This window comes from Cibotium barometz, chromosome 1, assembly GCF_041138505.1.
Source record: "Cibotium barometz isolate CiBa-2024 chromosome 1, ASM4113850v1, whole genome shotgun sequence".
NCBI classification, from domain to species: Eukaryota; Viridiplantae; Streptophyta; class Polypodiopsida; order Cyatheales; family Cibotiaceae; genus Cibotium; species Cibotium barometz.
In genome coordinates, this window is record NC_141046.1 from 27,704,425 (window position 1) to 27,826,924 (window position 122,500).

Below are 122,500 nucleotides of genomic sequence, written 5' to 3' on the forward strand. Positions count from 1 at the left end.
GTATGTGATTTTGAATAGTTAATATAAATTTATTATTGGTTCCAAAAAGAAACTTGAGGCCTTCATAGTGTGAAGGCCAAAATTTTGAAGCCACGTAACCCAAAATTTTTACTTGGACTTAGGAAGGCCTAGAGGGCGAATGATGCCTGTTGGAGCCTTCAAATTTCGACACTGCTCCCCCTCGTGTTCTTGTTTTTCGAGCGGGTCAGAGACGAGCACGCTCGTCTCTGAGCCTCGAGTAGAGAAACGCTTTTGTCATTAGCTTCGTCGTCTCGGTCGTGAGAAGAGTTTCGCTACTTCTTTAAGGCATGACCTCGGAAGACCCATTAACTTGACATGACAGCGATCAAGAACTCTCCCTCGTGCTGTAGGCGTCTGTGTACATAAATAAAAAATGTGGTGTCCACAAACGACACTCGTACTAATTTCAGTAGTGCCCCCTCTCGTGGTAGTGTACAAAGCCTAAAGCCGTCTATGTACATAAATAAAAATTGTGGCTCCCACACAAAAGACGCTAATTATCCTTTTATGAGACATAAATTCTTGGCATAAGCCAACGTTGAAGCCGACGGTCGTCTAGTGACTCCAGCAATCGAGGGGAACACGTTCTGCGCCTGCGTTGTCAGCTCTGTGCGGCCCAAAACCTCGGGTTTTAGCGCTACGCCGAGGTGGCCTTTGTGTGCGCTCTGCGTGACTGCGTGCGAAACAGCCGATCTGTGGGTGACACTTAAATGCAAGCTGGTGAGCGTAATCTTTGTGAGCCCTCTGTTAGGTTTTTTGCACCTGAGACATTTCTAATTTTATTCATGCCCTCTCAGCCGCTTCTAGGTTTCCTATCTGAGAGTTTGCGATGGTTTGATGCTTGGCTAGGATTGTACTGTCAGTTTTTTGGGGTTTACGTCCGAGTCATTTCTATGGTTTTCTGCTACACCGATTCTTCGCTATAGGGCTAGGCCTTGTCTGTCACTTGAGCTAAGCGATTGCGTGTTCTAGGCTTGGCATTCACAGGGTTTTTACCTTTACGTTGCCTGAATGTACTGTGCCATCTCATATTTTTAAAGTGATGATTGCAACCATGCGATTGCTTGCCATGCCAGGAAGACTTAACTTCATTGGCAAGCAAAAGGAGTAACTTTGGCCTTATCCAGCAGCTTTGTCAGAGAGATGATTGGCTTTATACGATGCTGGAAATTGGTGGAGGCACAGAAGAAGAAACACAGATCTACGGTGATCTGCAGATTGTGAGGGGGCTTCAATCTCAATGAAGAAATGGCAAACTGTGCCCCAAAGATACCGCCTGCTGCCACCCATACTGAAATGAGCAGGTGAACCATGCGTTCATTGTTTTTTTAAGCCATTGCACCATGGTTTTTTTCTGTCTGTCGGGGTCAATCTGCTCGTGCTTAAAGACTCTGGAAACAACACAGGGACATATATGGATTCACTGTGCGGCCTTATCATCTGAAGCTTTACAAAGAATATGCTGTTATTTACAAGGTAGCTCTCCTGCATTATTTTCAACAACCTAGTCATGATGCTTTGCGTACATACTCATGGGGTCAGTATCTGTTTTTCTTGTAGGAAGAAGAGGCAGAAAGGTCGGCAAGGTGGGAACAGTTCTTGAATACCTATGGTGATCCCACTGACCTTTTAAGTTCTGTAGAAAGCAAAACTGACCATGGGGGGCCTGGAAGTCCAAGAAAAGCAGATGGTCACAAGAGAGAGATGGGGGGCTCTAGAAAGTTTGAGACATGGGGCCAGATACGCCCCAGTCTTCGGCCTGTGGAAAGAGCTTTGCAACATCGCTTTAAGAAGAAGAGCCCTGCACAGATGAATGATGGGTCTGGAGCAACAGTTGCTGGTTCTGTTACTCCAGTAGAGGCTTATAGAGCTTCCAGCCCCGTCTCAGAAGGGTCCGAGGATGACTCAGATGATGAATTTTATGATGTTGAGCGATTGGATGTGGTTCAGGATGGTATACATAGTCCACTGGAGGTTTCTAATGAAGCAAGCGATCATGAAGAAGAGCCTTGCCCATGGAAAGAAGAGCTGGACGCACTGGTCAGAGGTGGTGTTCCCATGGCCTTGAGGGGCGAGGTAGGGTGACTTGCAATCTCTTGGAATTAAAACTAATCCTGTAGACTGTCATCTGATGGTTTCAAGTTGGATTTTTGAACAGTTATGGCAAGTGTTTGTGGGATCAAGCTCACGTAGGGTGCATGGCCATTACCGAGCTCTTTTGACACTGCTGGCAGATGGTGGGGGGGATGGTAATGGCTCAGGAGGTCTTTGCAACAATACCTCCCCAGACTACAAGCTTTCTGATACTGGGATTCTTGAGAAGTGGACAAACCAAATTGAGAAGGTATTTGAGTGATAGTCTTCTCCACATGGCCATTTCATGTGTAAGTTTTTGGGGAAAGCTATATTTGGTCTTGCATTGTATAGGATCTGCCCAGAACTTTTCCAGGCCATCCAGCACTGGGTGAGGATGGTAGAAATGCACTTCGCCATCTCCTCACTGCATATGCCCGTCATAATCCAAACGTGGGATACTGCCAGGTATAAGGAGTGGGCGTGCTTTGATACTTAATTCATATTGCACCAAGCAAGTTCAAACACTGAGACATACAGTGGCTGTTTGAGGTGCTGTGTATGCAGGCAATGAACTTTTTTGCAGGGCTTCTTCTGTTGATGGTGCCAGAAGAAAATGCATTCTGGTAAGAATAGTTTGTCAGCCCACATTGAAATGATCATGAGCTTCTCAGCTTGTTGTCTCTCCAGCATGTAGACCTAACCATGGTGGTTCAATTCACAGGACATTGACGGGTATATTGGATGATTTTTTTGAAGGATACTACTCAGAGAAGATGTTGGAGTCTCAGGTTTGCAAGTGCATGAAGCTTTCTGTTGGTCTTGCAAATTTCCCCATGCTTGACTTTAGAATTTTAATTGTACCCTGGATTCAAGGGGTCCAATTTTGTGATTGTGCAATGCTTTTTAGACGAAATTCTTGCCATCCTTGAGTTGGAAAGTGCTGGTTGTAGGTTGACCAATTGGTTTTAGAGGACCTGGTGCGCAAGCATTTTCCAAGGCTAGGTGAGTTTTATAGGTTTTTATTAAGCTTGGGAAATAACCAGAACTTCTGATTGGTATATATACGCCCCGATTTGGAAAGCCATGCAATCCATCAGCGAAGCTGACGACTTTTGTATTATGGTTTCTTGCTAGTTACTCATCTAGACACTCTTGGAGTTCAGGTGGCATGGGTCACTGGACCCTGGTTCTTATCTATATTTGTCAATATTCTACCCTGGGAAAGTGGTGAGTTACTTCTATTCTTCAAATAATCTGCCTATTTCGATATTACATGCTCCCTCATTGTAAAAATAGAGCGGATCTTTTAAGAAGCTTCATGATAGCCTAGTCTGGAGAGGTGGTGCAAAAACAAATGATGCTTTGAGCATGCTCATTCATAGAACCTTTGTTAGATGTGTTGGTAGCTAGAGTGAAATCTAGTATGAAGGTTTTGAGAAGTCTCATCTATTAGAAACCAAGGTTCAGATGTGTTGGCAGTCAGCATGGAATCTAACATGAAGACCTAGAATGCTAGAATTAGTAAATGCTATGGCTGGAATCGCTAGGTCGGCAGGCACCAGCATCTGCATCTGCATCTTGGTGGAGAAGAATATATTCATTGCACGATTTTGGCCTGGAGAGAGCCTATGGATGGAACTGTTGTTCGGTCAATTTCATATTGGTAAAGTGAATTTTTTTGAGGAGAGGCACATGGGGCCCTAGTGCCCCTACCACATTATAAATCAATGTAGTGCATTGTTTTCCAAACGCTTCTGCCTAGTGCTAGAGCACATGCTATCGACCCCATTCCTTTAAGAATAAGGATTTGCCAAAGCATGTGATCTTCATTGTTGAAACACGGGCGTGGGGTTGATAGGGCTGCTCAAGCATAGCTTTTCTTGATGAAGGGGGACCTTACAAACATTGAGTTGGAACCTGGGCTCAATATGCCGAGGGTGGAGCATTGCTTTCTGAAGAGAATGCGGGGGAGAGGGAGAGCTTGAGTTCCTTGCAAGCAAACATAAACACACAAGTGAGTGCAAGACACGAGAGAGATAGATGGCTGAATTTTCTTCTATCTTCTTCTCTTCTCTACTACTATATAACTAAAAGATAAGAGTACATATATAAAGAGAATTACTCTCCTACAATAACATACAATGGTCGGTCCATAGTGTGAACTCGACTATATGACCTTGCGCTATAACTATGCCATAACTCTAGTACTCTAAAGTGGTTCACATAGCTTGTCATCCATTGATGATTGGCAGCATATCAACCACAATCTCACCAACCATGCGAGCGGCATAAGTGCGGAAGCTATCACCCAGGTGGGTCATCAATGTCCGCTATAGCACTAGTTGAGCTTAGTATCTCAACACTCCTTCTTGAGCTCAATTCCACACACTGCACTCCAAGTAAGCTCTTAAACCTGTGGAGCTTCTCTGAGCCCAATGCCTTCGTGAAGATGTTAGCCACCTAATCCTTTGTGTTGACATATACCAGATTTATATCACTTGCGAGAACCTTCTCTTTCACAATGTGATAATGCATCTCAATGTGCTTTGTTCTAGCATGGTATACTCGGTTACTGGCCAACTATATGCTACTTATGTTTTCACAATAAATGACAACTGTCCTATACACGGGTTCACTCATATCACCAAGTAGCTTCTATAACCGAGCTACCACACAAGCTGCCATAGCAGTATCCCTGTACTTTGCCTTTGTACTTGACAAGGCAACTGTTGGCTGCTTCTTACTGCTCCAACTCACAGCAACACTCCCAAATGAGAACATAAGACCATTGGTAGATCTCCTGTTTGCATCACTATTAGCCCAATCAGCATCTTTGTACCCATGTAGCTGTATCTCTGTTCCAGCCTCATAGAAAAGTCCATAATCAATTGTGGACTTTATGTACTTGAGAATCCGTCAAGCCTTATCCAAGTGTGGCTTTCTAGGAGCGTGCATAAACTGATTCACAAGTCCAACAGCATAGCTCAAGTCTGGTCTAGTAATGTCATGTAGATGAAGCTACCCACTATGCGCCTGTACATAGTGGGGTCTTCCAAAAGCTCACCTGCATTTGCGGAAAGCTTTGTGTTCTCCTCCAATGGCATTGAAATAGGCTTGCAGCCTGTCATACCAAACTTGGACAACATGTCCAAGCTATATTGCCTTTGCAATAACAAAATGCCACGAGGTGATCTCACCACCTTTCTGGCCAAGAAATACCGCAGCTCACCTAAATCCAATGTCAAGCTCCTCATCAAGACTCTGCACAGAGCCGTTAGAGTCATCATCTATATATGAGTGACGTGCTGACAGATCATGCACAAAAGGTTGATTTATTTTTTCCTTCCCTTTGCGTGATACACGTGTACCTACATCTGTTCTTAATGTATGTGACCATGGACTAACATTGGATCCACTCTAGAGGACTCTCCAAGTCCACTAAGCACCCGTGCTTGTTACTCTACATGTGGTGCAACATCAACACTTCTTACATTTGCATCTTCTGTTGCCTTCACTATTAGTGTATACCAGCTACTTATCTTATCAAAGACAACATCTTTGCTTACTTGCATCTCACGAGTGGTAGGATTATAACATCTATAACCTTTCTGTTCCATAACATAACCAATAAAGATGCATTGCTAAACTTCTATTCAGGTGTCATACCATGAACAGCTGTGGTGGGTGTTCTGTTCATAATGTACACAACAATTGCTACTGCTTCTGTCCAAAAAATAATGTGGCATATTCTTTTCAGCCATAAAGGCATGTGTCAGTTTTGTAATATTTTTTCTTTCTACAACACCATTCTATTGCGGAGTGTACCTGCATGTAAACTGTCTCTTGATTCCCTGCTTTCTCAAGAAATTGCTGAACTCATTGGAGAAATACTCTCCCCCACCATCTAATCTCAAGCATTTTATTTGCATGTTTTTTTCCTTCTTGACCAAGACTTTAAATCTCTGAAAGTGAGCAAACATCTCACTTTTCTCCTTCATGAAGTAAACCCATACTTTTCTAGTGTGGTCATCAATGAATGCAGTCTTGGTCGGTCCCCGTACATTTGAATGTATAATGTCTAATGGCTTTGCATTGACATGCTTTTCATGTGGGAAAGCATGTTTGACCTCTTACCAAGCTGGCATGCTTCACATACTTTATACATATCATTAATCTTAAACTTTGTCAAACCTGCAACAATATTTTGAGCCTGCATGTATGTAACACGCGGAAGCTCTGGGGGTCTTCTTTCAACCCTAAACACCACTGAGAACATGTTGATGCATAACGCAGACAGAAGGGAGAGTAGAGAGAGAGAGAGAGAGAGCTGGAAATTCAGTATATTTCAGAGTACAAAAACGTACTTAGTCTACAGTCCTAGGTTGCCTTGCTAAAAAGGTGTAACACACCAAAATCTGTCCTAGTACTTGATCCACTCCAGAAGGGAGAGAATGAATAACACAATGAGTATCCTTGCCTATTTATAGGCTCTTGAATAAATAGAAGAGCTGGCCGACTGCTGGTCGGCCAGCCGACTGGCAGTATTTTCCCATAAAGGTGATGCGCCTGCAGCCGCCTCAAATCTGGTCCAACCGACAGCCTTTTCGTGCAGTCGACAGTACCCTCTTGTAGCCGCCTGGTCATCCTAGTCCACTCTAGCCAAAACAGCACTTGATGCTCCAACTTCTGGTTCTTATCATTCTTTTTTTGGCTGCCCCTTCTGGACTGGCTGAGGAACATGTCCATGGGCATACTTGCACATGACATCCCCCTATGCTAAACTTGATGACGGGATTCCAACTTTTTCCTTGGATGACTGTCATCATCTCATTCTGTTCCGGGAGTCCCTCTGTCATCCATCCATCTCTGGCAATCCTTTTCACTGAAAACCCGGCCCGGTCTCCAAAACCACTCTGACTTTGAATGAAATCTATGCATCTGTTCCATCCAGTCCCCAATCCGTTCCTGCCGTGACACTGAACACTGTCTTGGTCTTCATTCCTGAGAAATGAGTCTGGCACTCTCACATCACCCCTTGGAGGATAATCCTTCCTTGGGACCGTTGCCCGAGAACCTATTTGGCTCACAGGACTGCCATCCCCTCTGGCTTTGTAGAACACCACCAACAAACCTCCTGGGAGCTCTTCCCGTTCTCGTGTTCCTTGCCTTGGGCTTCGTATCCATGCACTTTCTTGTACCTTGGACCTGTACACCATCATATGGGATTGAAACAGGGTTTAGCCTTGCTGAGTCTGATGTTCTGATACCAATGTAATACGCGGAAGCTGTGGGGGTCTTCTTTCAGCCCTAAACACCATTGAGAACATGCTGCCACACACACACACACAGAGTGCAAGACATAAGAGAGAGAGATGGATGGATGAATTTTCTTCTATCTTCTTCTCTGCTCTAATACCTTATAACTAAAAGATAAGAGTTCATACATAAAGGGAAAGTACTCTCCTACAATAACATACAATGGCCAGTCCATAGTGTGAATCCAACTATATGGGCTGGCACTATAACTATGTCATAACACTAGTACTCTAAAGTGGCTGTCATACAGTGTGTCATCCACTGGCGGCATATGAACCATAATCTCACCAACCATGCCAGTGGCATAAGTGCAGAAGATATCACCCAGGCAGGTCATCAATGTCCGCCGTAGCACTAGTTGAGCTCGATATCTCAACATTTTCTAGGAGAGGCAGTGCCTTTTACACTCCGATTGTGGAGTATCTGCAATACCGTTAGGAGCAAAGGTGGAAATTTGAGGGTGATTTACAACCTTTAGGTGGAAATTTGAGGGTGATTTACAACCTTTAAACTCACTTCATATCTTGTTGAGTGTTAGATTGCTTCATAATTTTAATGCATATTTCAAATATGTATGGTTTGTGCATCCTTGCCTTTTCACTTGTGTATGGATGATAATGCAGTATTACGAGTGTGGGATGTCCTGCTGTACGAGGGAAATCGTAGCATGCTTTTCAGGACAACACTTGCTCTAATGGAACTCTATGGTACCGTCTCTTGTTTTTTTCTAGAACCTCTTCAATTACTTCCCTAACAGGTCTTTAGAATTCCTGTTTGTGCTGAAAGTTTTTATTTTTGTACAGGATCAGCAATCATGGCCACAAAAGACGCAGGAGATGCCGTGACAATGCTGCAATCATTAGCTGGTGCAACCTTTGACAGCAGTCAATTAGTCTTGAACGCTTGTGTAGGATACCAGTTTGTGAACGAGTCACAGTTGCAGAAGCAACGTCTGAAATACCGCCCTCAAGTGTTGGCCACATTTTCTGAGCGCGTGATTGGCAGGTCTATATGGCACAAAGCTTATGGGCCGATCTCATTCTCATCCAAACTGTATAACTATGACAGGACAAAGAATGCCATCAAGGATCAACAGTTTGCAAGCAAACCAGTGGAGGGTTTGTCCACTCCACCAGTGGGCAACTCTGATCATGTCAGTGCCATTTTTCAGAATGGTGAAGCCTATGTTAGCTCCACAGGAACAGACGGAGATTTTCTATCGAGTGATAATGCTCAAGATGGAGTGCTGGATAGGGGGACTGTGCTTGCAGACCTAGTAAATCAGGTACTATTCTTTTCAGTCCCTGCATTTTCCTATAGTCTCGGGTATAGTGGCATCTGAGGGTCCTTTTTTACAAGAAATGAGAGAGAGAGAGAGAGAGAGAGAGCGTCTATAAAGACCCAATGGGCCCATGAGACCAAAGTAATACAATAATGCCCATCGCATATCTCATCAATGCACATAAAATGAACTAGAACAAATCAAGCATCAGCCCCCAATAGATGGTATACCACTCTTCAATATTTCAAGCATGGGGCTTATGAGTATGGTCAAAAGGTCTGGAGGCCGGAGCTGATGAGTGCACCGTGGTTGTTGTCTAGGGGGGCATTGGGTGTTGGGCACGCTGGAGCGCTCATGCCCAGTCTGAGGTAACTCCGATGTGGGTCCATGGGATCCACTGTGTGGGTGTCCTCCACCCTATGTCCGGAAGAAGCTGGTGATGGTTGGTTGGAAAGGGAGTGGCTGGGGTGGTTGGGGTTTAAGCTCTCTCAAGAAGGTGTCCCTGTGTCTGCAGAGCCGAAGCAGGAGCTGCCCTCGTCTCGGAAGTGAATGATCCTGGAAAGTAGGCCAACCCCCTCATGGAACATACATTGAAACCTTTCGCGAATCTCATGGTATACTAGGCAGCGACATATGTAATGCTCCTTTCTCTCTCTCTCTCCCTCTCTCTCTCTATATATATATATATATATATATATATATATATATAGAGAGAGAGAGAGAGAGAGAGAGAGAGAGAGAGAGAGAGAGAGCTGTATTAACGTCTACTAGAGGCCGAACTCGACCCATGAGACAAATCAATGTACAACTGTCAATGTCTTCTGGAGAGAGAGAGAGAGAGAGAGAGAGAGAGAGAGAGAGAGAGTACTTGATGCCTTGAGGTGCAAGAGTTGTAAGAGGGGTAAGTGTAGTTAAGCCTTTTTCATGATGTTTGGATATGCATGATAAAATAGCAAGCAGACCACATTAAACTGTTTGAAACTGGTTTGAGAAATTATGAAAACATATTGATGGTCTGGGTTTGTTGGTGGCCTTGTGCAGGTCAAGTATTTGAAATTGGAGCTCTCTAGAGCTCTTGAGGACAAAAGGGCAGCAAATCTCAGGTTCCAATCCTTTCAAGGCTTGATATGTTGGTGGATCTGGCAGATTTTCTGCCATAGTATGATCCAGTAAGACTCCTATTTCTGTGGTGTGAGGACTTGTTTTATTGTAACCAGGGCAGAGGAGCTGGAAACTGCTTTTATGGAGCTGGTTAAAGAAGACAACAGGCGACTGCTCTCTGCAAAGGTTGGATCTATGTTCAAATCAGGATGCAAAGGCTTGCAGTACCTTGGTCTTGTCTTCTGTCATAATATGATTCAAACTGGTTTATGCAACCAAACATCTTAATTGGGAAGTGTTTTTGGCCAAGTCATGCGGTTTGCATCCATGTGTGAGATTACCTGCCATCTTTCTTTCCTTTCTCTGGAAGTCCCGATCATTCCTTACTTTGAAGGGGGATCATATCAGTGCTAATTAATTTCAGCCCATCTAGCTCTAGCCCCTTAGTCATATCTTCATGCATTTAGAGGACTGATTCCCTCGTGTATCTGTACCTTCAAATAAGAGCGGTGGAGGCCAAAGCCCTTTGTGTGTCATGTGGATCTGGATCAATGATTAGCAGTGGCATTGCAACAATTGGAGGATCTTAGGGTGAGACCTTTTTACTTGTGCTGAAGCTAGATGTGGGATTGAAGCGATTATCTCTCCATGAAGCTCTCACCTTAGATCGGTACTCTGAACCTGCTGTCAAGAGAATTGGCAATAGGGATCAGCAGGCCAACAAGCGCACCCATCAGCAAAATCACAGGGACCTTTGTCTTCAGAGGAGATAAAACCCCACATGAAAACAGATGTTTCGGCTGCCATCAGGTGGGGCATTGTAACATGGATTGTCCCAAGCTCAATACCAGCCATTTCACACAGAAGGAAACACCAGTGATATGTCTTTGTAGTGGGTGAAAACTCAGCAAGAGGGGATTATTCTAACAGAAGAACTTTTTGCATGAGAAAGCTAATACTCGTTTTGACCAAGTGTTGGTACTCTGTCACATGCACCCATATAGTTGGGTGGCATGTGGACATATCTATACCTCTTATGTGCAATTTTGGGGATAATCATTTGGGCTAGAGAAAGCAATTTTGTGAGCCCCTAGTCCAAGGACATGTCAAATCCCCACGGATCTCCTCGTGATCGTTCCTGGTACGAGACTCGAATCCTGCAAACAAACGCACAAACAAACAAGGGGGTGCAGGCCTGTCTCACCTCCCAACCATGACAGCCGTGGGCAAGCCCACAGACTTGGCTGTCCCCACCGAGCCACGAGCTGAGCTAACTAGGATGACGTATCGACCAATCTCCTCCTCGCGACGTCCCATACCGCCACGAAGCTGCCCTCGTGGGCCTCGAGATCGCTGTCGGCGTCGGCTGCATAAAGCAGGTGCACGTCTGCACTAGATCCAGGCTCCAAGACCATAGAGCTCTCACAAACTCGCGAGACTCTCTATATCTCAATAACTAACCTTGGCCACCCTTTTATAGGCTCTTGGCCGGTCATCGGGCGTCCACACTTGGGCGCCCGCCCGTCCATACTTGGGTGCCCGCCCGTTAGTATATCCCTAACTCAGCTCGTCAATCAGCTTGCCTAGCTCCAAGCTTCCCCAAGCCTCGAAACTAGTCTTGCGTGCGTGTAGCACATGGTAGATACACACTGTGCACATGACATACTTCCCTTCCTCTAAGAGCTCACTCCTGAGCTCACTAAAAAGCCAGGGTTATCTCTCTGAAGAGTAGTCAATGTCTCCCATGTAGTGTCCTCCTCAACACAATCCTTCCACTTGATCTTGTATTCCGTGATAAGCGTATTACGCAATCTTCTTTCACGAAATCCAAGAATCCTTTCAGGTTCGTGCGGAACAAATGTCATGTCCTCGACATCTATAATTTCTTGAGGAGTACCTAACTGATCTGCTCCACCCAGTACTTAAGTCTACTGACATGAAATACAGGATGAACTTTCACATGAGAAGGCAAATCCAATTCATATGCAATTGAACCAATCGGTCGTGTAACACGAAATGGTCCACAGTATCTAAGGGATAATTTCGGAGATCGACCTGTCCGTAAAGTCTCGGAATCTTTGGGAACTCGCAAATACACCATCGTTCTTTCAGAGAACTCTCTGGGTGAACGATATCTATTAGAATAAAGCCTGTCTCGGTCTTGAGTACTTCTAATAGATTCCTTCGCAACTTGTAACATTTCTTGCATATCTTGCAAAAAATTACGTGCTGCATCATGCTGAAGTCCTGAGAATCCAACTGTAACAGGTGATCTAGGTTGAAAACCATACATAAGCATGAAAGGACTAAAACCTGTACTCGTATGCTTAATACTGTTATATGCAAATTCTAACATAGGAAGATAATCCTTCCATGAACTCTGTCTTTTGGATACATATGCTCGAAGCGTATCCTCCAAAATCTGATTCACTCTTTTAGTCTGGCCATCAGATTGAGGATGATCTGAGGAACTCAAATTCAAAGTTGTTTCCAACTTCTCAAAAACAAGTTTCCAAAAATCACTCGTAAACTTAGAGTCCCTATCACTGACTATGTCCTGCGGTAACCCGTACAGTCTAAACAATTGCTCGATAAACTGCCATGCTAATTGCGTAGCTGTAATAGTCTTCCGGGTCGGTAAAAATCTAGCCATTTTTGTCAAGTGATCTACCACAACCCAAATAGAATCGTGGCCTTGATGTGTTCTTGGCAATCCGGGAATAAAATCCATGGAAATACTTTCCCATTTATTACTTGGGATTTGCAAAGGATGCAACAACCCAGCCTGTCTAAAGCGTTCAGCTTTATTTGCCTGACAAATCTGATACTCGAGAACATAATCTTCTACATACCCTTTCATCTTTGGCCAATAAAAAGTGTGTTTTACTAATGATAACGTCCTGTGTACCCCAGGGTGTCCAGCAGAAGGGGCGTCATGACACTCCTTAAGAATCTTGGACCTAATGTCCGGGATCTGTGGGACACAAATTTTGTTATTACGGAATAGTAAACCATTTCGAATCATCCACTGGTCTCCTGCAGCCTGAATGGTAGACTGCTCAGTCATCGAGTCTTGGTCAATCAATGAGCTCCCGTCCTGGATCTTCTGCCAAAATGGACCAAAATAACTATTAGTCCCGCAAAGCCCTCTCAATGACTGAAATAAGTCGGTAGAAATCTCGGTGAACGACAAAGTATTCACCTCTCTAATTCGACTAAGCGCATCTGCAACACTATTCATGGACCCTTTCCGATAACGGATCTCAAAATCAAAATCTTGCATTAACTCTGTCCAACGAGCTTTCCTTCCTCTCAAATCATCCGCATTACACACATACTTAATTGACTGATGATCAGTCAATACCACAAACTTGGAGCCATATAAATAATGTCTCCAAACCTTGAGAGCATGAATCAGAGCATAAAGCTCCTTCTCAAGGGTTGGCCAACGAGATTGAGTGTCGTCTAGCTTTTTACTTTCAAAAGCAACCGGTCTACCATCTTGAAATAGAGCAGCCCCGATAGCATAGTCAGTGGCATCAGTTTCAAGAACATAAGGCCGACTAGGATCAAGTAATGCTAAGATAGGTGCTTCCTTGACTTTATCTTTCAAAAGTCTGAAGGCCATATCCAAATCGTTATTCCAAGTGATAGACTGATTTGACTTACGTCCACGCCCTTTCAATAAGTCGGTCATCGGTAGTGTGAGCTGAGAGTACTCCCGTACAAATTTTCAAAGAAAAACAACAAAACCGAGAAAAGAACGAAGTTGTTTCACTGTTCGTGGTATAGGCCAGTCCAGAACCTTCTGAACTCGGTTATAGTCAATGCTCAATCCATCTCTAGTGATCTTGTGTCCCAAGTAAATGATTTTGATCATAAAGAACTCACATTTACTTAACTTAGCATATAGTCGATTCTGTCTTAAAATAGATAAGACAATCGTGAGGTGTTTGACATGATCCTCAAGAGTACGACTATATATCAAAATATCATCCAGGAACACCACCACAAAGTTTTCTCAGATGTTCACGAAAAAGATCGTTCATCATTTACTGGAAAGTGGTTGGAGCATTGGTTAACCCAAAAGGTAATACGAGAAACTCGTAATGGCCATACCTAGTCCAAAAGGCGGTTCTTTCGATAGGCCTTTCATGAATACGTATCCGGTGATAGCCAGTACGTAAATCTATCTTCGTGAAATATTTCGCTCCTGTTAACCGGTCGATCAGGTCATCTGATCTAGGGAGAGGATAACGGTTCTTAATGGTCTGCTTGTTCAATCTTTTGTAATCTATACACATTCTCCAAGTATTGTCCTTCTTTCTCCTAAGCAACACAGGTGCACCCCAAGGTGATTTACTTGGACGGATCTGGCCCATCCTCAAATAATCTTCGAGTTGTTTAGCCAACTCTTCCTCGGCTTGGCTCGCTGGATTCAGACGATGCCAAGTGCACAGTGGAGTGATCGACAACACCGCTGGAGTCAGATATTCCAGCAGTTCGGTGGCATGATTGAGTACCTTCCAGGAAAGGCCAATCCAGTGGCTGATGCTTTGAGCAGGAAGGGACAAGTATCTGCGATTCAGACCACTAGACTTGACCTTGTTGGTACAGGACTAGAAGACATGAAGCACACGTACGCGGATTCCGAGGAATTCGGTACACAGTGGGAACAGGCAGTGGATGCCACAGGACCATGCCATTTTCTGATACGCGATGGTTGGCTTTTCTACAAAGGCCGACTGTGTGTCATGAAATCATTCCGGGCAGCTCTTCTCCATGATGCCCATGACGCCATTACAGGTGGTCATAGGGGCATGAATTCGACTCTGGAGAAATTAGAACGGCAATACTATTGGCCAAAGATGAGGCGTGATGTGTTTACATATGTACAACGCTGTGACATTTGTCAAAAGGTGAAAGCTCCTCGTGGAAAGAAGATAGGGTTGTTACAGCCTTTGCCAATTCCTGAGGGTCCTTTCCAAGACATTTCAATGGACTTTGTCACAAATCTGCCTCCCAGTCCGAGTAAGCGTAATACACAGTGTTTAACGATTGTTGATAGGTTCAGCAAATTTGTTATGCTTATTCCTTGCAGGGCCAATGTGACCGCCGAGGATGTTGCCCAGCTATTCATTCGGCATTGGTACCCGATTGGTGGGATTCCTAGGACCATAGTGTCAGATCGAGATGCCAAGTTTACCAGTCATTTTTGGAGGGCATTGTTTGATAATTTTGGTACTAAGTTGAATTTTTCCAGTGCATTCCACCCACAGACAGATGGCCAGACAGAGATATACAACCAGTTGGCCTTTGATGTGCTGAAGTGTTATGTCCACGATCAGCAAGGTAAGTGGGAATCGTTTTTGCCTTTAGTTCAAGCTGTTTTGAATGACTCTTTTTCTTCAGCTATTGGCAGGACTCCATATGAGGCAGCGTTTGGAAGGCCTTTCCAGTCGTTGTTAACTAGGACTTCGTCTTCAGTACCGGAGGCGAACAGAGTGACGGAGTCTTACCAGGAGATCCTAGAGTCCGTTAAAGACAGATTGGCTAAAGCGCAAGAGGCCTACACTCGACAGGCCAATAAAGACCGAAGGGACATGAAGTTTTCGGAAGGAGATTGGGTGTATATTCGGATTATGAAGCAAAGATTGAAGCAGGTGGGCAAGCGATGCCCAAAGTTGTCTTTCAGGAGCTTCGGACCATTCCCCATCCGGAAAAAGATTAATGAGGTGTCTATGCAGTTAAAGCTACCTCCGAGTTGGACTATGCACGATGTATTTCATGTCAGCTGGTTAAAGCCATATGCAGGTCCACCCCCTTTAGAGGTCAAAGACGAAGCGGAACCAGACATCATTGATGAAGCAGAAGTAATGGTTCCAGAACAGATCCTTGTGCACCGTTTCAAGCATGGCTCAGGCCGAAGATTACGACAGTTTCTCACGAAGTTTCAGGACCGAGGAACTCATGAAGCGGTATGGCTCGACAAAGAATTTTTCGAAGACTATCCGGCATTATTGACGGTTATTTGGAGGCTATGCAGCTTCCGTCAAGTTAAGCAGAAGGGGATGTCACGTGCATCCCGCACTTGGATGCCACGTAGACATTTCTGTACAGAAGGTGCAGGACCTGGGATGGTGAACTGGTCCCATGTGAGCCCAGTCCGGGACGAGTCAGCCAGGGATCCATCTCAGTCGTCCGAGGTCAGGTGTGCATTGTCCTGCACATGAGTCCAAGGTCAGGTGTGCACTGTCCTGCACATGAAGCAGTGCCAGTCCGCGCTGTGAGTCTCCCTTTGGAATGATGTCAGATGTTCTGTGTATCTGGTTTGCAACTGGATGCCAGGCCTCTGTAGGCATGTAGGTTTGCATGTAGAGATGGGGCCAGCCCATAGGGCTACCCCAAGTGAGAAGATCTTGCACTGGTAGTGTGGGCATGGGGGAGGTGTAGAACCACCCCCAAGTGGCCAGGAGGGCCCACATTGTGCCCACCAGCCAGGGCATAGGCTGGAGGGGCTGTCGGCCAGCTGTACTGCTGCTGGACAGGCAGCCGACTGGGTCTAATACCCTACCCAGCTAGTCGGCCAGGTGTAGGGAGCAGTCCCACACCCATGCGTTGATTGCCTAGCAGCCAGGGTGCTGCCCCAGGAGCATGCGCAGGCTGGACAGCAGGGTGGCATAGTGTGAAAGCATTTATTATTAGTGTGCAAGCATTTTATTGGAAAATATCTAGTCGTGGGGCTTCATGAAACAGGCCGACTGGATGCTATGTGGGGTATAAAAGCCCAGCCAAGATCTCAATGATATCATCTCATAATTCACCAAGTGCTCCAAGCAAACAAGGGCCAGGACAGCCAAGAACTTGCTAAAGCAAAGGGGTGAAGGACTGAAGGTCAAGGGCAGGTTTTCCAGCCAAGAAAAGGTCAAGTATTTTGTATTTGTTTTCAGATTTACATCATTCTAATAAAGCAAATACACCATCCGTGGTGGGGGCCCTACAGAGGGTAATTGGGACCCAATACTGTGTCCTCTCCATTCCCCCCTTCTCTCTCTATTTTTTGCACATGGTCTTTTAGTTTGTGCGTTAATTCCGTCGCGAAAAGAGTGCTGATTTCTGAGTTTTGAAGTACCGATCCTTCTCCGAAGCTTCCGCATATTACAGAAGACTTTCCTTCAGTCGTGTTAGCCATAGGTGCGGAGAACTTTCTTTTATGCTTGTTCCCCTGCTCGGTAACGGGTTTCGACTTGGAAGAGACCATTGTATTATCATAGATACGAGCTGAATGAATGGCCTCGTCCAATGTTTTACATTTGTTATTTTTAACCTGTAATCGGTATGAGTCTAGTAAACCAGCTACGAAAAACCCCAAAAGAGTAGTGGGATCCATCTTTGTAGCTTTCATCTGCAAGTCACGAAACTTCTGGAGGTAGACCTCATAAGTGAGGTGCTGCGAGGTCATGGTCAAAGCTGAAACCAGGCAACAACATCATAATCATCCTCTTTCTTGAGGAATTCTTTCTTGAAGACGTCTTCGAATTGTGCCCAAGTCGTTGGCTTAGGGTTGAGTTCCTTCCACCAAAGCAAAGCTTTGCCGGACAAGAAACCTGCTGCTAACTGGATCTTCTTTCCATCATCGTATGGATGAAACTGACAGTGAACTTGCCACTTATGTAGCCAAGTGTCCACTATCTCCTTGGTGCGTTGCTTTTGCTCGTCCCCGAACGGTTCCGGAGTAATGATGAGGCCTAAAGCAGAAGCCAAGGTATCCATACCCGAGAAAGTAGAGAGGGTAGTGGTCAATAGAGTGATGGAGTTCTGCAAAGCTTGCATCTAGGCTGCGATTTGTGCCCGACGTTCCGACGAAGAAGCTTCGAGAGCTACTTTGAACTCTTGGAAATCTGATTTTGACACAAAATCGTCAATCGGCATCGGTACCTTCTGTAGCCGGCAAGCCTTCGCGTTCCACAAGGGGCTCCAACTCTGATTCTTGGGTCGACATTGTGAAGAGGGTAAGTGGAGAGAAAATTCGATCTTTGCATAATGAAAGTGCAAGAGAACTTGAGAGCTTGAAAACTTGAGAGATGTGTGGCAAGAAGCCCACTTAAGGGGTTTATAAAGATAGCCCCAAAAGCTAAAAATCTCCAAAAGCTAGGCTTAGCTTTTGCTTTGCTTTTGCGTTTATATATATATATATATATATATATATAGGCGCCAACGTGGGCCTGGCCTGCGTGGCTACGCAAGCCCATGCACCAAACGCTACACCCGCCAAACGCTACCTCTCACACGCTTGCTCTCCTTCTCTCACTATCGTTCGTGTTCAACCAAAAGCAAACGTGCTTTTTCTGTTTCTGTTTTCTCTCTCTACGTTCATGCGACTGCACAAACGAATCTCCTACTTCTTGCAAAGCAATCAACCCTTCCTAAACTACCACCTACCATCAACATGGGTTTCTTTGATGAAAAAAAAACACATACTATTCTGAAAACAGCAGTATGCACAGAAAAAACAGCAAGCTTTTTTAACACATACCTTTCTTTGACCTCATCTTCTCTACCTACCGACTTGCTCGTTCACGAGGTATGCTCTGATACCATTGTCAAATCCCCACGGGTCTCCTCGTGATCGTTCCTGGTACGAGACTCAAATCCTGCAAACAAACAAACAAACAAACAAGGGGGTGCAGGCCTGACTCACCTCCCAACCATGACAGCCGTGGGCAAGCCCACAGACTTGGCTGTCCCCACCGAGCCACGAGCTGAGCTAACTAGGATGACGTACCGACCAATCTTCTCCTCGCGACGTCCCATACTGCCACGAAGCTGCCCTCGCGGGCCTCGAGATCGCTGTCGGCCTCGGATGCATAAAGCAGGTGCACGTCTGCACTAGATCCAGGCTCCAAGACCATAGAGCTCTCACAAACTCGCGAGACTCTCTATATCTCAATAACTAACCTTGGCCACCCTTTTATAGGCTCTTGGCCGGTCATCGGGCGTCCACACTTGGGCGCTCGCCCGTCCATACTTAGGTGCCCGCCCGTTAGTATATCCCTAACTCAGCTCGTCAATCAGCCTGCCTAGCTCCAAGCTTCCCCAAGCCTCGAAACTAGTCTTGCGTGCGTGTAGCACACGGTAGATACACACTGTGCACATGACAGGACAGTTGCCATTAGGGTAGGCCAGGGTGGGTGATTGTAGTACTACTAGAGCTTTGATTTATGTTAACAAAGAGGGGTGCAGTGGAGACAACCAAACACAACCCACTCAAGTAGATCTAATGCGAACTGTATAAGGTACAATGAAAGCAATTCAACTTGTTACGACCCTGAAGGTCATAAGGTGGCTAGCATGTATTTTGAGGCTAGGCTTATACCGAGGGCGACCCAGGATGGGGGGCATAGGGAGGAATAAGTGATTTATTAGCGCTTATTGGCAAGGGTTAATCATAAGTGGATGCTTCACAACTGTGTTTTTAAGTACCAAAGGTAACCAAAAGGTGATCTCTCTAGATCTCAGCCCAAATTCTGCTGGGTCCCCGTCCCTCATCCCAAATGCTAAGTGCAGAATGTTTTCCAGCCCTCCAACTTGCTGCTTGTCCTGTGCTTCAGATGGAAGAGCATCTGGAATAGGAGATAATGAGTATGATCCTAAACGTCCTCTTTATAGGGGTTAGGAGGGGCTGATTGGCCAGCAGTTGGACTGCTGCATGACCCTCCCAAAAGGGTTATGAGGCTGCCCGACTGCTCTAGCCGCCACCCACATGTCCGTGTCCCTGTTTAGGTCCTGTACACATTTATGCGGCATGTTTTCCTGGGGGTTTTCACATGTGGGCTTTCACACTAGGCTTTGCCTGTTGCTTGGTCGGGGCTCCCTTCTCAGCCTCCCCTGTACCTGCGGGTGTGCCACATTTTCCCCCACAAAAATTACAGTTATCCTTGGCTGTACAGTACCCATGTGAAGTAAAGGACCCAAGCAAGTCTCATGTTACATGCGTGAAGCTCTGTGTCTTCTTTCAGCCTTAAACACTGAGATAGGAACATCCTGATGCAAAATGCAAATAGAGAGAGACATGGCTGTGTATTCAGTATATTCATATGGTACAAAAAGGTGTATATGTTTGTACAAATTCCATGGCCTTTTGCCTGCCCAAAAGGGTGCTTAATGACCTTCTAAGATTTGACTCTTGACCTGCCCCATAGTGGGGATCAGATGACTAACTAACTCCATGGCCTAGCCTTACATAGGCCCCAAAACTGCCCATAAACTGGCCGACCTGCTGTCGGCCAGAAGAGAGGACACTGCAATAAATGCTGACCGACATCATCCGTGTCCAATCTGAGCCTTTTCTGAGCGTGTGAGCTTGGCTAGTGCCCTAAACCTGATTTTTATTGGCTGTAAATCAGGGATTAGCTTTGGATCAGCCTTGTCCATGTGTGTGCACATGACATCTCATCCAACATGCCGGCTGTTTTATGTCCTATTAAACTGCTTTGCATCCACCTTGTAGACTAACATTTCGTCCAAGCCTCGTCATCTGGTAGTTCTTGTGTTAGTGAGTCAAAGGAAACTTTACAGGTAACCTATGCTTTGATGTCTCGTAGTTTTCGGGACAAAGAAACTCTTGTAGCTGAGGTAGTTCTTTCGACGGGGACTTATTGGAAAGCCAAGTAGGTGACAATTGATTACTTGCAGAAGGAGGTGGATGTTGCACATTCACCAGGCTTTGTGGTTCCGGATTCAGAGGGGGTGGTTTACAGGTTTACGAAGGCCTTGAGTGGTCTTCACCAGGTTTCCAGAACTTGGCATCCCAACGTAGCAGTTGTTGATCCTTGTGAGTAGTATGATGCCTCCTTGACTCGGAAGCAGAATGGTTCATTGATCTGGTTGTTGCATACCGGATTGGACGGGAGCTTCCTAATGAGGCTGTTGAGCTCATGTTTGGAGAGGACTCTTTGGGAGGCAGGATTGCGTATCTTGTGGTTTCTGTATCGTGCGAAGGATCTTGGACTCTTTTACACAGGAGGGGGATTGATGGATGGAGTTAGACTCCACGGATGGAGTGACTCAGATTGGGGAGGAGAGCCAGACACGAGGACCTTGACATCAGGCTATAGTTTTTCCCTTGGCTCAGGAGCAGTTTTATGGAGCAGTAAGAGGCAGCTATCTATTGCCTTGTCATCGACAAAGGCAAAGTACCGGGCTGCTTGCGAGGTGGTGAGGTTGCAGAGGTTACTTGGCAGGATTGGGCTTCCACTGGTGGAACCCATGGTCATCCAGAGGCATTTTGTTCGTGAAAAGATTGTTGCTGATGACATCTTGCTAGAGTTCTGCTCGACGAAGGACAGTGCGGTGGACCTCTTCACGAAGTCTCTATCTCAGGCTTTGCTTCGGTGGCACTCCAGCTCACTGGGGTTGGTTCCACATCCAGGAGCTGAGAGGGGGTGTTAGCGGTCGTCTCGTGTCTGTACATTTACACCAGGGCCTCTGTTGTGGGTGTGCTCGCCCGGTTTAGGTGTTCTCATTTTTCCCCACTCTCCATATTTTTCCCTATATTTTATGTAGTGGGAGGGTGTCCTGTGCATGTCGGCTACCTCTGTATACTGGCCGATTGCTGGACTATGTATTCAGACATTGGCCGACTGCTCCTTGCTTCTCTCTGCTGCTGGCCGACTTCACACGTGTGAAGGCCGACAGTTTGATGCTGGCCGACTTGAGATGCAGCAGTCGGGTGTCTATATGGGTGCTGTCAGCTGTCATACTGCTTGCCAACTGCACATGTGGGGCCATATAAAATGGCCCCATGGCCCCCCACTTGTTGTATTAGGTTTTCGGGATTTTCTTGTGTATACAGAGTAGAGTTACACGCCTTTCTCTCTCCTTCTCCATTGTTGTATTTTTTTTGCAGTGCACTTTCTCAGATTTTGTCATCAACTCCGCTGCATATTCTGACAATAGCAGCCCCCTCTGCTCATCATCTTGACATCGTTGGGACAGCAGCCCTTTCTGCTCATCATCTTCACGTCATTGGGATAGCAGCCCTCTCTGCTCATTCGACATCGACTCGGGACGGCAGCCCTCCCTGCTCATTCGACATTGACTTGGGACAGCAGCCCTCTCTGCTCCTCACCACCCCTTAGCACCCTTGTCACCAAAGCCTGTGCCACTTCACCTTCTGCTGCCCACTACAGATATCTACCACCTCGGTGTGCCTTTGCATCCACCAACGCGAGCCTTCGACACCGACCATCGCTCGGAGTGCCTTTGCCTCACATCGACGTGAGCCTTCGTCATTGACCGTGCTTTAGCTCCGACCTGGTTTGTGCTTCTGCGTCGGCCTACTACTCAGGAGTCACAGTCACCTCAGATCAGAGGGCCTCTTGTACAGGATTTCATTCACCATCATACATACACTAATTCACCCATTTCATATTGTGTGGATTTGCTCTCATCTCTAGTACATCTGGTCCTTTTGCCCTAACATGGTATCAGAGCTATCTTGAGTGAAGGGATTGAAGGCCTCGAGAGCGCACAGCATGGATCGTCTACCCACATTCTCGGAGGACCAATTTTTCTCACCAGAAGTTGATTCTCCTTATTCTGATCTGGGCCAAACAGGGAATGGGACTTCTTACTCAATGGAGAGCCCCGTTCAAAGTCTTACATTGGGAGACGATCTGCCCACCTACATTGACTCACCGTCTCACCTTTGCCATCACGATCTTCCTCTCTGAACTTATCACACTTTGCTTCCAGAGGGGGATACATTACTTCTGCCAGTGTGGGACCCGGGTATCCATTGTCATCTCATCTTCTCTCATGGTCCTCTTTTGGCCTAAGAGGGGGTGTGTGAAAATGGTATTTTAGACAGCCCAAAAAGGGGGTTTTATTTGATTTTATTTTGGTTTTTTGGTCTTGTGCTGCTGGCCGACAGCCCCTGCACAGGCCGACCAGCAGCCCAACTCATATATATATATATGCATTGTTTCCATTTCAGCACTCAACACATCATAAAACCATACCACCAACTGTTGCTGCTGTCGGCGCCTCCTCTACATCAGATTATCATCACCGTTTATCAGCTCCTGCATTTTTATCATGCAGCAGATCACATCATATTCAATATCACATCACTAGATCTGCTGCTGCTGCTGCTGCTGCCGGCTTACCTCTGCAGCAGCCTGGGTCTTCAGCATTTTTCTACTGCAGCATATCTTGGGACAGCAGCCCACTCTCTGCACTTCATCCTCCATCGACATCAGGATAGGGTTAACAGTCCAGAGATAAGAGTTTTCCAATATATAGGGGAAACAAGGGTTTTTTGTGTGTTATGTATCTGGTTACTAATCTTCGGATTAGTGGGCCTAATCGAGGAGGGTTAGGGGGCCCTGGGCAGGCATATGTTGGGGGCTAAGGCTCAGATCTAATAATACTTGGTTATAGGCTATTTATGGAAGTTGGCTATTTATAGCATCGGTCACAACTATATAAGTGAGACCTTGGGTTACTATTCAGTAGTCAGTTGTGTGGTGCACTCTGATAGGTTTGTGCTTGGAGCAGAGTTTCTACTCCTGCCACAGATAGAGCAAATATAGTTTTGTCGAGGGCCCTTGTGGGTAGGCACTGGTGGTATGGGACCATAGTTGCCAGGCGTTTCAGAAACGTTTCTTTCAAATCCTAGATGTTTCAAAAACGTTTCATACAAAGGGAGGGGGGTACAGGCCCCAAAATTTTTATATAAGTTTATAATATGTAAAAAAATATGTTGTCTTCCCTGCAAAACAATATTAAACGTGCATCATTTACATATTAAAACTTGTTTACAAGTTAAAACTAAAGAATCTGGGTAAAAAACGCTTAAATTGTACAGTTCCCAAGTGGACATGAATGAAACGCGTCATAGTTGCATTCCGTACCCGCACTCATCCGATGTTTACCTTCAATACTTTCCGTACCACTCCATACGTCGTTGTATGGATAAGGTCTGCGTACCAAATATGAGGTTCAATGTACAACACTTATTTGGCCCGTTTTTTAATTATTTTAGTCAGTGGTCATTGCTTAGTAGTTAATAGATTAGTTTTCATTTTAGCATTACCATTTTCTTTCATGCTATTTTTGTATGGATGCTAGATATTCCTTATTTTAATATATATATATATATATATATATATATATATATATATATATATATATATATATATATATATATATAGTAAAAAACGTGAGCGTACGTAAAGTACTTATCTTGATGCATACTTTACGTACTTGTACCGTACACGTACCATACCTAAAGTACTCAACCACTACGAAACTTGTTTCATTTGTATGAAATGTTTATCGTAGACATACACCATGCCTATACATTGGACAAAAATTGCCTCCCACAGCTAGCTCTGGGGTCCTCTAGATAGTTGGCACGAGAGGGCCATTGTAGTTATTGGTATGCACGCACCACCAGTTGGTTTGAGTCACATGGCCTTGGGATGGATTGCCTCCCTCCCTTCCAAGTATAGCTTGGATTCCGCGCATCATCCACCTAGATTTGACCGGGCTTCACAAGGACCACACACAACCCGCACATGGATCCCCGACCTAGCTTTTCTTGTAAGTTGTTTCATAGAAAGCATTTTTTGAGGGTCACTAAGGATGGTTTCATTGGGAGACCCAACTATCCCCAGAGGCACATCTCCCATGCCATGAGGATTGCCATTGGCCAGCTGATGGCGTCATCACATTGCCTTTGGATAGTCTAGGAAAACCAACTCCACTCCACTTTGAAAATGCTAGCAATATCTGACCAGCAAACAGTGTGTGTTTCATGCCTAGACCAAGCATATTGAGACTCAAAACCACTTAATCTGAGAGAAGATGCAAAAATGGCATGGTGGAGTACAAAAGAACAAGCAGCACACATCTTTGCGAAGTTGCTCACACCGAAGGATTTTGAAATGCACTTGGAGTCAGAGAAAACAGAGTAGCCATGTAGGGTGTGTTGAGTACCACATTGACTCCTTTGTTTCACGTCTATATAATTAATTTATTCTTATGCTGATAACATAATCTTCAAATATTTTCCACATACATGTGACCCTTTACATTCCATACATCAAGTGACACCAATTTCATCATTTCAAGGTGTCTCTTTATCTCCTGAAAACCTGCCTTTAAATTCCAATAACTTCACAAACAAAAGACGACATATGGCATATCTATAACATGCTCACGTGATTCTAAGTGTCATGCACCACTACGATGCTGTGGTCGTGAGCTTTCCGGCAGTATGTACTGTCATGTGGGTCCCACTTGAATTGTCATCTCATCACCTTATGTCCATCTCATTTGTCAAGTATGTGCCGTGTAAGCAAATATTTGCTAGGGCATCAGAATCTGCCATGATCAAATATCGGCCACTTCTTATAAGGAGGCTTGCACCTCTACATTGGAAATTTAGCATGCAATTAAAGTTTCTGTGGTTGATCAAATTTTATGCACATAGAAAGCATTCTGGAGTATTTTAGCTTTTATTTGCTTCAAGCAAGCTCAGTTCTGGTCAAAAAAAGGTTATCATGTTTGTACTCGTATGCAAATGAGGCTCCTGCTATTACATCTGAGATATAATTTTCTCTTTTGTTATAGGTGGAAACACTAGAAGCTGAAGTAGCTTATTTGAAACAAGCACTTGCAGATAAGGTAGAGCAGGAGCAGGCTATGGTTCAGGTATGTGTGGTGTTGTAGTGCACGTCATATGCAAGAATTTTATGCTGGCATTGAGTAAGTTACATCTCTTAGATTCTAAAATTGTTAGTGCCTTTTCTATTCTATACTATCTTATGCGGGCTGGTTTTGGCTCTGTTTTTTAGTGTTAGCCTTGGTGAATTATATTTTTATTTTGGTTCATATACCTTACTAGACTTACCAATCTACAAATCAACAATTATTATCATGGCTTTAATAACAATTTAAGGTGCCATGACGTTGATGTCAAGAAACAATTGAATCAGCTTTAGCCCATTGTAAGAATGTACCTTAGGTCACCACTAGATCTGCATTCTTCCTTAGCATGGTACTGATATCCAAGTAATAATTGTGGTCAGGTATCCTTAGGCTTGCATACAAGTCTTGATTCATGCTTGCTCATGTAACATTTACTTGTATAGGGCTATGTAGTAGCTTCAAGAGGTGTTGTTACACTTCCCATTTGACAACACTTCATCAACCTTTAGGCTACCCATAAACCTTTCGTTGTCCAAGGGTCAGCTTGTAACGGCAAAGCCATGGTTATTGCCTTTTTTGAATTCCACTTCATTGTGAAATTTCACTTGATAAGGTGTCCTATGAGGGCTTTATCACATTGTCATCCTCCAATCGGGAAAAAATAGCTTGACAGATGCACATTTGAAGTTGACTTGTAGGTGTAACCATTTTCTACACCTACGCATCTGACTTTTAGGTATAACCCATTTTAACATATCAGATTGGAGGATGACAATTTAATAAAGTTTTCATAGGACACATTATCAAGTGAAAATTTACAATAAAGCGGAATAAAAAGCAGGAAATAAGCATGTCTTTGCCAGTACAAGCTGAACCTTGAACAAGGAAAATTTTACAGGCAGATAGTAGCACAAAGGCCGATGAAATATTATCAAATGGGATGTCCTGTGCATCGGTTAATTCCCATGCTCATGGACATGTTATCCTCGCTAGCAGGTGTATGGGCGGATTTGGACCTGGTTTTGCAGCCCTACACAGGCGCCTAGAGAAGTGCCCAGAACATGCGCCAATGGATGGACACCTTTTGGGACATGATTTGGACACAAAGTATGACCATTTGGACATTGTTTTGTGGGCTGAAAAGGGGAAACTGACCTGAAGACGACTTTCCCACTTTGATCCTTTTATAGGAAGCATTAGGCTTCAGTAATCATCAAGAAGCAAAGAATCAAGGCGAAGATCCATATGCCGAGACTGCAAGGCAGCAAGAAAAACGTTGGTGGATCAACAAGAACTTCTCTTGTGCGTTGCGAAGTAGAGGACCGCAGGATCTTTGGTATGCATAGGATGACATGCGTGATCAGGATCTAGGTTAAGATCTAGAATATTCAATGTATATACTCATGTTTTGCAATATAGAGTGGATTAGATGTCTCTCTTGTCTTTTGTGTGTTTGCATGATGAGTATGATTAGTGTTAATCTCTTGTGTGCTTAATGTTAAACATGTGTTTAAGCATTCACTTGTGTCATTGGTATTAGAGCTTAGGTCAGCCTCGGGTAGTCCTTAGCTAGGGTTTGGTGTATGCTGAATTGGGGTTTTTGAAATTAGGGTATGAGCTTTAGGGTTTTGCAGGCCAAAATTAGGGTTTCCTTGTTTTGCATTAGTTCAATCCTTGCATCAAAGTTTTTAGCCCTAGATTGAGTGTGCATATGTGCAAACCAAATTAGGGTTTTAACTTGTTTTTGTTTATAGCATAGGTTTGCATTAGATCATGCTGGGTTAGGTTTAACCCTAGTGTGCAGGAACTGGGAGCATGGCTGAGAGGCATAAAAGCATGGTTTAGAGGCTCATGTAGAGCATGGCTCAGTGGTTTGAAGGATTCAAAGGTCAAGCCCTGCCCCACGAGACAAAGACATGCTACATCAGCATACCAAAACAACCCCCTTGCTCAAAGGACGGTAAAGAGGGAAAGAAAGTGCATTACAGAAAGAAACACAAAATATTTAGATTTTGGGGGACTTCTTGGGACAAAAAAACCCATCACTACAAAATATTCAGATTTTGGAGGACATTCCGAGTCATACTTGGAAATAGAAGAACTTTTGGAAGTTTAGCCTACGTTGGTGTAATGTGGATGATTATCTTCTTTTCGACGCTGTGGCTAGGTTGATGTCCCTTGGGCCAAGTTATCGATAGTCTTTTTAGGCTTGGGAGTTGGACAAAGGACCTCGAATGGCACAAACTGAGAGCGAAAAAGGTAAAACCCTAGATCCTTGTTGATGTAGTAGCCCCAAATCGATGGAGGAAGCTCCAGATTGAAAAAGCACCAAATTGTGGATGATGCGGAGCTTCAATTTGATAATTGTCTCCCATTTTTAAAAAAACCCCAAATTTTTATGACTGTAGGAGCATTGTTTAAATGATATGTCACTTTATTTCTAAGAAAGCCACAATTTGATGTTTGCTTTGTTGATGGTAGCAAATGACACTTAAAGAAAAAACAAACAGATGAAGATGCTTGGGCAGCTGCAGTTCATAAAAAATGCAGCATGAATATTAACGCAACAGATTGCAGTTGTGATGGTGAGATCTCAAGTGGGTAGCAGCATAGTTCAGAACGGAGCAATGATGATTCAGTTTAGAAAATGCAGGCAGACAGGAGCATCAATTCTCGCAAACAATGCAGCTCAGAGAATCCAGGTAGAAGGTGGTCAATCAGCAGTCAGATGGGTGCATAGATGGGTAGAAGGTGGTCAATCAGCACTCAGATGGGTGCATAGATGGGTAGAAAATGGCTGATCAACAACAAACCCTAAAATGCAGATAGAAACCCTTTGTAACCACCTTTTGGTGAATATCATCTCCTTCAATTCCCATCCTGTATTTGTAAACTTCAGTTGTCTTTCACTGTTTGGCACTTTGTAGAGTGGGTTTAGGACTGAGGATTGTTGGACAGCACCTATACTTTTTACTTCTTGGAGGAGGTGGGCTGTGGACTTAGCTACAGGCTGCGTTTTTCTCTAGACAGCTGCGTTTTCTGCAGATTGCTGCGTTTTCTGCGTGGACAGCCTACATGCTGCGTTTTTCTCAAGAAAGTTGCAGATTGCTGTGTTTTCGATCTCGGAGGACCAAGAGTCGGGCTGAACTGTTCACGGCTGTAGAAACACCAATGATAACCGATCTCGAGCCCATGCACTCTTCCCAATGGAATGAGGGAAGGCTGCAAATCTGAGGCTGAGGTATGGGCTGATTGGGACTGTTTCTAGGCTGTGAAAGAATGCTGAAAATGAATGAATGAATGCGGGTTACCTTTATTGAAGTGCTGTAGCAAAACGATGATGAAATGTATGTTGAAAACTGTACGTGTGCGGAAAACGCAAGGTACTGAATTGCTTCTATGCTGCGTTTTGATGATGGATGACTGAATGCTTCATGCGTTGATGCTCCTTGTGCTGTGGATTGAAAACGCTGAAGGCTGAGATGATCTAGGGTTGAATGATCAATCGCTTAGGCTCCTTGTGTTGAAGGCTCCACGTTTGATGGCTGATTTATGTGATGATTAGAATGAGTGCTATGGAATGCTATTTATATGCACAACTGTTGGGCGGTTGGCATTTAATGCTGGCCGATTGTAGCATAAAGTGCTACACGACTTGTTCATGTTAAATAATGATATTTAAATGCTGTAAAATATGAAAAAATGCCAGATAAATACTAATAAATATCCTAAGGATACCAGATGCTATTTCAAGGCTTCTGCAATGGTCTATATGCAATGGATGAATGATATGCAATATGCAGACTGCTTTCTAATGCAAACCCTAAGGTTTCTATTGACTCTATATGTATGAATGAATCTCTTCAAGTGGGTTAAGGGACTTGACTGACTGACTGACTCACTATGGCTGGGGAATGACCTACGTAGCTCATGCCCGAGGTATCCTGGACTGAGTATTACAATGGGTTCACAGCGTACGACAAACATCATCCCAAAGAGTGCTAATACTGTACAATGTTGCACTCATGATGATGAGCCATCTTGTCACCATGCAGTACAGTGCAGAGTGCATGTGACATTCTCTCTTGCTAAGCTTGGCGGCAGGTTCATGGCTTCCAAGTAGTCCGCCAACAACTCGGGTTACTCTTGAAAGAACTCGTCTAGCCAAACAGCTTCGTGGGTACCTCGATCTCGGAACTTCGTGTAGAATTCACGTATTCTTCAACCGGAACCATGCTTCCATCGATGAAGAAGGATGTGCTCAGGCTTAATGACTTCTGCTTTGTCTACCACGTTTGGCTGCTGTTCATCTGAAACATCAAACACTTCTGGTTGAACATATGTTTTTAGCCAAGAAACATGGAAAACATCATGCATTGTCCAACTGTTTGGCAACTTCAACTTTGTGGAGACATCACATATCTTTTTAACTAATGGGAAAGGTCCAAAACTACGGAAAGAAAGCCTTGGATAACGTTTGCCCACTTGTTTCAATCTCTGTTTCATGATGCGCAGATAGACTCAATCCCCTTCCTTGAAGTGGACATCTCGTCTAGACTTATTTGCCTGTCAGCTATAAGCTTTCTGGGCTTTTGTCAAGCGGTCTATAACTGACTCAATGATTTCGGAAAATGCTTCTGTTGTTTTGTTAGCCTCAAGGGATGGAGACACCAATCTCGTCAAAAGAGAAGAGAAACAGCCAAAGGCTACTTCATATGGAGTCCGTCTGACACTGGATGAATGAGTATCGTTCAAGATGGCTTGGATCAATGGAAGATAATGTTTCCATTTGGACTGCTGGTCATGACAATATGACTTGAAAACATCAAAGACCAACTGGTTATAGATTTCTGTTTGGCCGTCTATATGTGGATGGAATGCACTAGACAACTGTAACTTGGTTGCAAAGTTTTCGAATAATGCCCTCGAAAAATGCGAGGTAAACTTGGAATCTCTGTCTGAGGTGATGGTGCTAGGCAAATCACAACTGGGGTACCAATGTTTGAGAAAAAGACGGACTACGTTCTCAGCTGTGGTCGTATGCTTGCATGGGATGAGCATGCAGAACTTAATGAAGCAATCCACAATGGTAAAACACGGAGTGTTACGGGATCCGGTGGATACTGGTAGAGGCCCTTAAAAGTCCATAGAAATGTCGATGAAAGGTCCGTCGGGGATAGGCAAAGGTTGAAGTAACCTAGCCTTCTTTGTATGTGGATCCTTAACTTTTTGACAAATCTTATAGGCTTGAATATGTGAATATACATCACGCCTCATTTTTGGCCAATAAAAGGACCGTTCTAATTTCTGGAGGGTGCCGTTGATACCTCTATGTCCTCCAACTAAGGAGTCATGGGCATCATGGAGAAGAGCTGCTCGCTTTTCCCAAATGACACAGCGGCGGTTCTTGAATAACAACCAACTGTTCTGAATTGAATAACGGCCAGGCTCAGAAGTGAGGGCCAAATTGTATTGAGTGCCAAACTCAGGGGAGTTGACATCCTGGTCTTTCATGCTATCTAAGTCTTTCCCCGTGATTTTGAGAATGGCAGACTCTTGCACTGCCTGGATGTTGGCCTTTCGACTAAGAGTATCTACGACTGGGTTATGCTTACCAAGAATGAAAAGGCTCTCAAACAATACTAGGTCTCTCCAAAAACAATCCTTGATTCCTCCAAGCGGAGCCCGTGAACCAATGCCCAGAAGGGAGTGATGAAGAGAGAAGAAATGGCCTAGCTGCTGTACCACTGTACAACCTTAGCAAAAAAGAAAGGGGGGGAGAGAAGAATCTACCCGATCACTGTACCATTGTACGGTCTACACTTCAGGAACGAGAGAGAGAGAGAGAAAGAAAGAAGGAAAGCTGTATTAACGTCTACTAGAGGCCGAACTCGACCTATGAGACAAATCAATGTACGACTGTCAATGTTCTTTGGATGTTCAGAAAACAAAAGGACAAAATAAACATGAAATAAACTATGAAAGTATTGAGCTAGTGGGGGGGTGTGATGGATGGAGCACTACTGCTAAAGGCTCAGTATGCAACCTATATGCGTAGGGTATACAAGAATGCAATGCAGATCTGTCTAGCTCCAACCAGTACCATAATAGGGGTGTAATATGTGATAAATAGGCGATGGCGAGGCAAAAATCGATTACGAGCATGATCTCCGGGTGTGAGTGTAAGTGAGCTAGCCGCTCCTGGATATGGTGCTGATGTCGAGCCCGTATCTTTGTAATCTCCCTCTGATGTAGTCTGGGAGTCTGGTAGCCTGGTGCTCTCGGTCTCCGCCTTGCTCAGAGGTCTGCAGCGCGCTGAAGTGTAACCCCCTCCTGTGTCAGGGTAGGCACTGGGAATCGGGATAGATCTCTGGAAGAAATTAGTGAGCTGGAGTTGTCGCCCACCTCTCCCTGTGGTATGACTCCGTAGCAGTGCCTCTTTGTGGCGTTGTCTCTCTAGCAAGAACTGGCCAAATCTGCACTGGTCTGCGGATTCCATGATCTGGCGGAGTGAGGGATGTCCACTGAAGATGGTGGTGTATCTCTCTCTAATGTCACTATATACTGTGCATCTGCATACATAATGCTCCTCACTCTCAACCTCCTCCCGGCATAGTTTGCATATCCTCTCTGCTCTGGGGATCCATACTGCCCTACTTGCCTCAATCTCAAGCTGGTGTGATGACACTGTGAGCTGGCCAATCGTCACTCGGGCACTGTGAGGCATGTACACATGCATATATCCGGGTCGTTGATTGAATCCATCCGTTGAGATACGCATAAATTGATCTCTGTAGTATAGCATCTTCGGCGGTAGAGGCTGACTGGGTGTAATCCAAGTCTCTTGAGTGTATCGCTGCCATAAATCCTGCCAAGGACTCTATTCCTCTCATTGTGAGAGAGCTGGATGTGTGGTGCATGTGTATCATACTGGAAAGGTGGCAGGTGATCTATGTTGAGACCATGCTGAGTGAGCCACTGTATCATCTGTGAATACCATGATCTCCTATCTCCACTCTCTGCGAGCTGCCTGGACGCCTCAAAAGCTCTATGTGAGAGTCGATCTGATGGCATATCTCTGATCCTCTGTATGAAGCAGATCGTTTGGAAGAGGGCCTCCAATGGCGGCCTCTCTATCTGAGACCATGTGGAGGTGGCGAGCCTAGGTGCCCATATCGCTGCAACATACATCAAAGCAGGGGTGACTAGTGTATCAAACAACCACCCCTTCGTGCGGGGCTCCAAAAAGCGTGCCTGGTGACATTTTCTCTCTCTAGCATGGCCAGAGCTGCATACCCTCGTGTGAGTATCCCTGTCTGCCTGTGCCATAGTAAATCTTCCTGGCGGAGTCGCAAATGTAATCCCCAAGTACACATATGAGTCTACCACCTCTACTTGTCCTCCTGCTAGTGTGAAGATGGCCTGTCTCGTCGAACTGGCCCTGAGGTGTGTAACGTGTTAAATCATGACCTTCGTTTTCCCAAGGTTCATTGTAAGTCCCCTCTGTGTGCAGAAGTCATCGAGTGCATGGAGATGATGTTGTAGTCCCATCTGCGACTCAAAGACCAAAATAATATCATCTGCATATAGCATAATGTGGACTGTGGTACCTGAGATGTCTACCCCATCCCCGCCACCGTGAACAATGAAGTTAGCCACCTCATCGATGTATAGCCCAAATAGTGTAGGAGAGAGTGGGCATCCTTGCTTCACACCTATGGTGCTATCAGCAATATCAGATAGCCCTTCGGGGCATTGTATGCGCCCGAGGACCTGCTCATATAAAGCATAGATGCCCCAAACCATCTCTGATGGGATCCCCAATGACTGGAGGCGCTGGAAGAGTCTCTCCCGTGGCACCGTGTTAAATGCTTTGCGGAAATCCACAAAGCAGCAGTATAATCTCCTCTCCCGTGCCCTAGCGTGATAAATCAGACATCTCAGAGTGAATATATGGTCAATAGTGGAGAAAGCTTGTCGGAATCCAGCCTGCCCTGGTGCTCGCAATCCCTTCTCCTCTGCATATGAGCTCAACTTTGCCTCGAGCACTGTGCCATAAAGTTTGGCCAATGTATGATAAAGTTTGGCCAATGTATGACCAATCATGATAGTCCTGTAGTTGCTGGGGTCTAGCATGTCTCCCGCTTTGTGGAGAGGCACGATGGTGTGCATAGTCCACTCAGCTGGTAGGCCCTCCACTAGTGCCCTATTAAAGAGGTGAGCAACAAAGGGTGCCAGTGTGTTAGCTGCATAAATAAGATGCTCACTCTGTATACTAGTGTGGTCAGCCGATCTCCCATGCTGTAACCGGCGGATAGCTCTCTCTACCATCGAGGCGGTAAAGAAAGTAGAGGTGGTAGGGCAGGGCTCCTGTGGCTGCCAGTCTCCCAGAAGAGGGAGAAGGTGGCTGTCCATGCTGTACCGTGCTGCTGTACTTGCCATAAAGCACTGCTGCACCTGCGGTATGGCCTGTACCAGCGCAAGGGAGAAGGTTAGTTGGCTGGCCTGCTGTCCACAGTACGACCAGCGCATGAGTGAACTGGCTGGCCTGCTGTCCACAGTACGACAGGTGCAAGAGGAGGAAGGAGCTGACTGAAACTGTACTTGCTGCATAGCCAGATCACAGAGAAGAGGATCTGCTGCTGTACGGCCAGTCCATCAGGAGGGAGAAACAGAGTAGGTCGGCCTGTAGAGAGAGAAAGCGCCTGGAGCTGAAGGTCTTGTACATCCAGCCAATTCAGAGAATAGCACTGCTCTGCTTTGTGTCTGGATGTGCATCTCTTCCCCTCCTTTTTCATAGAGTCGACCTCCTCTATTTCAAGCGTATGCTTGCTTTTTCCATCGCTAAAAGTGGTAGCCCCTCCATAAATACCATAAAACTCCGCTTTTTGGGAGTTAAAAACAGCCGCCATATATAAATATATAAAAGCTTGCAAGATCCATGCAAAGCTAGGTGCCCACTTGAAGTGCTCACACACACATGTTAAAAATTCAGGTTCATCTCATGCATATGCTCCTTGTCCAAATCCCCATATGTCCACCCACTTATAAATAAGTGTGAACAAGTATCCTTATAAACCAGAAGTGAGTAAAAATCCTGTAAACTCATGTCCGATGATCCACCTTCAGATAGAGACATGCGAGATAAGTCTTCACACAAGTTCTACAACAAGCCTTGGCTTTGCACAAGCGTCTTCCAGCCAGTGACTTCCCCGCTTCTGTGGAAAATCCCCGTTCACACCTTGGCTCCAACCGGTGTATGAAACACTGGTCAAGACTGAAATGGACCAAATGGTGACATCGCCGCCGTCTTATAAAACAGTTATCCACAGCTGTATAAAGCTGATACCACTGAAATATCCTTCAAGTATAGCAGATGCATTGCACATCAGTAGTATTACAAAAGTCTAGTGTTAAAGCCATAATTCCAGACGATCCGAAGTTAGGTACGGGCACAAGATCCAACCGTATCTTTTTTGACTGTTCAAGGATGCTGAATCCTTCCCAAAGCATAAGTACAAAGTGAGCACTAGGGTTGCTAGTTGTGTATTGTTAGGTCAGGCTACACAAGCCACACGTGTTTTGTCATGTCAAGCCTCAGAAGCCACACATGTTCTGTCATGTCAAGCCTCACAAGCCACACATGTTCTCTCGTGTCAAGCGTCAGAAGCTACACTTGTTCTCTTGCCATGTCAAGCCTCAGAAGCCATACATGTTCTATCATTTCAAACCTCAGAAGCCACACATGTTCTGTCATGTTAAGCTTTACAATCCATACATGTTCTGTCATTTCAAACCTCAGAAGCCACACATGTTTTGTCATGTTAAGCTTTACAATCCATACATGTTCTGTCATGTCAAGCCTCAGAAGCCACACATGTTCCCTTGCCATGTTAGTGGGCTCACACCAGAGTCCTTCTTGGGGATCCATCCACATACATGCAAAAGATATAAACTCCTATTGACATGTCAGTGCGCTCACACCGGAGTCCTTTCGAGAATCCATCCACATACATGAAAAAGGAATGTGTCATGGCATGATCGATGTGAGAAATCCTTCTCCGCAAAGCCACCAAAACAAGTACATGTTCAAACATGCTAGGGAAGCTCAACCGGCACTCTGTTGTCCAGGATAGCTTTGCATATCTTCGACCAACCATACGAGTGTAGAGTACCTGCCTTGTTGGCTTCAAAATAGCTCGTAGACTAGAGTCAGTGAATCCATGACATATTCTAGTGTCCCATGCCACCAGAATTCTTCCCATATGAGATCCTTGTGTAGGCAACAGTTCTAGCATCCCATATTGCTAGGAGCTTCCAATACACAAGACAAAAACCATAAACTACTTATCAAAACCATAGGAAAAGCTTTTTCTAGAATCAGCAATTAGTTATAGGCGCTGCGGCCATAGTACAAGAAAAGTAGAGATCCATTCCAGAAAATTGAAGACGTTGTTGTCTACAACACGAAAAATCTTTGCTTTCCTGAAACATAGTCAGAAGAACACACTTGCTCCTTGCACTTTCATGTGAGGGTGAGTTTGCTAAAAAATGGAAAAATTCTAAGTATATACATATATTGCTTGAACCAAAAAGTACAACTTACAAATAAGGTAGTACTTAACCAAAAAGGAAGCATGATCATCGGAGGATCCTAAAAAGTATAGTTTAGGCTATGCCAAAAACTATCCTCACGTACAAAAAGTTACACACGAAGAAAAATCCTCGATAATAGAAGATCTGAGAGCTGCTGCGACTCGGCTTCATACTCCTGCTCTGAATCACTCAAAATTATCAATTTTGCGCAGTGATGTGACTCATGGTCACGGAGGCCACAATATCCACAAGTAGGGGAAAACGGTAATGGCTTTTCGGTTTCCTGTAAACTTTGGGGACCAAGAATTTGATCAAGCTAAAACCCAACACCGTTTTTAACTCTGCACTTTGGTTTTGTTTTCTTTCGAAGGACTTCCTCAAAGCCCGGAGGAAGATCAAGAGTCCTCTCCAAATCCTTGTGCCTATCCGGAGGAGTCATCGAAGAAGATCTAGCTCTCTTCTTTTCGTAGCAAGATTTTGGTCCAAACCCTCTGGTTGTTGATTCTCGTACTGTAGAGGAGGATCTGGAATGATATGTTGGTTAGCAAAATTAACCTGGATATCCCCATTCTCCCAAAGATATCTGTAAGCTAGATCTCTGGGGTTTTTGCATATACTTAAGCAAGATCCCCAAAGATGTCCATAACACCTCGATCTCGAGCCACTGTGCCCTGGAGAAGCCTATTAACATAAGGGTCCCTTCTATAGAGTGTCAATAAGGCTTCTTTGTTTGCCAATCGCTTCGACAGTTTATCCAATTCCTCACAAAAGGACTGTTGTTGTTTGTCAAGAGTCTTATGAAATATAGTAGTCATCTGCTCAAGAAGCTTGTCTGGATTATTAACCAGCAAAGCTGACCTATCCATGATAGGGAAGGTATCGAACCCGGATTCCAGCAAGATCTTTTCCTTTCCAAGAGTTGCTGTCAAGCCGGGTCTGCGAGAAAGGTCGGGCTGTGATACCAATGAAACCGGACGGGAACCCGGAACCATATACAGACACTTCAGATGCCAAACTAAGATATGGAAACACAGCGGAAACAACCATAAACAATGCTTAAAGGGAACACAACACTGAGCCGGAACGGCAGGCCCCCCCTAGGCACTGCTTTATTCCAACAAACAGGTTACATTCAAACCAAGGTGCGGGTGCAATACTCCACCGGATTTTCCACAAGCTTCCTCATCAAACACTTGCCTAGGAATCAAAGCACAAACCACTCCAAGAACCAATACGAATCAACAGTCCGGTGCGGTGTCAAACCCAACACCGAATTCTATGCCAAAATAGCCCTCAAAAGGCTCTCAAATTGTACCAGGTTTCTCCAAAAACAGTCCCTGATTCCTTCTAACACAGCCCCTGAACCAATGCCCAGAAGGGAGTGGTGAAGAGCGAAGAAATGGCCTAGCTGCTGTACCACTGGACAACGTGAGCCAAAAAAAAAGGGGGAGAGAAGAATCTGCCCGACCACTGTACCATTCTACGGTCTGAACTTGAGAGAGAGAGAGAGAGAGAGAGAGAGAGAGAGAGAGAGAAATGAAATGAAATGTTATATTAACGTCTTCAAAAGGCCATAATGACCTATGAGACCAAAAAGTTACATCATGGTGGATCTGATACAATGTCTGGATAAAAAACCAGAAAATGAAAAATAAAGATGATACTACTGGCACCTAGAAAATGAAACTGGAACTGGAAGGTAAACAGAAACCCTTATAGGGTGTGAATATAGTGAGGAGGGGGGTACGCTATGGAGGTGAGTGGAGTACAGTGAGGGGATACAATATCATGTGGGACGGGGGGGTACACTATGGAGGTGCCTCCATCTCATAATATGTGCCGCATCGGATGCTGGCGGATCTCCTCAATATCCTCTGTGGTCAGCACCCTGACTGGGTGTCCTGCATGTCTCGCAAGAATAATCCGAATCCGCCGCTGCAACCTCCGTCTATGCTGGGATGCCCTCCTCCGTAGTCGTGGGCGTCTGGACCACCCAAGCTCAATTGCACGATCTCGACCACCCAAGCTCAATTGCACGATCTCGACCACCCAAGCTCGAGAGAGAGAGAGATAGATTAACGTCTACTAGAGGCCGACGACCTATGAGACAAATCAATGTACAATTGTCAATGTCCTCTGGATGTCCAGAAAAAAAGGACAAAATGAACATGAAATAAACTATGAAAGTACTAAGCTAGTGGGGGGTTGTGATGGATGGAGCACTACTGCTAGAGGCTCAGTATGCAACCTATATGCGTAGGGTATACAATAATGCAATGCAGATCTGTCTAGCTCCAACCAGTACCATAATAGGGGTGTAATATGTGATGCATAGGCGATGGCGAGGCAAAAATCCCTCGGAGCATGATCTCCGGGTGTGAGTGTAAGTAAGCCAGGCGCTCCTGGATATGGTTGTGATGTCAAGCCCGTATCTCTATGATCTCCCTCTGTTGTAGTCGGTAGCCTGGTGCTCTCGGTCTCCGTCTGGCTCGGAGGTCCGTAGCGCGCTGAAGTGTAACCCCCTCCTGTGTCAGGGTAGGCACCGGGATAGATCTCTGGAAGAAATCTGTAAGTTGGAGCTGTCGCCCACCTCTCCCTGTGGTATGAGTCGGTAGCACTGTCTCTCTGTGGCGCGCTGTCTATAGCAAGAATTGGCCAAATCTGCGCTTGTCTGCGCACTCCATGATCTGGCGGAGTGAGGGATGGCCACTGAAGATGGTGGTGTATCTCTCTCTAATGACACTATATGCTCTGCATCTGCATAGATAATACTCCTCACTCTCAACCTCCTCTTGGCATAGTCTGCATATCCTCTCTGCTCTGGGGATCCGTGCTGCCCTACCTGCCTCAATCTCAAGCTGGTGTGATGACACTCTGAGCTGGCCAATCGCCACTCGGGCACTGTGAGGCATGTACACATCCATATACCCGGGTCGCTGAATGAATCCATCCGCTGAGATACACATAAACTGATCTCTGTAGTATAGCATCTTTGGCGGTAGAGGCTGACTTGACGGGGTGTAATCCAAGTCTCCTGAGTGTATCGCTGCCATAAATCCTGTGGAAGGACTCTGTTCCTCTCCCTGTGAGAGAGCTGGATGTGTGGTGCATGTATATCATACTGGAAAGGTGGCAGGTGATCTATGCTGAGACCATGCTAAGTGAGCCACTATATCATCTGTGAATACCATGATCTCCTATCTCCACTCTGTGAGCTGCCTGGATGCCTCAAAATCTCTATGTGAGAGTCGATCTGATGGCATATCTCTGATCCTCTGTATGAAGCAGATCGTCTGGAAGAGGGCCTCTACTAGCATAGGAGGTGCAGCAAACTCCGCTCGGACGATGTCATGTGGGACACAGGGTTTGCTGCGGATCATCCGTGAGAGCATGAGAATCTGAGGCCTCTCTATCGGAGACCATGTGGAGGTGGCGAGCCCAGGTGTCCATACTGCTGCAGCATACAGCAAAGCAGGGGTGACTAGTGTGTCAAACAACCACCCCTTCGTGCGGGGCTTCTGGAAGTGTGCCTGGTGACATTCTCTCTCTAGCATGGCTAGAGCTGCATACCCTCGTGTGAGTCTATCCCTGGCTACCTGTGCCATAGTAAATCTTCCTGGTTGAAAATCATGACCTTGGTTTTCCCAAGGTTCACTATAAGTCCCCTCTGTGTGCAGAAGTCATCGAGTGCATGGAGATGATGCTGTAGTCCCATCTGCGACACAGAGACCAAAATAATATCATCTGCATATAGCATAATGTGGGCTGTGGTACCTGAGATGTCTACCCCATCCCCACCACCGTGAACGTTGAAGTTAGCCACCTCATCATTGTATAGCCCAAATAGTGTAGGAGACAGTGGGCATCCTTGCTTCACACCTATGGTGCTAGCAATAACATCAGATAGCCCCCTAGGGCATCGTATGCGCCCGAGGACCTGCTCATATAAAGCATAGATGCCCCAGACCATCTCTGATGGGATCCCCAATGATTGGAGGCGCTGGAAGAGTCTCTCCCGTGGCACTGTGTCAAATGCTTTGCGGAAATCCACAAAGCAGTAGTATAATCTCCTCTCCCACGCTCTAGCTTGATCAATTAGACATCTCAGAGTGAATATATGGTCAATAGTGGAGAAAGCTCGTCGGAATCCAGCTTGCCCTGGTGCTCGCAGTCCCTCCTCCCCTGCATATGAGCTCAACTCTGCCTCGAGCACTGCGCCATAAAGTTTGGCCAATGTATGACCAATCATGATAGTCCTGTAGTTGTTGGGGTCTAGCATGTCTCCCGTTTTGTGGAGAGGCACGATAGTGTGCATAGTCCACTCAGCTGGTAGGCCCTCCACTAGTGCCCTATTAAAGAGGTGAGCAACAAAGGGTGCGAGTGTGTCAGCTGCATAAATAAGATGCTCACTCTGTATACCTGGGTGGTCAGCCGATCTCCCGTGTTGTAACCGGCGGATAGCTCTCTCTACTATCGAGGCGGTAAAGAAAGTAGAGGTGGTGGTAGGGCGGGGTTCCTGTGGCTGTGGTATGGGCGGTTGTTGAGGGATATGGTAGAGGCTCTTTGCATATGTGTGCCATGTGTGTGGATCCTCAATCGGGGTACGAGGGTGAGGCTCTCTCATCCTGCGCCATGCAGTGGCTGTATCTCTGCTCATGAGAAGGTGGTACATATCCCATTACTGTGCCTCCTCATATGCACACCTCCTACGGCGTTTGAGGGTCTGTATCTGTCGGCTCGCTTGTCTGTGTAATGATCCCCAGTGCTCTTTGGGCACGGAGGTGTCTGTATAGCTCTCTGCACTCATCATCATATCACCGATTCTGGGGCATGCTCCCAGATCTATCTGTGTGTGCAATGTGTGTATCATGGGGGAGGCTGCGGGTGGCAGCCGTATGTAGTAGAGATGACATCTGAGCGGTGAGTGTCTAGGGGTGACAGGGATCCATCTAGAGTAGCCCGTCATATACACGATGCTCATATATGTTTGCCAGGTCATGGGTGAAGTAGAAAGTGGTATGCGCTTGTGTGGGCTGTGTGGGTGCTGGTGTGGATCTCGCCAGTGACAACAAGAGGTACGTGTGATCCGCATCGATAGGACAGAGGGGGATGGTGAAAGATGTCACTGCCTGTGTGGTCTCCATGGACCCCATGATGTAGTCCACTGTGCTACCTCCCCCTGACTGTGGAAAGCATGTCAATGCTCCTGAATCCTGCCACTGCATCATCCCGTTATAAATAACGAGATGATGTCAGGCTCCCAACTCAAGTAGGTGATGACCATATCTGGTGTTATCCGCCCCCATGTACTCTGACACCGTGCAAGCTCCCGTGTCCTCCACCTCTAGTGTGTGCATCACCTTGGGGTGCTCGAAATCATAAATGTCGCACTGTCGGCTATGTGTCCATGCATTGAAGTCCCCCATAAGGAGGACTTCCCCCAGGTTGGAGTAGTGTATGATCTCATCTGAAAGGGCTGCATATGGTGCCTCTCCCAATGGCCCTGTGTCCTCCTCCTCCTCTCTACTCTCCTCCTCTGCTGTCATGGCATATCTCGATCCTCTAGGAGAGAAGTAGCATAGAGCAATGTATAATACCCTCTCTGCCGAGAGCTGCAGTCTGATCCACATGTATCTAGCCCCCCGGTCACGTGCTACCACCCGTAGGCACTCATGTAGCTCTCGCCTGAAGATTACCGCTATACCTCCAGATCCTCTCGATGTGCTCTGCCGTGTGGTCCCCCTGTGTGTAGACTCCCACTGATAACCCTCTACTGCTGCCCGCCAGTCGCCCAGAAGAGGGAGAAGGTGCATAGTCACATGGGACGTGGAATGGAGACGGGGAACGGGGACGGAGAAGATTGAGAATGGCCATTCCCTGTGACTATAGAGTGACATGGGACGGGAATGGGAATGGGAAGAAACTGCCATACCCAACATCCCCGAGTCTAAAAATGCCCATTCCCTGTGACTATGAGAAGGTGGCTGTCCATGCTGTTGTATCTGCTGTACAGCCTGTACCAGCTCAAGAGAGAGAAGGTGAGTTGGCTGGCCTGCTGTCCACAGTGTGATCAGCACAAGAGGAGGAAGGAGCTGACTGCAACTGTACCTGTTGTACTGCCAGATCAAGAGGATCTGCTGCTGTACGACCAGTCCCTCAGGAGGGAGAAACAGAGTAGGTTGCCCTGTAGAGAGAGAAAGCGGCTGCTGCTGAAGGTCCTGTACGTCCAGCCAATTCAGAGAATAGCACTGCTCTCGTTTCTGTCTGGATGCGCATCTCTTCCCCTCCTTTTTCATAGTGTCAGCCTCCTTTATTTCAGGCGTATTCTTGCTTTTTCCATCGCTAAAAGTGGTAGCCCCTCCATAAATACCATAAAACTCCTCTTTTGGGAGTTAAAAACAGTCGCTATATATATAAAAGCCTGCAAGATCCATGCAAAGCTAGGCACCCACTTGAATTAATTCAGGTCCATCTCATGTATATGCTCCTTGTCCAAATCCCCATATGTCCATCCACTTATAAATAAGTGTGAACAAGTATCCTTATAAACCATAAGTGAGTAGAAATCCTGTAAACTCATGTCCTAGGATGGAAGACGCTTGTGTAAAGCCAAGGCTTGTTGTAGAACTTGTGTGAAGGCTTATCTAGGATGTCTCTGACTTCCCTGCTTTTGTGGAAAATTCCGGTTCACACCTTGGCTCTGACCGGTGTATGAAACATTGGTCAAGACTGAAAGGGACCAAATGGTGACAACCACAGGACTTTCTCCCGACGGCCTAGCTTTACTACATTGGGTGCCATGTTGAATGTCCTATGCTGGACATTTAGGGTGATATGTGAGCTGGACACTTTTTGTTTTGGGATTAGATTTGACATTTCAGCTCTTGTTACTTTCTTTGATTTTTATTTTTAGTGCCCATGATGATGCAGTTCATGGATACGATGTAACCTTTTGGTCTCATAGGTCATTTTGGCCTTTTGTAGACGTCAGTACAAGTTTCTTGCTTGCTTCTTTCTCTATGTAGATTCGAGCTTCGAGGGTAGACCCGCCTACGTGGATCCCAGGCTGATGTAGGAGCCAGACTGAGAGGAGTGACACTGGACAGAGCCACTGAGCTATGTAGAGGTCGATGACCTCGACGTCCATACCTGCGTCACCATGGGAGGATCATGGCCATCATTTTACACCATCACAAGACTCCCTCACGCCGGCTCAACCTTACCACTCTGAGTGCCATGTGGGATATCTTAGGATGATATGCAAGCTTATGCTTTTTGTACATGGATCAGCTGTAGCATTTTAGCTTTGTTATTTTCTTTCATTTCATTTTAGTATCCATGATTCCATGGACATGATGTAATTCTTTTGGTCTCGTAGGTCATTTTGGCCTTTTGTACATGTTAATATAAATTTCTCTCTCTCTCTCTCTCTCTCTCTCTCTCTCTCTCAATTGATGGTTTATTGTCTTGTGGATGACTACCATGAGGTTATAAATTGCACTTTCTTATAAGGTGAATTTGGGCATGTTCCTGGATTCATGTAGGTATATCTTTATGCTGTATTAGCGGACATGCAAATTGCACATTGTGAAGTTTTCGTCCAAGTTGCAGTGAGTTGATATTGTGTCAATTCTTTCTATCTTTAGTGGTGCATATGCCCTATCAACTACCTTTTTGTTGTATATATTGATACCAAGTTCTACACCCACTATTGGGCACTGATGACGTTAGTGGGGATGTCATAGTATCCAGTCCATACTATGCATGATGGAGTTGATGGTTTATTGTCTTGTGGATGACCACCATGAGGTTATAAATTGCCCTTTCTTATAAGGTGAATTTTGACATGTTCCTAGATTCATCTAGGTATATACATATATATTTGTGTGTGTGTGTGTGTGTGTGTGTGTGTGTGTGTGTGTGTGTGTGTACACATGCATATCTCTACACACACACACACACACACACACACACACACACACGTATATCTATATATCTATATATATATGTATATGTGTGCATGCGCGTGCTCTCTCTCTCTCACACACACACACATGTATATCTATATATCTATATGTATATGTGTGCATGTGTGTGCTATATATGTATATATTATGTGTGTGTGTGTGTGTGTGTGTGTGTGTATACTATATAGACACACATAAATAAATAAATAAATAAATAAATAAAAATATATATGTGTGTATATAGACTATATAGACAAGTGTGTGTGTGTGTGTTATATACGCATGTATACATATATTATGTGTATGTATTTATTTATAAATTACACATTTACACTCCTCCCCCTCTCCACAACACACACACACGCACACACATGCATGTGTGTGTGTATACTGTTAAATACACATATAAACATATATTTGTGTATATATAAAGTACACATATACAAATGTACATACATATACACGGATATGCACATACATATTTACATACAATATATATACACGTGTGTATGGACACACAAAACATATACATGTATGTATATGTGTGTATGTTTTTTTTTTTTTTTGAGAAAGAGACTTCTAAGTATGAAAAAAACATACAACAATCACGGCTATAAGCCGGAATAGAATAGAATCACCTCAATATGTAAGGTGATTTTAACCACTGAGGAGCATCATGATGCCATGAGAGACCTGTGGGACTCGAGGAAAAGAAAATGCCATGTCCCACTCCTGCATAGATACAAGGCGCTTTGCTTGCGCGGAACGAGAGGACCCCTGAACACGAGCCCAAGTAGCCATGAGACTATGGGTGATATCACTCCATATAGTAGTAATGCACTGAGACCCAAAAATCTATTTATGAACGAGAGGACCCTAAATGCACTGATTACTATGTATGTATATGTGTGTAAATGCATTTATGAACGAGAGGACCCTAAATGTACTGAGTACTATGTATGTATATGTGTGTAAATGTATGCATGTGTGTGTGTGTGTGTGTGACAGTGGCTGACCCAAGAAAGCATAATTATGTTGCATCCATATAATCCATAGTGCCCAATATCGAACCAAAGAGAGGAACAAGGAAAACTCTGACAGGGAATGTAAAAATCTGCCAAATAGCCAAAAGAATTTCCCAAATCTCTGTCCTGGAAAGCGAAGATGCAAATAACCTCCTGAGTCCTTTAGATCCTCACTGAGGCAGTCTTTGTATGATGCCTGTCACGAGGGTGATCTTCATGTCTCTTGCATAGAACTTTTTTACTACTGTTTTTAAGTTCTAGGGTTTAGACATCCTCTTTATGTCAAACCCCTTTGTACATTTATGATATAATGCAATTTCAACTGGTTTTACCAAAAAAAAAAGAGAGAGAGAGAGAGAGAGAGAGTGTGTGTGTGTGTGTGTGTATACATATTTGAAACCATTTGTATGTATGTATGTACGCACACACATACACACATGTATGTAATGCAAGTGTAGTAACATACCCACATGAAATCATGATCTGAGGAGCATGATTTTGGCCTTAATTTTCTTTAGGTGATGGTGCGAATGGAGAACGAGCAAAGACTTACAGAGGATGCCCGATACTTCGCAGAAGAGGATGCTAAAACACGACGAAGTGCAGTGAAAGCATTACAGGTATTGTAAATTTCTCCTTTTTTATACAGATAAAAAAACATTTTATCGTTCTCTTGCCTCTCTTCCTTGCAAACTTCAAGATTTTGAGAAGTGAACTATGACGCGCGCGCGCGCGCGTGTGTGTGTGTACATTCGAGAGAGAGTTGGTGTGTGGTGTGTGTGTACGATTGTGTCGGCACCTCTACTTTCCGTCTTCAATGAGATGTCTGCCATTGCTTGTATTTTGTGTTCAATGAGCTGTTTGCCATCGCTTGCACCTACTGGAGTTAGAGCCGTCGCCTTCACTTGCTTCTCAGAGGGCCGACTCCTCCTGCTGGCCGTTGCCTTCCTGTACCTGTTGGCTCTCGTCTCCTCTTCTTGCTGGCCATCGACGTCTTCTTTTGCAGCTGATCCCTTCCCTCTATTGACCATTTTCAATTCTAGCCTCAAGCCTTTCTTGCCTTGTGAATAGCCTCCCCAATCCTCCTTTATATTCTTGTCTATTGTTTAGTTTTTTCTTCTCTCTTGTTCTCACCATGGACAACCATGAACAAGTCTTTCATGAGAAAGTTTACATGATTATGACAGAGGAGAGAGAAGAAGAGAGAGAGAGTTGGTGTCACCATTTGGTCCCTTCACCAGTCTTGATCAGTGCTTTGAAGCAAGCCCATACACAGAGCAGAACCAAGGTGAGAACGAGGATTTTCCATAGAAGAAAGCTAAAGCATTCACTGGCACAGATTGGCCTGAAAGATGGCTACAGAGCATGAGCAACATGGGAATTTAATCATAAAAGCGACTTATCCTAAAACAACTGTCTACAGCTGGTCGTCTACAAGGGTGTTGTGAGACAGTTTTCGAGGCTGTCTTGTGGATGCTTTGTGGAAAATCCAGTTCAAGTCTGCACCCGCACCTTGGGTTCTTGTAAAAGCTTCTATTGTTAATAAAGAAGTTCCTATGGGGGGCCGGCCGTTTTGGCTCAGTTCAGTGTCGTTATATTGTTTATGGTTCTTCCACTATGTTTCATACTCTGTTGGTATATTTGAAGTGGTTGTCTATTGTTTGGGGTCCTCGATCGGTTACACTTGGTGTCAAGTTTTCTTGTATTAAATGGTACATAAAGGTGAAGAGTCTGTACATCTTTGTCAAATCCCCATAGGGTCTCCTTGTAGAACGCTCTTGGTACAAGACTCAAAACCTGCAAACAAACCAAACAAACATGACGGGGGTGCAGGCCTGACTCACCTCCCAACCTTGACAGCCGTGGGCAAGCCCACAAGTCTTGGCTGTCCCCACCGAGCCACGAGCTGGGCTAACTGGATGGACGTACCGACCAATCTCTACCTCGTGACGTCCCATACCAACACGAAGCTACCCTTGCGGGCCTCGAGATTGCTGCCGGCCTCGGCTGCATGAAGCAGGTGCACGTCTGCACTAGATCCAGGTTCCTAACCATAAAGCTCTCACAAAGACACGCGAGACTCTATATCACTAATGACTAACCTTGGCCACCCTTTTATAGGCTCTTGGCCGGTCATCAGGCGTCCACACTTGGGTGCCTGTCCGTCCATACTTGGGTGCCTGCCCGTTAGTCTATCCCTAACTCAGCTCGCCAATCAGCCTGCTTAGCTCCAAGCTTCCCCTACCTTGAAGCTAGTCTTGTGTGCGTGTAGCACACGGTAGATACACACTGTGCGCATGACATACTCTCCTTTCTCTAAGAGCTCACTAAAAAGCCACGGTAATCTCTCTGAAGAGTAGTCAATGTCTCCCATGTAGCGTCCTCCTCAACACGATCCTTCCACTTGATCTTGTATTCCGTGAGAAGTGTATTACGCAATCATCTTTCACGAAATCCAAGGATCTTTTCCGGTTCGTGTGGAATAAATGTCATGTTTTCGACATCCATGATTTCTTGAGGAGTAACTAACCGGTCTGTTCCACCCAGTACTTCCTTAAGTCTACTGACATAAAATACAGGATGAACTTTCACATGAGAAGGCAAATCCAATTCATATGCGACTGAACCAATCCGTCGTGTAATATGAAATGGTCCACAGTATCTAGGGGATAATTTCGGAGATCGTCTTGTCCGTAAAGTCTCAGAATCTTTCGGAACTCGCAAATACACCACCGTGCCTTCAGAGAACTCTCTGGGTGAACGATGTCTATTAGAATAAAATCTGTCTCGGTCTTGAGCACTTCTAATAGATTCCTTCGCAACTTGTAACCTTTCTTGCATATTTTGCAAAAAATTACGTGCTGTATCGTGCTGAAGTCCTGAGAATCCAACTGTAACAGGTGATCTAGGTCGAAAACCATACATAAGCATGAAAGGACTAAAACCTGTACTCGTATGCTTAGTAATGTTATATGCAAATTCTAACATAGCAAGATAGTCCTCCCATGAACTCTGCCTTTTGGATACATATGCTCGAAGCATATCCTCCAAAATTTGATTCACTCTTTCAGTCTGGCCATCAGATTGAGGATGATCTGAGGAACTCAAATTCAAAAAAGTTTCCAACTTCTCAAAAACAAGTTTCCAAAAATCACTCGTAAACTTAGAGTCCCTATCACTGACTATGTCCCGCGGTAATCCGTACAGTCTAAACAATTGCTCGATAAACTGCCTTGCTAATTGCGTAGCTGTAATGGTCTTCCGGGTTGGTAAAAATCTAGCCAGTTTTGTCAAGCGATCTACCACAACCCAAATAGAATCGTGGCCTTGATGTGTTCTTGGCAATCTGGTAATAAAATCCATGGAAATACTTTCCCATTTATTACCTGGGATTTGCAAAGGATGCAACAACCCAGTCTGTCTAAAGCGTTCAGCTTTATTTGCTTGAGAAACTTGACACTTGAGAACATAATCTTCTACATACCCTTTCATCTTTGGCCAATAAAAAGTGTGTTTCACTAACGATAATGTCCTGTGTATCCTAGGGTGTCCAGCAGAAGGGGTGTCGTGACACTCCTTAAGAATCTTGGACCTAATGTCCGGAATCTGTGGTACATAAATTTTGTCATTACGGAATAGTAAACCATTCCAAATCATCCACTGTTCTCCTGCAGCCTGAATGGTAGGCTGCTCAGTCATCGAGTCTTGGTCAATCAATGAGCTCCCGTCCTGGATCTTCTGCCAAAATGGACCAAAATAACTATCAATCTTGCAAAGCCCTCTCAATGACTGAAATAAATCAGTAGAAATCTCGGTGAACGACAAAGTATTCACCTCTCTAATTCGACTAAGCACCTTTGCAACACTATTCATGGACCCTTCTCTATAACGAATCTCAAAATCAAAATCTTGCATTAATTCAGCCCATCGAGCTTTCCTTCCTCTCAAATCATCTGCATCACATACATACTTGATTGACTGATGATCAGTTCAATACCACAAACTTGGAGCCAGATAAATAATGTCTCCAAACCTTGAGAGCGTGAATCACAGCATAAAGCTCCTTCTCAAGGGTTGGCCAACGAGATTGAGTGTCGTCTAGCTTTTTACTTTCAAAAGCAACAGGTCAACCATCTTGAAATAAAGCAGCCCCGATGGCATAGTCACTGGCATCAGTTTCAAGAACATAAGGTCGACTAGGATCGGGTAATGCTAAGATAGGTGCTTCTTTGACTTTATCTTTCAAAAGTCTGAAGGCCATATCCTGATCGTTATTCCAAGTGATAGGCTGATTGGACTTACATCCATGAGCTTTCAACAAGTTGGTTATCGGTAGTGTGAGCTGAGAGTACTCCCGCACAGATTTCCGAAGAAAAACAACAAAACCGAGAAAAGAACGAAGTTGTTTCACTGTTCGCGGTATAGGCCAGTCCAGAAACTTCTGAACTCGGTCATAGTCAATGCTCAGATTTTGTGTCCCAAGTAAATGATGTCTGTCATGAAAAACTCACATTTACTTAATTTAGCATATAGTCGATTCTGTCTTAAAATAGTTAAGACAATCGTGAGGTGAACTGGAAAGTGGCTGGAGCATTGGTTAAAAGGTAATACGAGAAATGCATAATGGCCATACCTAGTCCGAAAGGCGGTTCTTTCGACATGCCTTTCATGAATACGTATCTGGTGATAGCCAGTACGTAAATCTATCTATAACTCGCGGCGGGTGTCCGGGGGACTAGGGCCTTTTACACACTTGTTGATACCATCAATGCATGTTAAAACACTTAAACATAGCCACAGCCTTAACACATATCCATCACCACTTTGCATAAAACATAAAGTTGGACAAAACATCCACAAATGCTGAAAATGGAGCTTGCACGTGTGACACCGCATAGAGGCCGGAATGGGCCGACCTCCCCCCCTTGGAGTATTTTATTACCCAAGGAGAATAATATCATGTACAAGCTTTGAGGGCCTTACTCTCCCCACGGGAGATGCCGGATTATCCATATACAAATGCCATAACACAGCCCAACATGAGGCAACCAAGCCGGAACATAGGCTGTAGAAATGCCGAGCCAACAATATAATCCATATACCTCCGTGTGGGTACTGATTCTTCCCCAAAAACGACGGATCTTCATGCAATAGAAAGGGTACAGCAAGTACAACTCTCCATTCAGCTGGTACAGCAGGTACAATGGCTGGTACAGCCAGTACAGTGGCTGGTACAGCTGGTATGGTGGCCGGTACAGCAGGTACAACAAGTACAGAAGCTGGTACAGCTGGTACAATGACTAGTACAGCAGATACAGTGGCTGGTACAGCCGGTACGGTGGCTGGTACAGCCGGTACGGTGGCTGGTACAGCTGGTAAGATGGCTGGTATAGCAGGTACAACAAGTACAAATGCTGGTGCAACAAGTACAATGGCTAGAAATCATAATAAATGATTAAATACCCTTGCCTTCAGTATTTCTTCGCGATGGAAGCCTCCAAAACAGTCCCCAACAGTCGGTATTCTTCATGGGCAGTCTTCAAGAGTGAGAGAAAGAGAGTAGCCATCATTAGGGCAGCCTTCAACGGTGGTAGAGGCTAGTGTGCAGCAAGAGAGCCTCCATTAATGAAGAGAGAGGGAACCAATTTATAGATTTGGGCCTCCCATGAGCTAAAATGGCAAGAGAAGGCTACGATGACAAGTGGAGAGCCACACAATAGCTGAAGTGACAAGTGTGAGGCCACTTGTCTCACTTTGATCCCTTTTTCTAACAAGTGTGAGGCCACTTGTCTCACTTTGGTCCACTTTCTTGCCACATGTCCCAATCTAAGAGATGGGTCCTTTCATAATCTTTACCTCTAAAAATATCCCAATTGGTAGACATTCTGTCATAGGCACTTTGCCAACTCTTGGTATCTGCTCAATTCCAGATGTAATGACGCGAACAGAATTTCCATCGGAGTCGGGTCAAAAATAGCAACTCTCCTAAATTTTAGGAGTGTGGTCCTTTGTATTCTAGGATAATCCCCCATTCCCAAAGCCTCTCAAGAAGAATTGCAAATGCATTATGCTAGGCATGAATTGGACAGAAATGATTAAAGAAAGCTGTAAAATTGGTAAGTTCGATCTCTTTTGTACAAGGTTTGTTCTTCAAAAGCTTTCTTGAAAAGTTTGCATACAACAAGGTAAAATCAATGCATTTCAAGACTTTAAATTCCAAACAGTGAATGGGCACAAAATCGTAGTTGGAGAAAGAATGTGTTACTCATTTTCAACATTCATTTGCAACACCTTCGTTGATAGATAACGCTTCTTCTGCTCGTGCTGAGTTGCTTCCTCATATGGAAGAATCATGGGTGCACAAGAAGTGCAAGATCTTGAAGGTCCTTTTTTGGAATTAGAATTCAGCGCTGTAGTTCAATCATTGGGTCGATAGCAATCCCTAGGTTGGGATGGTTTAATTGAGGATGTCACCAGCACAGACAACTCCCCGCAAGACGTCTACATATTTGGAAAGTAAAAGCTTTGGAAATGGGAGATTATCCAATACAAAAGATCTAGTGTGTGAAGCGTTGTCTAGGCGCTCGAGATGGTTTCTTGGACACAAAAATGTGCATTGGAGCTTAAGTGTGAGCTGGAAAGCATGTATGGCAAGCTCCCAAGGATTTGGGAGAGATCTAGTATTGAAATATGGCGGTGCTCACATACATTTCTAATAAGATGGAATACAAAGGATCACACCTAAAATCTTTGAGGGTTACTATTTTTGGACAACCCCCAATGGAAATTCCGTTCGCAGACTTGCTGAAGCAGCTTTGACAGAATGTCTAACGAGCTGGACGTATTTTTAGAGATGAAGTTTATGGGAGGAACAATCTCTTAAATTGGGACATGTGGCAAGATAGTGGATCAAATTGAGACAAGTGGCCTCACACTTTTTACCTTAGCTCTACACTTGTTAGTATAGCTTTTACTTGCCATTCTAGCTTATGAGAGTCCCAAATCTATAAATTGGACCCTTCTCTCTTCATTTGAGTAGGCTCTATTTTTGTACAAACCATTGTACTCGTTGTACCAGCCACTGTACTTGTTGTACTAGTGATTGTAATTGCTGTACTAGCACATGTACCTACTGTTTGAGATTCTGTACCTATTGTGCTAGCTCTATTGGTGCTGCCCTGACCTGTTTTGGGTACTCGTACTGCTACTACCCAACTTGTTCATAGTGCTTGGGATGGTGCCCAAAGCTCTCTGGATTGTTCTACACCGGTTTTATAGCTACCCGAGTTTGTATTTCACCGGTGTTTTGGATTTATGGTATATGTAGAAGTATTATTTGCTTGAGTTGAGTTTTTCTATCACATATGGCATCTTGAAGACCCGTGGTGATGGGGAAGATTAGTACCCTCATAGGAAGAGGGGGAATACACACAATCATGGTATTTTGGGGCTCTTTTGATAAGCCCGTGTGTATGGTGAAATGATGGTTAATCCGGCATCTCCCATGGGAGAGTAAAGCTTTCAGAACTTGTACATGATATTTTTCTCCTTGGGTAATAAAATACTGTGCCCGGGGGCCCGCCGGGGGGGGGGGGGGGGGGCCGGCCATCCAGCTTTTATGTGGTGTTAAATGTGCACATCTCTCTTTTACAGTTTTGTGGAATTAAGTGGCATATGTTTAAGGTTGTGGTCAGTTTAAGTACTTAATTGCATTATGTTACATGCACTGAGGTTGATCGTGGTAACACACAATAAAGCCTTCTTTAAACCTTTACTTTGGTGAGATCTTTAGCATCCATTCATTGAGAGAGAGAGAGAGAGAGAGAGAGAGAGAGGAGACGACAACAGATTGGGTCCCAAATGCCCACTGAAGGTGTGAGTCGAAAAGTAAGTTTTTCTTTCGATGTTTTTAACGACGTGTATTTCGACGCATATATGCACGTGTATCTCAATGCGGATATCAACGGTTTCATATCGATGCTTGTATCAACGTGCATATCTTTCAAAGATTTTTTTACATGTTCATTTTCTCAAAAAAAAAAAAAAATCAAAAATCATTTCGCCTGTATAGTGAAAAAAGACTAATCATTTGATTATGCCAACTTCTATGCATTTATATGTGACACATCTTACTTTGTTACAAACCTAAAAATTGTCAAAATCTGCTTGATCACTTGAGCTATGATGAATGATTTATGGCGAATATTAGGCGCATGGTTTTATATGGTGATATGCTGCTACAACAGGCTGCCCTTTCTATGCTGGCCACCTGCCCAAAGTCCATGACCTGCTCCCCATGCTGTCCTTGCTGGCCGACAAGAACATGAGTGTTCTCTGACGGTGTTGGCTGGCTCTACTTGAGGTTCAGGGCTGTAAACAGCCCCAACCAGGCTGCCAACTGGGGCAAATAGCCATGGGATGGCCTTTGGCTAGCCCATAGACATGCCTATCATGCAACTTATACCCTACATGCTTCTGATGCAAACCTGATGCTAAGGTTGACTGCTATATGCACTTATCTGATGGGGTTCTCTGAGTGGGTTAAGAGAACTGACTCATGATTGGTCTCTATGGCTCAGAGACGGACCTATTTAGCTTGTGCCTGATTGCCCCTGGACGGAGGGCTCACAATGGGGTCACGGCATTGTACGACAAATATTCCTTAAAAAGGTACTTATTTTTGTACAAATGTTGTATTGATGATGATATCAGTGTGTCACTGTGAACCCCATAGTAGGGTGCACGTGACATTCTCTCCTGCTCAGCTTAGCTGTATGTTCAGGGCTTCCAAGTAGCTGCCAATAACTGGGGTAACTCTTGAGAGAACTCTTCATCCAACCATACCGTTTCTTGGGTTCCTCCGTCCTTGAACTTTGTATAGAACTGTCTGATTCTTCAACCGGAACTATGCTTTCATATGTGGAGGAGAATGTGTTCGGGCTCCATGATTTTTTCTTCGTCGATCATATTTGGTTGTTGTTCTTTTGATACATCCTGCAATGTTAGGACCTACATATTACTTCAACCAAGAAACATGAAAGACATTCTGCATAGTCCAACTTTCCAGCAACTTTAACTAAAAAGAGACATCACTTAACTTCTGAATGACTGGAAAAGGGCCGAAACTACGGAATGAAAGCTTGGGACAATGCTTGCCCACTTGCTATAGCTGTTGCTTCATGATCCGGAGATATACCCAATCCCCTTAAAAAGTTGACATCTGCCGTGGATTTGTTGGCTCGCCGGGTATAAGCTTCTTGAGCTTTGGCAAGTCGCTCCTTAGCGGACTCAATGATTACCGAAAATGTGTCGATAGTCTTGTTGGCCTCTAGGGATGGTGATACATGTCTCGTTCAAAAGAGATAAGAACCAACGACCAAATGTTGCCTCATATGGCGTCCGGCCAATACTCGATGAGTGAGTATTATGCAGGATTGCCTGCACCAACAGAAGATATTGTTCCCATTTCGATTGCTGGTCATGACAGTATGATTTGAGAACGTTTGTCTTTGGATGGAATACACTTGACAGGTGTAACTTGGTCCCAAAATTGTCAAACAACGCTCTCTAAAAATGGGATGTGAACCTCGGATCTCTATCTGATATGATTGTTCGTAGCAAACCACCAATGGGTTACCAAAACCGAATGAACAAGCGAGCTATGTCCTCGGCTGTGGTTGTCTGCTTGCATGAAATGAGCATGCAAAACTTATTGAATGTGTCCACAATAGTCATGTACTGATGTCATGAAAAGGTCCCTCTGGAATAGGCAAAGGCTGAAGGAACTCTGTTTGTTTTGTATGTGGAACTTTCACTTTTTGACATGTCTGGCATGCTTGGACATGTTGTTAGACATCTCGTTGTATTTTGGTCCATAAAATGATCGCTCTAACTTCTCCAGTGTACTATTGATACCTCTATGACGTCCGACAAGAGAATTATGGACATCATGGAGAAGGATGTGGCGCTTTTCTTTGAGTACACATAGGTGGTTCTTGAAAAACAACGAACTATCCTGCATATTGTTGCTGTCTGTAGTTGCTTGGTTTTGAAGTGAGGGCCAACTGATACTGAGTCCCGAATTCGGATATTGTGTCCAAGTCTTTTCCTTGAATTTCCAGCATAGTGGACTCTTGTAATGTTTGAATCCTGCCTTTACGATGGAGAGCATTGGCAACGGGGTTCTTCTTATTGGGGACGTATTCACCCATTTCCTTCCCAAGCTGTTGGAAGAATTGACTCCATTTGGATTGCCTGTCACTCCATTGGACACTGGGCATGGTTTGTAACCATTTAAGTGCCTGGTGATTCTTCTTAACTGTGAAATCTCTCCCGTAAAGAAAATGTTTCCAACGTTTAAACGTTGTCATCACTCCCAAAAGCTCTTTGTCATATACCGAATAGTTCTTCTCGGCTGAATTCAACTTGCGGCTATAATAAGCCATTGGCCTACTATCTTGCTGTAGAACAGCTCCAATGGCTAGGTTACTGGCATCGGTATCACCTCAAAAGGATCATTCCATGATGCCAACTTTAAGACTGGTGACTTAAAGACAACTTTCTTCAATGGTTGGAATGCCTCTAAAGCCTTGCTCGTAACGGACACTTTCTAGCAATGAGTCTTCGTTTTCTTGAGCAAGTTTGTGAGAGGTGCTGCAAGGTCAAAAAACTTGTCCATATGGGTACTGTAGGCCTGACAAAGACCCACAAATGAGTGGATTTCTTTGGCTGTCTTGGAATATCCCAGCTAAGTATGGCCTGCACCTTTTTAGGGTTGAGGCTAATACCAGATGAGCTAATGATGTATGTCAGGTAATGTATTTTCAATACGCTAAACTCACTCTTCTTGGCATTGATAAACAACTCATTGTCTTGCAAGAGCTATAAAACTTTTCTATGTTGCGTTGCAGTCCTTGATGAGATAACGATATCATCTAGAAAGATGATGACGCATTTCCCAATGAGATTACAAAAAACGTGAGACATCATCTTGTTGAACGTCGTTGGTGCATTGGTTGTTGAGATGTCAAGCTTAACATGAGTTGACACTCATGAGGCGCTTGCATGACCGTTCGACATTTACATCACTGGTGGGTTTGGTAGCTAGTACCGACATATCTTCGCCAGAAAGTCTACAACTGGACTACATTGACTAGTCCACACCTATTATACATTGAGTACTTTTTTTAACTTAAAGTCGAATTCTGGGTGGGGACAAATAGCCCAACTAAGTTCCAAATAGACCAACCTTATCTGCACATTGGCTTACATTGATCATCGCCGGTGTTTTTGGGGGCATTTTGGCTATAACATAAAACCGATCGTCAAAAAGTAAGGTAAATTATGAAAAGACATGCATTATTTTTACTGAACCCGTCATTCTAAAGGGTGACCCAACCCGTCAAAAATCATCCATATATACGTATTATTTTTACCACTAATGGTAGCTTTCACCATTTCTACCCACTCCTCTTAGTGTGTTCACATTATGGACCGCTTGTATATACTCTATTATGTGTGTTAGTCACTTTATCTTCTTTTTAGACCTCTTTTGTTGTGTGAAGAAGAAGAAGAAGAAATTTTAGCCTTTCACTTTGTGTGTTCTCTTCTAGGGTTTATGTGAGTGTGTGTGCGCTTGCAAGAGCTCAAGCTCTCTTCTCCCCTACATCTTTTGATGGTATTAGAGCCTGGTTCATTCTAAAGGCTGAGCGGTAAGCAAGAGAAGCACATGAAGCGGTACGAGGGTAAGAGCTTCATCTACTCTTTCCCCTTTCTGTTGGCTACAACATCTAGTGGATTCCTGTATGGAAAGGAGACTTGGGATTTGGTGTTATTGCCTGAAGGCAAGAAAGCTATTGGCTGTAAGTGGGTGTATAAGGTGAAACATAACAATGATGGTAGCATAAGCAGGTACAAGGCTAGATTGGTAGCCAAAGGATTGATTATGAGGAGACATTTGTCTTGGTTGCAAAGATAAAAATTGTGAGAGTTGTGATTGCGGTGGTTGGAGTTAAAGACTGTTTTTTTACATAAAATGGATGTAAAAAATGTGTTCTTGCATGGCGACTTACAAGATGAAGTGTATATGGATCAGCCACTTGGTTTTGAGGATATAGATCACCCGGAATATGTATGTAAGCTTCGTAAGGCTTTGTATGGGTTGAAGCAAGTTCCACGAGCATGGCATGAAAGATTGCTGAGTATCTTGTCACTATTGGTTTTCGTATGGCAGGCACAAATCAGTCTTTGTATGTTCGCAAGAGTGATAAGGGTATTGCGATCATCACCATATATATAGATGATCTTATTGTTAAGGGTGACAACTTGGATGAGATTGAGCATGTGAAAAGTCTTCTCAAAAGGAAGTTTGAGATGAAGGATTTGGGAGATTTGTGCTTACTTTTTGGGAATTGAGGTCATTAACACACTTAGGGTATTTGGTTGTCACAGAGAAAGTATGTATTGGACATGTTGTCCAAGTATGGGATGATTGATTGTAAGTCAATCTCGGTGTCATTAGATCAAAATGGCAAGCTTAGTGCGGATGCAGGTTATGTGTTGGAGGATCCCACTATGTATATGAAGATTGTGGAGAGTTTGATCTATGTCACGATCAGCAGGCCAGATTTGAGTTACTTTGTTAGCTTAGAGACCCAGTTATGCAGGTTCTGCACAAACCCAATCTTGACAATGTGCGACGCGCACTTCGGTATTTGAGGGCCATCGTTGATTATGCATTGTTTTATGCAGCAGGTGTACCATTGGAGCTATGTGGATACACAGATGCAGATTGGATAGGTAGCATCTCAAATATGAGATCTACTAGTGGATTTATGTTTTCATTGGGGAGTGTTGCTATGACATGGAGCAGCAAGAAGCAGCCCACAGTTGTCTTGTCGAGTACAGAGGCAGAGTACGAGGAGCTGCGAAGGCAGCATGTGAGGTAGTTTAGTTATGCAAGCTACTTGCTGATTTGGGGTTGCATGTGGAGAGAAAGGTTGTCATATTTTGTGTCTTAGCAGTATACAGTTGGCCAGGAATTGAGTTTTCCATGCACGGACAAAACACAGGGGACATCGACTTGGCTTACGTCAGCACACAGGATCAGGTCGCTGACATTTTTACGAAGGCCTTGGGAGTTGAGAAGCTCCGTAGATTTCGAGATATGCTTGGAGTGCATGAGCTGGAGTTGAGCTTGAGAGGGAGTGTTAAGATGTCAAACTCAACATGAGCTGACACTCACGAGGCGCTTGCATGACCGTTCGACATTTACATCACTGGCGGGTTTGGTAGCTGGCACCGACATATCTTCTCCAGAGATTCTACAGCTGGACTACACTGACTAGTCCACACCTACCTACCCACTCCTCTTAGCGTGTTCACATTATGGACCGCTTGTATATACTCTATTATGTGTGTTAGTCACTTTATCTTCTATGTAGACCTCTTTTGTTGTGTGAAGAAGAAGAAGAAATTTCAGCCTCTCACCTTGTGTGTTCTCTTTTAGGGTTTGTGTGAGTGTGTGTGTGCTTGCAAGAGCTCAAACTCTTTTCTCCCCTGCATCTTCTCATTGGTGAGTCCAAAAGGCATCATCACAAATTCATAGTGGTTGTGCACGGTCTTGAAGGCGGTTTTTGGAATGTCACCCTCAAAGATGCGAGAACTTGATGGTAGCCACTTTTAAGTTATATCTTAGAGAAAATTTTAGCACCATTGAGTCGCTCTAGGATGTACTCTATTCTGGGCATGGGGAATCTATTCTTAACTATTAGCTTATTTCGACTGTAATCCACACATAAGCATGTGGTCTTATCCTTCTTTTGGACGAATAGGATGGGAGCAATTGGGGAGGAGGAAGACCGGATAAATCCATAGTTGGAATAACTGTTGCTTCAACTCGTTCTCCAATGCCTTAGAAAGGCGATAGGGGAACTAGTTGGGAGGCTCTAAACCAGGAACCAATTCTGTGTGATGGTTCTCAGGTCTATTGGGTGGGAGGTTGTCTTGCAACATAATGTTGCTGTATCGAGACAGGAGACTAGCCATCCTTTGCTCCAATGTGGGTGTTGTGTGAACTCCATTAGACTAAGAGTGGGCATAAATCAACGCACACTCTACTCCTTTTCTTATGGCTTGTTGGGCTTGAATGTCGGAAATGAGTGGTATTCTAGGAATGCTCCGATCCCCACGAATCATGATGGGATCAAGAAAACCTTCAATAATAGTGTCTTGCCTCCAGTCTGGAATGGGTGCATACTGTCTTAATAACGGGATCCTAAGGATCATGTCACACCCTAAAAGAGGAGAGAGAATGAAATTTCGTTTGAATGTTGCCTTCTGAACCTGAAACTCAAATTGCTGAGCTTTTTGAGAGAGAGGTGTACACAAACCAAGTGTAAACCCGTCCACATATAAATGATAAGGAACCAAGGTACAATTCATTTGGTTTGCCAATTGCAGAGAGATGACATCCTCAAAATTGCCCATGTCGAAGAGGACAATGAACTGCTGTCCCTTCACAGTGCTGTAGGCACACCCTCAATCTCACCCTCTTGCTTATCATCAAATACCACTGGTAGCACCGAATTCAAAGCGGGCAATAGCTGAACGGCATTAGAGGCTGATGGTGGAGGTGTAGATTGTTGGGGTAAAGGCATAATGCCCACCCTTATAGTGTGTACAAGCCCATAAGTTATAGTACATAGTACACTTAGTACTTTTAATGTACTAAGTGCACTATGTGTACTAGTGCAATATACATGTGTGATAGGGGAGTCACACACTCATGCCTCATGAGTTGACTTATCCCCACAACTCTCTCTCTCTCTTGTTCTCTCTGTGTATGTCTCCTACACATGAATTAACCTAACCCTAATTCCATCTCTCCCACACAACTGGTATCAGAGCTTAGTGATCCCTCCCTCTTCCCTCTTCTCCTTGATAGCAAGCACCGGCAGTGATGGCGGAGCTGCTTGTGAATAGGCGAAGGTGGCGGCAACTTTGAAGCACACCACAGGCAGGCGCAGCAGCTTAGCCCCCAAGCTATCGCCTACAGCAGACGCTTGGTCACAAGTGGCTACGTGAGCGACTCGTCCCGTGTAGCGCTGGCCAGGCGAAGGCAAATCCATCTCATCCACAAGGCGAGCGAAGAAGTCGTCGGCTGGCGCTAGGCGAAATATAAGCGAAGGCAGCGTAGCTGGAGGCGTCGAGCGTGAGCAGCGAGCCGAAACGCAGGCGAGCGAAAGCCGTGTAGCTCCTCTGCCTTCGCTCCACGTCACCCATGTTGAGGTGTCGAATTGCTCGCCAGAGCTACACGACGGACTGTGTGAACTGCATCAGGATCAGCTTCCTTCCCATGGTTTGTCCTGCTTCCCAACGGGTAAACTCATCTGAGTCATGAGCTAGAAGGAAGAGAAGGTTCTCGTCAGTGATATCAGAGACTAGTCGCACAGGTGCGCTGAAGCTACGAAGCAGAGAAGGAAGACCTCCTTTTGTTTGAAGAGCTTCAAGAAGATTGATCCTCGTATTCCCTCGTTTCTGCAGCACCAGCATTAGAAGTGCCCCCCCACCTGCACAGAACAGCAGCAGCATCATCATCCCTTTTCCTGCAACAACAAAACCCGCCTGCAAATCAGAAAAAATCAGAAAATTACAAGGTATTTTCCTTAAATTTTTTTTGGGATTTGCAATTGAGCAAGTACAATCAACAATTGAGCAAATACAGGTGTCGAATTGCTCAATTTTGAGCAAAATTGGCAAAATTAGGTGACATTGGTCACAATCAGGATCAATTTGCAGGACATTGGTCACAATCAGGATCAATTTGCAGGAAATTGGATGTCGAAATTTGGGGCTTTTGATGTAATTGTGCAATTAAGCACTCATACATGCTGTATGATGTGAAAAATCGCACATTTGGGCAAAATTGCAGCAAATTGCAGTGCAAATCAAGGGGCTTTTGTGCCGATTTGGTTGATTTGCATGCAGGCAATCGCATTTGATGCTGTGGATAATGTGTTGATGCCTTACAAGCACTCAATGTGCCTGTAAATCAAGGGGCTTTCATGTATTTGATGTATATGTGGCCAGGGGGAAGCATCGTGAACACTCTGGATGCCTTCATGTGCGTCAATGTACCATGTATGATCAGAAATTGATCTTAAATCAAGGGGCTTTTCAAGTTCGTATGCTTGTTGAGCTTGGCAAAGCAGCAGGCAAGACATTTATGCCTTGAATCCTCAAAAAAATCAGCTTGCAGTCAAGGGGCTTTTGCCCAATTTCTGTTCGGAACTGTTGTATGCAGTGTACAGGACTGTAAAAGTCCGATTTTCACTCATTTGGACAGCCAGGAGAGCATTTATTGCTATTGTACCTGCTGGTACAGATTTGGCACAGCTTTGTGCAAGTTTTGGCATGGCTGTACACTGTTTTGAGTGACCAAAAGGTTCAATTTCAGCTGCTGTACTTGTCGGTACAGGTTTGGTACATCACAGGTGAGCACTTGGTACTGCTGTACAGTACTTTGGAAGGGCAACAGAGCATATTTAAGGTGCTGTCCAAAATCTGCAGCAACCAGATTTTGGTGATTTCATCACATAAAGTGGGAGAAAAGTTGCATTCTTGCTTCCGCAGTGGGAGATAAAGCTTGGGAGAACAACTGTGAGCACTTTGTGTGCTTTTGGTGCAGTGTTTGCACACTTTGCAGGGAGTCAGGCATTGACAGGTTGCATTTTGCTATGGCAACCACAGGTGAGAGCTCTTCATTGCTTCACATCAAGAAGCTTGAAGGCTCACATAACTATGATATTTGGCAAACCCAGTGCTACAATGTGTTGCTCCAGAAAAAGCAGCACAAGCCTATCAAAGAAAGGGGTGTGATGCCCGCTTCTCTTACTGCTGAAGAGTGGGAAGATATGGATGAGCTGGCAAGATCCACTATCATGTTGTCTGTGTCAGACTCATTACTTTTCAGCATTCGTGAAGAGAAGACAGCTTGGGGAATGTGGCAGAGATTGCAGGACTTGTATGCCCAACAAAGTGCCTCAAGCAAAGTGTATTGGTTGAAGAAACTCATAGGTCTTCAGATGAAGGAAGGGGCGTCTATGACAGCCCATCTAAATGAGTTTAATGGTATTGTCAGCCAGGTCATTAATAAAAAACTGGCAATGGACGATGAGTTCAAAGCCACTTTTCTGTTATGCACTTTGCTAGAGAGTTGGGACACATTCAGGACAGCCACTAGCAATTTGCATGCTATGCTGTCATATGCAGATGTTGAGGGTGCTCTTCTTCAAGAAGAGATGAACAGGAAAAACAACTCTGTTGGAAAGTCCAATGCAATGAATGCACGTGGGAGATCCCAGCAAAGGGGGAAAAGCCAAGAAAGGGGAAGGAGCAAGTCTCGCTCCAAAAAGGATTTGGAATGCCATAATTGTGGCAAGAAGGGACACATTAAAAAGCAATGCTACAAATGGAAAAATGATCAAAAAGAAAAGGGAAAAGGCAAAGACAAAGACAAAGATGAAGCCAAAGATGTAAAGCCAAAGGGCAAAAGTGGAGTCAAGATTGAAGAAATCAATGTGTCACATGCAGGTGGCAGTGAGGATGAGGTCCTATTTACGTCTTCACTTGATGCCCATTCACTTCTTACAGGTGGTCATGGTATGCACTCATGGATCATTGATTCAGGTGCCTCCATGTCACAGGTTGCAGAGACTTGTTTGTCAGGTATACTGCTGGCAATGAAGGAGTGGTTTATTTGGGTGATAACCATGCATGCAAGATTCTTGGCAGAGGTGATGTGAGGCTTGTGTTTCCATGATGTCAGGCATGTGCCTGAGATCAAAAAGAATCTGCTTTCTACTGGACAGCTTGATGATGCTGATTATGTTACCACATTTGGTAGTGGAAAGTGGAAAATTAGTAAGGGCTCACTGGTTGTTGCCAGAGGCTCTAAGGTGGACACTCTTTATTTCATGCATGCAGGTGTTTGTCACCATGCTAATGTAAATGCAACCGAGCTGCCGGAAATTTCTATGTGGCATAGCCGGTTGGGACACATGAGTGTCAAGGGAATGGAGCAATTGTCTCGTTTGGGTTACTTGCCTTCTCTAAAGTTTTCAAGTTTTCAGTTTTGTGAGCATTGTATATATGGTAGGCAACTACAGTGCCCCCACAAGAAAGCTCTTGGACAGAAAGATGCTCAGTTAGAGCTTGTGCATACAGATGTATGTGAGATGCCTCAGCTTTCTTTGGGAGGGGCAAAATATTTTGTGTCTTTTATAGATGATGCCACACGCAAGGTGTGGGTTTATCCTCTTCGTTTGAAGAGTGATACATTCTCAGTGTTTCAGAAGTTTGTTGCTCATGTTGAGAATCAAACTGGCAAAACACTGAAGGCTTTGCGTTCCGACAATGGTGGAGAGTATATGTCCAAACAGTTTCAGGACTTTTGTGATGCTAAAGGCATCAAGAGGGAGCTCTCTACTCCTTATGATCCTCCACAAAACGGGACAGCAGAGAGGATGAACAGGACCATTCAGGAGAAGGTCCGTTCTATGTTGTCACATGCTGCATTACCTCATGGTTTTTGGGCTGAAGCTGTTATGACAGCCGTTCACCTTATAAATAGGTCACCTAACACGAGGCTTGGTGGGAAAGTGCCAGAGGAAGTATGGACAGGGAAGCCTCCGTCATACAAGCACTTAGAGAGTGTTTGGTTGCGTTGCGTACGTGCACATACGCAGGGAAATGCGCACCAAACTTGATCCTAAGTCTCATAAATGCATATTCCTAGGATATGGTGACAGAGGTGAAATGGGGTATAGACTTTGGGATCCCGTGAATAGAAAGATTATACGCAGCAATGATGTCATTTTTGATGAAACATGCATGTATAAGGAGCTTGCAAGGCAACAGGAGCCTGGCAGTCATCTTTGATGATGATGGACATCATGGACAACAACCAAGGGCTGTAAATCAGCCATTACAGCAGGAAAACCAGCCCTTAAATGGTGCTGAAAATGGTCCAAATGGACAGCCAGACATGGCAGAAGATAGGCATGATTTTTCAGCCTTATGGCATGGAACAGGAGCCACCAATGGGTGATATGCAGGCTGGACAGCAACCTGCAAATGATGGTCATTGGGTACGGAGGTCCACAAGACCCTCCAGAGCCCCTGACAGGTTTGTTCCAGGGGTTGACTATTTGATGCTTACTGACTGTGGGGAGCCCTCATGTTATAAAGAGGCTTTACAGAGGGCAGACAAGGCTCTTTGGGAGCGTGCCATGAAGTCAGAGATGGATTCTCTACATAAAAATGGAACATGGAAGTTGGTGCATTTGCCTGCAGGCAAGAAGGTTTTGCCATGCAAGTGGGTATACAGGCTCAAAGTTGCACCAGATGCAAAGCCAAGATACAAAGCCAGGTTAGTGGCTAAGGGCTTCAAGCAGGAATATGGTGTGGACTTTGATGAGATCTTCTCTCCAGTGGTCAAAATGACCACACTTAGAGCTGTGTTAGCTTTGGTTGCGCATGATGATCTGGACTTGATTCAGATGGATGTGAAGACTGCTTTTCTTCACGGTGATCTCCATGAGGAGATATATATGCAGCAGCCAGAGGGTTATGCAGTAAGTGGAAAGGAGAAGCTTGTATGCAAGCTGAAAAAGAGTCTTTATGGGCTCAAACAGGCACCAAGGGAATGGTATCATAAATTTGATACATTCATGAAATCACAGAAATTCAGGAGAAGTGACATAGATCACTGCTTGTACACCAAGAAAGCTTTGGATGGCAGTCTATTGATCCTCATCTTGTATGTTGATGATATGTTGATTGCCGGGAAATCTCGTAAGGAGATGGATACCTTGAAGAAGAGGCTGCATGAAACCTTTGATATGAAGGATTTGGGTGATGCAAATCACATTTTGGGTATGCGGATACTTCGGGACAGAAATCAGCATGTGTTGTATTTGTCTCAGAAGGAATACATTGGCAAAGTTTTGCAGAGGTTCAATATGGACGGGGGGAAGAAGACTAGTACTCCTTTGCCTCCATATGTGAAACTCAGTGCTATGGACAACCCACAGTCAGATAGAGACAGGGCTGATATGGCCAAGATTCCGTATGCTTCAGCTTGTGGCAGTCTCATGTATGCCATGGTTGCTACTAGGCCGGACATTGCATTTGCAGTGGGAGTGGTTTCTAGATACATGGCCAACCCTGGCAAGAAGCATTGGGAAGCAGTGAAAGGTGTCATGAGATACCTGAAGGGCACACAGGATATGTGCATTTGCTTTGGCAAACAGGATGCATTAGTGCATGGTTACACGGATTCGGATTATGCCGGTCATCCAGATAACCGGAAGTCTACTAACGGTTATGTATTTACATTCACAGGAGGTGCTGTGTCATGGATATCCAGGATGCAGAAGTGCACTGCCTTATCTACTACAGAGGCTGAGTATATTGCAGCCACAGAGGCTTGCAAGGAGGCATTATGGCTATCTCGGTTAGTGGTTGATTTGGGTTATACAGGGGATATTCCATTGTTGCATTGTGACAGTCAGAGTGCCATCCAGTTGGCAAAGAACCCTGTCTTTCATGCAAAGACGAAGCATGTGGATGTGAAGTATCACTTCATCAGAGAGGTGATAGAGAACAAGCAAATTCAGCTTGTTAAGATTCATACGGATAACAACCCGGCTGATCTGTTGACAAAGAGTTTGCCTCCGGAGCGGTTTGCTCATTGCAGACACTTGATGGGCATTGGATGAGGCCAGTTTCAGCCTTGATATGGCCTTGTATATTATCATGTACATGCTGATTTTTCTTTTCCTTCATTTAAGGGCACTTTGCCTTTAAGTGGGAGGTTGTTGGGGTAAAGGCATAATGCCCACCCTTATAGTGTGTACAAGCCCATAAGTTATAGTACATAGTACACTTAGTACTTTTAATGTACTAAGTGCACTATGTGTACTAGTGCAATATACATGTGTGATAGGGGAGTCACACACTCATGCCTCATGAGTTGACTTATCCCCACAACTCTCTCTCTCTCGTTCTCTCTGTGTATGTCTCCTACACATGAATTAACCTAACCCTAATTCCATCTCTCCCACACATAGATGTGAATGCTACGGTCGCTACTATGGAAGCGGGTGCCTTGGTAGACTTTTGGCCTGCCACTTAGTGCAATCCTTCTTTCTGTGTTCCACAGTGTGGCAGAAGAAACAACAGTTCTCTGCCTTGTATCGTGTTTGTTCATCCGGTTGGAGCTAACCTCCAATGATGCCCTCCTTATATTTTTCCTCAAGAGTCTTCTTAGGCGTCTGGGAATTTTTCTTTTGGTCCTTTTAGTCTTTGTGTTCTGAGCCCCCTTACCCTGGCTCGATGACTGTTGGGTAGATGATTGTTGCTAGGGCTTAGGACTAAACTGTACTTGCTTGGGCTTACCTCCGTTTAGTATCAGTTCTTGATTCTAAGCGAGGGTCAGTGCCTGTGCATAAGTCGGAGGCTCAAAATTCTTGACTGGGTATCTTATGTTTGTGGCTAAACCTCTAATGAACTATTTCCGATATACCCAACTGCTAGGCCATGGTAATGACCTTGTTGGAATAGGTCAAAACAGGGGAACCATTGTGAGTGAGTTTGTAAAACTCGTCCTCAAGATTGGTCATATACTATGGTGGAAGAAAATGGGCCTTAAGGTCAGTCACAAAAGTAACCCAATCGAATTGAAATTGGCGTGTTAAGGGGTCTGTGTGAAGCTAAGACCAATGTTGCAACCAAGTAACAGCTTTTCCAGTGAGTTGAGGTGTTGTCACATGGATTTTGTCTTGTGGATCTGTGATTTTTGCTAAAGAAAAATGTGCTTCAAACTGATGAATAAACCGGGTAACAGCAGCATGATCGCACTTACCATAATACTTACTAAAGTTTGGTGAAGTTCGGATGATGGTGGTGGTTGGGGTGGTGGAGGACGAAGGACTTGGAGCCATCTTGGGGAGAATGTGCCGTCGTCTGCTGATGGTGGATGTGCATAGCATCCGAGTTGAGTCTTTGTTGGAGGTCGGCTTCTTCTCGACGGGGCTGGCCGCAGGCCTCTATTCTTCTTTATTTATTTTTCCTTCTTTAGCTCTTCTTCTTGCTTCTTCACGTCTTTCATCGTCTTTTCTTCTTTGTTCCTCCAACCCGAAGGCATTTTTGCTAGATTTTAGAGGCCGCCTTTGGGCTTCTCTTATTCTGCTGCAAGCTGCATCTTCAATGAATTTATTTGATCATTATTCTTAGGAGCTCTTCTGTGCATGGCGGTAGCGTACTTTCTTTGAGTGTGTCGCTTTGGAGGCTCTGTGCCTCGATAACTTCTTGCTGGCTTTCTTCTTGATGAGGTCTCTCTCCCGACAGGGTGGAGGCCTAGGTGGTTTTTTGTGGATCGCAGTATTACCATCCACTGGATGCTCTCACTTCTTTAGGTAGCTGAGTTGGGTCACCAACCTGATGCTCTGATACCAATGTTACATGCACTGTGGTAACGCACAACAAAGCCTTCTTTAAATTTTTTCTTTGGTGAGATCTTTAGCATCCATTCATTGAGTAGAGAGAGAGAGAGAGAGAGAGAGAGAGAGAGAGAGAGAGAGAAAATAGAAGAGAAACTAGCTGACACAGTATTCCCAAATACCCGTTAACCTACCCCTCCTCAACATCCCCCCCCTCCCCCCCCCCCGCTACGGGCGCCGCCCCGTCTCCCCTGCAAGCAAGAGTTTTTGCTTATATTGCTTCCTTGGAGAACTACTGTGCAATGCTTTAGAATTAGATCTAAGACTACCCAACGCTTGGAGGAGGAAGACTGTACATCAATTGAGAATCCACCAATTCAAGGGCATTGTAGAAGACTCTTCTCAGCCACTCATGCAAGTCCAAGATAGAAATTTGCTTGATCACTTGACTTATGATGAATGAATTATGCTGAATATCAGGCGCATGCTTTTATATGGTGATATGCTGCTGGTCGGCCAGTTTACTTTGGACAAATAATGCTAAAATTAAGCATTTATTGGTACGCCTACAACATTTAATGCTGCGCCTAACAACAGGCTGCCCTTTCTATGCTGGCCACCTGTCCAAAGTCCACGACCTGCTGCCCATGCTGTGCCTTGCTGGCTGACAGGAACATGAGTGTTCCCTCATACTGTTGACTGGCTCTACTTGAGGTTCAGGGCTGTAAACAGCCCCAACTAGGCTGCCAACTTGGGAAAATAGCCATGGGCTGGCCTCTGGCTGGCCCATAGGCATGCCTTTCATTCAATTCAGCCCCTACATGCTTGCTACATGCTTCTGATGCAAACCTAATGCTAAGGATGATTGCTATATGCCCTTATCTGATGGGGTTCACCAAGTGGGTTAAGAGGACTGACTCCTGACTGACCTCTATGGCTCGGAGATTGGACCTCTTAGATCGTGCTTGATTGTCTTGGACTGAGGGCTCACAATGGGGTTACATGGTACGAGAAATATTCCTAAAAAATGTACTTATTTCTGTACAAATGTTGCATTGATGATGATGTCACTGTGTACCCCAATGCAAGGTGCACGTGACATTAATAGGTTAAGTATTTTGTGAAACCCCTGCTGACCCACACGGAGTTACAGGGGAATTCTTTCTTCAGTGTTGGAAAGTATTAGAACAACCACTCTTTCTTATGATCAATCAATCATGGTTATAGGATAATATGCCATCCTCTCGACAAGAGGGTTTAGTCAAACTGGTGATAGAAAAAAAAATGTGTCTAAATATGTGTGATTAGCGGCCTATTACATTGATGCTGGTGATCTATAAATTAATCACTAAAATGATCATTGCCAGGATCCAAATGATCTTGAATAGGGACTTGCATCTAGCACAGTATGGCTCTGTCCCTAGATGACAAATGACATATAACATATAACATATGAAATGCATATGTGGGAATAGAATATGCCAAACATACTTTGCATGATGTCTTACTATTGCAAATCGATGTGGCGAAGGCTTTTGATACAGTTTAATGGGATTACATTGCTACAGTAACGACACAACTTGGGCTTGGAGAAAAAATGCGTAATGTCATTTATTGGCTATTTCAAGATTGCACGTCACGGTACATACTACGCAAAGGTTTGTCTTATCCCTAGGTATTGGGAAAATCGGTTAGGTAGGGTAACAGGTTGCCCTTTTGACTACTTTGCTATATGCAATTGTAATGCATCCTTTGTTACTTTATATGGATAAACTCACTGACAATGGACAACTACATGGGTTGTAAGCTACCACATGGTTGTGCTTTGGTAGATCAGGCTTATGTTGATGACTCAATACACCGCATGATCTTAGTGCACTTATGCAAGTGCTTGAGCTTTTGGGAAGGTAGCATGGCTATTCATCATAAACTTAAGGAAATCTAAATTGTTGCCCTTGAAGGAAGCAGATTGGCACATCATATTATGGCCGGGTCGGATCCTTTCATCCACTGACATTGTTTGGCACTGGGGATATTTATTAGGACGGAATATGTCTCACCGAGATGCCATTGAATGGGTCATCCAAAAAGTGCAAGCAAAACTAGATTCCCGGCAAGTAACTACTTCGCCTCTTCATGTGTGGCTTCAAATTGTGCAATCCATTCTTATGGCATACGCTCAGTTTTTCTTGCCGCTTTTGATATGGTAAAAAATAGAGATTGATGGTTTTATGTCACAAACAATGGAAGTACTATGGAAGACAAAGCATCGTAAAAAAGTGCTAAGACTTTTAAGATATGAGGGTCTGTTCGCCCAAAATGCATGGTGGACTAAATGTTCTTAATATTCATTATCATGTATTGGCAAGAAAAGCAATGTTGCTACATGCTTTTCTTGCACAGGAACAACCTTGGGCACTCATGGTAGCAGCAATATGTACAAAGTTTCAAACATGCTCATTTGGCAAATGGTAGCTACAACATGGGGATATACTATGTGCATGGCAAGATTCCAGGTTGCCCATACACAAGCAGATTGATTATACCTCCCGCTGCTGCTTCGCGACGTTCCCCTCTTCCCCCCCGCTCTCTTCCTCCCTCTCGCCTCCTCTCTCTCCTCCTTTTCAGCAGCAGGCACAAATAGCGGAGGCATCCTCTTCGCAGAGGGACTCTACTGAAGCCCCCTCGCCCACCCCTGCTGATGCCCCCGCTGTTCGACTCTCTCTCACCGACGAGGAGAGAGCGGGCTTCATCACCGAGATTGAGCGACTCCAGCAATATTCCGTCATTGGAAAAGTCGTCGGAAGCAGACCCAGTTGCGGCGAGCTTCGAGATCTTCTTCAGAGCCGTTTGCTCACTGATGTAGGCAAAATCATTGATATACAGTTGCTCGGCCGTGGTTTCTACCAGATTGAGTTCGAGTCCCAGGAGGCAGCCGCACACATTCTACAGATGTCTCCATTGGCTTTGCGCTCCTCTAAGGCTCATTTTCGACTGTGGATCCATGGTTTTGATCCAGTAGCAGAGACCTCCTCCTCTTTCATCCCGAAGGAGGAGAGGGGCTTTCCAATGACAGCTTGTCTACCGAGACTCCGCAGGGAGTACTTACACCTCTTGCCACAGATTGGGAAGGCCCTAGGGACGTACCTCGCACGGCAGCCTCGATGGTTGCCAAGGCAGCGGGTCTTCCTTCTGTGAGAGTTCTTGTTTCAGACCCGGCTCAGCTACCGACGGCGATACAGCTTCCCACCTTGGTAGGTGAATGGCTGGCTCAAAAGGTGGAACTCTGGCCTCCCGAACCAGTGCTTCATTTGCCGCCAAGTAGGACATCTAGCGAAGGCCTGCCCTAGGCGCACTCAGAGGCAGGCTCAGCGACGGGCCCAGCAAGAGTCCAGACAGGCTAGAGCGACACCACAGGAGGCTTTTGGCCCACAGCAGACGTCGCGGGGCACTGACTCGGAGACGACAGATACCCCGATGGCTGAGCAGGAGCGCTCAGGCCAGTCAGGCAACCCAGAGACAGCACGGGCTCGTCCTGATTGGTAGAGAGTTACTCGGCGCCGTCATCCTACTGTTGAGAGAGAGAGAGCTATCCCACGAGGACGGCAGGCCTCGCAGCAGCAGCGGCTTCCCACAGGGAACCGTTTTAGTGTCCTTCAGGAGGAGCCGACTGGGCTCTCCTTGCAGGGCGCGTCGACTTGTCATCCGTAGAGAGAGCCGCAAGAGGAGCCTACAGGTCCAGGCGGCCATTCATCCTCTTCACCCTCTGCCGCCACCATTCTGCCTTCTTCCTCCCGCCCACATTCACCCCCTTCCTCTACTGACCCGCATCCCTCGCCTGCTTCCGCCCCTTCACCTGACCTTCATCCACCCGCTTTCTCCCCTCCAGTTGTTCCTCGCACCACGCCCACTGTTACCCCTCCCCTTGGCCGGGCTCCCACACCTCCTGGCAGTGCTCGACGGTCTTTACAGAGCTCCTTCTTGGCGAGCAGAGCTGCGCAGGAGGGTAGCTCCTCTCCTCGTCCCCCAGTGGTGATCAGTACTTCCCCCATGGCTGCTATTCCGCCTGGATTAGCTTCTTTTGACTATCACCTGCGAGGCGAGAGGTTTGGGTATGAGTTCACTAGACACTTCGGTGAACTTGATGACAACAGGTCGGCTACTCGTCTGAGGGTGCATGTAGCGATTCTTGCCTCACGTGGGGCAACAGCCATTGACTCGGCAGTGGCCTTCTTCTTCCCACTTTGTGGCAGTTCACAGACAGATTGGACTATCTCAGCTGCTATGCGATTCATGCGTGCACAGATCATTGAATTTTCACACCATCTTGGAGAGTTGGAGTGCATGGAATTGCTTGCTTACTTCTGGGATTTGGTTAAGTTTATGGTGGTGCCAGGCTCACCAGAGGCCACTGAGCGACATATTGTCATGTATTTAATTGTGCACTCTAGGATGACTCCAGGCTATGTATATGTACATGAGGATGAGGTTCCACATGATCTTGCCAGAGAGTTGGCCACTGAGACCTGAAGTTGCTTGAGACAGGCCTTGAGAGGCCGCTTTTCAGGATTTAGGGGACGTTTGGACTCGGATTTCTCTCCGTCCAAGCCTATCTCCAAGATTGCTCGGCTAGCGGCTCATCTCATGGAATGTACAGGGGCTTGGAGGCTCCAATTTTATGCGTTACCGTGGGCGCCAGGAGATGATGTGCTGCTTGACTGGTGGTCCAGTGGATGTTTTTATGTTGCAGGAGCATCATTTGTCAGAGAGCCGCATTCGGCGTTGTGGTCAGCTTATGCATAGACACTGTGAGGTGTTTTGGTCAGCATCGTTTGGACCCTCTGGTATTCAGGGGGGAGTATGTATGTCTATTGCGGATACTTGGTGGGCTACCATCATTGACAGAGGCATTATTATTCCTGGCAGAGCACAGTGGATTATTTTTCAGTGGGGAGAGATCAGGCTTGGTCTCTTGAACTTGTATGCCCCGAATCATGAGAGTGCTCGTGCAGAGTTTTGGACACAGATTGATGTTGCTTTGCCTCGAGCTGATGAGTGGTGTATTGGGGGTGACTTCAACATGATTGAATCACCTGAGGACAGATGTGGTGGTAGCCAGACCACTGTTCATGGCACAGAGCTTGCAGCATGATGGTAGAGATTATGTATGACATTGAGGGTTGTTGATGTATGGCATTCTGAGGGCTTTGCACGGGAGCGAGGTAGTCTCCTCTTTTCTCGTTCAGATCGGCAGATTGGCAGCACGAACCTCTCTCAGATTGACAGGATGTATGCTAGTGATCTACTTGTGGACAGAGGAGGCTCTGTGGGGATTCTTGCTGGTACTTGTATGTCAGATCATGCGCCAGTTTTGTTGGTTCTCTCTGAGGGGGATAGGAGATTCTCCCAGTCGATGCGTATCCCAGAGAATGTACAGCTTGATGAGAACTTGGTTGAGTGGATTGAGCAGATTTGGATTCGGACTCGGTCGGAGTCGGAATCGCGGGCATAGTCAGTGTCAATGGGCCTTGAGCAGATTAGTGCCCTTCTCAGAGAGGAGACGAGCCGGAGATTGGCGCACACTAGAGAGGTTGAGCGCCGGCTACACAGGAGTCTTGCCTCCCTTCAGAGATTGATTGAGCGTCATCCTGATAGTGAGTGGGCGGGGACACAGTTGGCTCAGGCATAGCAGGAGCTTCGCGAGATAGAGGAGCACAGGCATGATTTTCTGTTTCATAGACAAGTGGCTCAGTGGACTCAGGTAGGGGACCGTGTGATTGAGAAGTTCTTTTCGATTACTGGACCTCGACACTCTAGAGCAGGAGTGCGACGGCTCCGTAGGGCCGATGGTACTATGGCCACGGAGCTTGAAGAGATGCGAGAGATTGCTACGCAGTTCTGCCGTGAGCTATTGACAGAGGAGGCTCCGTCGCCGACTTGCATGGAGAGCCGAGAGCAGGTTTTGAGATATGTTCGCAGGACAGTGGTGACTGATGATATGCGCTTGCAGCTATTGGCCCCTTTTTCATGCAGTGAGTTACATGAGGCTTTGTGCTCTTTGGCACGAGACAGTTGTCCAGGAGAGGATGGTCTTCTTTCCTCTTTTTTCTTGCGATATTGGGATCTTTTGAAGGAGGGGCTGAGGCTTGCCTTCCAAGAGATGATGGACAGTGGTATGATGCCTGAGGCCCTATCTGAGGGGTTGATTTGCCTTATTCCCAAGGAGGGAGGAAACGCCGAGGAGATTAGACAGTGGCGGCCGATCACGATCTTGAACTCTGCCTTAAAATTATTGCTAAGGCCTTGAGTTTGAGATTGCAGCCTATGCTGGACAGCCTTATCCACCCTACCCAGACTGGTTTTGTCAAGGGCCGTAGCATCCTTGACAATATCTTTACTTTTTGGGAGGCTGTTTCACTTGCTCGTATGAGGGAAGAGCCCTTGGCAGTGCTATTGCTTGATTTTGAGAAAGCCTATGACCGTGTGGATTGGGCTTTTCTGGAGGCCACTATGCTTCGGATGGGTTTCCCTGAGGCTTGGATCAGGGGTGTGGCTACACTTTATAGATCCGCTCATAGCGAGGTCTTGTTGGCTGGGGGAGTGTGGGGAGCGCTTCTCCCTTTCTCATTCGGTCCGACAGGGTTGCCCTCTAGCGCCCACACTCTTCCTTTTCTTTGCTGAGGTGATGAGCTCTTACTTGACTGCGCAGGATACAGGCCTACAGGGCCTCCGTCTCCCGATGAGGGAAGAGGAGTTACTGGATTCAGAGTTCGCAGATGATACGACAGTTTACTTGCATGGCCATGCGGCCAATTTGACTCGTTTTCAGGATGCTTTAGAGCAGTTTTGTGATGCCTCTGGTGCCAAGATTAATTGGCACAAATCATGTGGCTTTTGGGTCAGTAGAGACGAGGTACCGCCGTGGCGACCTAGCATGCAGTTTCAGTGGATTCCCCCTGGCACGACGGTGCGGTATTTGGGATGCCATGTCGGACTTGATTTGACAGCCGAGTAGCAGAATGCTCCTTTACTTTTGAGCATTCGGCGGAAGCTCCTTTTCTGGAGCTCTGCAAGACTTTATTTGGCTGGACGGGTGGTAGTGGCGAATCAGGTGCTTTTGGCCACCATGTGGTACATTACTTCCTGCTGGATATTTTTGGCTCATGTATCAGCCAGGTTCAGCGCTTGATCAGGACTTTTCTGTGGTCTGGGAGAAACGGAGGGCCGGCCAGGGCCAAAGTTGCTTGGCCAGTTATCACTTTGCCGACAGCACAGGGAGGTCTAGGGATTGTGGACCCAGCTTGCCAGAGCCGAGCGCTTTTGGGCAAGCTTATTGTTCGAGGACTCTTACCAGGCGCTGAGCCTTGGAAGGAGCTCCTCTTACACAGACTTGGTAGATGCACTCCAGCTACAGGAGGCCCGTTGGCAGCCAGAGGTCCGATGGATTTTCACAGAGATGCGCAGAGTTGGTTTCCCGCAGAGGACGGAGGACAGATTTGCATGCAGTTTGTTGAGGACATGGGAGCAGCTACGCCCTGCCTTGATCTTGATTCCTCCCTCTTGCACTGAGGAGATCATGAGACAGCCCCTGGTTTGGAATCCACAGGTTCGGACAGATAGAGGCTACATGGTTGGATCCAGACCGCATGTCTCTTGGGGAGCTTTGACTGCTGGACCTGCTCGGTGCCTTGGTGATTGGATACAGTTTCGGCAGCTTCCTGAGGAGCAGTAGAGTTCGAGGCTTGCAGGTTTGAGGGGTGTTCCGCAGATGATTAGTGATATTGAGGCGGCAGTGCCAGAGACTTGGTTACAGCCCAGGATTCAGACTCCACCCACCTGGATGGGGGCATTCACGCGTTTGGAGATACTCATTGCAGTGAGAGGCTGCTTTGGGGATTGCACATTGTTCTTTGAGGTGGGTGAGAGTGTACGACTTCACAAAGTCATGACTGAGTCGGAGCTTGTGGTTGACTGCATCTTTCAGTGGATCCGAGTAGTAGGAGCTTGTGACAGACTTTGGCATGTTGACCCAGACCCGGAGGCCATCACCGTTGACTCTGAGTGGCGCCTTTGGGCATGGGAGGCTCGGCCAGTGGCCCGTTTACAGTGGGACCCAGGCGAGTGGCAGTGGAGAGACCCTTTTGCCTCGGTAGAGAGACCGCCCACGCCGTTCTTTCAGTATTCGGCACAGCTTGGCAGATATATTTTGCTAGCTCAGCGACAGGCCAGTCCAGCTGCTGCAGAGCATTGGCGGCGTGAGGGCATTTCAGCAGAGTTCCTGACTGCATTCTAGCAGCGCATTTGGAGTAGTAGACAGCCCAGGCGTACGGTTACCTTTCAGTGGCTAGTTGCTCATAGATTCATTGCTGTGGGCACTTGGCTTAGTTTCGGTGGCAGACCACCAGATTGCTCCGGCTGTGGACACCCACAGGAGACACAGAGGCACTGCCTCTGGGATTGCACTCTTGCACAGCAGATCTGGCGACGGATTTTGCGATTATACAGCCACCTTGGGGGTGACCAGATCTTTACATGGGGTGCCGTGGCTTGGAGCACTCTTTCAGGACCCGCGCTTGGATATGAGACGACAACAGATAGTCTTGCTCTTCGGGCTTAGCGAGGTCACCTTCTTCCACTTCAGGTTCCAGACTTCAGCACTGCTTTATGGTCGGGAGAGGGCGATCCTCGCTGGGAGCTCATTAGCAGCCTCGCACTTTGGTTTGTATGGCGGGCACGCTGCAGACGCATCGTTGAGCAGAGGGTCATTCCACCAGCTGAGACTGTTCGGGACTTTTGGCTGGAGCTTATCCACACACTTCGAGGTCAGTTTGACAGACTTCAGGGGACTTCAGACTCCATGATCCTTCGCAGGCTTGCCTTCCTTCGACTATGGAAGAGCGGCCCGTTCTTTAGTGAGCAGCAGGGCATTTTCTATTCCCCCCTCCACCTCATACTTGAGATAGCTTCAGACAGTCTGGTGGTGTGAGTGGGAGAGCCTTCCTTTGTCTATACTGTGATCCCCCTTGATCGGGAGTTTGTAGCCCACGGGGCAGTTCTGTTGATAACTAATGGAAGGATCTTTTTGTGGAAAAAAAAGCAGATTGATTGTTGACCGAAAAAAGGAGCTGTAATATTTGCATTGGTCTGGAAGGCCTCCAAAGATAGGGAATTCATTAAGGCATGAAAGTATACATTGGAGTAAAGCTTTTGCTGCTCCATTACAAGACCTTGACCATCTTATTTCTTGTCTATTAAAGGAATATGTACTGCGCAAGATGTCATATCCTTTGAGTTGCGTGTTTTACCTTCCCCACATGCTCAAAGAAGATGGGGTTTGGGTATGCATTACAGACCTTCATGGCAACAAATTAGAATCCAATTGTAGTCTTTTGAGAATGTGTCACTTGACCCTCAACATAGTAGACTGGAAGATTGGAACCTACAAAGATAGGAGACACTTGTTTCATTAAAGTTCTCTTTCTCACAAATCACAGTAGCAAGAGTCTACAGATTGATCATTCCGTGGCCTTGGTTCTCAGAGCATGCAAACATGTTATGGCATATGAATAAGTTGGCAAAATGGTGGAAAAAAACTTTGCAGAAAGTATGGAAAAGTAATCTGCCATTAAAACAACGAGTGAGATGTATTGCAGGAGTACTTGATGTTGGTAAAACTTTGGCAAAAGAGATTACTATTGCACAATGGCCAAGGTGCTTATGTTCTAATGAGACCATCCAGCACTTGCTATGGCGTTGTATTGACACCCAGCACTTGCTATGGTGTTGTATTGACACCCATGATTTCTTGCATAGTTTATCTGTGCGTTTGATTGCTAGATTTTCTTGTACACATTTCTCCAATAACTTCTAGATCTTTGGCAGTTTTGAGAGGAGGCTAGTAGGAATGGCTCCTTTTTTGGAACGGTCAAGATTTTGGGCTCTTTGGTCACTTTGGATTGCACGAAATCATCTAGCTTTCCAGTCACCCACGATTGACAAGTATTATTACTTCCGTCAATATTCCGCCAATCCTTATATGATTGCCATCAACTCCAATGGCTAGATCAGAAACATCGAGATTTGTTTTTCCATTGTTTTTAGTTTTTGTGAATTAATGAGAAACACTCTTATGATGGTGCTTCTCTCTGTACAGTAAAGTAATAGAACAATGGTTCATAAATAAAAAAGTGTGTACATACATATGCTATATACAGTAAACATAGTTGTCTGCGAAACTAGTCCCGCTCATGAGGTACGTAAAAAAACGGTATGGTACGAAACTATGCAAGCAAAACTTTTTTTTTTATTGACCGTTTTTTTTGTGACTTTTTTAATGCCCGTTTTTTTTCCTCGTGTTTTGTTTTAGTGTTTTTTATGGCCGTTTGGGCAATGGGGGCTTTCTACCTTGCCACCTTCTCTCAACTTTGCATCTCTAAATGTGTACAAATATCTATTTTTCAAGTGTTTTTTAAAGTCAACCGTACCTCTATTGAACTTATTTTTCCGAAATAAAAAGTCCTATACCGGTATCGTTTTTTCGTACCTTCGTCTCATTTCGTATCTTCGTACCTGAGAACTATGATAGTAAAGTAATAGAACAATGGTTTCACAAAAAAAAAGTGTGTACATACATATGCTATATACAGACATAGGCATATATACACTTATATCTATATTAAAATGAAGAAACCTGGCATTCATGCTTATGCTCCCACGTGAAGGGCAGTCCTGAGTAAGTGATGTGTTGGTGTGGGATTTCTTAAATGCTATTTAGATAAGCAGTCCTTGACTCTGCTTTGGCTTTTATTCCTTGGTGTCTTTAGCGTCTATTTACCAAGCTAACCAGCATTGCTAGGGTTGTGCAGGGATCATCCCTTTTGGGCATCTACTTACGAAGTTAAATGGCGATGCTGGGGTGTGTCGAATAATCCCTTGGCTTTTATTCCTTGGTGGGCTACTTACCAAGTCCACTGGCATTGCTAAGGTTGTGCAGGGATCATATGACCCTTCAAGGGTATGGAAATTAATGGGGCAGGTGAATGTGAAGGATATCCTCACACGGTTCAGCATGCCAGCCTAGCTGCTATAGCACAACAGAGCCTCCTATGGTGAAGAGCTTTCAACATCGCATTGTAAGCATTTGTACATTGGACCACGAAGGCAGCCCTTGAATGCCCAACAACCCTGCTCAAATGTCATCTGCTATGGTGCCTTAGCCCTCTGACATGCTCAATGGTGTTACTTTAGTCCAGCCTCTATGTTACATGAAGCGTAGCGGAAGCTCTTTAATGATGATTAAGGCGTGCTTGATTTATTGAGTTGGAAGAGTTTCACAGAAGAGAAGAGAGAGGATAGGGAGCTTTGTCATTACCGTTGCCCTCTTTGGGAAGGCCAGGGCATGAATCCTGGGTTTCTTTAGCAGTACCATTGGTAAGAGTTTCAGAGAAGGGAAGAGAGGATAGGGAACTTTGTGTGGGAAAGAGGGCTGAACTGGTTGCCTCCCTGTTGCCTTGTGTTTGACCTCTGTTGTGGCTGTGTTTTTCTTCACGTGCTGCATAGGGCTGCCCAAAGGTATGTGCAAGCATGAGTAGTGAGATGAGTTCGAAGAGAACCTAAGCGTCCCTTCTATAGATGCTTCCAGGGCTGGTCGGTGGCCCTACACAGCTATTGTCATGGGGTGCAAACGTGCCCAAATCCCCATGTGTGGGTTCACATATGGGCGGCCAGCCCCTTCAGACATCTGCCTGAGGTCTTCAGCATGCAAGTGGGCTGCCCACATCCTTATCTAGGCTTTGCACCCTATTCCCAAACCTCCATGGCTGTTGCTAGTGCCCGGGACTGCGGGGTTCACACACAACCAACTGATGTAGGTCTATGACGTTGATTGGGGTTGTCCAGACGTCCGACTTAGGTCTAATACGTGCCAGACACTCATACTTTATTACACATTGCACATGGGTTACCAGTTCGTTGTTGTACGGGCAGGAAGGTGCAGAACTTGCATGACAAAGGTGACCACCCTTGGTGGTACGCTGGCAACTCTTTCTTGTACACGGGCTCAAAATGAATATGCATGGTGCCCAGCCTTAGGTTCTTACACTTTTGAAGCTCTACCATGAGAAAGAAGCTCAAGAGAATAGATTCTTGACATCATTGATGTATCATGTATGAATGTGTCTTGGCTGTCAACAAACAGTTGTGTTTTACAAATTTTGTATGACAATTGAGTAGACTTTGGCATGCTTTGAACAACAGAAGTAACCGAAAGCTGTGGAAATTGGCCTCACAGGCGAAGTATGAGGGTGCAGTCAATTCACTCAAGGAGCTGGAGAAACGAACTGCAATGGCTGAAAGTATGCTGGAAGCTATGGAATATCAGGCTCTCAACAATGGGCAGATTGCTCCCTCTAAACGTGCTTCTGCTTCAACACAGGGAGAAGAACCATCTCGATGGTCATGGTCATGGAATACGTCAAAGTAATGCTGTGGCTTTTTCTTTCTGAGTTGTGCCTTTACTGTTTACATTCTTTGTGTAAGTAATGCGAATCAGGTATGATTTTAACCATCCATTCACCAGGTCCACCGATTCTGATTGTTCATCAACCGGAGTCTCTGAATCACACTTATCATTGAAGACAGATGGTAGAGATCTTACCCACGAAAGGTTTAAGGACAAAGGAAGCGAGCCACAGCATGCAGATCCTCCACAAAGGCAGGGCTTGCTGTCACGAAGGTTCTCCCTTGTCTGGCGGGAAAGGGTGAAGGTGCCATCTCTTATTTTGCATTCCATTGACTATGGTTATTAAAGGATGCACTTCCTTATCCGCACATCTTCATGAGGTCATTCAAATGCATCCATCCCAAAATAAAAATGTTGTCTAATGGAATAATTCATCAAACAGGGCAAGGTTGCTGCTACTGATACTCAAACTGAAGTTTCGGAACATTCTGGCTTCTCGCCTAAGTCATTGAGTCCTCAAACCAGCTTGGATGGATCACATGTATCATATTCACACGAGAAAGAAGACGATGGGAATGTTCAGTCAGGGATTTAAGGGAATCAGTTCAGTAAATCCCCCATTATTTATACGGGTGCCTAATAAAGCTACCCGTAATTTTGGTATGACACAAGCGTTTACTTAAAGAAAGCTGTACAGGTTACTGGACTATCAAGACTAATGGAGTGTAAAAAGAGATTTTTTGGTGGATGGTGTCTTGGTGTAAGAGATTTTTTGGTGAAGCTCTATACACATGCCTAAAAGTTTAATGTAAAAATTCAGCATCATGAGACCCCCCGTGCTCAAGCAAATTGACCAGAATAGTGTTGTTTACTTCACTTGGTTTTAGGGGGTTATTCTACTGGACTCTTTTTGTCAAAATGGGATTTTTTGAAATATGTAGGCTAGCTGATGTGCTCCTCGAATACCATCAATGCATTATCCCTTTACTTCTTCCCCCTTGTTTGGTCTTTTGGTGTGAAATTCGCACTTTCCTGAGAAACCACTCGGTCCGTAAAGCCTGCCTTAGTGTGGAGGCAGTGGTAGTTGGTCACCAGGATGCCAACAAAAATGGGCTGTTCCAACGGCCACTTTGGTGGCGGAACTCAGAATGAAGAGATTTGACGAGTGGCTGGTCTCCTTCAACACTGCATTTTCCTTTGTGAAACCATGTGTCGGCTCTGCCAAACCATCTACAGCCACTTCCAAGCTACCTGTAGTAGTCAAAATCAGATGCACATGTTAAAAGCAAGATGTACCATTTTGTGCACGCATCGTAGGCCAATTTTCCCATCTAACAGGTGTGAAATGATACTCAGCAACTAGTGGCCATCACAATACAAAATTTGTCACTGCAGGGACAGGTCCTTAGCGGTTCCATAATTTTAATGGGGTGCTATTGAGTTGGTAAGCTTTTGCATTTTGTTGCATGTCGCCGGGCCTAAGCTAAAGAATAGTTGCCTTCAGCTCGAAATTTTTGTTAAGACAATTATTTATCACAACAGCAAACTACGATGGGCAAACAGATGCATTATTGGCCTGTTCATAGCTGGTTTCTTAATGTGTTTTGTTTGCGGAGGTGTGCGAAGGAAACCCTATTATCAACTCTTCTTGGGCATGAAGTGTCCTCGTAGTCGATGACAAGCCGCTGAGCATAGCCCTTACCCACAAGTCTGCCCTTGTGCTTGTCCACCGACCCATCATTCGTATACTTAGTCTTGTATACCCACTTGATACCAATGATTGACCGTTTTGATGGCCTCGGAACCAACTCCCAAGTGGTATTCTTCTCTATGGATTCAAGTTGCACTTGCATGGCTTCTTCTTTTTTTTGGAAAAAAGATCCTTCAACTAGTTTTTTTTAAAAAAAACAGCCACAAAGGGCTAAGTACAACCACGACGGGCTAAATACAGCCGCATCTCATATGAGGGCGGGAGACAAATGATCAAAAGGAAAGAGATGCTTCTCCTCTGACTAGCCACTCTGTGAGGAGAAGGCTATCTCATACAGGGGGAGGGTGGGGGGAACAACCATACAGGTGGTATGTAACGCCAAATGCTATCTGTGAGGAAAGGACCAGGCCTCCAAAGTCTCAAGAAGGCTTCCCACTGCTTCCGCATGCGATCAAAACCTCCTTGCAGCTTCCCCCACTGATTGCAGAGGGTGTGAATGATATCGAGCCATATGCTCCTGATAGTCTCAGCCGATGGAGTGTGGGTACCCTTGATGGCCTTGCTACATCTAGCACGCCAGATGTGCCAGGCTGCTATGCTACTGCAAATCTCCCATCGCTAGCATGAACTTTGTTGCCAAACACTTGTCGGTGGGGCTAAGACTGGTACTACTGCAATATGATGGTGGGAGATCTAATGGCTAGTCGTCCTCCCATCCTCCTTGTAAGTCTTGACCACTCTAGCCTCAGTGGCCCAATCGACAGTACCCCAAGTGATGATTTGGGTCAATGCCTTGTCGATAGCGAAGATGCGGAGAATCCGTTGCCAAATCTGTCGAGCCTTTGGGCAATTCCAAAGGCAATGCCGCTGAGACTTTTGGGGGTGGCCACACCTCAGGCAAGCTGTTGATCGACCTCCGACTGCCAACCAAGTACCAACTGCCAGACTCTTGTGTGCCGTCAACCAAAGGAAGAGAGTGATCTTCCTTGGTTGAAAGCTGTCCCAAAGCCTCTTCCAGAAATCTGAAAGGAAGCGTTGTGATAGGCCCTGAGACTGCAGTTGTGCTGCCTGTCGGTGTGCCATCTATCTTCGGCATCTGGATCCTGTGGCAGAGCTGCGCCGTATATGCAAAGAAAGGGGCATCCAGAGTCTCCACCCAATCTGTGGGATCATGCTAAGTCCACTCTCCAGGGTCCCATTGCAACCGCATGAGAGGTCGGCACTCCCAAATCCATAACCGCCAAAGTCTCTTGGCCGGAGCTGGATCTATGTGCCATGCCCATGCCCGAAAACCAATCACCCTTACCCTCTGCAAGGTGCAGCCTTTGAAATCCTCCAAGGGGTGCTTTGATCTCTCTAGTCTGCCATGTAATCCAATAGAAAAAATGACCACACCACTGTCCTCATTTGCTCCATGGACGCGATATCGTGTTTGGTGAACACGCCTAGTCACACCGGCGGGTCGGGTCTGGAATAGGAGTTAGCCACTCCTGAGGAATGGCTGAGTCGGTGTCGATGTTGAGCCTGTCTCTACCCTGTGTGCAATCCAATCTCCGAGAGACCTGGTTGGTCCCATGCTCAAGGCACCCCAGGATATATGCATTTGGGCCCCTAGCATGTGGCCACTGGGTTAATGGATCAGAGGGTGCCAGATCAAAGGCTGTCGAAGCTGTTCCTCTAAGACCACCGGAACAATTTGTTTGAGGGCTGGCTTGAGATGATCTCAAGCACAACATAGACTGGCTGCGAACATATCCTCAAAGGCAGGACTAAAACCACGGGCTCACATCTCTGTGAAGATTCATCTAGTACTCTACAGCCATGGGTCTCCAAGGCTAAGAGTGCGGGCTGAAATCCGGGCCAAGAGGAAATCCTTCCAAGGCTCACCACCAGGTAGGAGTCCTTGGACAATCAAATTGCCCAGCAGGGCATGGCTCTGTATAGTTGGATTGATGAAGCCAAGCCCCCCTCTACTGCATGGCTGAATGATCACTCTCCATGCCACCTTGGCCCTGGCTGGCCTCCCATCACTTTCGGCCCACAAGAAGTACCCCAACACGAGGTGATGTACCACATGGTGGTAAGCAGTACTTTGTTCGCCACCACCACTCTGCTTGCTAGGGATATAGCCTCGTCGAGCTCCAGTATAAAAGCTTCTTTTGAATACTTAGAAGCGGAGTGAGCTGCTCCTTAGGAGAGAGATCAATGCCAACCTGGCAACTGAGGTAGCGGATTGGAAACTTGTTGACGTGGCTTCTACGGGTACTTTGCCACCAGAAGCTTCGGCAAAACCGGCTTCTACGGGGTACTTTGCCACCATAAGCTTCAGCAAAGTTGCTTCTACGGACTTTGAATTTGAAGATGCTAGAAGAGACAAAGTTGCTCTCCTCAACGAACTCTTCACGATGACATGAACATATGACAATCTTAAAAATCAAAATTAGGGTTAGGGTTTTTGTTGAGATAAAACATGCTTTGTGGTGAAGTACCCCCCTCTTGAAAGAATGCAATCATCCTTGATTGCACTCCATAGTGCAACCGAAACATCCAAGTTTTGCCAACCTGAAATAGGACACCACAAAGAAAGCTAAACACGAAACAAGTGTCATAAAAACCCAAGCAGTCACTCCATGTAATATACATGTCTCCAAGTGATGTCCCAACCGCTCCAAAAGATGGCCATCCGGACCCATAAATAGCAATATCATCACAGACATATACATGCAAAATGCTTCATGCGTATAAATATTTCTATACAGAAAGTGATACATAGTTTGTATTATTCCAAGCTAGCCTTTGATAACACAAAAGATACATCAAAGCGTAGAAATATAAGTACATCCATGACCATATGGTAAAGATTAGCGTCACAATCTTTTTCCAACTATACCCAAGTCAAGAGATACTATAAACCATGTGGCTAGTACACATCATAGAAGCCCTGCTACTAGCAAATGTAGTATCAATCGTCTCGTCAAGACCTCGAGTGAACCATAAAGAGATTGACAAGAAACTCCTAGATCCCATTTGAGTGCGTCTATAACAATGGACGTGAGGAGCCCCCCTCTTGAGCATTAGGCAATGCTCTAGAAACACTCTACACTGAACCTATGTGAGTCCTTTTCATGGTAGGCTTCAAATAAAAATCATCAAGATAAAGTTGCAAAACCATAGGGGAATCTGCTAAGTTACCCTTCTCCATCCATTTTGAGTCCATAGGTGAATAGTTCTGAACTTCATCAGATAACGATGTGAAACTTTACCTTTTACTTTTCTTTTAAAAGCTCTACAGAATCCAATCATCTATGTCAAACACCACTGCTTGACCACGTTGGTTTACTATGCACTTAGCTTTCTCACGAGTCTTTGCAATAAAAGCTGAGACCCCCCATTGAAGATGATGTCTGCTAAACCTTTGAAGTCTTCTTGAAGTTGCCTTCTCACATGGCTTCTTCATATGCATCAAAGTCTATTTTGGGGTTGATCAGCCCACAAAGTTCCCCTCTAGAAACGCTGATAAGCACACTTCTTGTTTTAAATAGCTCTTCAATGACCACTATGCAAGCCCAAAATTGAGGGATGCACATATGTTGGTTGAATGCTAAAGAATCTCTTTGAGGAAGCCTTAGGACTGAAGCACATTGAGATGCTGAATGTTGAAAGTGTGCACAAGGCAAGCCAGAAGCCTTAGGCACACTAGAATTGCTTGGGATTGCTAAGGGACTAATTTTTTGTGGAATGAATTATGTTGAATGATAAGTGCTTTATTTTATATGGATCCATGCTGCTAGACGGTTCACTTCAGGGGATGTAGGCCTGTTTTGTGGACAAATAAATGTTATTTTGCAGCATTTAAATGTTGCGCATTCTCATGAGAGTTCCACAAGTTGATCGATTGTAGGACCATACCCGACTGCTCTACTGATTCAGATTTAATGTTGGCTAATTCATGGTTGTTTGTAAGACATGCTGGTTGACTGATGCTGGCCGACAACACTATGGAGGCCTCTGAAGGCTGCCAACTGGCTGCCTATGCCATCCATGGGCAAGAAGATGACCAATGTACCTAGGAGCTTTTGCATAGGGTCCTTTAGACCCATGTGCCAGGAAACTCCATTTTGGGGTGCCTTATGGGCTAGCCCATGTGCAATTGTCCTATATGCTTGCTAATGCATGACTACGACTAAGGTTGACTTCTACATGTACCTATCTGATGAATTCTCCAAGTGGGTAAGAGGACTGACACATGAAGACTCACCTACGCAGCTTGTGCCTGACATGTCCTAGAGTGGAGCTCACAATGGGGTCATGACATATGATAAATATTCCTAAAAAGGTAAATTCTATTGTATAAATGTTGCACTCATGTAGAGCAAGTGTGTCGCATAGCACTCTAGTGTAGAGTTCATGTAACATTTCTTTCTGCTTAGCTTGGTGGCATATTCATCGCTTCCAAAAGTAGTCCGCTCTAGGAGTTAGGCGTACTCTGGAAAGAACTCTTCATCGAGCCATACTGCTTCATGGGTGCCTCGGTCTCAAAACTTTGTGTAAAATTGTCTTTGTCTTCAATTGGATCCATGCTTCCATTTGTGGAGGATGATCTGTTGAGGGTCAATGACTTCGGCTTCGTCTACCATGTCTAGTTGTTTCTCATTTGTAATATCGTGCAAAGCTAGACCAATGTAGAGCGTCTGCCAAGAAGCATGGAAAACATTATGCATAGTCCAACTATCTGGAAGGTTAAGTTTCATAGAGACATTATGCATAGTCCAACTATCTGGAAGGTTAAGTTTCATAGAGACATCATTTATCTTTTTAATGGTTGGAAGTTGCGAAAGGAGAGTTTTGGACAATGTTTGCCCACTTGCGTCAATTAGTGCTTCATACTCCGGAGATATACCCAATCCCCTTCCTTAAAGTTGATGTCTTGTCTTGATTTGTTGGCTTGCCTAGTGTATGCTTCATGTGCTTTGGCAAGGCACTCTTTGAGACAGGCTCAATGATCTCTGAAAATGTTTCAATGGTCTTGTTGGCCTCAAAGGAAGCTGATACCATTCTTGTTAGAAGTGATGAGAAACGTACGAATCTGAGCAATGCTAGATGAATGTGTTGTTGAGGATGGCCCGACCAAATGAAGATAATGCTCCAACTTTGACTGCTGATGACTGTAGATTTTTGTTTGGCCGTCTGTTTGCTATGGATGGAATGCACTGGACAGATTCAACGTGGTCCCAAAGTTCTCGAGTATTGCTCTCTAAAAATTTGAAGTAACCTTGGGATCCCTACTTGATGTTATTGTCCTTGGCAGACCTCCGATGGGGTATCAATGTCGAATGAACAGGTGAGTGATGTCTTCAGTTGTGGTCATTTTCTTGTACGAGATCAACATGAAAAAATTATTAAATCGATTCACGATGGTCATGCACTGTGTTCCGAGATCCAAATGCAGGACCGTTTGGAGAACTGGTAAAGTTTGAAGTAACCCTGCCTGTTTCGTATGAGATACCTTCACTTTTTGCCATGTGGCATGCTTAGACATATTGATAGACATCCTGTGTGTATAGGTAACCATGGCTGCACGACTTCTTCACTAAAACAAGGGTGCTGAGAGCTCACATTTTGCTCCATCCAACCATAGCCAAAATAAACACCAGACCCTCTATACATGGACTCCACTCTTTTATTAGCTAGTAAGCTCTTCACATGCGTCCAACCACTTTCACTAGTATCCGGCTACTCTTGAGTCCGTACACTTGGTTGTTTTGGCTCCCCTAAATGTGCATTGTCCGGACGATGGAGCTCTCTAGGCTCTCAATAATTTTGATGTCACGACATTACTCCCCCCTTAAGAGGAGTTTTCTTCCTCGAAAACGAAATTCGAGAACCTCTTTTTGAGTGTGCTTACCTTTTCCCAAGTAGAACCTTCTTCTGGTCTATCCTTCCACTTGACTAAACACTCTTGTCGTAGAGAGTGACGAGTTTTTTTGTCTTGTAAATCCAATACTTTTTTTGATTTGTGTGGTAAGGATGGGGGTTCAATAAGTTCTACTAGGATCTCTTGACGTGAAAAACTGGATGAACTTTAGAGCTTTCTGGTAACCCTAACTTATAAGCAACACTAACTACTTTTTTAAGTATTGTAAATGGATCACAATACCTTGGAGATGGCTTTGGACTTCTCCCCTTTTTCAAAGATTCGGAGTGTGCGGGAACCTTTAAAAACACTTTATCACCTTTCTCAAAGATGATTTGCCTACGATCTTTGTTTGCATAATGTTTCTTAACATTATCTTTCACGATTTTCGTCCTCTCCTGGAGATCTTGAAGAAAATATTTAACCTTTTGTATCTTTTCTTTCTCGAGTCCAATGGCCACTGGAGCTCGTGGTTGAAAACCATACATGAACATAAATGGACTCAATCCTGTTGTTGAATGTTTGGCACTATTATAAGCAAATTTCAATATGGGTAAATAATCTTCCCAATTGGTTTGCTTTTGGCTTACACATGCTCATAGCATGTCTTCCAAGACTTGGTCGGTTTGACCATCACTTTGAGAATGATTAGCCGTACTCATACTTAGCATGGTGTGCAATCTCTTGAACACAACACGCCATAAATGACTATTAAACTTTGTTTCTCTATCACTAACTATATCGGTAGGTAAGCCATATAGTCGATAGATATTTTCAATGAATAGCCTTGCTAACTGAGGTGTAGTCACTAACGTTTTTGTCGGAATAAATCGACACATTTTTGTCAACCTATCTATGACCACCCAAACCGATTCGTGGCCTTTGTTCGTTTTAAGTAATCCAACTATAAAGTCCATTGAGATACTCTCCCACTTACCATTTGGGATCTCTAGTGGACTTAATAAACCACCTACCTTTAGGTGTTCTATTTTATTGACCTGGCACGTCCTTACTTAAGCTAGCAGACCAATAAAATTGTCTCTTAAATAGTGCATATGTCTTCCATATTCCTGGATGACCATCACTTGGACTACCATGACATTCATATAAAATTCGGTGTCTAATGTCTGAGTTCGAAGGTATACATACTATAATTTTGTAAAGTAGGTGATCATTATCGATGGAAAAAATCTTCCAACGATTTCTTTCATCACTTGTAAGTGACATGTCTCCTTGAAACATCTCTCAAGACTTATCGCTAGTGGAAGTGTTTGTCTCGTGATCGGAATCCCTCTTCTCTATGACACTCCACATGTGGGCATAATGCGGATCATCAACGTACTTCCCCTTAAGTGATTTCAAAAAATCACTCTTAATTTGAGTAAAACTCAACTCGTTAACCATGGGCATGCGACTCAATAAATCAGCTACCACATTGTAATGTCCTTTTTTATATCTCAGTTAAAAGTCAAACTCTTGGAGCAACTCTGGCCATCGAGCTTTGCGTCCTTTCAACTCTTTTTGACTAGATAGCCATTTGATATTCTCATGATCAAATACTATCTCCTTCTAAGTTTGTGGGATGTGGCCATTTTAATATGGCTTCAACTTTCGTTGGATCCATACGAATTCCATCTTTCGAGATTATGTGGCCTAAGTATTGGATTTCTTCTACGAAGAATTCACATTTACTCTTTTTGGCATAAAGTGAATGCTTCCGAAGTAACTTAAATACTTGCCGTAAGTGTGCAAGATGTTCTTTCTTTGTGCAAACCATGATAAATTTTTCTAAATAAGGTTTCAAGAAACTATCCATGAGTGTCATGAATGTGGTTGGAGCATTAGTCAAACCAAAGGGCATGACTAAAATCTCATAGTGACCACACTTAGTTCAAAAAGCAGTCTTTTGGACATCCGCTTTTCAAATTCTCACTTGATGATATCCGGATTGTAAATCGATTTTCATAAAGTACTTTTCCCCTTGGAGTTGATCAAACAACTCATCTATTCGTGGCAAAGGATACTTTTTCTTTATCGTGATTTGATTCAAACCACAGTAGTCTACGCATAATCCCATAGACCCATCTTTTTTCTTCACCAATAGAACTGGTGAAACCCAAGGCGAAGTGCTTGGTGGAATGAATCCACTTTTAAGGTATTCCTTTAGTTGTCGCTCTACTTCTTGTGCTTCCTTAAAACTAAGCCAATAAGGAGGCTTACTTATTACTGGCTTTTTGAGCCAGGCATTAATTCAATTGGATGCTCAGCATTGCGGACATGAGGTAATCCTTTTGGTAATTCATTTGGAAACACGTCTTTAAATTTTTGTAACAATTGCTTCAAGGATTCATTAAATTTTTTATTATTAACATGCTTTGATTAAAAAGAAGTCATGTAAATACTGTACTCACTCAAACCACTTATGTTTTCACATACGAAAAAGGAAATGACATCATCAAGAATCATGTAGTACAAAAAGGTGGTCTACTTCTTTAGCTTTTGTATAAGGCGTTTAAGTTCCATAGATCATATAAGAGGTGAGGAGGGTACATCATGTTCACCTTGCAAGTACACTTTCTTACCATCTACTTCAAACTCAAAAGAATTATGCAAATAACTTCTAGACAAAGATGGACCAATGTTATATAACCACTCATGACCTAGAATAACATCCGCTCGAGTGATATGCATGAAAATCCAAATGCATCTCATGACCTTGAATGACTAATGGGACATCACGAACTACTATATCCCACACATCTTTATCATAGCCGCTCGAGTGATATGCATCTCATGACCTTGAATGACTAATGGGACATCACGAACTACTATATCCCACACATCTTTATCATAGCCGCCGTTAATCAAAGAAACCATATACTTATGATCACTTGAACTTTGTTGCCGGCAATTTTAATTTCTTGACTAAAGTATAGTTCAAGAAATTGTGTATGGCATTATCATCATCAATCATAACTCGTACCTTGTGACCTTTAAGGTGACTATACACTCAAACCAACTCATGTGGTCCAATATATATATATATATATATATAGAGAGAGAGAGAGAGAGAGAGTATATATACACACACATACTCTCATTCTCTCTACACACACACACACACACACACACACACACACACACACACACACTATATATATTTATACTCTCTCTTTCTCTCTGTCTCACGCACCTCTCTCTCTCTCTGTCATGCACCTCTCTCTCTCTCTCTCTCTCTCTCTCACACACACACACACACACACACACAAACATATATAGTGTGTGTGTGTGTGTATATATACTCTCTCTCTCTCTCTCTCTCTCTCTCTATATATATATATATATATATATAGAGAGAGAGAGAGAGAGAGAGAGAGAGAGAAAGAGTTATATATATACACTCTCTCTCATACATGAGAGAAAGAGAGTGTATGTATATACACACTCTCTCTCATATATGAGAGAGAGAGAGAGAGAAAGAGAGAGAAAGAGTTATATATATATATATATATATATATATATATATATATAGAGAGAGAGAGAGAGAGAGAGAGAGAGAGTGTCTGTATATACACTCTCTCTCATATATGAGAGAGAGAGAGAGAGAGAGAGAGAAAGAGTGATATATATATATATATATATATATATATATATATATATATAACGAGAGAGAGAGAGAGAGAGAGAGAGTATACACACACACACACACACTCTATATATGTTTGTGTGTGTGTGTGTGTGAGAGAGAGAGAGAGAGAGAGTGTGTATATACTCTCTCTCTCACGCACCTCTCTCTCTCTCTCTCTCTCTCTCTCTCTCTCTCTTTATATATTTATATATATAGAGAGAGAGAGTATATATACACACACTCTCTCACAATATATGTGAGAGAGTGTGTGTATATATATATACACTCTCTCTATAGAGAGAGAGTGTGTATATATACACACACACTCTCTCTATATATATATCTATATATATGTGTGTGTATGTGTGTGTGTGTGTGTGTGTGTGTGTGTGTGTGAGAGAGAGAGAGAGTGTGTGTGTGAGAGAGAGAGAGAGAGAGAGAGAGAGAGAGAGAGAGAGTATGTGTATATATATATAGAGTGTATATATATATAGAGAGAGAGTATGTATATATATACACATACTCTCTCTCTCTCTCTCTCTCTCTCTCTCTCTCTCACACACACACACACACACACAGAGTATATACATTTGCTAAGTTGGCACTTCAAAGTTCATAACTCACCAATGCCATGCGTATTAGCCTAGGCTCTAGGCCCAAACTCCAATAGCCGGTTCAAAGAACTTCCAACCCTAGCTGATGGTTACCCAACCTACAACCTATAGCCTATAGCCTATTGGCCCACTGCCAAACCTTCATGCTAGAGCCTACTACGTGATGTGCTACCATCTACCACTACCCAGGGGCTAACGTTACAGTCTATTGCGATTAGTGCTATGATCTACCACTACTACAGCATTGCCAATGCCAGGCTCAAGCCTCCACCTCGTTCCTATGGCATGGATGGTGGGCACTGGGCACTGGGCACTCAAGAGTCGATAGTCATAAAGAAGTTGCATTGAAGCATTCTTGTGAGAGTCACAGAGACAATGGTGAACCATCCTGTCTTCATCCACCCCACCTCGCTCCTCTCAACCCTACCATATTTCTAGCAACTCAATCATTAAAAATATCAACCCCACAAGCAACATTAATGTGCTTGTTTAGCTTATCGTGTATCAGCTCCAGTTGGCTAGCTTGTTGCCTTCGCGTCATGATGTTACATAAACAACTTCCACGTGGACTCTAGGGCAAACACCTTCGTTTGCTAAGCCATCCAACCTGGCCAGCCTTGCTTTGAGCCCAACATTGAATAGCGAACACCCTATGCCTACAGGCTATGGTTATGAGAAGCGATGCTCTCTTTCAATCTATTTGGAGGCCAGGAGTAACGACCAAGCTGCTTATGATCTAGATGGCCTTCCTCTCACATTGATCGGGAGTCAGTACTAGCTAGTAGCAAGCCTACAACCTTTATGTTTTTCTTTTTCAGATGATTTAACAGATGATTTAATACAAAAATAAGTTACAATATCTTTTTTTTTGAATTTTTTTATGTGTTCTTAATGCCTTTCTTTATGTGCTTAGTTTAATCTATCATTCTTGTAAACTTGAAAATTTGTGTTCTATGCATTTGTTTTATTCTTCTTGTAAAAAAACATTTGAATTATAGGTTAGTATTAAAAAAAAGGATATTACGGAGGATGGCAATTCTAGTAAGATTGCATGTAGGAGGAGGGAAATTCTAGTAAGATTGCATGGAGGCTTCGGAGTGATTGCAAACAAAGATAAATAGTTGCTACTTTTGGTACGGCTAGGAATGTACCCAATCAAAGAGACATAAATTTGATTGAGATCAGTATAGATGATACCATTGACATTGAGGATGAACCTTTTTTAGAGGCAAATGAGAAGAAAAAGAAGGATACCAAAAGGGTTTTCAAGACACATTGGAAGCTTCATCACACATGGGCTTATGCCATCAATGGCCCGTATAGTAAGGCGTAGATTAAATGCAAGTTATGTAGTGAGTTTGGAATGGATTACCCTTTTAGTAAGGGAGGCAACACAATAATCCAGTAGTAGAAGCAAGCTCTTGACAAGCATGCAAACTTAGAGGCACATAAGATAGCACACCATAGGTGGGATCTCAAAAGCTGTAGGGATGTCACGCCCATTCATCAAAAGCATGCAGAACTTATGGTTAATGCTAAGAAGCAAAGAAATGTGAGTGTCATGTAGGTGATGTACCACATAGCAATCAAGGACATGCTAAAAGTTAGAGGGGTGTGTGTGTGTGTGTGTGTGTGTGTGTGTGTGAGAGAGAGAGAGAGAGAGAGAGAGAGGTGCAAGAGGGGGGGGAGTCAGGGATGAGAGAGGGAGGCTAAGTAAGGGAGTTTTCCATTTTTCAGTAAGGGCAACCCACGAAGGTCGCCCTTACTAAGGGCGATCGCCTTCACTAAGGATGATGTCTCCCGTCTCCCTTAGTGAGGGCGACCCTACCGTTGCCCTTAGTGAGGGTGACTATCCTTAGTAAGGGCGACTGGGTAGAATTGCCTTCACTAAGGGCGATAGTGAGGTTGCCCTACTAAGGTCGATGTTGTCCTTAGTGAGGGTGACATTAGTGAGGTGGGTCGGTCTTAGGGCGACCTATCAAGGTTGCCCTCATAATAGGTTGCCCTTAGTAAGAGCAACCTTAATCCTATTAAGGATGCCCTTAGCGAGGGTGACCTACTAAGAGCGAACCTATTAAAGTCGCCCTTAGTGGGGCAACCTAATAAAGTCACCCTTAGTGGGGCAACCTAATAAAGTCACCCTCTTACTTGTCTTAAGTAATATTTTTTTCTCCTCTCTCTCTCTCTCTCTCTCTCTCTCTCTCTCTTCTTTCTCTCTCTTTTTTTTTTCTCCTCTCTCTCTTTTTTCTCTTTTCTCTTCTTTCTCTTTCTCTCACTTATCTTAAAGCATTATTTTTCACTTAATTTAAAGTAATTAAAATTATTTAAAAGAAAGAGATTAAAAGAGAACGAAAAATTTGGAGAGAAAATTTTAAGTTATGATTGAATAAAATAATAATATTTATTATTAAAATAATATATATATGAGAGTAAGTTAAGTAAACATTTAATACCAAATATTCTCATTTAAAATAAATTTTAGATTTTGTATATTAATGATATTATTTATAATGATTGAAGAATATTTTTATGACTGTCAGTAATAATATATTATTTTATTAAAAAAAAGAGATATATATATATATAATTTTTATTATATGTTAGGATTTATTGTTTAAAACTCAAATATGTTTTTTGTAGCTTATAGTGTATTTGTGGTTATCTTGATTTGTGTTTTTTGAGACAAATAGTACTAGTACTTTACAAACATAGATCTCTCTCTCCTATCTTCTTTTAGTTTGTGTTCTTGTCTATTGAGATGGAGAGAACACAACATTTCACATTTTTGTAGGAGGTTTAGAGTGTGATCCTATTGTTAGGATTGCACAAGGGTGTTTTTATATTTATAAACCTGATGATTATGTTGGAATGTTATCTACTTATTCTGGGTTAAAGGTTTTTGCGATCAAACCAGAAGATGATGGTGTAGATCATCTTATACCTATATCCAATCAGCGAGACCTGCTAGAGAGGAACCATGTTATATATTTGATAAAGATATAACAACAGAATACCTTATGGTTCCAATACTAGGGGAGTCAAGCAACACTGCAACAAGTACACTAAAGCAAACCATTATTGATCTTACAATAAAAGATTCTCCTACAGATACACCCTATTAAAAAAGTGATTAAATACTCATTATCTGAGGAATCCTTCGCAAAAAGATATTAGCATGCACGCATATTGAGAAAGTGGAAGAGATTTCATAAATTTATAATGGCAATGTGGCTTTTGAGTTACTGAAGGTACATGACCCTTCACCCTCACCAATGCAAGGACTGACGCAAGCACATGATGGCCATTATTGGGTGAAACCTGTGGAGAGTCACGTAAAGTTTCCCAGACTAGGCCTAAAGAGTTCTTATGGAGGATTGTTTAAGTGTACTTATGCCTTGTGTGGAAGCAGGACTATGAACGACACACCGAATACAACATCATGGATTGGTAAGCTTTATACCTTATCTCAATTTCAATAAACATTGAGTGATAAGAGTGTTTATTAGGACTTTGCATTTTAAAAAATAATAGTAAAGCTCACATAGCTTTCCTCGCTTGGTTTAACATCGAATGGATATGGCTCTCTAGCTTGTTTCTATTGCAAGACCAAACCTATATGTAGAAGCATGTGTGATGCTACATTGTACTATTGTATGCCCGATGATCCACATATGACTAAATTGATGATACATCAAGGGGAACATTTGCATGAGGTGTAAAGGGGAACATCAAGGCAAGCATTGCAAAAGATAAGAGAAGTTGTGTAAGAGTTGGTTTCGAATGTTGCTACAAGTGGTCCAAGGAAGGTACAAATGGATATCACAAAATGACTTGTATTGGATGCAGTTGTTATTAGAAAGCACACGAGGGATGGATCAAATATTAGCAACATGGAGTATTGGAACACATGCATCCCCTAATTCAATTTCAAAGGCAAATTTAACTCCATATTGATTTTAATTTCTTGATTGTGCTTCTCAACGTAATTTTATATAAATTGTTAAGTTGTCCAATTCTCTTATAGATTCAGGAGGATGGTACGTGCTTTTAGAATCAATGGTACAGTGTAAGGTGTAGAGTCTAGTATCCTAGATTTGAATAGACAATGCACTTTTAAGTTCTTCCATGGTAGTTATTTTTGTGGACAAGCTTTGGATGAGTCGGAGCGGTGCTACATGTTTAAAATGTCAACCATAGTCAGGTTTAGACTTAGTGAACCATATGCATCAAATAGGAGACCATGATTTAACAAGGGCTTGGTTCTGTTTTGATCACATCAGGCGTGTGCAAGGATGGATAACAATGGTTGCACATGCATATAATCCAAGGTGCAGTATCGTCTTGTAAAATCCCTAAAATTTGGGAACTTCTTTCCAACTGTTTTACAACTATTATATAATGACATGCTGCTTGCAAAGAGCTTATGATGACTTCTTGTGAAATGAAAGAAGAAGACATAGTCATACAAGTTCTATTTGGGATATGATCAATGATGTTGTGGTGCACAAAGGCTTTCCCAAACTAGATTTTCATGGCTTTATGAGACAGGAGCAAATTGGAGGGTAGTAAGGATAGTCTATAACAATGGACCAGAGAATATATTAGAAGGTCGTGAACGGCCGTGCCTTTTTCATTGGGAACAAATCTTGAACATCCATATGATTCAATATATAGTTAGGAATTTTCAAGAAGAGCAGAAGCAACTTTGCCGTCAGTTTTGAAGTACAGACAGATTAGATCATGGTGGATGAATGAAAAATTTGCTGATGCAAACTTACGAGCTATGGATTGTTGGCTTAGTTGGTAGCATACTAGATATCTCCATTGGAGGAAGCACCTTGTAGGAGTAAGTATTACTTTCTAGGTTTTCAAAACGCAGATCTTGCACTTTAGATTCTCAATTGTTAAGTTAAACCTTTTGTTAAGGGTTGTGGTTGGAGCTCACACTTCGGATTCTCATAAGTTAACTTAATCTCTTCTTTTATAGGATGTGGAAGATGACACTTTGCCACACATGCCAACCACTAATCTAGCTGAAACAAAACATGGAATTTGGTTGGTAGGAGAGGTTTCAAGGGAACCATTAGTTTATATGATGCTATTGTTTTAGATCTTGCAAATTCCCTCTTGCAATCCACAAAGAAGCATGCATTTATGTAAGGCAAATATAGTAGGCCCTATAATAACAAAGTTGATGGAGAAGGCTAGATCATCAAAAGCTCTAAGCACGTCAAACCACTAGTAGATTGGTGGGGGAAACAATGACAATGAAACAATGCCCCACATAAGAATACGGATGGGAGCCCAATCCATAGTGCAAATGTATAGGATCCTTTGCCATACCTGCTAGGACTTTGGGCAATCCTAAATACAAAGACATTGAGACTCTTGGGGATGGCCACACCTCTAACATAATGTTGGTTTGCCCCTAATGGCCAACCTAGTGCTAAATGCTAGGCTCCTATGTGTGCCAACTACCACATGAAAAGAGTGATCTTCTAAGACTAAAAGCTATTCCACATCCGCTTTTGTAGAAATCTACAAGAAAATATGACCAGAGGCTCTAGGACTGCCAATGTGCTACTAGTACTGGAGTGTCCTCCCCCTCTCTGACATCTAAATTATGTGGCCCAGCGGTGTAGTGTAATCAAAGAAGGGGGTATCTAGTGACTCCTCTCGGTCCTCTAGATCCTTCCATGTCCAATCTCTTGGGTCCCACTAGAGAGACTCGTAATAGGTCGGCCCTCCCACATCCAAAGCCGCCAGTCTCTCTCTTTCCACCTTGGTCGATTGAGGGTCGGCGTGCCACTCATGTGCATGAAAACCAATCACCCTCACCCTCTACAAGGTGCATCCCTTGAAGCCCTTTTGAGGGGATCTCTGATCTATCGAGTCTGCTGTGAAGCACAATAGATTAAGTGCATGGAGAGGAGTCTCTTACATGGGCATGGAGAGGAGTCTCTTACATGGGCATGATCTCCTTTACATATTCCTACATTCACGTGTCTTAAGTCCACCAGTCTCTCTCCAAGCACAATAGATTAAGTGCATGGAGAGGAGTCTCTTACATGGGCATGATCTCCTTTACATATTCCTACATTCACGTGTCTTAAGTCCACCAGTCTCTCTCCATGCCACCCTCACATGTAAGTCCTAATATTCAGTAGTGCTTGTTTTCTATCCATCATGTTATATCAATGATTCTTTCTTGGAATGTAAAAAATACATAATTTAATAATATATCCATATTTATGGAATAAACATGTTGGTTCCGATTATGTGATTTTTCTCAAAAAGTTAGTAATTGCTCCTCTTTTGTGATACCTTAGCTCGCGAGCTCATGGGTTTTAGCTCGAAAAATGGTAGGTCCCTTCGTGGAGAATTTGGCAGGTGAGAGATCTTGGAGGAGAGAATGTAGCCTGGTTGATGAGCTAGAATCAATATCATTATGTTGGTCTTCTGTTAATTACTTATTGCTAATCATTCAATGCTATGCATGCTTTGTTTAATCCACTATGTTGATCCTAATCTACGAACTGCCAATGAACTTCAACATGGTATAAGAGCCTTGTTTTGTTATTCATTTTGTGCATCACTGTTGTAGTCTCCTTTCGCTTGCTGTAGCCTCCTGTGATCTATTATAGTGACTACCTATTATTGATAACTACGTCAAGTCCTTTTGCATGTTGCCAATCGCAATCACTGCCCCTCTTCCCTGACAATCTCCTACAGCATGCTCTATTTGCATTTGTTGTTACGCAACATGTCAAGAGCACACTAGCTTCCTAATCAGCTACATCAACACTGTACTACAATCACACAAAGGCCACGTGCCATGTTTATCTCAGCTAGAGCTCCTATGACTCCTACCGACTGTCTTTCCATCCTACAACTGACTCCATGCGCCGCCTTGTCATGTCAGCTTTGTGCGCTCCTATGACTCCTACCGACTGTCTTTCCATCCTACAACTGACTCCATGCGCCGCCTTGTCATGTTAGCTCTGTGCGCTACTTTGACTTCTACTTTAGTCAGCTCCTGTTTATACATTGCAAACTAAGATCAAATTTACATTAATGAAAAAGGGGTTGTGGAGCGTTGCCAATGGGAAGGAGAAAAAGCCTAACACCAGGGAGGGAGACGCATAGTGGGTTTGTAAAGATGAAAAGCTCTTGCCATCATAGCATTGGACTTAAGTGATCAGTTTATCCATCACATAGGTGGAAAAAGCACTTCAAATGAAGCTTGGGAAGAGTTGGCCATACTGTTTAGTGCTTAAGCTAAGAGCTCCAAAATCAGTTTTCTAATTTAATTCTTTGAACTTAAGTTAAACAAGGGAGGGCCTCTTGCCTCTCACTTAAATTTGATGAGAAGTCTAACCACATAGCTTGCAAGGATTAACTTAACCATGGAGGAAGATGTTTGCATTGCGTGATTGTTAAAAAGTTTACCCCATGAGGACTAGGGCAACATAGTCACTACCCTCACCAACTTGCCTTCTCCAACATTAGCTGATATCATTGCAGCTCTTTTGGAAGAGGAAAAGAAGATCAAAAGGCAAAACACCACTAGCACCACCATGTTTCAAGATGAGGCGTACTAAAAAAGCACTTCAACAAAGGATCTACATTAGAGCCAACATTCAAAGACAAAGGAGAGAGTAAGTGCCACTTCTGTGGTAAGCCTAGACACTTTGAGAAAGATTGCTACACCAAGAAAAGGGTGTCTGCAAACTTGGTAGAGGATAAAGATGAAGAAGAACCTACTGATGTTGTGGCCTCTCATGGGCCCTCTAAGTGCTCATATGGATCCTAACTCATATGTAAATCATATATGCCAATTGAATCCTCTCATTTTGTAAACTAATTGACCAAATTTGGAGTGAGATCATGTTGGGGCTAGGGTGCCCAAATGAGTCTACTGCCAATACAACTGGGGTGAGTACAAGGTTGGGGGCATAGGAGTTGGTAAAAGTGTGATCGAGCTATGCAGCTTCCCATGGTCCTACTGCCAGGGTTGAGGGTCCTCAATTTGAGGGAGGGATTATTGGATAAAATTAATGAGTACATGAGGATGAGGGATAATATATGAAGCATAACCTTAGGGCAAATGTGTGCAAAGGTCAAAGGTGTAAGCACCAAGCAGTAAAGTATCAAAAGAATTCATCCAAGTAGGTAGAAGCTATTCGTGGAGAATTCGGTAGGTGAGAGATCATGGAGGAGAGAATGTAGCCTGGTTGATGAGCTAGAATCAAGGAGAGAATTATGGAGAGGTGGCGGTGATCTTTGAGGTGGATTCTCGACCTCATTATTACTGATGTAATCAAACTATGTATCTGCACCTATTTAAGAGGCAAAATCTAATGGAAGAAATAGCTCAAGTTTTATATCAATATGCTGGTCTTCTATTGATTACTTACTGCTAATCATTCAATGTTGTGCATGCTTATGTTTAATCCACTATGCTGATCCTAATCTACGATCTGCCATGAACTTCAACAATGGCAAATTTTGTAAGTAGTCCCTAGGAGGGTGATGGGTCTCCACTATCGGATCACTAATCTATCTTATTGAAGGAAGCCTTGAGGCCACCTTACATAAGATCCCAATGTTGTAGAAATAAAGAGGTTGGAAGACCATCCTCTCTTAGGCATGTTTGCCTTGGTAGTGCATCATAGCCTCTCCCAACTCCTCAGTTGTGAAGTGGGATAAGAGGAAAGTCCTAAGAGAGTGAGCGACCACTTCTCATGTGTCACCACACATGCTCACATGCATCCATCACCTGTGCAAAAATGGGGGCACCGGTGAGAGGGAGCTGAAGAAATCTATAGCGATGGCTCTCACATATGGGGGGTCTATAATAATCCATTTGAGCCTTGCAATGTGTGGATACCCTCTCTCCGTCTATGTGGGCTTGAAAACTCAAAGAAATATCAAATGACCCTATCTCCCGTTTGCATCCAAAAAGAGGCTGTCATGTTATATGTACTCCGCCCGCCACCCACCGCTTCTTAATGGATCTGAGCTCTATGTGCGGGTGGCATCCAGTTGACTCTCAATCCACGAGTTATCTGATGCACTCTCCTAAAGCCATTGTAGAGAGGCAAGACTCTTGTGAATACTCCTCTCTTGCTCTCGAAAGCCAACCAATCTACTTTGTGCTGCCTCCTCTAAAAGACTGCTAATCTTGCCAAGGCCAGTATCCAGGGCTTCTGGCTGCTCTTGAGTGAAAATCCAACCTCTCCCAAACCCCCTCTATCTTGCTACAGATCTTTGGGTCCTGAATGAGGCTATATGGAATCCTATTAGTCATCTATCTATCTTGCCTCTCCAGGCAGAGAATAATCAGAGCGTGGTCAGAAAATGTAGTGCCAACCAAAATACCAATCATGTCGCCATACCCCCACAAGACCACTCATCAACATAGAAATGAACAAGTATGGATAGGTTAGGGCCGGTGCTCTAACCTAGAGAAACACAAACTCCCACGGCTATGTCCGAACTCTCGAAGATCCTTAAGGGTCCTATCCCCTCAGTGCCAAGATCAATCGATCGACTCTAGCATGCTAAAGTCCCTGCCCATACATCATAAACTAATCTATGATAGGGACTGATGGACTGTGTATAGATGGCTCTACCAGCTTACCGACATGCATAGACATTTAGGAAGCCAACACAGTCCTCCCCAATCCTGATGGTAATCCACTAAGCCCGTCCAAGGCACAATGGTGCCTGAGTCTACCACTATCGGCAAAGGCTGTTCATTGATACAAGGCACAATGGTGCCTAAGTCTGCTGGTGGCAAAAGCTGTTCATTGTTGATAAAAATGCATACTCCACCCTGTGACCTAGAAGGGCCAAAAGAGTGGGACCAAAAGGTGTGACTCTTGCATACTCCACCTTGTGTCATGGAAGGGCCAAAAGAGTGGGACCACAAGGTGTGACTCCTACATACTCCACCCTGTATCCTGGATGGCTTCTCCTCATCATAATAGGGGCTGTACAAATGTGCACACCACATCAATGTGAGATACATGCTAAGAGGCGGGCATCGAACATATACTAACATTCCTCCCCCTTGAAAAAAGAAAAAAGAAAAGTTTTCGTCCTCAAAAACAAACTCATGAAACGTTTCCTTCAGTGTAGCCACTCTTTCCCAGTTGATCCTTCTTTTGGTCTATCTTTCCACTTTACTAAACATTCTTTAAACACAAAATTCCTAGTTTTCTTTTCTTGATATTTGAAAATCTTTGCAAGCTCATGTGGAAGAATAGGTGGTTCTATGAAATCAACTATTGCTTCTTTTCCAATGATGTTGTCATTGTTTCCCATCTTGCGTTTTCGTCTACTAACATGAAACACAAGATGCACTTTGGATTCTTCAGGTAAAGCTGCCTTGTAAGCTACACTTCTAATTTTTTAAAGTATTGTATAAGGATCACAATACCTTGGACTTAACTTTGGAACTTTTACATTTTTAAAGTTTCTAACTTTTCAGAAACTTTTACACAGACTAAATCACCTTTCTCAAAATTAATTGGTCTTCTTTCACCTTTCTCATAACTAATAGGATGATCTTATGCTTTTCAACGTTTAACATGTCTTACATATCTTTGAGAAAGTCATTTACACTCTGTAATTTTTCTTTTTGTAACCCAGTAGCTATGGGTGCTCTAGGTTGAAATCCATACATTAGCATGAATGGACTAAATCCAGTAGTAGCAAAATGTTTAGTACTATTATAAGCAAATTATAATAATGGAAGATACTAATCACAATTGTTTTTCTATGATTAACATATGTTTGAAGCATATCTTTTAGGACTTGATTAACCCTTTCTATCTGTCCATTGCTTGGTGGATGTTCAGACGTACTCAGACTAAGTTTGGTGTCCAACTTTTTGAACGCTTCTTTCCAGAAATAGCTTGTAAATTTTGTCTCAGTCGCTTACTATATTTGTTGGCAATCCATACAATCTATATAGATGATGGATAAAAATTCTAGCCAATTCTGGTGTTTTTACTTCTTTTTTAGCTGGTATAAATTGTACCAACTTGGTTAACTTATCCGCTACTACCCACACTGAATCATGCCCTCTACTTGTTTGAAAATCCATAGAAATACTTTCCCACTTACCCTCAAGTATTTCTAGTGGTTGTAATATTCCACCTACTTTTAGGCACAACTTTATTGACTTGGCACTTAGGGCATTTTATAACATAATTTTGCACGTCCTTCTTTAAACCTTCCCAATAAAATTGTCTTTTAACAAGTGCATAGGTCTTAGGAATTCCTGGGTGTCCCACACTTGGATTGTCATGACATTCTAGTAAAATATTCTCACAAATATTTTATTCTTTGGCACAAATGCGACCTTTATATAACAAGCACCCATTATCGATGGAAAATTTTTTCCAATGATCTTTTTCACTTATTGACCCTTCTTTAAGTGATTCCTTTGAATCACTATATTTTTTAAGTGACACTCTTTTATCACTAGCAACAACTACATTTTCTTTACTCTGTATTTGAGAGTTATCTTTTTTAATCAAGTAATTCCAAACTACTGATAGTTAGGGCTATTAGCACATTTTTCTTTTAAGTGAGCCAACAACTCACTTTCTAGTTGAGTAAAACTCAACTCATGTATCATGGGTGCTCGACTTAGAGTATTTGCCACGACATTAAATTTTCCTTTTCTATATTTGATTTAAAAATCAAACTCTTGTAGGATTTCAGCCCATCTAGCCTTCCTACCTTTTAACTCCTTTTGAGTAATTAACCATTTAAGACTTTCATGGTCAAATAATACTTCAAAATTGGCACCATACAAATATAACGCCACTTTTTAAGACCATGCACAATTGCAAATAGTTCTTTCTCATAAGTTGAATAGTTACTTTGAGCTTTGTCTAAATTTTTACTTTCAAATGCAACTGGCCTTCCCTTCTACAATAATACTCCTCCTATAGAAAAATTACTATCATCTGTTTCCAATATAAATGGTTCATTTGGATCCAATATTTTTCAAAACTAGTTTATTGATCATGAGTCCAACTAAAATGTTTTCCTTTTCCTTTAAGCTGGTTTGTCATTGGAATAGCTATCTTAGCATAATTCCTTATAAACTTTCGATAAAACCCAGCAAGTCCTAAAAAGGTTTGTAACTCATCTATATTAGATGGGACCTTTCATCTCAATATAACTTCAACTTTGTCAGCATTCATACAAATCAGACCTTAAATCTATCTTACTAAAATATTTAGCACCTTTGAGTTGATCAAATAACTCATCTATCCTGGAAATAAGAAATTTATTTTTTTATTGTGATTGCATTCAATTCATGATAATCTATGCACAAGTGCATAGATCCATCTTTTTTCTTCTATGAATAATATTGGTGAAGCCCAAGGAGACTCACTTGGCCTAATAAAGCCTTGTTTTAAATATTTAGCCAATGGCTTTTCAAGCTCTTGTCTTTCAAATAAACTTACTCTATAAGGTGGCTTAGTAATTGGCTCTTTGAATCCTTTAAAACTTCTATGGGCTGATCTATCCCTCTATTCGGAGGTAAACCTTTTGGCAATATATTTAGAAAAACATCTTTAAATTCTTTTAATAAATTGTTCAAAGAAGAATTAAGTACTTTACAAATACTTGAATCAAACTTTTCACAATGGTCTTTAAACTGAGGCATTACATAATAAAAAAACATTTGTTCTATTCCATTGTCTTGATGAAGCTTTTGGAGCTCAATATTACATATCAAAGAAGAAGATGTTACATTGTGCTCTCCTTGCAATGTAATAAATTTTCCTTTATGCTCAAATGTTAGTGTATTATGCAAATAACTTCTCAAAAGTGTTTCCCCCAATGAAAATAACCATTCTCTCCCAAGAATTACATTTGCGATCGACAGACGCATCACTTAAAAATCCAAAAGTGCTTCATACTCTTGAATCTTTATCCTAATTTGGTTTACCGCAGTATTCCACTCATCTTTATCATAGCCATTGGCTAATGTTACTATATACTTATGAGAACTTGGGACTTGAGGCAACTTAAGTTTCTTAACCAAGTTGTAATTTAAAAATTTATATGTGGCCATATTATCTATGAGGATTCTAACTTTTTTATTTTTAATATTTCCATGCACTTGAACCAAATCATGTGGTCCAAATGATGGTTTCCACATAGATTTTTCCACCATACAACAATGCTTTTCATCATAATGATAACCCTTGACTAATTTATATTTAGGAGAATCTTTAAGTGTTAACACTTGAATAGTGTGCACTAATTTTTCTTTAGGTTTATCATTACCATTACCAGTAAGTTCTTGTCTTGGGACTTAGGACAATGCTTTTTATCATGTCCTCACTCAAGATAAGAGAAACAAAGTTTTTCTTTAATCACTCTCAAAATCTTGCTTTTTTAGAAACTTACTAGGATTAGATTTTTTTGCTTTTTGAAGGTTCATCTCTTTTAAAGAAAAAACCCTTTCTTTTTTGAGAGCCAAAATTTTCTCCATGAGGCTTATATGAAAAGTTCTTATCTCTTTCTTTACGATTACCATTACCCATGGTATGGTAAATTTTTTTTGTAAATCTTATAACCTCATCTAAGTTTTTTGTCTCTTTGAAGTGAACTTTCTTCTTGTACTCCCTTTTTAGGCCTTTAATGAAGCCTCTTACTTTTTCAAAATTGTCTATGCTCTTAAGTTTTAAGACATTTTCTCTATAGTAAACTATATATTGAGTGAGATTTAAATTCTTTTATTTCATAGAACAATTATCCCACTTCGCCCAATTCTGATCTTCTTCATTTTCACGAAGATATTCCTTAAAAAATAATTTCTTGAATGAATCCCAAGAATTGAGTACTTGGCTAGCTTCCCCTAAACTCATCCACCACTTATAAGCTTTGCCTTGTAAGGATAGGCTGGCTTCAATAGGGCAGTTATGATCATACACATTTCTTAAAAGATGCAAATCTTGCCATTTTTGTAAAAAAATATGGACCGCATCTTTATTTCTCTCCTTCTCTTCTCTACTAAAAGTGGGTGCCTTTAAATCTTTAAATACTATACCCTTGTCTCTAGTTTTGGGACCCTCTTCAATTATGGTTTCATTCAATCCTTTTTCTAGAGTTTTTCCCTTCCCTCATCAATGTTACTTTTAAATATTTCTTTTACTCCCAATCCTTTCCCTTCCATCATGGAGCTAAGAAGACACATGATGTTCTCAAGTTTATTCTCTATATTAGAGATTTTTTCTTTCATTTCCTTCATTTCTATATCCTCATACTCATTAAGATCTAAATCTTGCATATCTATTTCATTTGTTTTTGTAATATCCTCTTTCATGTGAAAAGAGGACATTAGGTTTTCTCCTTTCTCCCCATTTTCATCCTTCCCACCTTGAGAAGCCATTTACTCTAACAATAAGCAAAACAAAAAGTTTCTTACAAAGAAAAAAACATACAACACAATGATCTTACTTGGTTGGGCAATTATGAATTGTCTCTAATGATGTGAAGAACAATTCCATTGATTTCTCCTTGTTGATATTTGCTTCAATGATTCTTCAAGGTTTTCATGTACTCCACTTGCTTCATGTAGAATCTCCAACGTATGCCCAATTTATTAGGCAAGAGGTATGCTCAATCTATTAGGCAAGAAGTATGCCTAATCTATTAAGCAATAGGTATTTGTATAGAGAAGATTTGAGAAGTATAAGGATTAGCTTATGGAAATGAATACAGAAGAGATTAAGGAGTAGAGATTAGCGTTAGCAACAATGAGTAGCTCATCAATGGAAACATGGAAGAGATAGAACTTAGCTCTTACCAATGTAATGCTCCTTGCATTATAAGCATGAGGACTTGTAAGACTAGAACTTTGATTCTCCACCCAACCATATTCCAAATGGACCCTTAACACATGGTTATATAGGCCTAAGTGATGCATGACCTTCCAACTTCAGTCCCTTGACCTTTCATTGGCTAGGCATGGCCTTTTTACTCTCCAATGCCTCTTCAACTCCCCCTAGAAGGGGGTGCCTACTTTTGTGGCCTTTGGGCTTCCCTTGTGCACCATTTACATTCTTTTTACTTTAACCTTAATGCCTATTAACCATTGCAAAACTTTTACATATAAATAATCTTTTCTAGTCTTACCTTAGAGTGTGTCGTGTTAGTCTCATAACACCTTATCAAGGCACTCTGACATCGGATCTCATTCTTGCATGACTCATCATCCATGCCCCATGCCAAAACTTTGCATGCTTGTCTTTGATATAGTTGGCTTATCTCGTCTTCTTCATTGAGCCTTATTCTTGCTTAGTCCATCCCTCTTCCCATCCATGACTCACCATTCTAATGTATGTGCACTCACAAGGCTTCCATTTTCTCACGGCATGCTATGTCCACCGTAGAATCCTCCATCTTGCCCAATCAAATGGGAATCCCAATTACGATCCATGGAGCCATCTAGACCCATGTACTCAAACGATGGTCTTCACCAGCAATGATTGAATCAACCATGCTCTACATCTCCCTCCAAGGCACAAAACTTTCCTAAATCCATGCTAATCAAAGCAAGCTAGTGATGCCCATGCTCAAAGCAACGCTGCATATGCCCAAGGTTGGCATTATCTGGCAATAAAAAATTTCACCCTGAGCCACAGAAGCTAAGCCACGGAAGCTCTCTTATGCTTCCCTTTTACCAATGTACTTGCTAGACTGGGTGTCATAAATTCTCCCATTCTCATGGACAATCTACCCTCCTTTCACAACCGCCGTATTGGTTAGCCTCGTTGCACATCAACATATCTCAAACCATGTGTAAGAGTCCAAGAAAGTAGAGTGTTGGAGTAAGAGTTAAAGAAAGCTTAGTGTTGGATTTTCATCGAAAGAAGCTTTTCTATACATGCCCAACTTTTTCCCCATACCCATGCACACCACCTGCAATTTATACATGGGCTCTGCATATATAATAGATACATAGGCACTATTCTTTCGCGAACCTACATTGAGCCTCATCATTGATAGAAATCTAGGTACATCTCTCGATTGGGGGGCCATGGTGAGGACAAGCGTGGCCCATAGCGTGGCCCATGGTATGACCCATCACATGGACCTTTCTCAAATAAGCATGAACTTTATATGGCCTTATCTTTGACCACACCACCCATTGATCCACACTGCCTCTATCCCAAGTGCTCACCAATGCTAAATCCATCGAGCCACGGAGAAGGCTGCTCAACTCTGTTTGTAGTTGTTGGCATAACCATGCATAAAGTCTAATGCCATGCCTAAAGCAATCTAATGCAAGAAAAGTGATGCCAGGTAAATGTTGAAGAAAGCAGCCAAGAGAGTCGAAGAAAGCAACTAAGTTGGAGCAGTCTTTGTTTAGAGAAGTGTACGGACACAAGCACACCTTCAGAGTCATTGCCCATGCACACCACTTGTATATTTTGTTGAGAAACATGGGTATCCCGGACATGTAGTCTCTTGTCCAGACATTTGTGGGTGAGGCCTCGAGTGGGAAACCCACTCGAGGCCTCGAGTGGGAAACCCTCAGTGATGTGATGAGTGGGAAACCCACTCATCACATCACTGAAGAAGGCCGCGTGGAGAGGGCAGGGGTCTCACAGTTGGTATCAAAGCTTTGTTGAAAGCTTAAGAATAAAAGACCAAATTTGACAGAAATTTATAATAAAATCTTGGAAAATAGCATTCACATATTGTGTTTTCATTCAGATTAAGTTCATTATTAAATACTTTTAATTGATGAATTAGATTTTATAGATAGATGCCTCGTGTTTATCTGGTATTCTTGATCTTACTCAAACTCAGGATATGACTGCTTTTGCTTTTGAGCATATCCTCTCCTCCGCTCTACGACTCGAACGAGCAAGGAAAGGCTCGCAAATCATTTTGAGGAATTATATTTTTCGGACCTAGCTGAGAGATGACAACATAAGGAATGGCTATGGTGATTAGTACTAATCTTACATTAATCTAGTGATTAAGCTAATCTAAGGTGGGTGATGATGTTTAAGAATAAATATGATGATTAATTACTAAACTAATTAAGCTTAAACTCAAGCACAATTAGGATATAAGATTGAGACTTGTACTCATAAAGAGGCTTGAGAGGTTGCTAAGCTTAAACTCAAGCACAATTAGGTTATAAGATTGAGACTTGTACTCATAAAGAGGCTTGAGAGAACCCCTCCCAAATGATGCTTTAAGGTGTAGAATGCTTGACATTTAAGAACGTCTTACCAATGAGCTTGTGTTTTACTTCATTGTCAGTGTCTACTCTCATATAAGATTGGTAATGTGCTCTGGATTTTTTTACAATGATGATTTCAAGCTAATCCAAGTAATTAAAAAACAAACTACGTGCCAAAATTAAACTAGATGAGGTGAAAAGTCACTCAAATTGAGCGATGTAAATGGATGAGATGGATTTGGATGCAAGAGAGGGCTTCCCACAATAGAGTTATACCCTAATTTCCTAATTTTGACATTAATTTGACCTAATTTTTACTAATGATACACTAATAATAATGATTAGTACTTAATTAGAGTGATTAATGATAACAAAATTTGGAGGCCAAAATTGTGAAAATAGGAGAGGTTGATGGGGCTTTTTGCATGGCAATGTTGCTCTAACTTGGTTGAAGATCCCTAAGACAAAAGCCTCAACTCAACTACTTCAAAAATTCATGATTTTTTAGGCATCAACAGTCAACTGGTCTTTTGACTACTGTTCAACAGCCAGTTCATAAAATCACATGGGATTTGAGATGCAAGATTCTTGGAGTATGAGGAAATAAACCCTAAGAGGATTTGCCTTAATTTGATCTATAGTTGATGAATTTTGCTTTGCAACCTAGCGGCTTATAGCACGATTTTTGGGCATTTTCAACCAAATCTACCAGTGATTCTTAGTGAGAAGGAACGTCTAAATGTGAGCAAGGTAGCCCTTGAAGGCTTGGAAAATGTGTAAGTGAGTGAAGAGAACAAGCCCTTACAAGCTTAACAAAGTTGATTAATGCTAATGAAGATGAGATTAAGCTACTAGAAGATCATGGGGAGAGAGGTGGCTCTGATACCATGTTGAGAAACATGGGTATCTCGAACATGTGCATGGCTATGGTGATTAGTACTAATCTTATATTAATCTAGTGATTAAGCTAATCTAAGGTGGGTGATGCCTAAGCATAAACATGATGATTAACTGCTAGACTAATTAAGCTTAGACTCAAGCACAATTAGGTTACAAGATCGAGACTTGTACTCATGGGTGAGGACAACATTGGCTTTGCTAGCTCATGTGGCTTCTTACTCAACAATGTCTTCTTTGGCTTACCCCTACCAACTCTTGTGCTCAATGGCACCACATTTCTCAATATATTTCACTCTACAAGCATCATAATGTATACTTTTCGTATCTCACGGCACATATGCACACATATACCTACAACTAACCTCATCAAGGCCAACCCTTTAGGTACATCTCTGGATGGGTGGACCATGGTGAGTGCAAGCCTGACCCATGGTATGACCTATCACCTCGAGAACCCTTGACCTTGTAGGTTCCTCCAAAGAGCTTCAATTATATAACATTTGCTTTGATTCCACTTCAATACCAATAAAACCTCGCCTTAGCTGACATATTTAGCCACGAAGAAGCCTCATCTCGCAACATCATGGCGGTGTGAGATCGAGGCATACTCTCATGTTGTGCCATAAAGATACAGATTGCCATTTATCCATTCAAGTCATTACATGGTGGTCATGGTGCTTATCCTGCTAATCACAAGGTCCACATCACTTCCACAATTGATGGAGGCCTAGCATGAAAAACCTCTACATCGCCTATTACTTTCCATGCCACCTTGACATGCTGCCTACTACCATCAAGGCAACCCAAAGCTTCCCACCACTTTGCCTTGCATATGTGTGGACCGGTTCCAAACTATACCACATAACCTTGACTTCCAAATTCATGGTGTATCCTCTTGACTATCCATACCTTTTCACCCTAGCAGCAACTTCACTACCAACTTGGGTGACATGAAGACACGGTCACCACTACGAAGAGGGGCATGTCAACCAATCCGTGGGTTAACATGGTTTTTCCTGTCCAACCTACCGTCGGGTGCTTTGCCATCTTATCCACTTAAACTTTATAAAAGAAAGTGTGGGAACATATAAAGGAGCCTTAATGTCAAATAGGGGAAGGTGTGGGAACATATAAAGGAGTTTCGATGCTAAATAGGGAAAGTCTATGGACTTAATGTATATAGTTGCTTAAGACTAATAATAGAGGCCGAACTATTTTTAAGTTTGGGTCCTAGTGTGAAAAATACTTATTTGTATGTAAGTCATTTTGACAATAAGTAATAAGCAACCATTCCCTTGCAATAATTCACTTGTGAGCTCCCCTCTTCCTCTTTTTACTTGCTTATATGCTTTTGAATCTTGCTTGCTTGTTGATGAACACATGCTAGTTATGTTTGATTGTGGGTTTTCTTCTTGCATGTCCTTCCCCTGCCTTTTGTGAGAGAGAACTACTATGAAGAAATATATCTTGTTGCCTTCACTAAGGCATAGAGAGCTTTCCCTTCACCCCATTGAGAGGAGCATTTCGATGTGACAATGAAGTGAGGATGCGATAGCATAACCACATTGATGGGAAATTAAATTTACGCCTCGAAGACAAGGCCCAACGATGCATACACTTGCAAGGCTAAGGTAAGCTCTTGACGAGTACCCTGGTTAGCTAAGGAAAGTACGATGCCCATGCAATAGAGTTTTATCCAACCCCCGAGTCCCGTTGGATCCCCATTAAGATGTTAGAAGATCAAGGCTACGATGACAGAAACCCTTCCGTTTGGGTCCCAAAACCTTGTGGACTGCACATGCCAATCTCCAAATCCAAATAGAATCACACATGGCAGCTTCCAACTCTAGTTTGAGCCCAATAGTCGACATTGCGTTGGGTCCCAACCAAGTTGCTAGCAGTGCACAAGGCTTCTTGAAGGGAAGCCCTACATTTGGGCTCCAATGTCAAGAACACCCACTCTATAAGCCTTTGCAACCATGACATCAAATGTCAAACCAAAGATGGAGTGGAGACCAAAAGTCATGCGCCAATCCCAAAGCGTAAGCAAGAATGGAGAGTAGTGGATTCCACTGCCACTCATGTGCCAACACCACCTTTAGATGAATCGGAGGAGTCCATGAACACCAAACATCAAAGCTAGTATGTTGCCCATGTGCAGAAGCCTTACCCATCCTTGTTCCCATCAAAGAAGAGCCACCCATATGGTGCCAGACTCCAAAGAGAGCCGTGTACACACTTTTGTGGCACCACCAAGCAACCCTAAGGCTCAAAAAGATCATCACAACCCCACAACACCTCTACATGCCACATTGTAACACTAATTCGCTAGTTGGAGCTAGAATGACAAAGCTCAATTAAGCGCGCAAGCAAAGTTGACGACAAAGATGTCAAGGCTTTCATTGTGGATGGGCAAATTACTCTCAACCTTTGCTTAGTGAGGCTACACAGTAACCGAAAGCTTAAAAACCTATCGTGCATATGTAACATAGTACTTCTTATTTATCGCATAAATACACATATATCCGAGAATGACAAACTTGAAACCCAAAACAAAACAAAAAATGACCAAATATTTAAAACACGCACATATACACACCTATGCTTGCATGTGCATATCTCTATACATTGCAATATACGCACATACATGTACATATGTATGCACCTCTTTAAACCAACCCCCTTCCCCCACAATCCATGCCCCTCTGCCTGAAAAACTATCCCCACCACAAATTCTTTAAATTTTCTCTCCCTAAATTTTTGAAATACCCATTCCCTTAGAGAAAACTTCCCTCCCCCCCCCCACACACACACCCAAACCAAAAAAGTAACAACAAAAAAATCTTGGAAAAAAATAATAATTAAAAAAGACATTGGGTGTGCCATGCCATCACCCAAAAAATAACAAATGAATATTTTTTAAGGGTTATTACGTATGCCACATAGCAAAGAAAGCCCATGTTACCACGTGGCATTGGGTGCCATGGCACCACTTTTTTAATTACTTTATTTTAGAGAGAGAGAGAGAGAGAGAGAGAGAGAGAGAGAGACCGCATGAAAACCTTCCTTGAGAAGAGAATTGAGAAAAGAACCTAGCCAAGGAGAAGAGTCGAATAACAACTGAAGTCGGCAAAAGCCCAAGAAACAACTAGGCTCCACATCTTCCTCCAGGTTAAAACATTCCTTCAACCATGCTAAAATCAAGCAAGGTAGAGGTTTGTCCAACAATCCAAAATTACTTTTCACAACCGCCCCATCGACATGCTTCAAGCAAACATGATGAGTAGCTACCAAAGAGGCTAAAGCATTGCCTAAATCCATTTAACCATGTCCAAAGCAAGCCACCCATACATGCTATATTGGGTGTCCTGAATTATTTCGTTCTCCTAGATAACCCAACCTAATTTACACCCACATCAAGCCCATCTTGCTTCACATTAACACTCAATTCCCTATATCAAACCATGTGTAAGAGTTAAAGGAAGCAAAAAAATAAGTGCCAAAGAAAGCGGTGTGTTTTTACCACAAGGAACTGCAATATACGTGGGTTCACCTTTTATCCAATGCCCATAAATGACAACCTGGACTATACACACGATCTCTGCATCTAGTAGACACATCATCAATGGGCAATGATATCTCAAGTGCCTGCATCAAGCCTCATCGTCCTCCAGGTACATTTCTAGATGTGAGGACCACAACATGAGTGCAAGCCTAGCATATGGTATGACCCATTGCCTAGACCTTTCTCAAATTAGCAAAAACCCTTAGTACCCTCTTCTTAAGCCCCACCACCCATCTTCTCACATTGCCTTTATCCCCAACGCTTGCTAACGCCAAATCTCTTGAGCCACAAAGGCCACATTGCCTTTATCCCCAACTAACCTCGCCATCATTAACCCTCCAAGTAAATCTTACTTGAAACTTGGATCAATACAATGAGAGCTTGAGTTGTTTATTTGCTTAATCTCTTGTTTGTCTTAATCTTTCATTAATAGCCTTAATAATGGAATAATCATTTCTATGAACCACCCTAGCCATGTAAACGTTTTAAAAGATGCAAAAGCACGTAATTGCAAAAAAACGACAGTCTGACTAATCAACAAGTGGGCCACGACCCTAAGGTAGTATAGTATGCCTATAAATAAAATGGCACCACAATCTTTTTTTTTTTGGTTTCAAATAATTAATGGAGCATATTCCACGGTCTCTTTTGCTTTCTTTTAATTTAGGTCTTCACGATGGAGCAGGGATCCCTCCAGGTCAGCCCTCGCGTAGCAAGTCTTTCTATAGTTCTCCAGGTCAGCTCTCTCGGGCAGCAGAATCATAGCATCAACTCTCTCGTACGCCATGCAAATGTTTCTGTATCTCTCTCTCTCTCTCCCCTTGCACGCCATGCTCTGATAGTCTGGCGTTGATGCAGACGTGAGGGGCTTTGCAGGGGCGCGTCCTCGTTCATTACGGCAAGACAGAGAGCTTCAACAAAAAGCACGGAGAGAGAGAGAGAGAGAGAGAGAGAGAGAGAGAGAGAGAGAACAGGCTGGCATGTAGGCGTAGAGGGAGCTAGGTAGGATGGAGAAGGCTCGGTGGTAGGCGGAGGAGGAGGAGGAGGAGGCAAGCGTGCATAGATCTCCGATCTCCTATCGAGCAAAAGACAGCGGAGACAAGGCAGCACAGTAGCGCTCTCTGTCAGAGACAAGGCAGCACAGTAGCGCTCTCTGTCACTAGTCATGGCAGTGGAATTGGACCTTAGAAAGGAAAGGCTATTTACTGCCAAAGTTATTAACTAATGCCCACTAATAGTGGGCATAAATTATTACCCTCAGCAAATTTGACCGAACATCAATGTATTGCTAAATTATTCTAACGCCTTTACCAATGTAACACCAGTACAACATTTACTTGTGCTCATCTTCTCTCTTTCTGTTCCACAACATCATCTCCGAATCTCCAGTATTGGGAGAGACAGAGATTTAAAAAAAACGATGGTAAATTCAATTATATAGAACAAAAACAAGAATTTAAATAAATAGAGCCATATGCCAATAGAAATAAAAAGTTGATGTAACTGTAACCAAGATTTAGGATTCTAACTAAAGTATACAAATTTTGTCCTTGGAAAATGAAGCCAATGTCAGATTTAGACTGGAAGTTTTAAATTTTAGGCAAGAAAGTTACACTACATAGTACAAAGTTTCACCTGAGCACAGTGAAAGGATGATAGTAGAAAAGGACTATTTAGCGTAAATCCTTCTCCGCCAATAAATAATCTACTTTCTCGGTTAAATTGAAAGCTGTTTTTTAACGGAACCATAAACAAGCCTTGGTCCAAGTACAAGCATGCTGCATGTTCCCTTCCTTTCACACGGCAGGATGATGGGCGGGGGGATCCTGGGTAAGATCTCCCGGACTAGATGGCTCTTAAATATGTGAAGATTGCCAATGTATGAACGGGGGATCTTTGCCAGGAATGTAGACTTAAAAGCCGGCAATGAAGTCGCACGTTTGCTTCTGGACAAAGAATTGCATATAGCTTACAAGCCCTACCATATCAATAACACTTGCCGCAGAATAACATACAAATTGCGGTTGGCACGTCTGTCCAAATTGTGTCAAGGACATCTAAAAAAGAGGTATTCATATGAAAGAAGTGAAAGCAATACAGTATGATATGCCCACCTAGACAAGTACTAAAACAAATCTTTTGATTCCTGAAGAAAATCAAGTCTTTTGATTCATGAAGAAAATCAAGTGCAACACTGTGAATTAAGGTACAATGATCAAGCTAAACTACCATACAACATTGTCACACATTGGCCCGCCCACAAAATTCCACTGTTGCCTACTGCATTGCTTTCCCACATGGACAATCACCCCTTTATGTTTTCAATACATCAATACAGACATTCTGCTTCCCATTTCCTTCAGTGTCAAATGACTCTGGACAAAAAAAATAAAATGGAGCTTCTACTGGCACCGCCTGCATGAGATGGCCACCTCATGAGGAGGTTAGACAATGCTACAAAGATGACCGAAATGAATATGTGTCTAGTAAACAGGTGGGGGAGGAGATTCATAGGTGTAAGGAGGTGGGGGTGGAGGTGATTCATACGTGTAAGGTGGTGGAGGTGATTCATAGGTGTAGGGCGGTGGTGGCGATTCATAGGTGTATGGAGGTGGTGGAGGAGGTGAATAGGGAGGTGGTGGCAATTTGTAAGAATCCTCAGAAGGGGGTGGAGAAGATGGTAAAGAGGGAGGCTGTGGTTTTTCAGTTTCACAAGGTGGCTCAGCAGGTGAGGATGGCGATGGGAAAGGATGTTGGGGAGATGCATGTGGAGAGGGGGGAGGTGGAGACATTGTTGGAGGTGGTGGTGGGGACGTGTATACATAAGCTGGGGGCGGGGATTCATAGATTCCATGTGGAGGAGCGACTGGAGGTGGAGACTCGGAGACATGGGGACGAGGAGACGGGGAAGGAACAGCTGGTGGGGGGGATACATAAACATATGGTGGAGGCGAAAGGAGGGATGGGGGAGGAACCACTGGAGGTGGGGATTCATAGACATAGGGTGGAGCTGCAAGGGGCGATGGGGGAGGAACCACTGGAGGCGGAGATTTATAGATATAGGGTGGAGGTGCAAGGGGTGATGGGGGAGGAGGTGGGGACTCGTAGATATAGGGTGGAGGTGGGGATGGAGGAGGAACCATTGGAGGAGGGGATTCATAGACATATGGTGGAGATGGAAGGGGAGAAGGGGGTGGTAACGTTGGAGGAGGGGATTTGTAAACATAAGGTGGAGGTGGAGGTGGAGGTGGGGATGGAGGAGGAACCATTAGAGGAGGGGATTCATAGACATATGGTGGAGATGGAAGGGGGGAAGGGGGTGGTAACGTTGGAGGAGGGGATTTGTAAACATAAGATGGAGGTGGAGGTGGGGACTCATAAGCATAATGTGGGGGTGTACGGACAGAAGGGGGAGAAACTGTTGGAGGTGGGGAAGATGATGTTGGGGTAGGTTCTGGAGTGTAAGGGGGTGGCGACTCCAGAAGTGGTGGAGGCGGCGATTGATAATGATATAAGGGTGGAGAAGGTGAAGGGGGTGAAGATGATACAGGTGGAAGAGATGGAGGGGGAGGGCATGGTGGTTCAGATGTAGGAGGAGAAAGAGGAGACAGTGGGGATGAAGGTGGAGGTGTGAGTAGAGGCGGAGGTGATGGTGATGGTGGGGCAGGAGGAGAGCGTGTTGATGGTGGAAGTTGTGGGGGTGCAGAAAGCGGAGGGCTAGTTAACGCCATTGGTGGGGAAGGGTAAACAATTGGAGGGGGTGGGATTTCCAATGGAGAGGGACTCGGCTTGACTGGGGGTGTGGATTCTGAAGGTGTTGGCGCTGGGGGAGGAATGAAGGTAGGTGAAGAGCCCGATGGAGAAGGGGATGATGTGACTGGAGGAGGAGGGAAGAAGATGGGAGATGAACCAGATGGAGAGGGCACTGGGGAAATAGACGCAGGGGGAGACCTGTGCTTATTGGGGCAAGTTCGTGGAGGAGGTGGGGGTGTGGGGGGAGAGGGTGGAGGGGTGATAGTGGGAGTCATTGGCCAAGGAGGGAGAAGAGAAGCAGGAGCAGGCGGAGGACCACATACAAACTGATCACAACTCTTGCGATGGAAAAGAGCGGCAGCACACTCTTTGAAAGATTTCTGAGCCGGACGCCCAGGAATGCAGTTTAGTCTGTCATTGAAGGAGATTCCCCGAGATGGAAGAGCCAGACAATTGGGTGCCTCCCCAGTGAAGAAGTTGTCAGAATAAGTGAAGTTTTCTAAGTTGGGTAGAGCACATATTTCCGGAGGGATGTCACCTGTAAACATATTGTCAGCAACATCCAGCTGCTCCAAGCTAGCCATCTCTGCAATGGTCTCCGGCAGTGTACCACTGAGCTGATTGAAGCTCACATCCAGCACTGTCAGATTCCGAAGCTCCCCAATGTTGGGGTTGATGCATCCTGTCAACTGATTGTTTAGGAGGATGATCTCATTGAGATTTGGACCCATGTTGCCGATGCTGGGAGGGATGCAGCCCGAGAACTTGTTATTGGCAAAGACCACCACAGAGACTGGTGAGCTGCCGAGGTTGAGGGGGATGCCATTGACAAAACGGTTGTTGTTAACAAAGATGGCATCCAAATTCTTGCTGAAAAGGTCACTTGGGAGCTCACCCTCGAATTCATTGAAGCGTACGTCGAGGTAATGTAGGTTCGACAGAGAGAGCACCACAGAGGGAAAAGCACCCACAAACCTATTGTTGCTGAGGTCAAGCTCATAGAGGAGCTGGAGCTTGTTGAAGCTGAGAGGCAGGATGCCACAAAACCTGTTGCATTGTATCTTAGTTGAAGACTCAGCTAAACTCACATCAAAGACGTGGCAGAGTCTTTTTTCACTAAATATGAGATTAATGCTTCAAAACAACGTTAATCCACATACCTTATTCTACCACTGTGAATGCTTCAAATACCCTTAGACTACCAATAAAATTAACACAGTTGGCATCCTTTTGCAGAAGCAAGCACCAGTTTAGAGAAACTAACCTGTTAGAGTTGAGGTGGAGAAGGGCAAGATCCGTGAGGAGACCGAGCTCTTCCGGTAGAAAGCCTGCCAAGTCTGCATGGTTGAAGTCAATTCCACCAACAGTGGTAATGCATGGATCATCCGGGGCATCAGCACAGAACACTCCTCTGTAGCTGCAAACATCAGAGCCAACCCAGGTGGCAGTGTAGTTAAAAGGATCCGAGAAGATGACCTTCTTCCATGCCTGCAGGGCAATGTAGGCATTTCTGAGCCTATCATTCTCAAACACAAGGCCGGGTGGCACAGTGTCCGCCATGCTTCTTCTCTTCCCTTCTTCACTGTAGAACTCCTCCACATGGCTCATCTGATGCTCTTCAAGGTGCCTTTGCTGGAGCTCAGTGAGATGTCGGCCGATGTGGAGCCTCTCAGAGGATGAAGGGCTTGCCATGGCAGAGAGTATGGCAAGGATACAAAGAGAGATTATACCCCATTTTGTGAAGGAAGTGTGTAGTGAGTTATCTTTCATGGTGAAGATTGGTAAGAGATTCGGTCTCATGGGGGGCTGGGGGGAAACCAGCTACACCTTCTATAGGTCCCCTTCCAAGGTGACCCTTCACTGTGGTACCCTTTTCAAGGTAACCTTTCTCTGTAAACCTTTCCAAGGTGACTCTTGTTTGCAACCCTTTTGAAGATGATGCTTCTGTGCAACTCTGGTCACCCTTCTTCTGTGTTAACTTTTCCTACACTAATGTGCTACTCTTTGCAGGCTCCGCAAGGCAAGGCAAGGCTCTCTCTCTCTCTCTCTCTCTCTCTCTCTCAATGCAAAGCTCTGGATTTACACCTGTTCTTGCCCATAGAGACCATCTGTGCTACTACATTGCGCATTACAGCCCTTCACATCAAAGGATCACTCTCACTCTGCAGCCAGCAAGCATTGAAAGAGTTGAAAATGAAGCCAAGCAAGGGAGAGAGGGGGAGGCGAAGGCCCACCAAATGCAGCTTGTTTCTTAGAGGCTACCCAACAACAGTGGCTTCTAAAATTGAAGGCGAGGGGAGGGTATTACAATGTCACACCGACGTAGTAGAACTGAAATGATGGCAGTCCGCGGTTTCTGCAAAGACGCCAACTACTACTGTTGCTACTGCTACAGCCTCCTACAGCAAAAACTGTTTACGCTGCTGTGCTTGCGCTGAGCGGCTACTGCACTTTTTTTAGATGTACTGCCCAAGCCCTTCATAATACAGCCTTTTTCCTACACCGACGTGCTGCCTTTCTGCAGCCATGTTCGGGGGGGGGTGTGTGGGTGTGTGTGGGGGTGGGTGGGTTGATTGTAAACAAAAAAGCCTGCCCAGAGAAAGCTCTAGCTAGAGGGAAAAATTAAAGAGGTCTCTCCACTGGCATAGGTACGTACCCGCCCCCTCTTTATTCGCAACACCTTTTTTTACTCTTTTTTTTCGTTGATATGACAGCCATGCAGGAAGCCGTAAATCAACAGCGCATCTCTACACTCCTCCAGCCTGCCTTTTTTTTCCCGTTGCACAATCATAATTTTAACCCGAGTATTTAACCCTGGTTGTTTCAGTGGTCGAGTTGACCTGTCTCTCATAACCACACCACTCTTGAGTTGGATAGGGGCTTGACTTATCCTTTTTGCTGTCCCTTGGTCCGTGCCCCATGTGAACTCTAACATGTCTTCCTAAAGAGAATCATTTTGCAATCCCGACTTATAATCAAACTTCCTTCCCCTCTATAACCAAGGACACAAACCATGCTCCCCTTCTTTAACCAAGGACACAAACCATGCTTCCCTTCTTTAACAAAGGACAAAAACCATGCTCCCATTCACAACCTTGTGTACCGAGAGGCCCACTAGAATGGAGACTCGAGAGGAACACACAAACCATGCTCCCACTCAAGACCTTGTTATAAAGGCCCACGAGAAGACTGTGAAATACATAATAACCTGCCTGATAAGGTTGATAACTTTGTTGGTTTTCACGTGGTGAATATGCTTCTAGTATGAGTTCAACTTTTGTGAAAATCCTCACTAGACCATTAACTCACCTGAGTTTCTAGCAACATGCTTAAAGCCTTGATAGCATCGTTGCTATTATTGATACTGTCTTAAATATAGCGTGTGAATGTAGGGAGAGGACCTGCCATATTTGACACACCCCCTACAAGTGAGGAACCTACTTCAAAGCCTTATGCACAATGCAAAGGCTCTTGTTGGGCATGCTGAAAGATGCTGCTCCTTTAATGCAATGCCTTAGGTTCATCCATGTTTCCTTACTCTCGTGATCCCTCCCCCTTGCTAATAATGTAGGCATAGAAATTTACATTCTCTTTACAGATTTTGTAATTTAAAAATCAAACAAGGCATGCTCAAATGCAAATATATAAAAAGAGAGCTATTTAATTTCTTTGCTCTTAGTCATTCTCAATGTATATGGCCATTAATGCCTTAACTAACCCCACTATTTACTTCTTGATTATCTAGGCATTCAAGTGTTATTCATCTTTGGCCATCGATGACTTTACAAAGAACTCTTTATTTATTTATTACCAATATATTCAAGTGTTAGCAACTCCTAACATTGCCCCCCCCCCCCTCCTCTCCCTCCCAAATCCCTCCAATTCCTCTTCTAGACCCATGATGGAAAAACCCCTCCATCAAAAAATAGTGTACATAGATAGGGGTGTTCCACTTTTTTATTTGAAACATGGGAACACGAGACTATTCATGAATCCATTCTATGCACATATGAGAGTTCTTAGGATCTTCTTTGTGTTCAATCAACTTTAGTTTAAATGCTTAAATCTTGAAACATAAAATGTTGCATTTTGATAGGTGGCAAAAAATAACTTACAAGGTGTATGACCACTTAATCTTGCAAGTCACATAAGATATTCACCATAAACTCATCAAATACTCACATCCAAAGCATTATACTCATTTTGTTGCTAACATTTCGACACCCACACCCTTGGCTTTGGTTGGGGTGACAAAATCCTTTTATGTATTTGCCTCTCACTTTATAACCACTTGGCCTTAGCATAGTAGGCCAATCTTGGGTCCACAAATAGGTGCTTTTAATACATACCACAATGGATTTTTTTTGTGCCATGCTAAAAGTCCTCTCTCTCATTTTGGTTTAATCACTTTGCTTTAGCTTGGTATGATATGATGGCTACAACTTAACTAAGCACACCTTCCACTACCTAGAATACATCTCTTTGAAACCTTGCAAAACATTGGAATGATGGGTGATTGTAGGCACACCTTGGATAATGGTGTCAAATATTTACTATCCACATTAGTATTTTCATGTTGTATGAAATGCATATCTCAATATCTTACTTCTTTTCTTATTGCCCTTGACACCACATATATGTCTTGTACTGTGATGTAGGATTTTATCCACAATTAACGTTGATTTCTATGTACATAAAAAGCAAGATGCCAATTTTACGAGGAGTTTTTAGATTGCATTGCAAGTTGCCAATTTTGTTTTCATTGCAAATTGCCTTGCCATTTGCAATCTATAAATGGTTTCTAGCTTACGCATGTAACCATTTTAGAACTCATTTCTACCATTTGAATTTTTCATTTCTTCTTCATGCAAGGTAACAATTATGCTTGCAATTTATGAGTGGTTTCTATCCTACATAACTTGTTTCTAATTTCTTCTTCAACCAAGGTAACAATTATGCCTACATAGAATTACAAGTTATCTCTTTGAAAGCACATTCTAGGTCTTTTCTTTTGGTAGATACTTGATGTTACAAAACCATCACATGGCTCCTTTTTATCTTCCTAATGTGAGCTAACCCTATACAATATTTGCAAAGAAAGTTTCTCTTTTCTACG

General features: G+C 43.7%; 3 protein-coding genes across 6 annotated transcripts; 1 reads left to right on the forward strand and 2 right to left on the reverse strand.

Annotated features, from left to right (window-relative positions):
* Positions 1-455: 455 nt before the first annotated feature.
* On the forward strand, positions 456-81,052 carry LOC147641819 (uncharacterized). 4 transcript variants are annotated; one of them, XM_086799953.1, is made up of 19 exons: positions 456-741; positions 1,098-1,325; positions 1,428-1,497; positions 1,582-2,097; positions 2,180-2,365; positions 2,449-2,562; positions 2,662-2,720; positions 2,819-2,885; positions 3,048-3,099; positions 3,232-3,324; positions 8,037-8,120; positions 8,217-8,698; positions 9,737-9,798; positions 9,913-9,982; positions 25,436-25,516; positions 45,620-45,721; positions 79,893-80,080; positions 80,181-80,367; positions 80,506-81,052. In XM_086799953.1, exons 2-19 carry the CDS (start codon positions 1,270-1,272, stop codon positions 80,656-80,658), a joined length of 2,622 nt encoding a protein of 873 aa, XP_086656079.1. In that variant the 5' UTR covers positions 456-741; positions 1,098-1,269; the 3' UTR covers positions 80,659-81,052. The 4 variants fall into 4 exon arrangements, 3 of the variants coding, with proteins under 3 accessions (XP_086656079.1, XP_086656099.1, XP_086656089.1); XR_015266169.1 differs by having other exon boundaries at positions 529-741; positions 79,859-80,080; XM_086799973.1 differs by having other exon boundaries at positions 529-741; positions 8,223-8,698.
* On the reverse strand, positions 38,530-39,114 carry LOC147641820 (uncharacterized). The gene is made up of 2 exons (XM_086798227.1): positions 38,848-39,114; positions 38,530-38,625 (listed from the first exon to the last, which is right to left on the reverse strand). Exons 1-2 carry the CDS (start codon positions 39,097-39,099, stop codon positions 38,530-38,532), a joined length of 348 nt encoding a protein of 115 aa, XP_086654353.1. The 5' UTR covers positions 39,100-39,114.
* Positions 81,053-115,768: 34,716 nt separating the features above from the next.
* Positions 115,769-119,835, reverse strand: LOC147641821 (uncharacterized). Its single transcript, XM_086799991.1, has 2 exons — positions 118,649-119,835; positions 115,769-118,431 (listed from the first exon to the last, which is right to left on the reverse strand). Exons 1-2 carry the CDS (start codon positions 119,182-119,184, stop codon positions 116,115-116,117), a joined length of 2,853 nt encoding a protein of 950 aa, XP_086656117.1. The 5' UTR covers positions 119,185-119,835; the 3' UTR covers positions 115,769-116,114.
* Between the last annotated feature and the right edge of the window lie 2,665 nt (positions 119,836-122,500).

Coding starts and splice junctions, on each gene's coding strand:
- LOC147641819 (XM_086799953.1), top strand. CDS start 1,270: ATGGCAAACTGTGCCCCAAAGATACCGCCTGCTGCCACCCATACTGAA. Junction 1,326..1,427: donor ACCCATACTGAAATGAGCAG/GTGAACCATGCG, acceptor GAAACAACACAG/GGACATATATGGATTCACTG. Junction 2,563..2,661: donor CAAACGTGGGATACTGCCAG/GTATAAGGAGTG, acceptor CTGTGTATGCAG/GCAATGAACTTTTTTGCAGG.
- LOC147641820 (XM_086798227.1), bottom strand. CDS start 39,099: ATGCTATACTACAGAGATCAGTTTATGTGTATCTCAGCGGATGGATTC. Junction 38,626..38,847: donor GATGCAGAGCATATAGTGTC/ATTAGAGAGAGA, acceptor CAGGAGGGGGTT/ACACTTCAGCGCGCTACGGA.
- LOC147641821 (XM_086799991.1), bottom strand. CDS start 119,184: ATGAGACCGAATCTCTTACCAATCTTCACCATGAAAGATAACTCACTA. Junction 118,432..118,648: donor CTCCACCTCAACTCTAACAG/GTTAGTTTCTCT, acceptor ACAATGCAACAG/GTTTTGTGGCATCCTGCCTC.